Raw genomic sequence first — 127,383 nt, 5'->3', positions numbered from 1 at the left:
GAAAAAAGCACACTACCCATTACAATCTACTTCTGCTGAGTGCAAGCACACATAGCTGGATTACCCTCTATGTTTTGTACCAGAATCATATATTCATAGTTTCTAGACAAGCTAGAGGTGTTCCCCATCTGTACTTCTAAGAATAACCTGTATGTTGTGGGCTTTCTAGCTCCTTTAACCTACAGAAGTCTTTGTAAACCTTTAATTGGGGCAAATATAACATATTTCCTGCTTTGAAGAAACACCTGCATTTGCTTGTATCCTGTGACCACAAAAAACACCAAATGCTATTCTTTTCTCTGGCTGTCCTGTAATTGAGCCCAATGTCTCCAAGCTCAACCATGTGCCCACTCCCAAGTGCTGCATTGGTCTATAGTACAGGTTCTCAAACTTGGTCCTCAGGACCCCAAACAGTGCACGTTTTCCAGGTCTCTTTAAAGAATTACCCTATAGAAGCCTATGGGCTTCTACCGTATCGCGCTGGTATGAGGGATCAGATCCCTCCCAGCATGCCCTGTGACCGCCGCGACAATCTGCGCATGCGCAGATTAACTCCCGGGTCATAAACCCGGAAGTCCAGGGCACAGCGCTGATCGCAAAGGACAGCTCTGATCGGAAGAGCTGTCCTTTGCGGTACTGATTGCATATGCGGATCAGCAGGGATGTGGTAACTGGCGGGATGTACTCCGCAAGGTTAGTACATCCCACCCAGGTTCTCAAACTCAGTCCTCTGGACCCCAAACAGTACATGTTTTCCAGGTCTCTTCACAGAATCATAGGTGAAATAATTAGCTCCATCTGTGGAACTATTAAAATGTGTCAGTGAGTAATGAATACACCTGCGCACCTGCTAGGTGACCTGGAAAACGCAAACTGCGTGGGGTCCTGAGGACAGTGTTTGAGAACCTCTGGTCTATAGGAAGTGGACTGTGGGGAATTATTCGACACCAGCTAGGAATGTTGCAGTATCGTGACCATACATACCTAGAAGAAAACGGTTCAAGGTGGAAATCCAGTGACAGAAGTCAGTAACAGGAGGTTACAGTTGGTGAAAGAGAATCACTATACCCCAACAGTGGCAAAGTCCACTTTCTGTAGGTTGTTAAAGGAACAGCACCCTCACAAATTTGAAGGAGTAAGATCATCCACTCACACATGATAATAAATGTTGAGATGATATAGATATATATCTATCAAGAGATATGGTAAGAACTTACATTTGTTATCTCTGTTTCTACGAAGTCCATAGGGTCCACAGGGTTGACCTTGGGGTATAGCTGGATCTGGATCCACGGGCACCACGCAGTTAAAGCTTTCACTGCTCCCAGGATGCACTTGGGTCCGTCCTCTATACCCCGCCCCCCAAGCCACAGGCACCTCAGTTGGTAAGCAGCCAAGGCCGGAGGAGGAGACTAAACAGAGAGAAGGAAGACTGGAACACACAAGAAACCATACTCACAGAAATGGGAGACGGAAAACCGGTGACCAGCCACACAGCCCATTTGAAGCCAGGTGCGTCAGGGAGGGCGCCCTGTGGACCCTATGGACTTCGTAGAAACAGAGATAACAAAGGTAAGTTCTTACCATATCTCTTGTTTTCTACTTCAGGGTCCATAGGGGGTCCACAGGGTTGACCTTGGAGATGTACCAAAGCAGTTCAACTAAGGGCGGGGACGCTCCTGAGCAGAAAGGAAAATCCTGCGCCCGAAGGATGCATCCTGAGAGGCAAAGGTGTCAAACTCATAAAACCTCAAAAATGTCTGAAGGGAAGACCAAGTGGCTGCCTTGCACAGCTGAACAGCGGAGGCACCACGTCTAGCAGCCCAAGAAGGACCCACAGACCGAGTGGAATTAGCCTTAACAGAGGCTGGAACAGGTAAACGTTCCTGTATATAAGCCTCCCTAATAACAGAACAAAGCCAACGGGCTAACGTTTGTTTGTTGGCAGGCCAACCCGTCTTATTAAAACAAAAGAGGACAAACAAGGAATCGCACTTTCTTACAGAAGCCGTCCGATCAACATAAACTCTGAGAGCACGGACAACGTCCAACGAAGCCTCACCAGCTGTAAGATCAGGAGATTGAAAAGCTGGTACCACAAGTTCCTGATTGATTTGGAACTTAGAGAATACTTTAGGCAAAAACTCAGGACGAGTACGAAGCACAACCCTGTCCTGGTGAAAAATTAGGAAGGGGGGGACTACAGGAAAGTGCCCCCAACTCCGATACCCTCCTGGCCGAAGCAAGTGCCAGGAGAAACACAGTTTTCAGTGTTAACCACTTGAGGTCAATGGATTCAAGAGGCTCAAAGGGAGGTCCCTGCAGGACCCGAAGAACCACCGCCAAGTCCCATGGAGCCACAAAGGGAGGTTGAATTCTAAGAACTCCTTGGAAAAAGGTGTGAACATCAGGCAGTGTGGCGATCCGACGTTGGAACCATACAGACAGAGCCGATACATGAACCTTCAGGGAAGCAAGACGTAAGCCCAGGTCAAGACCTGACTGCAGAAATGCCAAAATCCTAGAAACCCTGAACACCTGTGGATCAAAGTTTCTGGACTCACACCACTGAAAGTAAGTGTGCCACACTCTGTGGTAAATCCGTGCAGAGGCAGGCTTACGCGCCCTCAGCATGGTAGTGATGACAGAGTTAGAAAAACCCCGGGACCTTAAGACGGCTGTCTCAAGAGCCACGCCATCAAAGACAGCCGACCCAGATCCGGGTAAAGGCAGGGCCCCTGAGACGGCAGGTCCCGATGCTGAGGTAGAAGGTACGGCACGTCGATGGACAAGCTCCTGAGATCGGAGAACCAAGGACGTCTGGGCCACGCTGGAGCCACCAGCAGAAACGTGCCCCCGTCCTGTTTGATTTTTCTGAGTACCCGAGGTAGCAGGGAGATCGGAGGGAACAGGTACGCTTGCGCCTGCATCTCTTGTCCTTGAGCCGTACACGGGCAACTTGCAGTTGTAACGGGAGGCCATCAGGTCCAACTCCGGCAGTCCCCATTTGTCCACGAGAAGTTGAAACACCTCTGGGTGAAGCGACCATTCCCCGGGATACATGTGATGGCTGAGGAAGTCCGCCTCCCAATTGAGGACTCCCTCAATTGGGATGAAGACTGCCGAGATTGCCGGAAGGTGGCACTCTGCCCAAGCCAGGATCTGAGACACCTCCGACATCGCAGCTCGACTGCGAGTCCCTGCCTGGTGATTTATGTACGCCACTGTAGTAGCGTTGTCTGATTGCACCTGAACTGCTCTTCTGTGAAGAACGGTGCCTGATGACAGTAGAGCACTGTACACTGCCCGCAGCTCTAGAATGTTTATGGGAAGGATGGCTTCCTCTGCCGACCAACGGCCCTGAAGAGACAACGAGCCGGTCACTGCCCCCCAACCCCGGAGACTGGCATCTGTCGTAAGCAGAACCCAGTCCGGGATCCAAAAGGGGCGACCCTGGATGAGATGAGCTGACTGAAGCCACCACGCCAGAGACCGGCGCACATCCGGGGACAAGACCAGCATCTGAGAACGGATCCGGTGAGATAACCCGTTCCACTCCGAAAGAATCTGCCCCTGCAGGGGCCTGGAATGGAACTGGGCAAACTCCACCCTGTCGAATGCCGACACCATGGACCCCAGGACTCTCATTGCCGAATGGACTGACACCCTTCCACTGCTCAGGCAACTGTGTATCCTCAGTTGAAGGGAAGACACCTTTTCCGGAGTCAAGAAAATCCTTTGTTGACAAGAATCCAGAAGTGCTCCCAGATGGACCATCCGTTGTGTTCGGATCAGAGATGACTTCTTCCAATTTATCAACCACCCGTGTGCTTGAAGACAAGCAATGGTCAGGTGGAGATGTCAAAGAAGCACCTCCGGGGAGCTTGCCAGCAGCAGAAGATCGTCCAGGTACGGCAGCAGCCGTATACCCTGACCCCGAAGGTGGGCAGCCATAACTGCCATCACCTTGGTGAACACCCTCGGAGCCGTGGAAAGGCCGAAAGGCAACGCCCGAAACTGGTAGTGATGGTTCAGGATAGCAAACCTCAGATACCGCTGATGTGCCGGTGCTATGGGCACATGGAGATAGGCGTCCTGGATATCGAGGGAGACCATGTAATCCCCGGGTTCCATTGCCAGAATGATGGAACGTAACGTTTCCATCCTGAACTTGGGAACTCTGTGGTATGCGTTCAGAGACTTCAAATTCAGGATAGGGCGATGAGAACCATTGGGTTTATGCACCAGAAACAGTAGAATAGTACCCCGTCCCGCGCTGAGACTGTGGAACAGGAACAATGACCCCTGCTTGTAGCAAGGATTCTATAGCTACCTGAATCTGGACAGCTTTGGTCTTGTCCAGAGAAGGACTCGTGCAGAAAAACAGGTGGGGCGGCCTGAACCGAAAAGACAGGGCGTACCCCTGAGAGACTACTTCTCGAACCCAGGCATCCGTGGTGGTATTGTGCCAACACTGGGCGAATTGGAGAAGTCGGCCTCCCACTCTGGGGTCCCCCAGAGAGAGGCCCGTCCCATCAGCCAGCAGGTTTACCTCCTGCTTGGAAGAAGGGCGCCGAGCACTCCATGCCTGCTTCTTGGGCTTGGGTGCGGCCTTGGTCGCCGAATGTCTCGGGAAGGACTGACCCTTGGCCTTACCCTGAACCCGAAAAGCAGAGCTCCTCACTTTAGCCGGCGCAGAGGCCGAGAGGGAGGAAAGCCGACTTGGACTTAGCCAAGGTATCAACTATTTTGTCCAAATCTGGACCAAATAGCAATTCTCCATTAAAAGGCAAGGCCTCAAGACCCTTTTTAGAGTCTGCATCAGCCCTCCAGGATCTCAGCCACAGGGACCGCCGAGCAGACACAGCTGCAGCCGAAACCCTAGAAGTTAGCAGGCTGGCATCCAAAGACGCTTCCCCAATATAGGAAGCCGCATCCCTCATCTGTCCCACTAACGCTCTCTGGATATCCGGAGCATCGTCAGTAAAGGTATCCTCCAAGGCATTGGCCCAGTTCTCAATGGCTTTAGCCACCCAGGAGATAGCCATGGACGGGCGAGCCACTGCCCCCCGGAAAGAGAGTAAATGGACTTCAAACAAGTCTCCACCTTCCTGTCCGTGGGATCCTTTAAAGAGGAGATAGACGGCAATGGCAGCGTTGCGCTTTTGATCAAGAGGGTGACGTGGGAATCCACCGCCGGCGGAGTCTCCCATTTCCTGCAATGAGCTTCAGGAAAAGGATAATTTGACGCCAACCTCTGCTGAGGAAGGAACCTCTTACTGGGTAATTGCCAGGCCGCCGCCATATTATCCGTTAATTGATCAGACAGGGGAAACACATTCGAAGTTACCTTGGCTTTTTTAAAATTAGGAAACTTCGACCTAGGAGCCGGCGCATCATCCTCTATATGGAGGATAGCCCGCACCGCCCCAACTAATGCTGGAACATTAATAGAGGACTTTGACTCTGATGCCATGGGGCAGGAGGTGGAGGCTGAGTCCTCATGGATCTCTCCGTCATCTGAGGACACTTCCGAGTCCGACAACTGCGCAGCCAGTGAACTCACGACAGGACGTTTGGACGCCCGTGGTGGCACATCACTCTGCAACATCGACTGAAACGCTGAGGATGAGGCCGCCAGACTCTGTACAGAGCTGGAGAGAACATCCACCCAAGGTGGAGGAGCCGTCTGAGGAAAACTCTGAAAAGGCACCACAGACTGCTGTGTCACAGGAGGAGACTGGACATACACAGGCAGTCCTGAATAAGGACCCACAGTCTGGGCTGCGGGGGGAGACTGCAATATTTGCGGAATACCCGGGGAACGGGGGATGGTGGGCTGGGGCAACGCCCTAGAAGGTACCGTTGATGGGACAGATAACCGGTCCGCATGGACGCCAGCACCTGTGAAAACATCGCCCAAGGAGGGTCCTGTGAAACAGGGTTTAGAGGGACCCGGTACCAGCTGGCACCGCCCGCACAGACCATCCTGAGATAAATCCTCCCCATCAATTCCCGCAGCACAGCGTCTGCAGGAAAACAACACAGGAGCCACAGAGTGCTCAGTCTCCTCATCAGACATACCGTAAATACACGAAAAATACGTATCACCAGAGGAATTACGGTGTTAACACCCGCGCACTCACCAGTATGCAACACAAACAGCCCAGATATGGTACTGTGTAGCACACAACAGTATGTGACTGACCCACAAATACTTGATTTATATAAGTGAGGGTATCAGAAAAACGCCCTTCCCCCACACACCTGCCGGGCCGTAGAAGGAAAGGGATAGGTATAAGCTGACAGTAAGTAGAAATAAGTCAGACAGGCAGCACTAGCAATAGTCACATACAATGCAGAAAAGTTATACTCACTGCACCTTCCGCTACAATCAACCGCCCAGATTCAGTGTCTGGGAGGGCTATAGCGCTGTGTACACTGTCCTTTAGCAGGGGGGATGTACACAGGGGGACCGGTCCACTTGATACCGCCTGGGAGTCTGCGATGCCCGTCAGTAAAGATGGCCGCCGGAGACCTCAGAGGAGTCGCCGAGAGATAGTAGCAGCTCAGCGACGCCAGACTGTGTGTTGAAAGGCACGCTGAGCTGAGGAGCCGCTTGACAGGGAAGGCTGCCTCCCCTGGCTAGGATTTAACCCCTGGGTTACCAGTCCCGCTTCCAGCCTATCACCCTGGTGGTCTAGCGGACACACAGGGTATTCCTCTATAGAGGGGGAGCCCGCCGCCGCTGCTAGCGCCTCCGTTCTGTCCCCAGAGACTTCTGACTGCATGTTAAAGTATCTGCAGGCCACCGCACGCAGCGACCCGCGGCTTACCTGATCCCCGGCGATCCGGCAGCAGTCACAGGGAGTCCCCAGAGCCCGGCTAGTACAGACTCTGGGGTCCCGCCGCGATTCCCAGATCTGTACTGGCGTCGCGGCGCCAGCGGGGAGGAGCGGCAGCATGGACGTCCTAAAGGACAGTCTGACGCTGCCGCTCTGATAGTGTAAAAAAAAGAAGAAAAAAAATAAAAAATTTATCTTAAAATAAAGCTATGGGGCTGCTCCTGCAGCCCCACTGCAACAGGGTGACCCGACTCCGGCCGGGCACCAACTAAAACTGAGGTGCCTGTGGCTCGGGGTATAGAGGACGGACCCAAGTGCATCCTGGGAGCAGTGAAAGCTTTAACTGCGTGGTGCCCGTCGATCCAGATCCAGCTATAACCCAAGGTCAACCCTGTGGACCCTGAAGTAGAAATATATATATATATATATATATATATATATATATATATATATACACATACATACATACACATACACAGTATATATTGACTTATTAAAGAAAAAAAATTTACACTTTGCTGTCTGGAAGAATATCATGACATGCTCATTAGCGGCTACTTTTTATGCAATAGTGAGTCCCAGAGCTCACACTAGGTATTTACAGTTTCCTGCCAAGACCATCTTGAATGAAGTCCAGTGTTGAAGTTATAATTTTTTTTTTTCTTTCAGAGCACTAAGTGCAGAATATGTCCCAAATCCTATGCGAACAGGTTTGTTGACTCTGTAAATTATTTTACATGAGAAACCCTGGTGTTTAAGTCATCTATTAACAGCCAGACAGCCCTCCTCCAAAATCTTGTTTCAACTGCATATCTGACCTAGGGCCGTATTCAATTGCCGGCGAAAAGTCCCAGACTTTTTGCATGCCGGAGATTTCGCCGTCATCGCTAGTTTTGCCTCCGGAAAAGTATCGCGCTCATTCCCGCTTTTCGCCCTATTAAATTGAAAAGGACGCGCGAATACGTTCTGGCGAAACTCAAATTGTCTAAAAGTGCTGTCAGATTTGGGGAAGTCAGCCTGACAATCCCCAAAAGATGCACTGACATGGGGGATCACTATGGATATCCCCGCTGAAGGTATTTGGGGTGCTTAAATGTTCTCAATTGGTGCTATTTAGCGTCTTTGCATAAGTGGTGAAGAATAGCATTTAGCAGTTTTGTTTTTGCAAAAATAAGTAGTCCCAGCAAATTTGGGGTACATGAAAATGGGTGCAAACATGGTTAAAATTCGCAGAAGTGTGTTTAAAAATCCTACAAATTCTGCACTTTTTTCCGCCTCCATTCAGAGCGAATCTTCCACTGGTCACAAGGCGCAGACTTTTCACACTGGCGAAAAGTCTTTGGAATTGAATATGGGGATAAGTTTCTGCCTAGCGAAATGACATTGGTGGAAACTTTTCACCGGCAATTGAATACGGCCCCTAGTTGGATTAGATCTGGTTGAAGTGGAAAGTCTCAAGGCATTTTCACAGCTAGTTGCAAAGCCTGAGAGAACCATACTGTGTGGCCAAAATCACTTTCATTTTATTACTTTTGATATCATTGGTATTGATGGGAACACAACAAATTACCATTTTACTGAAAAGGCAGCCAGTTTCTGTCCTTTTATCTGTGTACCTGACAAAACATCTGGTCACTCTAGAATTTTCTGCTGCTGCCGCCATCAGCACTATATGCCCAAGACCATAACAGTACAATCAAGAGATACCAGATTGATCAGTACCTAAGCACAAGAGTGCAACATATTGTTTGTTGCTGCTATATAGACTGCAAATAGTACTGCCTTATTGCTTTCTGAACATAGTAGTAAAGTATGTACTTCTCTTCTGAAGATACCCCTTTTGCCTGTTGGTGATTGATAATGGACAAGTGTCTGAATATCTAAACATGTACTAAGACATAACCCACAAATCTTTTCTGAAAGTGCAAACAGGCATTGTAAATGTTTGCCACAGACAGCACAGTTGCCATATTGATCATTACTGCCTTCCAGCACTGAACGTTTGGGTTCAATTTCCACCAAGGTCCTGTGTTGAGATTGTATTTTCTCCTCGTGCTTGCATTGGTTTCCTCTGGGTACTCCAGTTTCCTCCCACAATCTAAAAAGATATCTGTAGGTGAATTGGCTTCGGACCAAAAAAAAAAAAAGAAAAGAAAATTAATAACCCTACTGTACATTAGTACATGTGATAGGGAATATATATTGTACGTTCATTGTGGCAGGGACTGATGTGAATGACTGAAATATTCTCTACCAAATGTGTGCACTGTAGATAACATTTTTTCTTAAGTTAGAATTTCCCTAATGTTTGATTGGGTTTGATATCCCGACAGTCAGGATGCCGGCTTTCAATAGACTGACAGCTGCATCCCGATGACTAGAATCCCGATGGGGTAACAGTAAGTACTGCTCCCCTGCCCTTTTCACCCCCTACCCCACACCCTCACAGTAAGTACCTAAACCTAACCCTCCCCTACCCCCCCAAAGCAGCTAACACCTACCCGGCCCTGCTATACTTATAATTGGGATGCCGGCATTGGCATCTCCAGCCATGTCAGGATTCCAGGACCGGTCTTCTCACGCTGATCGGGATTTCAGCAGCCGGCTTCCCGGCCGTCGGTAAATTAACAGCATTCCTGTCTAAGTCTGTGGCACATCTCCGCTGTACCCAAGGACACCTTTTGATAAGAAAGCACTTCCATTCTCTTGTAAAAAAAAAAATGCTTTCCCATGAACTTTGTTAAAACCGCTCTAGAAAATTTCATTTTTGAGTAGGGCATAGACCAGTGGTTCCCAAACTTTTTTGAATCACGGCACCCTAGAGTATCAGCATTGTTTTTAAGGCACCCCTAAGCCAAAAGTTAGAAATTCAGGAGAAAAAGAAAAAACACTTAACTAAAAATTGTGCTACCTGTCATCCTTAGGTTATGTGGTGGTGAACAGGTTTGTCCTTCTGTTTGTCCACATATTTACATTACATTGACCATAAAGAATTTGATTTGGTGCTGGACCACCAAGCTGAGGCACCCCAGGGTACTACGGTACACCGTTTGGGAACCACTGGCATAGAGGTTTATTTGTGACTTAGATAAGGTCCTTTCCTTTGTCTCAGACCCATTACCAATGATTAGAAAATAGTGCTAAATAGAAAAACAAACGTAAAATAAAGCAACAGAATATCATGACTGTTGCTTACCCTGTTCTTGTTTGGGGCAGTTTCTCCTCCATACTAATAAAGCTGACGAGGCTTTCAATTGATATGTATTCAGTCGGCAGAAGCAATGTGTCAGCGTGAAACTCCACACTGCCGCATTTCTAAACGGATACTTAAACAATGGTAATCACTTACCTTCCCACATATCTGGTCTAATACTCATTAGTACATAATATTTTAGTTTCTAACAAATGAAACCAAAATATATAAAATTGTATGTGAATATAAAATGTTGACATTTGTAACTAAGAGAGCCCAAAGAAATGGCAAAATCTTGCAGTAGCTTGACTATAAAGAGCTGTTACTGTACCTGTCATGAAGACCACTGTATTGTTTCAGTAAATTGTATGGTGAAGACAATAGAGGAAACCTCATGGCCACACATTTATTGTTATGTTAAATGTTTTGTGCTCTTTTAAAACAAAACCCTCCATAAATAATAATAAAAATAATGAGTGTTATGGTAAAATTTACCTTTGTTAACTCTATTTCTTCAAAGTCCATAGGGAGACCTTGGGGGTGTAGGTGGTGGTTGAGGACCGGACACCATGCAGTTAAAGCTTTAGCTCCCAGGATGCATCTGTCCATCCCCCTATACCCCGCCCCCCAAGGCGCCTCAGTTTCGTCGCTGCCCGTCCGGAGTCGGGTAAGCTTTATGCAGCCCAAATAACTTTTATTTTTATGATTTTACGTATTTATATTTTTGTATACCGAGCATGCAGCAGCAGACTGACCACAGTACGTCTGTGCTACCGCTCCGACACCCCTCTGGGCGCCACGCTGCCAGTTTCGGCTAGGGATTTCTGTGAGCATCCCGGGGTCCTCGCTAGCCAGCCCCGCGGACGGACCCAGGTTGCAACCCAGACATTAAGGGGACAGGTAAGGCATGACCCACGATTTGGCAGTCATACCTCCGGTCTCAGGGGACAGGCCAGAGGCGCTGAGTGTAGACACAGGCTCCGACCAATGTGATCCACTAGACCACAGGGTATATATGGAGCAGGAATCCAGAGTCCCGGTGGGTAAACAATCAGCATGGGGAGATCAGCTTTCCCCCATTAAAGCGGCCCCTCCCCTCAGGGCACCATTCCACTGAGGTCTCTCTTCCCTGAGCTGCTCTCCTCCTTCGGCCATTTTCTCTCAGGCACAGCCACAACTCTCTCAGGGAAACGCAGGGTCCGGTCCCCCTACATACCTCTCTCCCTGATATTGCAGTTATAGGTTATTTCTGCATTGTATGTGACTTATGCTAGCACTGCCCGTTTGTTTCCCTCTCTATACTGTCAGCATATATCTTTCCCTTTTTCTCTGACTTTGCTTTAACAATACAGGTGTATTCAGGGTTTTTCCTGTGCCTCACATCTATAAAACCAAGTATAATAAACTATAATAAAAATAATATAATTCCTATACTATATCCTTGTATACAGTTTTCCAAATGCAGTGAGACGTAGCAAGTTACATATCAAAGAAAAACACACCTCATGTACAGAGGTAGATGGGTCTTTATTAAAAACCTCCTTTAATATTCCAGAAGCATTAAAAAAAAAATCTATTAAAAAAAGTCAGCTTTAGAACACATTCGAAACTCTGGGCCAGTAAAAACAAAGCTGTACAGATCTATACAATGCAGGGTGCATGCTATTAAATATGTTACAATTCTTTTTGGCAGGAAACCCCAGAATCCAGGAGATTATATTCAATTATCCGAAGTTCATATAGCCACTGAAAGGCTGAGACTTCGTATGCTGTCAAAACGGTCATGTTTAGGGTAGAAATACACAATATTCTGTCAGGGTCTTAATTTACCCTCTAAAAACACTCATCATTTTCTCATGGTAAACTGCCTTAAAATATGCTTTATTTTTTTCTTACACAAGTTTATCCCAAAAGTAGCTGCGTATATCATTTGATTCAGAACTTAAACATTACATTTCCAGGCATGAATAAATTAACTGCAGATTAGAACACATGCTTGTGAAGAATAAAGTCATTACTTGATAAATAAAATGAAGTGTAAAATATTCCAGTGGAAAGTCTTTATATGGTTAAGGTACAAGTCCTAGGTACAAACAAGGAAGTACATGATTCCTTCACTATACAACACACAACTGGGCAAGTCACCACCATTTCTACACACAATGCAGTTGAAGGTTATGGAAAGTCAGCTGCCAGTCTGTTCAGCGTCGTTTTTGGTAACTCAAGATGAATTCCCTCTAAATAGTGAAGAAATCTGTGGAGATATTACAAAGGAGAGAATGTTACTACAATGTCATTGATTAACATTCAGTAACAAAATAGTTGACAAATGATTTAGCTGCCACAAAAGACAGTAGTTCTGGGTCTGTGAGCAGTAACTGCAGTGCTAATGATCGGGGCTATGGTCTGGAAGCTGCATATATTTAGTAAGAGCAGGCAAAAAAGGTGCTTTTGGCAACTAAGCCACCTTCACAACTCTAATGTACCTTAACACAGGGCTCGGTAAATCCTTGGCAGCAGGTTGTCACTGGTTCATTACTAATTAAGTGAATTGTTTAAAAAAAAAAAAAAAAGTGCTGAAGGTGGTTACAGCTTGGAGTGGGTAGGACATTGCATGCCTGTCACATGACAGAGGAGTGCGTGCCCGCCCGAATCAATGTGGCTATGCTTTCTCTGTTCTGCCCATGAAAGATGCCCCCAAGTGGGTACCCTAGATGGAGTCCTGTCCTTCTCTCCCTGCCGCTGCAGCACTGCCGGCACAATGAAGGAGGAACGGTATCCCCAAGGAAGCTCAACACTGCCAGTCCCAGAATAGGAGCAGCTTGTTAATCCCGCAAAGGAGGGACAACAAAACATGTTGTGTAATGTCTGACTGCTGAAATGGATGTTGCAAGCTTCTCACACAGTGCGTGTTGGATCCTCAGCTGGGTCCTCTAATGAGTTCACAGTCTGGATGCCTTCATTGTTTTGTCTGCACCCAGCTGCTTCATTTTCTCCTCTACTGATTGGGGTACTACTCTTCTCCAGTTTCTTCTTGGGTTGGTAAGCTGTACCGGCATAATATGAATTTGGTTCTTAATGTGTGGCATATGACGACTTTGGGGCAACAGTGTGGCAGAATATGAATTAGGGGTACTACTGTGAGGCGGCGGTTAATTCATGAGACAGCTCAGACACAGCTCCTGCTAAGGTAGCCACACAGGGCAGAGTATCAGCAGGGACAGAACTCTCAGAGCCCTGCACTCTGAGCGAGCCTGCGAGAATTTCTTCTTGTTCCTAGAGCAGGCAAAAACCTTCTGAGAGGCATTACCCTTATCTGATGGAGCTCCCTTACCTGCCATCTGTGCACACATAGAACGGCTGAGTACCAGCAAGGGAGATGCACAGCACTCAAACAAACAGGACAATCAGCAAACAGAAACTCAGTATCTGTTAGTTAATGCAAGAGGCAGCACACAGAAAAAAAACAAACACTAACTCGTGATAATAGGCAGCACACAGAATTGTACACAGAACATACTAGCTAGTGAGAACAGGCAGTACAGAGAGTAGAAAAGCACAGTAGCAGTTAGAGAGGGAGGTGTGTACTTAGGGAGAGATTCCCACAGACTTGCAGTGGCTATACCCTGCAATGCTGTCGTACACAACTCCCGCAGTGCAACTCATGGTGCTTGTATCCACCTCTTAGGATACGGAGCCTGTCTGAGATGCTGGCGTCCGGGATTGCTGCTACTGGTGTGCAGTGATGTGCTCAGAAAATGGTGGGTGTCCGCATGTGGGAGCGCGCCAAGCATGGAGGGGTAGTTCATTCCCTTCCTGGGCTGTCAGGATGGGCGGGCCAATGGGGATCTCTGAGGCATAAGGGCGAGGCCCCCAGCGCAGCATCCGCGCAGGGGTGCGGGATTGGCAGTGACGCCGCTACGCCCCAACTCCTAGCCTCTACGCAATCTTAAAAGTAAAAAATATCCAGTGTTAGCTGACTATGGACACTGCTGCTATTGCTTGTGTGCCAGGCCAGGGACAGTGCTGCATGGCGGTATCTGCTGATCGCTAGTACTTTGGGGTCGGTGTGTTCCGGGAGCTGTACTGTTAAACAACTGCCGCTGCCTAAGCGCTGCTCTAGGGGAAGAAACCGCAACTGTGAAAAACACCCACCCCACCTGCTAAATCAAGGGGGGGATTGTGGCATACTTACCCCTGCAAGCTGTCCAGGTTGCAGTCCCTCATGTGGTTCCCAGTTTACAGTCTGCCTGTGTAGTCTTCAGTGAATAACAATACAGAAAAAGCCAACAGACACAGCCTAAAAAGCACCCGGCTCCCTTGGGCACATAGTCTAACCTGAGTCTAGTGTGGTATAGAGGGGGAGAAGCCAACTTAAAAATTCTAAAAGCAGTGCCAGGCTCCACTCATCACCCGTCTATACCCCCAATGAAACTCCAGTGTCCCCTAGTGGACGAAGGAGAAAAATCAGGTTATTCTTGCATTAAAACTAAATTGTCGCTTTAAATCTAATGGCTATATCTCCTGATTAGTGCCAAGACCAGAAAACCGGAGCCTATTATATTTCCACCAAAGAGAGGGACTTAACTGACTAATATTTTTTCCAAAAACTGCTCAGAAATTGTTATTTTTTTTTTTTATGATTGAATTAGGTCAAGAACGTCAAATTAACATATATCCCACTCAATTTTATAAAAATAACACAAATAGCCATTTTTATGGTATACTGTGCATCAACAAACTATTTAACCATGATCAAGAAGATTCATAGAACCATCAATACTAATATCGATGTAAAAAAATATTGATTTTCTTATATATTGGAAAATCGCTGCACACGGCGGGAGCAGAGGCACTGCTATCTAGGGATGGCACAATTGGTGGCAAAACTCGATGGTATAAACCATTGATTATTTCACCCACCGATGGACATCCCTCCTCTCTGACTCAAGGGGTGGCGGACCAATCAGTCAGGGGTGGGGCTACTCTCCGTGTCACAGCACTGAAGAGATGGAAGAAAAAAACAAAAAAAACAAAACCATTGACTGGATGTGTGGCATCGCTGGGAGAGAACCATTGGTTATCCCCCATTGATGGCAAAACCATCGACCATTAGTGGTTAATCACCGATAGTCGATGGCCGTCCCTACCCCCTGCCTTTCTGCAATGCAAATAGGGACTGAGAACCTTCAGTCACTGGGGTGGGGGACTCCTTTTATCACATTACCCTGGCAACTATTTCCTACACAGGAGCAGTCTGGCTCCTCCTTTATACTACCCCAGCAGCTGCAGGGAAGAGCAGCCGTCGGGTAGAGACAGGAGCAGACTAGCTCAATTCATCACAATACCCCAGCTGCTGCAGGGAACAGCCGCCGGGATTGCACAGGAGCAGGTCAGCTCCTTTTTCACACAACCCCGGTGGCTGCAAAGAAGAGCATCCGCCAGGTATAGACAGGAGCAGACCGGCTCCTTTTATCACATTACCCCGGTGGCTGCCGGCGGGGTGTTCCATCAGGCTGCTGGACACAGTGATCGGGACAGAATAGGGGAGCAGCCATGGGTTCAGAGGGGCTGGGAGGTTCCTCTGAGGCTGGCGGCTGCTGGAAGATTAGCTTTCAACAACCGCCCACAAGGCGTTTGACTGGTCGCATCAGATGCGACCACGTCAGGGAAAGGCCAGCCTGGTGTGGTCACATCTGATGCAACCATGCCAGGCAAGTGGTTAAATGAACATTTTTTAAGTGTCCAAAACTCCTACAGCCACTTCTATACACCATTGTTTCAGTGCCCACCAATGGATGAAAGAGAAAGGTAGATATATTTTAAGAGGACAAAAGCCATATGAAGTCCTCAAACACAAGGTGCAAGATAAATGGATCTGGATGCTAGAGAGGAGCCTGTTCTTTTTCCAGTGCTCTGAAAAAATGACTTACCTGCCTCTGAAGGAAAAGTTACACATTTCACATGGTTTTGTACTTTGTTCAAATAGAATTACTAAAAGGCACTAATCACTTTTTTATATATAAAACGTATCTCTATGGAGTAGCCAGGATTAGATCATCACAATCCAGTGCATACAACCAACTGGGGAAGCAACAGACTGTGTACTAGATCCAAACTGTCTTGTGACCTAGCTTTATGGGATTATATTTGTTTTATAGTATCCAGCGACTGCTGCCCTCTTACCTGAGGGGGGCTGCTGCAGCTTCTGGTCCCAGCACCTGCACAATGAATGTCAGGCCTCGGTACTTGCGCATGAAAGGCAGTAGCACCACGCATGCACATAACACTAGACCAGCTTCTCAGGGCTGCATTGCTAGCAGCCCCGAGAAGCCCTGTAGGGCTGCCCAAAAGGCAGAGCAGCGGCTTACAGGAAGCCGCTCTCTGCTTATGGCAGCCCGGACTGGCAGTCCCAGGGGGAGGAGACAACTCCTCCTGGGGCTGCCTGTCCTGTGCGTGACTGGCAGGTGGCGCTTCCAATAGGAAACCACCTCCAGTCAGTGTGTAGCCAGTGCAGTCACGGACTGTACTGGCTCACTGAAGTGGAGGATTTTACTGGGGGGGCTGTAGCTCGCAGCCCTTAGGTAAAATCCGCCACTGATAGTATCTCCCTAAATAAAACCTCCTTCTGTTTGATTTACAGGTCTGAAATTATTCAATAGCCATGTGCAATTTAATAGAAGATACCTTCCAAACTTTTATTAGATAGATATATATGAAACAGTCCTCAGGCCCTGGCATCAGTTATTGGTAGCCACTGTAGTTTGACATATGTAAAATACATAATATTACCTTCGTTTAGTCTTCCCTTCTTCTTTTGTCTTTTGTAACCGACAAATAGTGCGGAGGGTGGGAAGATATTCTGTAACATTCTCTTGTCTGTTCCCCAGGCTGACAAATGCTCTGTTGGATAACACGGTTTTCACAATGGATGACCTGCTCTCTGATACACTAAAAAACCACATAGAACAGATTAACAAAAGCACATCAACATCTGAGCATAGATAGACAAAAGGCACTTTAATCTACAGTCCAATAAGCATAGACTCAGTAAAAGTCTTAACTTGATTTCAGAACCACCACTGAAGTAAAATACAGTAGACTAATTGCTTACTTTCTAGTATTGGCAGCATGCCCAAAATGCACCTCTTCTCGGGCTTTAGTGACTGGCAGGGTAAGTTCTTCCGTTGGATCTTTTCCAGACTGCATGCACAATTCCAGAGAGTCCAAAGCTTTAGAAAGTTCAGAAGAACACTTGCGAAAGGAGAGTGCTTCTATGAGTGCCCGAATTTCACTGCAGCTCTGAGTGCTCCACAAGTCATTGGTTTCTGCTCGCAGGCCATCACAAAGACCATGTTTTAATCGGCTTTCTGTCCAGTTACGGCTGCACATGTCAGCTTGGCCAGTTCTGTAACCTGTAGAGCAATCTAGTGAAGACATGTTGTCTGCAAAATCTGCCAACGAATCCAGGCAGTGATACACCAGGAGGGAAGATTTGCAGTCTTCTGGCAATAGTTTTCTCTTCGCAAAAGCAGTTCCAGAAAGTTGTTTTACTGCATCATTCAAACAGGAAATATTGTTGACTTCAACTTCACTAGGAATTGTTTTGTCTGAGGCCAAAGAGAGTACATCATCGAGAGAGTTATCACCACTTTCAAACAAGTCACTGTCATTCAGAAGCACCAGCTTCTTTTTGTGCTTCATCTGTACTGACACCTTGATGTTTCCATCCGTGTTGGGACAGTCCATGTCAGTGATCTCACATGGGGAAGTGGTTTGTGGCTCCTCTATGCGCAGAGGTAAGGGTAGAAGGAATTCTAGGTTACTGGTTATAAAATCAACTCTTCTTATTTGAAACTCTGTTAGCAGCTGTAGGATCTTGTCCCATTCCTCAGTCTCCATGATTTTACCCTTAAATATAAGTCAGTCATTCTGTTATTATTTAAAATAACTATTTTCTACTGGTTAGAATTCATTCAATATTAGAGCATACTACTATTATTTCAATTAACTTATCAGGAGATCAAGAACTTTTACAAGAGAAATTAACAAAGCTGTTAAAAAGTTGATGTTTGCAGTGTAGACAGCTAAAAAACAATTGCATAATATACTCATAGGAAGACATTGACCAGAATCTACAGTCAGCACAGTATTTTTTCTCTGCACAATAATTTACTTTCATCAGGTTGATTAGACAGAGTAATATAAACTCTCAATTGATCTGTATATTCAGCAAATTTCACACGTTCCAGTCTCATTTTATCTACATCTCACCTTTACAAATGATAATAAGCCTTCGGACGGAGCAATTATATTATTCAGACCCATCAAGTTTTCAGCACAACCAAAGTTAATTCTTGGAAGGTCTTTTAAAGCAATTTCAGATTCAACATTGCTGCAAGAAGTCCCAACATCCTTCACTGTAGCAGATGTCAATTTCCTGTGCTTACCTGACAAAAACACAAGAAAGTATCTTGACTGCAATAGTTCAAGATGTACAAAAGCCACCTGTTTTCTATGGTAGAATCGTAACCTAAAAGCAATGTGTATATTTTATCAGCACCAAAGAAATACTTTGTAGATCTTCCTTCAGCATTAACTCACCTTTCCAAAACAGCAGAAAAGCAGGTATCTGCATATACATTTGCATAATAAAATTTGCACTTAAAAATGGTAATGTTTTCTCTTATACTAGTTCTCTCCATCTTAGACTAAATACATATAATGCTTAAGAATAATATTGTAGCTCATCAAGGAATATTATTAGCAAATCTACTACATTAACTGAAGGGACCCCCTTTTTGTTTTTATATTACCCAGGATGGGGAAATCTGGCCAGTAGATCCCCTCCCTGATCTGTCAAAAATGTAATGTTATGTGTAGTGTTGGGTGTCATTGCCTGGTGATCATATGCGATCACTAGATAACAAAAAAGGGGGCTTATCATTGAAAAGAGGGACTCACCTTTTATAAAAGAGGGTACAATCATGTTGTTGTGCCAGTATGATGGAGATATGGAACAATTAATGTACTCTCCTACCTAAGGAAAACTTGTGGCGATAACCACTAAGGGAAGCAAAATTCTAAACAAATAACCTCTTTCTTACCATTTATCTATTCTACCATGGCAATTTTTTTTCCTTCATAATTTGGGACTGTTTGCTTAAACTGCCCTAATCTATAACATAGACCCAAACAGGCCACATCCTTACTCATCCTGTCCCCCCCCCCTCTTCTCTTTTTATTCCTTCACCTTCTTTCCTCCTATGTTTTTACAATTTTCATAGTCTTCATTTTGTTTTATAATGTTATTTATAGCCAATTTTGATTTGTGCCTTGGCATCTAATGACACATATTTCTCTATATTTTCTTGTAGACCGTGTTAATTGTAGAATTCAAGCATTTTACTTTTCTATGCCCCTTATGCACATATCTCTGTATTTTTCCTATTTTTGAAAAACTAAAATAATCATGTTAAAAAGAAAGAAAAAAAAATAAAATTATAACCTCTTTCAAACATGGGTGCCCCTGAATTAATGGAACCCAGAATGGGACAGATCTTGCATTACTAGACTTCCTTAGATTTTTGCAGTGTAGGGGCCATTATCCTGTGATCACACGGACTACCAGAAAATTAATTCTATGGGGACAACTAGAAAAAAAAAAAAAGGGAGGGGATTCCCCTGTGTCAAGGACCTGCACCACCCCACCCCTAAGAGGCACCTACAAAGCGAATGGAGCATGCACTCATCTTTTTACCGACAGACTGTCACTCCTATATTTGCCTGCCAAATTTTCAAAGCAATCCCCAAAGCAATGGCCAGCTGAGATATAGTTCAATTGTTGATTTTGGACACTTTAGAGGACTAGTCAGCCCCTTCTGCAAAAGTTTCATGTCCTATTGAGATAGGACCAATTGAGATAGGCTCACTGTCCAGAGAGCGAAGAAACATCTCCTCCTGGAGAAACTTATCCTAGTCAAAAGCAGGTATAACAAGATTCTGATTAATGAAACTGAGACCACAGCGATTTGAAAAGATAGCAGGTTCTATGACAACAATCCTGATCGAGTTGAGAAAAAGATCTACCAGATGGAGCCCCAACAGCTCTGAACTAATTCCACATCCAGAAAGATTGATATACCAACATGGTGGAATCCTTTGGCAGTGCTGGCTTTCAAAACACTGAAACCTGTTTGGAAAATAAAAAAACCTATGGCCACAAGGAACATGGCTTCACCAGTCCCAGCTTTAAAGCAAGCCAAGAAAATCTCACACAAAGCAGAGGCTCTGGACTAAGCCAATCTACATTGATACTAGAGAGAACTGCTAGAACACATGGAATTTCCATGGATCCAGCCTGTTGATTCAACATAGATGCCAATATGTTGCTGAACCAATAAGAGCTATGAAAGAAAGTCCAATCTCTTCCATTCATCCTGGGCTGGAATAACTACCCCACTGAAAGGTTTTCCACAGGGTCAGAATGCAATGTTATATCCCCCAAATGACTAGATACAAATCCTGACAGGGCGGGAGGTCCCAGTGAGTAGCCTGCCCAAAAAGCTGAGTGTTTCTCTAAAAGGCTGTTGCTAGCTGCCGTCCCATGCAGACGTCTGCAAAGAGCTGTCCTCCGTCATTCTGCACCTAACCATGGGACGAAAGGAATGAAAAATGGAAAGCTTTAAATTCTAGGAGCCTAGACAAGTAGACAGAATTTTTCCTGGCCCAGAGGGAAAGTGATTCTAACAAGCTCTGGCCCAAATAAACAAATACAGAAACTCTCAACTCTTCTCATCTGTGTCCACCTTCTAGGACCTAAACCAGAATATGCCTGACTTGCCGTGACACTCCTGAGCTAGAAACCAGGGCAGCATCTTCAAGGTGCCTTGCAGCCTCACTGATGTCATCAATCATGAACAGCATTCTCTGAACTGAGTCCACCTGTCTGAAACTCATCCGCTAGTGCTCTGCGCACATCAACCCTGTGTTATTCACCCAACGTCAGGATTGGTCCCAAGTATACCCATGTCCAAAAAAAACTTAACTGGACTTAATTTTTCTACTCTGTGCTGTACCAAGGGGCCTAAATATTTAGATTAAGAATGGTGGGGACCAGAGATAATTTAGTTTGTGATAATCAACCCTAAGGGCTGTATTCAATTAGCGGCGAAAACGTCCGTCCGTATTCAATTAGCAACGAAAATGGTTGTTTTTGCCAAAAAAGGGGCGATATTTTTGACAAAAAACAGGTGAAAACGGCAACAGGCGAAATAAAACTGGAGAAAAGTTTTCTCCATCCCAGACCAGGCGAAATACAATGCAAAATTCCGATTTTTGGATAAAAATGTGGGGATTTCTTTCAGAACCCTTTGGACACTCCCCTAGTGATAAATTACCAGGCAAATAAATAGTAAGCTGCACACATTGGCAAAAAACGACAGCGCAAATTTTGGGTGAAAAAAAAAAATAGTTGAAAAAAAGAAAAAGCAATTTTTTCCAGGAAATTACTGTTCCACGTAACTTGGGGGTACCTTAAAATGAGTGCAAGTATATTTTCGGGTCGTAAAAACATATTTTTAAAAACCGTCAAAAAACCGGCTGCTGCTACCGCGTGCGATATTTAAAACACTTGACGCATCCATACCGCCTATTGAAAAATCAGAACCAATATGTTAAAACCATTTTCAACTATTTTTTTTTTCTCCGAAAATTTGCGCGGTCGTCTTTCGCCAAAGTACGCAACTTACGATTTTTTTTCCCGGTAAATCATCATTAGGGGAGGTGTCCAAACAGTTCTGAAAGAAATCCCCACATTTTTAGACAAACATAGGGATTTAACTTTTTTTTTTTTTCGCCTGGTCTAGGATGGAGAAAACCTTTCTCCTGTTTTTTCTTCGCCTGTTGCCGTTTTCGCCTGTTTTTTGGCAAAAATATCGACTTTTTTTGCGAAAATGGCAGTTTTCGCCGCTAATTGAATACGGCCCTAAGTGTCAACTTCTATCAACTTACCAGGAGAAAGGATAAAAAGGTTTGCATATGAGAGAATTCAAACCTCAGGTAAGGTATGCGCCACACGTGGCTAAATATGACAAACAAATGAGAGGAAGTGAGAATACATGGATTCTGATCAACAGCTGGCATAAACCCGTCTACTCTGTTGCCTACAGGAAAGATTACAAAAAAGCAAAACTAGTAAACCTCCAGGTCCAAATTTATGGCCAGCTCACCTAACTCCTAGGTGAACTCCTAAGAATCGATGTACAGCACTAATCTCACTTCCATTGTTTGGTTGTGGAAGCGGACCCCCATCAACTATTCAGCAGAGATGAGACCCTTACAGGATAATGCACCAATTTTTCCAGGCCAAGTAGCCAAACTGGTTCATATGGAAAAGCAGCAGTGAGGCCCAAAGGTTCCCACACAGGAGGGTTTGGCCCTTTGAAGGATAGACATCTGCAAAAGTACCCCATGGAGAAGGACAGGTTCAACCAATTTAGTAGAGTTCATCACAAGGAAGAGTCTGTGCTGGATATCATTCTTAATGCCGTTGCAGAAAGAGTCAGGACCTGATAAGTAAATATATCAAACAGTAAGAGATTACAACTACAGTACACAGGGGCAGATGTATGAAGCTCTGGAAAGTGATAAAGTGCAGAGTGATAAACGACCTACCACTCAGCTCCTAACTGTTATGTTAAGAGGCACATCCACTAGCAGACTGTGAAACGACTGCACGATTACGACAGTCGTTTCAAAGTCTGTGCTGTGCCTACACTGAACGATAAGTCGTTCAATGTAGGCACCCTCCCTCATCCCCGAACATGGCCAATCTGTCGTTATCGGCAGATTGATCAGCATGTTCGGGCGATGATAAATGTAAAAAAACGACCGACAGGAGCGCGCATCCCTGGTCGTTTATTACATTATATGCTGCCTGATTAACAAATGATTGAACAATAACGATGTCGTTATCGTTCAATTGTTCTGTTTAATCGGGTAGTGGATACCCGCCTTTACACACTGTGTTTGAAAAATGACAGTTGGGAGCCGAGTGTCTGGTCGTTTATCACTTTCCAGAGCTTCATACATCTGCCCCACTATGACTTGATTGTGCACTCCAAAAAAAAGAGATGGCAGAATAAGTTGGGAGTGCATAAAAAAAAAAAAACAGGTTGGCTATAGAATGCAAAACAAACACAGTTTAGAGCAATTAGTGTAAAATCAAACTGATCATACAATACAAAACAAATCATACATTCAGAGCAAGTTGCAGTGCAGAATGCCAAGCTAGCTATGGACTGCAAAAACAAACATTCAAAGCAGTGTCTGCTCATGTGTCTAACTTTTGGCAGGCTTGCCTCTGTGAGCATGTCTGTTGACTACTAGTAGGATAACTGAGAAATCTAAAGATCTTTCTTGTTTGTCCTTTAGCAAATAGCTAACTTTTTGGGCCTAAATGTTACTCAGGTGACTACAGTCTAGATTAGCGCAAATGTTCGATCCTGAACCTATGTAAACTCCCACAGACTAACAGGAGATTGCATTGAAAATGGGCAGCTTACACAAACATGCAGCAGGAATCATGGACAAATATACACAGCCTGATACTAGGGGTCTGAACTCACAGTGCCTCCTTTATGCATCTCAGACAAGTGATCATAATAAGTTCACCATTGCAGAAACAGAACTAGATAACCTGTACGGATTTTATATGCATAGTCACCATATGTAAGGAAAAATTCTTCCCCACATCCTGGGAAGTTAAATAAATCATAGCTGCAGGTTAACCAAACACAATCTTAATACAAGAGCTCTCAACTGCTCCGATTGAGATCATTTAAAATCATTTGTGCGTTTTAGAATACCAGACAAGATTTTTTTTTTTTTTTTTTTAAAGCAAAACACCAGCTGTGTATAGTGTGTTCTCACCAGGTGTAAGCAGCTGCTTCTCTCCGAAACCTTCCCCTCCACTACGAGCCCAGAATTGCAGATGCAGAACGCTTTGTCTGATGTCACATTTATTTGCAGTTAAAAATGTGATAAAATCCTTAAATTCAGTCCTGATGTTTTCAGCCAGACAAAGTACCTGGAGATAGCTTGCAACATTCACCTGAAACAAATACGAGAATTGAGAAGGATCCCAACCTATAAAGGTAGTTTGAAATGTATCCGTTTCTGCTACTTACAACAGAGGGTGTATGAAATTTAATCTCTTCAAATGCTCCATCAAACACCATGCCAAACATAGGATCTAGAAAAAGGGACATTCAAAATCTTTATTAATATAAAAACAGAAAAGCACAACACTATATCTGGCTGTTACAACCGCAAGAAATGGTTCAAACAATCCTCAAACACATTTAAAAGGTAATTTTAACTAATTCTAAATTAATTCTGACCATAGATTATGGGCTTTCTAACGTTTAAACAAAAAATATATTAATCATGTGCACTCCCAAATACATTAACCCCATTCTAGCTACTTCAATACATACTCTGTATTAGACACATTAAAGGTTAGATCCACATATTGCAAAATATGTTAAACTGACCAATTTCTTCCAAAGCCTTCGTCCTCTAGTTAGTCCTACACTAAAAAAAAAGGAGATTTAAGTGCTTACCTTTTAAATCCTTTTATACTCCTTAGGGGACACAGGAATCACCATGGGTATAGCCTGGAGAGGGGAGATTCTGGGCACCAAATAGTTAAAATTAATTTCAAAACAGCCCAGACTCCCTCTCATCTATACCCCAACCCCAGTCGCTGGCAGCCAGTTAAGAGCAAGAAAAGCTCAGAATACGAATTGCCACCAGACATAGGTGTAGAGCTCTCTCGTCTGGAAGGTCTGCACTTGGATGCGCAATCCCTGTCTAGCAGATGCTGACACCTGCGCCAACCCCTGCACTGACTGCATCCACAGTGGCTCCACAGCAGACAGCTGTGGATTCCGATCAGGAAGAACGCTAGTAACTGGGAGTACATCTGAAGCTATACTAGCAGGGGGAGCTGCAAGCTGGTTAACTAACCGAGACATTACCTGTGACAATGTGGAAGCCCAAGCCAGTTTCTGACTGGAAGCGGCAGCTGAAGGGGCTTCCACAGAGTAGCTGTGAGACAACAGACATGAAGACCAGGTCCTGGGAACAAATCACGTTCGCACACAGGAGTGCCCACTTCCTTGGGAGCTTTGCTCTTGGAAGACATTGTCAATGCATTCCAAGGATGTCCTCACATACTAAAGATTAACAGTGGTGAGTACAACACAGGGGAGTGCACGTACATACATTAATATATATATATATATATATATATATATATATACACACATATACATATATATATATATACACACATATACATATATATATATATATATATATATATACACACACACACACACACATATATATACATACTACATACATACACACAGATATATCTATCTATCTAGAGTATAAGTCAACTGACCCAAGCTCAACTCTCAATGGCCAGAAAAACAAGTGGGCAATATAATGCTCAACAATCCAGCCCCAATAGGGCAGAATGGTGCTACAATTATAACCCGACAGAGAGGTATACAGAGTTTATATAAATAAAGGATACTAATAATACAGGGAAACAGGAGCCCAAGCATCTCTCCGGAGTAGTGCTGAGGCAGTCAAGGCTGTAAGATGGTTGCCCAGTGTCTCACAGTAGGAGCAAAGAGAGAAGTCTTCCTGTGGTGGGCTATGTACAGTGAGGGTGCGCACGGAAGGGTGGGGAAGGGGCTAACAAGGAGGAGCTTGCCTTCCCCGTCTTGCCAGGACTCCAGGGCACAAATGGCCATCACCGCTGCCAGCAGTATTTGGTTCCTAAAGTGCCTTGGTGGCCTAATTGGCGGAGCAGAGAAGACCAGTTTCCCACTACCAGCACAGCCTTTGGTCTACCACACCAGCGGTGAAAGCCGCGAGTACATGTCTTGTGTGCTGAAGTCCGCAGCCAAAGTCACTGACCCAGTTGCCAGTGCTGTGGCCATCAGCGGTGGGGTCGTTGGACTGGCAGTGAGGGCATCCTATAAGATGCCTTTCACAACCCACTCAGTTAAAAAATAAAAGTAATGGGGGACTACTTATAGCAGCCCACCTCCCCCCCCAGTGGCTGGGTAAAGAGGAGATAGCGCCTGGGCTGCTGAGATTTTTTATTTATTTATTTTTTTAATGGTTTGGTGCCCAGACTCTCCAGGCCTTACCCATGGTGATCCCTGTTGCCCTCTAATAGAGGAAGAAAAAATAACCACGATTGTAATCTGAATATTTGTATAATCAGTGCTATGCTTTTAAAACTAGGTTCAGACTTACCTGTGTGTAGAGGGGTGCTAAAATAATAGTTTGGTCTCAATTCCCAGTTTTAATACTCACCGAAGAAAACTTATAAAGTATTAAGAGCTGACATGTATTTCAGGAATGTCAAGAAATAAAGCTGGTGAGCATGAGGGGTGTGAGCACATTGTGTTAATAAAGACATCTACAGCACTCAATGAAGACATCAATGTTATTCCAGCTACTTTTTGAAAAGTTTAACATGATTCCAGTTCTTCTACATGTTATTTTAGACAACATAAAAGACACTGGAAACCATGGAAACTCAATTTTAAGTAGAATAAGTGCTGTTTTATAATATACTCTGCTAGTAACACACCTATTTAGTGTAAACATGGTAAAGGAAAGCAAACCCTGGTTTATAACGGATACACTGCATATAGTCTAGTTAGTATCTGTATTATGGGTGACTAAGTATACTGAAACATGGAACATAGGGCTACTTCTGCCACTGTCAGCATATGAAGACTAAAGTCAACTTACCACTTGTAGTAAGAATTACTGGCCTCTTTGTAGTGCTCATGAATGTTTTTATAGCATTTAAAAATCCAGAATCGTCATCAAATATTACATCAACCTGCAATAAAGAAAATGCATAAGTAGTAAAAAGGCTCATTTAGAAATATAATGAAATTCTGATCACTGCACAAAGCCATTGATACCAGTCAGGAGAGACATACCTCTTCAAAGAGAATGAGGGATGTAGCCGATTTACGTTGAGACTCATCTGCCCCAGTTCCTTTATCTGTTGCCACTAGTGGAATTCTTGAGGATTTGCTATCATGTGACTTCCCCGCAGAATTATTTTTTAGATCTGTAGAAGAAAACACGCATAAACTCCAACCGCTTCCTCAATCTCTTAAAAGGTGGAACTTTAATAACTGTAAAGACGATTTTTGTACTTATTACAAGAAATCCATCTGATTACTTTTTGGGTACAATGCTACCAGGCCAGTCCAAGAACAGAGCACTTAGAACTTATCTGTACGGTTTAAAAACTGCTCCCCAACATACAGTGCATCCGGAAAGTATTCACAACGCTAAACTTTTTCAACATTTTGTTATGTTAGAGCCTTATTCCAAAATGGAATATACATTTTTGTCCTCAAAACTCTACACACAATACCCCATAATGACTGTGTAAAAAGTTTTTTTTTTTTTTTTTTTTAGATTTTTGCAAATGTAATTAAAAAAAACAAAAAAACCCACTAAAGATATCACATGTACATAAGTATTCTCGGCCTTTGCCTTAAAAGGTCAAAATTGAGCTCAGGAACATCCCGTTTCCACTGATCATCCTTGAGATGTTCAGACAGCTTAATTGGGGTCCACCTCTCTATGTAAGGTCCCACACTTGACAGTGCATGTCAACGCACAAACCAAGCATGAAGTCCAAGGAATTGTCTGTAGACCTCCGAGACAGGATTGTCTCGAGGCACAAATCTGGGGAAGGGTACAGAAAAATATCTGCTGCTTTGAAGGTCCCAATGAGCACAGTGGCCTCCATCATCCGTAAATGGAAGAAGTTCGGAACCACCAGGACTATTCCTAGAGTTGGCCGGCTGTCTAAACTGAGCGATCGGGGGAGAAGGGCCCTAGTCAGGGAGGTGACCAAGAACCTGATGGTCACTCTGTCAGAGCTACAGCATTCCTCTGTGGAGAGAGTTGAACCTTCCAGAAGGACAACCATCTCTGCAGCAATCCACCAATCAGGCCTGTATATTAGAGTGGCCAGACGGAAGCCAATCCCTTAGTAAAAAGCACATGGCAGCCCACCTGGAGTTTGCCAAAATGCACCTGAAGGACTCCCTGGTCTGATGAGACAAAGATTGAACTCTTTGGCGTGAATGCCAGGCATTATGTTTGTAGCAAACCAGGTACCGCTCATCAGCAGGCCAATACCATCCCTACAGTGAAGCATGGTGGTGGCAGCATCATGCTGTGGGGATGTTTTTCAGCGGAAGGAACTGGGAGACTAGTCAGGATACAGGGAAAGATGAATGCAGCAATGTACAGAGACATCCTGGATGAAAACCTGCTCCAGAGCGCTCTTGACCTCAGACTAGGGCGATAGTTTATCTTTCAGCAGGACAACGACCTTAAGCACACAGCCAAGATATCAAAGCAGTGGCTTCAGGACAACTCTGTGAATGTCCTTGAGTGGCCCAGCCAGAGCCCAGACTTTAATCCAATTGAACATCTCTGGATAGATCTGAAAATGGCTGTGCACCGACGCTTCCCTTCCAACCTGATGGAGCTTGAGAGGTGCTGCAAAGAGAAATGGGCGAAACTGCCCAAAGATAGGTGTGCCAAGCTTGTGGCCTCATATTCAAAAATACTTGAGGCTGTAATTGCTGCCAAAGGTGCATCAACAAAGTATTGAGCAAAGGCTGTGAAGACATATGTACATGTGATTTCTTAGTGTTTTATTTTTTTTATTAAATTTGCAAAAATCTCAAAAAAACTTTTTACACATTGCCATTATGGGATATTGTGTGTAGAATTTTGAGGACAAAAATGAATTTATTCCATTTTGGAATAAGGTTGTAACATTACAAAATGTGGAGAAAGTGAAGCTTTGTGAATACTTTCTGGATACACCCTACGTTCAATTAAAGCACCCTCATAGGAGTGGATAAAACAATGAACCAAAGGAGTATACTTCACTCACTAAAAACAAACACTGGAAACAACCAACACAACGTAAAAAAAGAGTTGATCCTTAGTGTCTCCTAAAAGAAATCAGAGAAATGGATTTAACCAAAGTACAAAATATCCTCTTTTTGCTATCCAAAACAATTAGGGGAGGGTATGCTCAGACATAGATGTAGTTCTCTCTGCTGCTTCCTTTGGGGGGCTCACACACACGGGGGTGTCATACAGACACTCGCCACATACGCTGCTGCAGAAGACCAGCTCCCGACAGCCTGGAGGAAGAAGCAGGGGGGTCAGAAGGCGAGTAATTATTCACTAATTAAGCTAATTGAATACTTCCAATTGCTTGATTAGTCATTGGGGGGGAAGGGGGCCCGCAGGAGTCCCAGAGTAATTCCCAATAATTTCTCCTAAAAACATGTATTTTAGAGAAAAATTGGTTGTGCTCTGGAGGTGCAAAAATACTGCAGCAGCGAGAAAAACCCTACACGTTTGGGATTTTTGCTATTCTCGCACCTAATTGAATAACCCCCTTAATGTCAATGGGAGCTAAAATATTGGTCCTGCTCCTTGCCATTTATGACTGAACATTTGTGAAACAGAAAGATTGGATTAAAACTAGGACATTTTATTATCTAGAAGTGGGCCCAATCACACCTGATGAAAGTCGGAAGGGAATGGATCCTCCCGACTATTTTTTTTTTCTCTGTGGAGCTGAACAGATTGCGTGCAGGCTCCCCCAAGATGTAACCAGTTACTTCTCACCCATGCCTTCAAAAGAGGGGAGGCTGCGATTGTTTCCAGAAAAATGGGACACTGGCTCCTAACACAAAACACAGCTGAGTGAGAAGAAACTCTGTCAGGCAGCCTGCTAATTAAAGGGCTTGTGTGTCAGTCTCACCCAAGTAATCTGATTCTTCACCAATATATTCCATATGGTGGCAAGTCTAAAGTAGGTCCTCCAGATTGTAGGCTAGAGTGTTTAGACCACTATTCAAAAAAAACTGTTCACCAATGCTACCCCCACTACTACTACACAGATTTGTGAAATTCTCATTACGATCCATGCTGTCTTTCAGAGAAGCAGCGTTTGGAATGACAATAGTGGTAGATTTAGGAAAAGGGTAAATACAATAGCAACATCCAATTAAGGCAGCAATTCCACATGTATCCTCATAGGTCAGTAGATAGTTGAATTGGAATCTCTGTGGACCTTGATATTTCATCAAGTTTTTGCCAGTTATCACCCAGCAGCTCTACGAACTAGGTTGACGAAGGAAAAAAACAAAAGGTTTCTATTTCCTTTTGAATAAAGAAAAGATCAGAAACCACCGTCTCCTCTTGCGTCTGAAAGTAAAAGGTCCAACACATTTCAATGCCAAGGTCATAAAACCCATTTTCTAAAGGATTCTTCCTCAAACATGCAGGTCTTCAGAATCTGCATCGCCTAATAAACTAACTTTCTCCTGAGAGGGAAACTTGTAGAATTGAAGGCTCCATAGAATTGAAACTGGGCAATATCTTTCTCTCCTTCCCCCCCTTCCCGGTTTCCATCAAGAGGCTCCAAGCATGTACAGAAGCGAATGCTTTTTAAAGAGACTTGGTTTCTACACTCTCTCTCATGAAGGTTTGGTACATCTCCCCAATAGAAATTTATGGTCAAATAGGACCTTTAGTTATTTGTTACAAATGTGTTTATGGTTTCAACATCTTAGTAAGCAATGATTAAATACCACCTTTGGCTATAACTGGGTTCCTGTCTTCAGTTGTCTGCTTGGTTGCAACTTTGAAATAGTTTGCCAAGGATTTGGGGGGAAGACCTTTCTTTAAACCCGATCCTCTAGGTGATAAGGGAGGCTTCCTTGGAGAAGAGACCACACGCTTTGGGGAGAGTAGTTTCCCTAAAATTAAGATGTATTCAGTCAGTTTTCAGTTATGTGGAGTATAACACTTCAAATACAAAACAAATGATCTGGGCTTCACATAACCCAAAATGTATTGTAGCAATGTTAAACCAGACTGTATAAAAAATATTACCAAAGGTTTCAATAGTACGTTTCTTCCCAAATCTGCTAAATCTATTTGATGCATAATTCAATTAACATACATTTACAGTGGTATCCATAAAAGGACACACAATTTTAACAAGTCATCATTAACTGGGTTTAGCATTTACTCTTACAGTTGGATGCAAGTGCATTTGCACATTGGAATTATATAGGCCACATCACATTTTTCAAACTTGTAATATTATATTAAGCTACATGTATTTAATAGTTACATCTTATGCTTCCATAAGCATAGTAAACTAAGGGAGCAGAGATGCACATTAGCAACTCCCGGGCTTCACATATTTAGGGTCCGATTTGCATATTAAATGTTTTTTTGTGGGCATATATTTGCCATGCACATACTACTTTGCGTGTTGATTACATCCATTTTAAGAGTTGAGATGTGCCTAAGTCAAATGCACATAAAGTTTAATAGACCACATCTGTTTCGTTCTGTAGTTCTACCCATATACACCTTTGCTTTACAGGAAAAAGAGGTCTTCCGCCTCGAATGCCGTGTACACACCGGCCGGACATGTCGGCAACATAGTCTAGTGTGTACCCTCAATGTAACGACTGTGCGCTCCCGCGCATCGCCAGCTACATCGCCCAGCATGCAGGTCTGACGAGCTATAGTTAGAGGGGGCCATGCTGCCGAATAGATATGCAATACGTTTATACATGAAGAGAAGCCACACCTTCTATTGTAGTAATTTAGTAAAAACTAAAGAGATTCCAAATGCACACGTACCATATAAATGAAAAGGATTTGCCTTAAGTGTTTCTTTTACCCATAGTGATTCATATCCATAGTGCAGATATTGATCTGTAAAGAATTCTTCCGAAATTCATAACTGATCTGTCACCGTATAATGCAGTTACTGTGTGCCCCCACTCCAGTGTCACAGCTCCATGCTCCTCACGCTGCAGTGGGACACACTGACTCCTCCCCAGCCAGTCACGTTATGAATTTCAGAAGATCAATCTCTGCACTATGGATATGAACCACTTTGGATAAAAGACACACTTAAGGCACATCCTTTTAATTTATATGGTACGCGTGCATTTGGAATCACTTTTTACTAAATGACTACACTAGAAGGCACGGTTTCTCTTCATACTATATATATATATATATATATATATATATATATATATATATACACATACATACATATACACGTATATACACACATACATATACACAGTGTAAAACATGAAGAAAAAAAAAAAATCGCACTCAATACATATGTAAATATTAGGGTGCTCGGTTATAGATCAGAGAAATAGCAGCATACTCCTAATTGCCTTAAAAAGAGCAATCGAAGCAAACCAGCACATCATCCCATGGCGGTACCCTTGCGCTGGATATAAAACGTGTTGTCAAACAAGAAATTATTTTTATGCCGGATGATCTCCATGAGAAGAAACAGGAACTCCCTTGGTGGGCCAGTATAATGAGTACTTGAACCTATCACTCTTCTCATGGCATCCATCCCTTCCACATTGTCAATGTTTGTATACAAACTATTGACATCCAATGTCACAAGCTAATGGAGCATACACACAGTTAGATTTGTCAGACTTGTCAGATGAACGATTGAACGATTTTACCAAAGTTTTGAACGATTTGAACGATTTTTGACTGCATTAAAATGAATGGAATCGTCCAAGTCTGACTGCAAACACATCAGATATCGTTATCTGACAAACGGGAACGCGCATCGTTGATCGTCCATCGTTCAGGTATGTCAGATTTAACGACTGAACGATTTTTACATAGTTATCGTTCATATCTGAAGGAAAAATCTGACTATGTGTATGCACCATAACACTGTTCTGGTGGCTGTCCAAATGCTTTCAATTTATTTAGAAAATCAGTGGTATCTCTCACATAATAAGGTGTCTTCTGTACTATAGGCTGCAATAAAAGTCTACGTATTGTGATAAAAGTTTGACTGAGTGAGCCTTTAGAGGAGATAATGGTCTACCCGGAGATTGTTCTAGGGCTTTGTGTACTTTTGGTAATATATATAGCAGGGATACCTTGGAGAAATCCTGTGTTAAAAAATTAACAGTCTGTTCATTGATCCACCCATTGGATAATCAATCCCAATTGAATAATTGAATCTAGTTCATAAATGAATCTCTGATAGCAAGGTGTCATTTCGCTTTCGCAAAACCTCATTTATATAATCCAATCGTTTTAAGATGGCCTCTTTCAGCGGGGCGAATTATAATATCCATCATTATGCTTGGAAGTTCTATAACTCGGATAAGTATTATGTCGAAACTAAATAGAGCATGATGGCATCATGTGTCTTTAAAAAAAATGTTTAGAATTTTTTGCTATTTGGATGGTGTGCTGGTTTGCTTTTATTGTTCTTTCTATGCATTCTTACTTTGCAGCATTTTTTCCACACCTCCCTAAAACTTTTGCACAGTATTGTGTGTGTGTACATATTATAGACAGAGATAGATATAGATATATATAGAGAGAGAGAGAGAGAGAGAGAGAGAGAGAGAGAGAGAGAGAGAGAGAGAGAGAGAGAGAGAGAGAGAGATATATATATATATATATATATATATATATATATATATATATATATATATTACATACATATATACACCATACATACAGTGCATCCGGAAAGTATTCACAGCGCTTCACTTTTTCCACATTGTTATGTTACAGTTATTCCAAAATGGAATAAATTCATTATTGTCCTCAAAATTCTACACACAATACTCTATAATGACCACGTGTTTGAAGTCGAGATTTTTGAAAATGTAATAAAAAAACTGGAAAAAGTGAAGCGCTGTGAGTATTTTGCACTGTGTGTGTGTATATATATATATATATATATATACATATGTATATATATATATATATATATATATATATATATATATATATATATATATATATATACGTGGCAGGAAAGTCAGCGGCACTCAGGAGACTTCTTATGAATGAAAAAAAGGTGTTTTTATTTCGACGTTTCGGGGCAACGTGATCCCGTCTTCAGGAACACACACAATGATAATACACTACAACCATAAGCTTAAATACCTTAAGTGATGAATGCAGATGACTCCCCCCCGGCCTCAGGCCACTCACTTCCGGTCGCAGCACCCAAAAAACCATCATCCGGATGATGTCACTTCCGATTTTCGGGTGCTGCGACCGGATATAGACGGGAGTGATCTCCACCTTCAGAGGGCACCTGGAGCAAGGTATATATACCCATATTTGGGTCAGCAGAATGCCGGGCCACATTATATATATATATATATATATATATATATATATATATACACACATACATACACACACATACACGAGGGTGGTTCAACAAATAAAGCAGCGTAAATGTATTCAAAAACACACATACAGAATTAAGCGCTCCACTGTTGAGAAAAAATATTCATAATAGGATACACCACTCCAGAACACTTAATTTTTTACAAATGAGCAGCACTGGAGCACCCACCTCCTTAGGATCCTCATTCTTGGAAGACATAAGTGATCCAAGAAATCCCCACACACAAAGGCCTTTACAGTGGTGTGTCGTCAGGGGAAACACCAAGAGCGTCTAATACAATAATATACAATAAGTTTGAAATCAGAGTATTAATCTAAATTGACCAGGGTGTCCTCCAGGTGACTGGTATTAACAGAGCACACAGACACAGGAAGAAAGTTCAATAATACTCACATGCACACAGACCACTCAATGCTCTGAATAAGTGGGCAAATAGTGCTCATCAAACAAGCTATACAAGCAGAAAGGAGTTATGGATATAACCTGGCTGCTAGGGGCAAGTTATATGAGGAGACAGGAGCACAAGAGTCTCTCCCTGAGCTGTACTGAGGCAGGCAATATAGAAAATGCCCGCTCAGCTTCTCAGAGGAGGTGGAGAGAGGGGAGGATTAAGCTTGGGAAGTGCTGTCTGCAGAGGAAGCGCGCCCAAGGATGGGGGAAGCTCTGTAGGTGGTCTCTGCCAGCAGGGAGCCCGACTTCTCCCAGCATCTGGCTGCGGAAGGGCGGCTCCAGGTCCTGTGGAGATCGCGGTCGAAGAAATTGACCCAGTCACCAATGCTGCAGCCGACGGTGCTGGGGTTGGTGGAGCAGCGGTGATAGCATCCTATAGGACACCCTGCACCGCTTGCTCGGTAAAAGAAAAAAGTAAAAGAAATTAAAAGTAATGGAAGACCACTAAAAAGTAGCTTCCCTACCCAAAAAAAAAGGTGCCCACTCCTGCTGACACCAAACTTAAACTGACTGCCGGAGGGAGGGTATAAAGGAGAGGGAGCCTGGACAGATGGGAATTTATGATTATTTAGTGCCCAAACTCTCCTCTCCAGGTTATACCCAGAGTGATCCCTATGTCCCTGAGTGGTGGAGGAAGAAAGACAGAGGCTTGCATCAGCTATGTATTTGGATGCTTCCTGTATGTGAGAGAAGAGTCAATAATTCGGACTTTGGTCTTCGGAGTGAATAGCTTCATGTGATGTGCTATGTCAGAATCCAAAACCAAACTGTAGCTAGAAACGGTTTAAGGGGTGTTCCTGCTGCCACACAATTAGATTCAAGTTTGAACTCTCTCTGGACTATTCCCAGTAGTCATTAGGGTGTGCTTCAGCAAATGGCTCAGTTACTACACAATCGTGACAAAACAACGGTAAAGGAGTTTTTAAGTATGCAATGAGTAAACAAAGAATTGTAAACCTTGGGTACACTGGTGAATACTATAGGTCGCCTTTAAAAACGCAAGTCTTCACTGAAATATAAACCTTTTAAATAGTCCCACACTACGACTTCACTATCACCAACACAGACTAATTTGAGAACACTAAAAAATATTTCTCCACCATAATTTCATATAGTAATAATGTGGATTATTCGTATAATCTCCCCTCAATTACTTAACAAAAAATATTCATTACTTCCTAAATGATTGAAGTTAGAATTTTCTTCCTCAGGGTCTATAGGGATCCACAAGGATACCATGGGGAAATTGGTACCTGGATCACTCAAACCACAACAGTTAAGCTTTCAGCATTTTGTATGCCCACTCAAGTAAGAGTATGGCTCAGTCAGCTGCTGAGTTTCAACAAATGTTGCAAGCGAACAGACCAGTAGTCACTAAAGCACCTATGCGGACAATATTTTATCAATCTGCTCAGCATGTAGATTCAGACGCATCATTGGAGGAATCAGATGATGCACCAGGTTCTCTCTCAGGAGAGGAGGACCATTCTTTTACAGTGGATATCCCTTCTTTGGTGAGGTCGGTCAAATCAATCCTAAATATACAGGATGATGAGCCAGCTCCTAGACCTAGGGCTCCAGTGTTTAAACACCAGACGGTGGTAAAAGCTGAATTTCCAGTTTGAGCAGCTCACTGAACTTATGGAAGCAGCATGGAGTAACCCGGATAAATGGTTCCATGTTACAAAAAGATTAGCATCTTTGTATCCTTTTCCACCTACTGAATGTACTAAGTGGGACGTCCCTCCTACTGTGGAGTGCTACATTGCCTATACCATCAGCATCGTCCCTTGAAGATCCTACAGATAGAAAACTTAAAACATGTCTTAAATCAGTGTTTTCATTGTCTGGAGCTGTTACTTGGCCATCTATGGCTGCGGCTTGGGTATCCAAGGCTGTTGAAGAATGGACGGGGGCATTAAAGGATACTCTACCAAATGCTACCAGAGAACAGCTGTCATATCTCCCAAACATGAGACGTGGCCTCCTATTTGGGAGAAGCTGCAGGATCCAAAAAGGCTCTGGAATTCTTACCTTGTTATGGAAACATACTTTTTGGAGCAGAATTGGCTAAAATAGTAGCTACTCTGGCAGCTTAAAAAAAATGTGCAGGTCTGCCATCAACAGCTACATTAAAGTCTAGGCAGTCTTCTTTTCACCCTCAGTGAAGAGCTAAAGGACAGTCTTCCTCCAGACCATCTAGTTCTCGCAGGACCTCCGAGCAGCAAGCTAAGAGGTCCTGGCCGGTCAGATGTCCAGCCTCTAAACCGGACGACAAACCCTCTGCCTGATGGGGCGTGCCTCCTCCTTGGGGATCCCAAGGTGGGAGGCCGACTTCTTCAATTTGCGGGCCACTGGCATCAAGCAACAACAGGCGCCTGGGTCCGAGAAGTGGTCTCTAAGGGGTATGCCCTCACTCTCAGGAGGCATCCTCCCCAGAAATGTTTTTGCATAACTCCCCCATCAGACTATCAAGGCCACGGCCCTCCAGGAGGCCATTTGCTCCCTGCTGGTTCCTGTGGTCCATTTGCTCCCTGCTGGTTCCTGTGGGTCAACAAGGAAGGGGTTATTATTCCAATCTATTTTTGTTTAGGAAACCAAATGGGTCTCATCGCCCTATTCTAAATCTGAAAACCCTTAACAAGTTCCCAAGTTCCGTATGCTAACTATTCGGTCAATTATTTTGGCAGTTGAACCTGGAGATTTTATGGCTTCACTGGAAATTCAGGATGCATATCTGCATGTGCCTATTACGCCATCCCACCAACAATGGTTTGCTGTCCTGGAACAACAGCATTACCAATTTCAGGCACTGCCCTTTGGTCTATCAACGGCACCTCGGGTCTTCACCAAAATAATAGTGGCTATGATGTCCTTCCTCAGGCGTCATGGAAGCCGAATGCGGTATGTAGTTATGTGACCGGCGGCCGCGAGATAGTCGCCTATCATAATCCCGATGCCGGAATCCAGGACGCGTGTGTGTGTGTGTGTAGGGAGGGTTAGGTTTAGGGCACCCCGGGGGGAATTAGGTCTAGGCACCCCCCGGGGAGGCATAGGCTAGGGGGAGAGTTAGAATACTTATATGTCGCTGTCTGCATTTCCTTCCTTAGGGCAGACGCCGTCTGTATTTGAACCGGCGGCTAAACATTTCAATCCCATTCCTCGGAATACTCCCATACCTGGACGACCTTCTGATATCGGCACAGTCTCCAACTGTCCATTGCCTGTCTACAGAAGCACGGCTGTATCATCAATTGGAAGAAATCCTCTTTCTCCAATACAGCAGATGGTACATCTGGGGGCACTTCTGGATTCTCAGACACAAAGGGTATTTCTGCCAGAGGACAAGATTGTGGCCCTAATATTGCGAGTATCCAAATTGCTACGCAAGCGAAGGGTATCCATTCGATTGGCGATGCAGGTCCTGGGGTCAATGGTGTCCACCTTTCGACATGGTGGAATATGCTCAATTCCTCTGCAACAATTGATTCTCTCCCGGTGGAACGGGCAGTATAATCTAAAACGGTCCCAAAGGATCTCTCTCACTTCGGAGGTACGTCTCTCTTGTGGCGACTACAAAAGGCTCATCTGGACAAGGGTCGCCCATTTTGGATTCCAAATTGGGTGCTCATCACCACAGATGCCAATCTTTGCGGATGGGGGTGGTGACAGGTCATCATACCTTTTCAGGGAAGATGGACAAATCAGGAAAGTCACCTGCCCATAAACATCCTGGAGCTGTGCGCAGTATACAAAGCGCTCATCCTGGCACAGGACCTACGTCAAGGCAGGCCGATCCAGATCCAGTCCGACAACAGTAGCTTATCTCAATCATCAGGGAGGCACGCAAAGTCATGCAGCCATGAAGGAAGTGAAACATTCTGATCTGGGCAGAACGTAATCTTCCAGCTATCTCTTCCTAAGTCGTCAGGACATACAAGCCAGAGAGTGGACTCTCCATCTGGGGTTTTTTCAACTTCTGGTAAACAAATTGGGCCTATAAAGACATGGACCTCATGGCCTCATGTCACAACCACAAGCTTCCAAGGTCCAGGACCAGAGACCCCTCAGCAGCCTTCGTGGACGCGCTGGCAGTGAAGTGGGACTTCAAGCTGCCGTATCTCTTTCTTCCAATTTCCCTCCTCCCAAGGGTCCTCAGGAAGTTCAAGCAGGAAGGCGGCACAGTAATACTGGTAGCTCCTGCTTGGCCCAGGCACCATTGGTTCACTGACATACGGAATCTATCCATAGACATTCTGTATCCTCTTCCTCTATGGCCGGATCTGTTAGCGCAGGGTCAATGCCTGCATCCGGACCTACCTAGTCTGTCTATGAAGGTGTGGCTCTTGAGTCTTCCATCTTAAGAGCCAAAAGGTTTCTCCAGCTGTGATTCAAACGATGCTCAGGGAGCAAGAGCTCTCTGCACGCATCTATTACCGAGTTTGGCATTGTTTTGGTCAATGGTGTTCTCACGGAAATTATGACCCTAAGGTTTTTAGGGTTTCCCAGGTACTTGCTTTTCTCCAGGCTGGGTTAGATCTTTCTGGGCTAGAGGTTTCTGCACGATCAGTTTGGGTCCAGCGAAAGGTTGCTTCTCTGCCGGATGTTAGAATTTTCTTTTCAGGGTGTTCTCCGAGTGCAGCCACCCTTTGTCCCACCGGTGGCACCGTGGGATTTATCTTTAGTTCTCAAGAGGTTACAAGCTCCTCCATTTGAACCTCTGGACTCCGTGGATTTGAAGTGGTTGACAGCGAAGACACTTTCTCCTCGCTATATCTTCTGCACGCAGTCTCTGATTTGGCAGCGCTCTCTTGTTGCTCCCCGTTTGATTTTTCACCAAGATGGAGTCGTTCTACGTACACGGGAGGGTTATCTTCCTAAGGTAGTGTCCCGTTTTCATGTCAATGAAGAGATTGTGGTTCCAACTTACTGTACGTGAAGCCTCCCTGGATGTGGTTCGTGCTCTGTATCTATGTGGATCGTATACGCTTTTAGAAAATCAGATGCTCTTTTTATGCTACATGGTTTTCACAAACTAGGCTGCCCAGCTAATAAACTCTGGCTCAATGGTTGCGTAGGACTATCTCCCAGGTTTAAACGCAGGCTGATCTCCTGTTCTAAACACAGCGACAGCACCATTCTACCTGGCCTGTGGGACCATCGTGGGCGTTTGGTTTCGTCGTGGTGCCTCTGCTGAACGATTGTGAAAGGCAGCCATGTGGTCTTCTGTCCACACTTTTCTTAGGTTCTAAGCCTTTTGACACTTTTGCCTCTCAGGATGCCTCCTTTGGGCGGCGGGTTCTCCTTTCTGTTCAGGAGCTTCCCCCATCCTAGGGGAACTGCTTTAGGACATCCCCATGGTATCCCTGTGGATCCCTATGGACCCTGAAGAAAATTAGAGTTATGGTAGACACCTTTAACTCTTTCTGCGAGGTCCATAGGGTCCACAGGGCACCCACCCTGACACACCTGGCTGCTTTCGGTCACGGATTCCCTCATCTTGTGCAAGTGTGTTTCTGGTTTACATTGTTCTTCCTTCTCCTGCCTTGGGCTTGTTTACAAAACTGAATGCATGTGGGCCTTGGAAGGGGTATATGTGGAGCTGAAAGCTTAACTGTTTGGTGCCTGGATCACTCCAATCACATTTCCCCATGGCCTCCCTGTGGGCCCTATGGACCTTTAAGAAAGAGTTAACAAAGGTAAGTCTACCATAACTTTTTTTTTCATGAAACCGTGGTTCCCAAACTTAGTCCTCAAAACACCCTAACTGTCCAGGTTTTTAGCATATCCATGCTTGAGCAGAGGTTCTTTATTTATTACCTCATTTATTTTGATTAAACCATCTGTTCTCAACCATGGAGATCCTTAAAATTTGGACTGTTACAATGCCTTAAGGACAGAGTTTGGGAACCACATTCTTAATATCTTCAAAAAATATTTGTTAAAGTATCACAACATGCAGTCTGCAGATCATTATTTTCCTTAGTTTTGCAATTTTGTTTTTATTTGTTACAGGCTATACCGTTCGTTTATACTGAATTTGTTTTTGTTTTTTAGGATACATGGGTAGCTATTACCACCTCCATTTATTAATTGTGAGACACACGTTATTGATGGATGCATGTATACCCCATGCCTTAATGGCTTTTCTGGTCATCAAATATCAGCCTTCACTGCAGAAATATTAGAGCCTGTATATGGGAAAAGGCACTAAACATGATCTTGTCCACCTTGGCACTTACAGACAAAAGTATCCTATACTGCAGAAAACATTAGAATAGCTAGGTTTCTTAAGCTCAGACCTCCCCAAACCTGGGATCAACAAGGAGGAGTCCCACTCAACTAATGTGCAAGGTTATCTATTTTTAAAAATGGTATGTCTTGTTAAGATAAAACATTATTCCTAAACATTTTATGTGTTTGAGTCAAAAATTTTAATAAAAAAAAAAAAAAAAAATCGGAATTTTCAAGTACAGATGTTACTATGAAAACCAGTTTTTAGAACCTAGATTTTTACGGTTCTGGAAAAGTAGATTATATGCTGTTAGAAGTAATGAGGCTTGAAATAAATAGAACACAACATATATCCCTTGGTGTCATCATCATAGGTATTGTCCTCACCAGGTTTTAGCTTTCATAACAATTCATAGTCCTCTCATAAGGTTCTCATAAAATCTCACTACTAGTTAGTAGTATGCTGGATTTCTCCAAGCTATTGTGCACGTTATACGCCCTGCGTCTGGTAGTTATATTGCCCTGCCTAGTGACTGATAATTTCACTCCTGTTGTCTACTCAAACGCTACATCCTGGCAATTGGCATAAGCACTAACTTATTGTTCACATCAAATTAAATTTGTAGTCTTATCTGGATTTTTTTCCTATGGTTTATGCATTGCATCAATGCCCAAATTTGGAGTATCTTACCCCACACTGTAGGGGGGGGCGCTTTAAACTCTTGGAATTAATATTGCTGAAATTGTCTAAAGGAAGTTTTGTTTTGTTCCAGGACCAAAGTCCGTGTATGCAACACTGCAGAGTTACAACTCCGATGACTTGCATCTATTGTTACAATCATCCAGTCACAGACTTACTGTAGAGAACCATCATAAGCAGAGAGACTGATGTGCCTAAGGGGGACAGATGACCTGGCCAGACAGGCAGTAGACAACCTAGTTCAATTCAGTGAAAATCTTAATATGGAACATCGCCGAGTGAAAGCATGTATATTGGACTGCTTAAAAAAATGAAGATAATTTTTTCCCAGAATCTTCACACAATAGAACGGATGAACTCTTTAGAACGAGAATCCTGTTTGCAAGAAAACTTTGAGAAGTGGCAGGGAATAAAATTCATTGGAATGGAGTTACAAAAAAAGGCATAAAAATAATAAGCATGCATTCATAGCATTAAGTTTATCCTGTATGTTCATTGACAGTCACAAAGCTAATAGTTACCAATATTCTGCCTTGATTGATCTGCATCAAAGAGGAATCATTCAAGGCAAAATCTCCCAGCTATTCGCCTTTCTTCTCAGAGGAATACAAATGTTCTGAGTCCTCATAGGATTAGGCCGGAGTACAAATTAGGAGCTTGCAAGTCTACTGAGAGAATCAGACTGATATGTAACGTTCTCATTAGGATGTTTTTATTAGACATGTACAGATTTTGAAAGCAGAGTAAGCTCTGATGCCTAGGGCCAGTGAGTTTGCCCAGGCTGACACAGAAAGCATGAGTGCAGAGAGATTTACTGAGGTAAAGCCTGGCAAGAAGGAGATGCTAACTGGAAAGAATACGCACAATCCCCTTAAGGTCACATCAATAGAGAGATGGCGGCTGTCCATTGGACCAATGGGCATATATACCTCTCTGTCCCTAGATGGAACTTCTATAGCAGGGGTTCCGAACCACGGTCCTCAAGGTACACTAACAGTCCAGGTTTTAAGGATAGCCATACTTGAGCCTCTTAATAACAGACTGCTTGGATTCTGGCGCCGGCATCTCGAAAGTAAGTAGCGGGATTAGGAGGGATGGTTAGCGTTTGAGGTTAGGCACTAAGGGGGGGAGGGTTAGGGTGGGGGGAGAGAGGCTTAGGGTGCAGGGAGGTTAGGTTTAGGTAGGGGGGGGTGTTAAGGACAGGAGGTGGGTTAGACTACAGACCGACAGGTGTAGCTATACTAACCTTGTCAGGATGTCGGCGTCGGGATTCTGACTGCCAAGATCCCGAGCGCCGGCATCCCGTACCCAACCACTTATAGGCAACCAATATCTCATCTGCTTTCAAGGAGAGAGAAAGCCCAGAGAGCATCCAGAGAACAGTCTCAACATCAATACTAGATGATTCCAGGTCACTCTCTCTCCGCAGTGACTGGATTTCACCTCCAGGTAACCGCCTTGATGAGATCAGGGAAAGGGAGTACTTGAGGCGTTCGTGACCGCTTCCACTCTGCCCACTGTCTTAACTGCAGACCAACCTGAGACCATCAATGCAGCAGCAAGCACAAAAAAACAAATGAAAGAATGGAAAACATGGAAACTGCCTTACGAAGCTGGTTCAGAAATGCCATACGCCTAAGATTGCCTCATGGGTGAGAATACACAGACATTTTTCAAATATGTGCACAATTCAATCTAAGTGCTTACCTCCCTCTATACCCAGTGTCGCAATTGCTAACAATTGAATGACAAAGATATTCTAATTTACATATACAGCACATACTTTACATGCAATATACATATATACTCACTAGGAGATTTGCCAGTGCTGTGGCTGGCAAAGAAACAAGGCTTGTGTGTGTTGACTCCCTGTTGATCCACCTGGTGAGACTGTGTGGCTTCTTTAAGTTGAGCAAGGATTTGTCGCCCACTACGCTGACAAGATGCGTTTACTTCAAACACCTGGAAAAAGGAGGCGGTAAGGTTTTAGTATAACACATACAGAAAACTGTCCTGGGTCTTAAGGACACATCAGAAGAGACAAACCTTGAAGCCCAACTCCTGCGCACAGGCATAGACAGCTGCCGTCTTCCCCACCCCAGGAGGCCCAGTGATGAGCACAGTGTTACACAGAGAATCTTCATCACTATCCTCACTGTCATGGAAGTCACCAAGGTTCCAAGTATCTGACAAAAAAAATAACAGCGTAAAACAGTGCTGCCAATGAGTCACAATTCTGAAGTGTATCTATAGTTCGAATGAGGTCACCCATTATTACCATTCTCATCTTTCCCTGTGCTTTGCATTTGATTTCTTCTCTCCTCCTTTTCCGCCCTGATTTTCCAATCCCTCAGCCAGCTAGAAAGAAAAAAAAAAACCCAACCATATTCATATTAGCAACACAGACAAACTATGGCAATGCCAGCATCACAGATTCATCCAGGTGTCAGTGAGCATAGCTAAAAACATCCCCATTTCACACAAAAGATGGGGAATTGATAAGGTACCTGTGTAACCGTCTGACTGCAGCAGAATTTCCTATCAAGTCATCAGAACGCTGAGGTTGGTATTTTTCTGTCCACAGAACATCCTCCCAAATCGTATCTAATGAATAAAATAAAATAAAAAAATCGCATTTATAAAACTTTTTTTTATAAAAAAACCTTTAGCTGCCATTTGCTTTATCAGAGACAATTCAGGGAGGTGGCTCTCCACAAAGTAGATGGAATTCATAGATTGAGATCTAAACAGGGATACACAGAAATAGGTAACAGTAACATTAATTTCAATAACTAAGAAAACAATTACTTTCAGTAACTGCCATCTTCTCTTCAACAACAACATCAGGCTCAGCAGCAGCATTAGCCTTCCTCTGAGATGCTCTAGAAAGGTGCCCCCTGGTTGTACGTGTTGGCGGAGCACACTCTCCATCTCCACACTGTGGCTGCAAATCATGGTCTTCATGAAAGTCTCCTGTATCCTTGGCAGGTTTTCTTCTTTTACTCTCTGTGCCAGGAAAGTCCCTCTTTTTACGCTTTGTCCGGTTGCCAGCATCTTCAACAGAAGAGTCATTGGTTTCTTTACTCCGGCCTGTCTGTCTTAGGCATTTCTCAAGCATTTGTACTGGAAAACAAATAAAAATAAACTATTAATAATTTACAAAATAGGAGAGTTATGGTAAAACTTAACCTTGTTAACTCTCTTTCTTCAAAATCCATAGGGTCCCACAGGGGAGACAATGGGGAGTAGGTGGGACCTAGAGGACCAGACACCAACAGCAAAGCTTTTCAATCCCAGGATGCTCCGGTCTTTCCCCCTATACCCCACCCACAACCGGAGGGCAACTCAGTTTTTTTTAACAAGCCCAAGGCAGGATAGAAGAGAAGGAAGACTGGTACACTGAGGAATCACACTCCCACACAGACTGAAACAAGTGTTCCAAAGCAGTTGTTCAAGGGCGGGAATGCTCCTGAGCTGATAGAAGAACCCTGCGCCACTCAATCCTGAGTGCCAAATGTATCAAAGGCATAAAACCTAAGAAAGGTGTGGACAGACCACGTGGCCGCCTTGCAGGGCTGTTCAGCAGGGGTGCCACGACGGGCTGCCCACTAGGGACCCACAGAGCGAGTAGAATGAGCAGACAGGGGGGGGGGGGGTGTGTGTCTCCTCAAGAATGAGCGGGCGTATCCATGGGAGATCACTTCCCTTACCAAGGCATCTGACATGGTTTGATGCCAAAACTGGGCTAATTGAAGAATTCGGCCTCCCACCCTGGGAGCCCCCAGGAAGAGGCCCGCCCCGTCAGGTTTGTCCTCAGATTTGGTTGGTGGACGTCTAGTAGCCCAGGTCTGTTTATCCCTTGCCTTGGAGGCCTTAGCTGATGCCTGATGCCTTGGAGAGGACTGACCTTTGGTTTTCCCTTGAGGGCGAAAGGATGACATCTGAGACTTTGCATTATATGCAGAGGGCAGGAACGCTGTCTTGGAAGCTGCCAAGGTAGTCTCAATTTTATCCATTTCCGGGCCAAACAGGATATCTCCAGAAAAAGGCAGAGATTCCAGAGCCTTCCTAGAGTCAATCTGCTTTCCAGGAATGGAGCCAGACAATACGGCGGGCCACTACTGAAGTGGCAGATATCCTGGAGGCTGGAAGAGCCGTATCCATAGCTGCTTCACCTATGTAGGAGGCTGCATCTCTAATGTGAGATATGTAGGACAGCTGTTCACTCGAAGCATCAGGGAGAAATGTCTCTTCTAGGTAATCTGCCCAAATATCAATGGCTTTTGCCACCCAGGACGTAGCCCTAGCAGGACGAATAATAGCTCCTGTAAGATTGTATATAGATTTATGACAAGCATCTATCCTTCTACCTGTAAATTCCTTGAAGGAGGTTGCAGTATGTATGGGTAAGATAGCATTCTTGACCAGACAAGTTACATGAGAATCCATTGCTGGTGGAACTTCACATTTAGTGCAAAGAGTAGCGGGGAGAGGGTAAAAGGAACTTAAACAGTTTGGCACCTGAAACCTTTTACTGGGCATATTCCATGCCTCACTCATGTGATCAGATAGCTGGTCAGAGTGAGGAAACTCTGGTAAAACTACCTTTTGTCAATTAAAAACAGTGGCTGTTTAGTCTTAGGAGCGGGTTCCCCTTCTATTTGTAGAATAGACTTTACAGCTCTCACCAATGCAGGTATATTTAATTTAGAAGGTGGCTCCTCGTCTCCTAATAAGGAGTCAGAGTGAGAAAGGTCTGCATCTTCTGCCTCCCCAGAGGATACATCAGAAGCAGATGACTGGGAAGATAACACAGCACGCTTACCAGGTTTACTAGGATACGGCTTCTTTTTTTGCATCATTTGCTAAAAACTGTAGAGGTTTTCACCAAACTCTGTACTGATGTAGAAAGTGCACCTACCCATGGGAGAGCTACCGTAGGGACTGCTAGGTGAAAAGGGAGCCCAAGATGGATCCTGAGGAGGAGACACCGGGGCTGAGGGACCGAGGTGTGGCACAGAAATTAGTACAAAGACCATCCTGAATGAGGACCTGTGAAACTAAGCCCGCTGAGTAGGACTTACAAGACACCAGAGTAGGAGCAGCAGCATCAGCCTGCTTGTTCTTCTTTCCTCTGCCAGCATAGTCACTGGGATAATAAAATATACAAACTGACAGTGCAGTGAGCAACGGCACAGTGTGGTGAGCAACCGCGCTATATAGCATGCGATAGCCCTCCCAAAATCTATGGAAGATGTGAGGAACAATGAACTCCCTAATACCAGAGTATGCCAGGGTATAGTAGAATAAAGGAAAAGGTATAAGCTTGACAGTATAGAAAGTAAAGAACAGCGCTAGCACAAGTCACATACAAACGAAGAAAAACACTGCATTTATTTGCAATGGGCACTAAATCAACTACACAGACCACAGTGGCTGGAAAAATATAGCTCTGTATAACCTGGCCCTTGGGAGAGGTATACAGGGAGACTGGGTCCAGCGTACCCGGATATCTGCTTGTCGAAAATGGCTGCCGTGCGTCTCTGAGGGGGCGGAGGGTGAGGGAGTAGCAGCTCAGGGCACAGCAAGGCCGCAGTGGAATGGCGCTTTAAGCTGGGGGAGGGGCTGCAGGGAGAGCGCCTTATTCCCCTTGCAGAAGTTAACCACCGGGTCCCCTGGCCTGTAAAATATGCCTCTGTATTATATATGCCCCGGTGGTCTAGTGGAGTCATGGGCGCACCAGTGTCCACATCAGCGCCTCCGGTCTGTCTCCTGAAACCGGAGGCAAGACTGCCCAAAGACGTGAAACCCCGCAAGCGAGGATCCGCCTTACCTGTCCCCTGAATTCCGTGCTGCAGTCTGGGGAGCCTGCTAGCTAGTCCCCATCATAGCCCCGCCGGGAGTACTTAGCCGAGGGCTGGGGTCATGGTGCCACGGAGGGGTGATGGAGCAGCAGTGCAGACGTCCAAGGGACTGTCTCGACCTGCTGCTCAATAGTAAAAAAAAAAAAATACTAGAAATAAATATAAAATCATAAAAATAAGTTTGGGCTGCGTAAAGCAGCAGCGCGGTTAAAAATGTTGATCCAGCACCTGCTGGACACCAACGAAACTGAGGTGCCCTCAGGCTGTGGGCTGGGTATTGGGGGAAGGACCGGAGTATCCTGGGATAGAACAGCTTTGCTGTTGGTGTCCGGTCCTCCAGGTCCCACCTACACGCCATTGTCTCCCCTCTGGAGCCCTTTGGATCCTGAAAAAAAAAAAAAAGGGATTTGTATACTCCAGTTAAAATATTATCCTTGACTTCATTGGGAGAAGGGGGGGGGGGGCGGGGTGGCAGCACTAGTGGAATAATGCCTCCATCTGGACTCTGGCACTTTAAAAATTGAGCTCCTCCCCCCCCCTTCTATATCCCCATTCTCCATGAAACTTATTTTTCCAATCTAGTCCCACAGGACACAAAGGCCCGGATTCATTTAGCCTCGTTAGTTTAGCCCTTTTCCCTGCGCGGTAAATCTGCTGCGTTAACCCATAGATTCCATGATGTATCCAGAGCTATGGGTTAACGTGTTCACAGCTGCCGCAATAAGGGAAAAAAGCCCTATTTAACGCAGACCTGTTCGAGTCCCAAAAGGAGGTGAACAGAAAACCACGTTAAGTGGCTGCCACGGGCTGTAATTGAATAGCCCTGGGCTATTTGGATTCGGCCTAAAGAAACCTAAAGAGAAATACCAAACCAGGACAAAAAGTTTTGGCGCTTGGTTTCCCCTAATGGATTCAGAAAAAAGGATTTAACGTATGAATGAGAAAGAGGAATATACTTCTCTCTGAATCCATCTAGGGACACTGGGACCTTGATTATAAAGGCTCAGACAGGACTTTGGGCACTTTTATTTTTTTTTTTTATTTACATAAAAGACTCAAACTTTATGAAACCTTATTGGCTACCAGTAAGTTCGTTACCAGTTGAAACAAGCCCCAGAGGACAGAAATGACAGACATAAAAAAGGAAACTCTTCCTCCAACTTTATTACTTAAAAATGAAAAACTAATGCCTAAAAGATATATTGCTTGTTCCTTTGAACGGGTGATATATATATATATATATATATATATATATATATCTATAGTGCATCGCCGGGTGTGTACAGTGGATATGTCCGAACGACATCGTTCTCACACATATCCGATCTGCTGAGCAGCACAGCAGATGGTCGATATATCGGTCATCTGTTGGTATGTATGGGCGACCCAGCGATCACCCGTATGCATGCTGCGGGGACCCGGCCGTGTTCGACAGCTCAACTGGGCATGCAATTTAAATGCCTGCCCCAGCTGAATTGTCAAGCCAGTCACATCGGGCAGATTATTGGTAAGTGTGTATACATTTATTAATAAGTCAGACCTAGTGTGTACCCAGTAACAGAGGATGGCTAAGTGAAACTTCTATTCAGGTTTAATTCTCACCTTCTGTCTGACTAGCACCCCTCTCACCTGCCCTTAGGTGTTTTTAATTAATATAGGTCCTTGGCATTTCAAACTACACTTTGAAATAGGCACTAATATAGATAAGCCCTAGGTAAATTGATATAATGTGTCAGTATTAGGGATGTTAGGGACCCACCTAATCAGGTTCACCGTGATACAGTAGGTGGGCATGCATTTTTGGCCAGAAATGTACTAAGAAACCTTATTTATATACTCCAAGAAACTTGTAGAGTTTATTATATTTGTTTTAGCAGTATTAACGGTATTCTAAGAGTGTGTACCTATGTTTTTTTTTCTACCTTCTTAATCTTGTCTTTTTTGCTTGGAGGCAGCAATATTTGTGCATTATTTTGTAAATTGAGATTTATTTCTTTAAAAATTAAAAAAATAAAATGGATTTCAGCAATATGTAAATCTACAGAGTGAATTGGAATTGTTCTGACAAATGTAAAAGCAGAATGTCCCAGGGCTCTGGTGTTGGTAGGGACTTAGCCTTGCGTGCATTGACAATTCAGTGATTGGGAAAAGTGGAGGTGTTGACACAACAACCCATCAGATACGAGTTAAAATGAGGGGGAAAAAAAATTGGTTGCTATTGGCAACAACATTACTCTTCCTTTCCACTAGTTTGGGAAGTGCCAGAATGCTGTACCTCAGTCTTGTGAATCATGAGTTAAAATTGTAAGATTCAAAATTTGTAGTCAGCTTTTAAGTTCCATTAGTATACATGCAATAAAAATTGAGAAACAAAGTAAAAAAATAAAAATGGGATCAGTTGATGTGGAATAACCCTCATGACTGAAGTCACACTCTGAAACGTCAGAAGGAGGTAGAGGGGACGGTTCTACTTACTTTATCTACCTCAGGAACGTTTCTAGGAAGAGTAGGAGTAAGTTACCTGGCTACCACACTGGGAGCCGCAGTAGCTGGTGAGGTGTCAGTGAAAGAGCCTCTAATCTCAACTTCCAAGGGTAGTGAAGGGATCTTCCCCAGAGAATAGACCCACATTGGAAGTGGGATGCAGGAGGTGGTTAGCTGACAACTTACAATGACTTCTGTAGTAGCGAGATATAAAGAAAAAAAACAAAACAAAAAAAAAAACACCCCAGCAAATAAGTACTCTACTGAAGGCACGCAAAACAAATGGAGGAGGAGCTTGAACAGTTTAAAATACCTAAATCCTAATGGAAGTTCTAAATCTTTATGGTAACAGTGTGCCCCAATTGATAATTTTAGGAAAGGTAAAAACCAAGAGGGAATAAAAGTGGGCCCTTCAAGGACATTAGACAACGCATTACATTACCATATAAACCAAGCTGTAGAAGGAACAAGACCACAAACCTGGTTTATTTGTGCTTTGAAGTGCAAGATAATCGCTCTGTTTTTTGAGGAATTGCTTAAAAACTCTTTTCACTGGAAAAGGTGGATTATGCGACCGAATCTCTTCTAAAAGAAAGTCTCGAATAACTATAGAAAACTCTGATCTCTTAGTCACCTAAAAAAAACAGAAATTATATGGAAGATGTTTTTGTTAAAGGATAACAGCATTTTTTAATATATTATATATATATATATATATATATATATATATATATATATATATATATATACATATACACACACACACACACATACATAGTCAGGTGCATAAATATTGGGACATTGACAGAATTTTCATATTTTGGCCTCTATTCACCACCACAATGGCTTTGAAATGAAACAAACAAGATGTGCTTTAACTGCAGACTTTCAGATTTAAGTTTAGGGTAATTACATCCAAATCAGGTGAACGGTGTAGGAATTACAACGGTTTGTATATGTGCCTCCCACTTTTTAAGGGTCCAAAAGTAATGGGACTATCAACTCAAAAGCTATTTCATGGACAGGTGTGGGCTATTCCCTCATTATTTCATTATCAATTAAGCAGGTAAAAGGTCTGGAGTTGATTCTAGGTGTGACATTTGCATTTGGAATCAGTTGCTGTCGACTCTCAATATGAGATCCAAAGAGCTGTCACTATCAGTGAAGCAAGCCATCATTAGGCTGAAAAATCAAAAACAAACCCATCAGAGAGATAGCAAAAACATTAGGTGTGGCCAAATCAACTGTTTGGAACATTCTTAAAAAGAAAGAACGCACCGGAGAGCTCAGCAACACCAAAAGACCCTGAAGACCATGGAAAACAACTGTGGTGGATGACAGAAGAATTATTTCCCTGGTGAAGAAAAACCTTCACAAACAGTTGGCCAAATCAAGAACACTCTCCAGGAGGTAGGTGTCAACAATCAAGAGAAGATTTCACAAGTGAGAATATATAGGATTCACCACAAGATGTAAACCATTGATGAGCATCAAAAACAGGAAGACCAGATTAGAGTTTGCCAAACAATATCTAAAAAACCCATTACAGTTCTGGAACAACATCCTATGGACAGATGCGACAAAGATCAACTTGTACCAGAGTATGGAGAAGGAAAGGAACTGCTCATGATCCAAAACATACCACCTCATCAGTGAAGCATGGTGGTGGTAGTGTCATGGCGTGGGCATGTATGGCTGCCAATGGAACTAGTTCCCTTGTATTTATTATGTGACTGCTGACAAAAGCAGCAGAATGAATTCTGAAGTGTTTCGGGAAATATTATATGCTCATATTCAGTCAAATGCTTCAGAACTCATTGGACGGCGCTTCACAGTACAGATGGACAATGACCCGAAGCATACTGCAAAAGCAACCAAAGAGTTTTTTAAGGCTAAAAAGTGGAATGTTATGCAATGGCCAAGTCAATCCCCTGACCTGAATCCGATTGAGCATGCATTTCACTTGATGAAGACAAAACTGAAGGGAAAATGCCCCAAGAACAAGCAGGAACTGAAGACATTTGCAGTAGAGGCCTGGCAGAGCATCACCAGGGAAGAAACCCAGCGTCTGCGTTCCAGACTTCAGGCTGTAATTGCCTGCAAAGGATTTGCAACAAAGTATTAAAAAGTGAAAGTTAGATTTAGCATTGTTTAGTTTGTCCCATTACTTTTGGCCCCTTAAAAAGTGGGAGGCACATATAGAAACCGTTGTAATTCCTACACCATTCACCTGATTTGGATGTAATTACCCTCAAATTAAATCTGAAAGTCTGCAGTTAAAGCACATCTTGTTTGATTCATTTCAAAGCCATAGTGGTGGTGAATAGAGGCCAAAATATGAAAATTCTGTCAATGTCCATATATATATATATATATATATATATATATATATATATATATATATATATATATATATATATATATATATATATATATATATATATATACATATATATATACATACACTACAACCAATGGCGGCACTCCGGATAACAAACGATGCGGACACTTAGCTGGTTTCAGCGACGTTTCAGCGCCTTTAATCAGCGCTTTTATCAAGCATATACAGTAATACAAAAGTGAATAACAGACTTAAATAGCTCACCACCCCGCAGGCCAAACCTCCGATGTAGCACACGTGCGCTGCCAGACAGCAGTCGCACAGGACATGACGTCATGGTCAGCCGCTGGTGTAACCATAGTGATGTGAATGCACACTAATACTCACTGTGACTGCTCATCGAATGATCATAAAATAAAAGCAAACTCTGTGTCAAAACCGAAAAGCGGCCTTAAACAGAATATGCACCATTAAGTGAAAATGAATGAGAACACCAATACTCTAAAACTTACTCTCGGCAGACTGCCGTAATTATGCTAAAAGCACCATGACCACTACCTACACCTATACAAACATGACCGACAACATCAACACGACGTACCTAAATATATATGACATTGGACACATAAAACGATGTCAATTTACAATGTACAACAAAATATTAATGCACACAATAAACAGATGAACAGCAACCGATATGTACCCACTTTGTATCAACCCACAAAAAACTTATTATGACTATAATCAGGCCCATAAATTAACGGAGACTACACTAAGATGCAAAATGGTGTCCGAACATATCAAACAGCCCCCTTGGAAGCGATAATCTGTTAATCGCTACGGCAAGCACCACTAACTATTAAATGATAGACTCTATGGATGTTTATACAAAGCATTGAAGACCTAAAGTCTCATTCAAACCACGAGGAGCCAATGTCTCTAACCTCATGATCCAATTGGCTTCACACTGTAACAGTTTCTTGCCACGATCACCACCTCTCTGTAGAGGAGGCACATGGTCAATAATACGATAGCGTAACGTCGCAATGCTATGTTTAGCCTCAGAAAAATGTCTGGCTACAGGCTGTTCACTGGTGCCGCTAGCAATAGCAGCCCTAATAGCTGACCTGTGTTGCGCCATACGGACTCGGAGTGTACACTCTGTCTTCCCTATGTACATTTTAGAACAAGGGCAGATAATCGCATAAACAATGTATGAACTAGTGCATGTAAGGTGATAGCGTATATTATATTTCACACCTGTGAATGGATGGAAAAACGAAGGCCCTGTCTGTAAATAGCTGCAAGTGGTGCAGTTGGAACATTTATAACAACCCAATTTAGGATTACCCAAAAAGCTGCTTTTCTTGGATTTACCCAATTGGGTGATGTCGTTACGCACTAAAAGGTCTTTGAGGTTTCTACCTCTGCGATAACAAGACATAAGAGATGAATTGATGAGGGGTTGAAGGTGCTTGTCTGTGCTGATGATTGGCCACAGACGTTTAGCTTGTCGATTGATGGAGGAACTCATGTGGTTAAAGTTGTTAACCCATATATGCCCATTAGACTGAGCATTCTTAACGGTACTAGGAGCACCAAGCAGTTTATCTGCTGGAATTGCCAATGCTTTAAGTTTGGCTTGGCTCAAAGTTGCCAAACTGTACCCTCTTTGTAAAAAATTAGTCAGCATCCTATCTAGTTGTTTGATCCCTTCCTCTCGATCTTTCGCTATACGCAAAGCACGTAAAAACTGTGAGAATGGTAAAGAGTTTTTTAATGGTGCTGGATGTGCACTACTGGCCAGTAACACATTGTTCCTGTCAGTGGCCTTGGTAAATAAAGAGGGAACAAATCTACCTCCACACTTGGTAACCGTAACATCTAAGAAATTCACCGAAGTGAGACTGGTGTGGTACGTGAATCTCACAGGTCTATGCAAATTATTATATTGCTCAATCAAATTGACAAATGCCTGTGTGGTATCTCCCCACACAATCAACAAATCGTCGATATATCGGTAAAAAGCCAATATGTTTTTAGAAATATTGGGATCAGAAAAAAATACTTCATGTTCAATGGCGAACATATAAGAATTAGCATATGAAGGGGCCACATTAGACCCCATAGCGCAACCAGACAGCTGCAAGTAATAAGCGCCATTGAACATAAAGTAATTTCTAGTGAGTGTTAATTCTAACAACTGTATAAATAATTCCTCATTGATGCCCTTGAATAAGGGATTATCATGTATTAAATTCCTGGTGGCATGTAAACCTTCCCCATGGGGGATACACGTGTATAGGCTACATACGTCCACCGAACATAAGACACAATCTAAAGGTAAATCTGGAAGATCCACAGAAGATTTTAACAAAGTATTAGTGTCCTTTAAGTATGATGATCTAGCTTGAACACATGGTTGCAGCAACGCGTCCAAATAAGTGGATATCGGTTGATACAATGAGCCACGAGCAGCGATGATGGGCCGACCCGGCGGCCTAATGGGATCTTTGTGTAACTTGGGAATCAAATAAAGCAATGGTCTGATGGGAAACTTTACTTCCAAAATTTTTTTGATAGCAGCAGGAATAGTTCCCATGCGACAAGCTTCATCTAGTATAGCATCCAATTCCTTTTTAAAAATGCACGTTGGATCCTGTGCAAGTTTTTTGTATGTAGTGACGTCACTAAGTTGTCGGGATGCCTCCTCAATATAATCGGTGAGGTTTAACACTACAATCCCTCCTCCCTTATCTGCTTGGCGGAATACAATGTCATCATATGCAGCTAGATGTTTAAGGGCCATGCGTTCATCTTTGGTAAGATTCCAAAAAGAAGGTGTCCTATTATTGGAATCCTCACTAATTGCTTTATCCAAAAGCCGAGTGAAAGTGGTAATCGACGCATTGGTGCTGATCGGTTCAAACGCAGACTTTTCCTGCAACTTCATCAATTGAGGGGGTATCGATGTAGAAACTGCAGGCTTATCTGCAAAGAATTCTTTTATTTTCAGACTTCTATTCAGCATGAATATTTCTTTTTTCCATTGGATTTGATTGAAGGGTACGGTAGGGACAAAAGCTAGTCCTTTGCGTAGAACTGAAAGTTCTGTAACGGACAACATTCTATCTGATAAGTTAAAAACTAAGTCCTGCGTCCCTTGGGGGGTCTTCCTCTCCCTCTTGTTTTGTTGCCCTCTACGGGTGCGCTTGGGCCCAAGTCTAAAAAACGGGCTCTCGTGCGATTGCCAACAGGGGATTGCATACGTTGTCTAGTCTTGAACTTAACAGATGTGTCAGTGTCACTTTCTGTGGTCACAGTATCATCGGAGGTGTTGAAATGGGATTTGTGCATGTTACGTCTAAACTGTGGTCTCCTGTCATTTTTGGAATTCGCCCCCGTGAGCCAGTTGTAAACTCGCTGTTGATCGTAATCAAGATCCACCTTCTTTTTGTCTGCTTTGAATTTTACAAGCTCCGTTTTGTAGGCTTCCAATTGTGTTGTTAACTTGGAAATCCATTCACCTTGTTTGTCATTCTGAAGAGTTATTAAGTGGCAAGATTCAAAGGCTGTAATTTTGTCTCTAATAATTGCCATCTCTCTTTTGGACTCTTCAATGACCAGTAATAATAAATCGAATGAGCATTTATTCAAAATTGAAGTCCATTTCTTGCAAAAATCGATGTTATAGCGGCCGATGGTAGGCACATTTTTAATTCTGAAACCCCGGGGAATTTTTTTATCTTTGTAATAATTGGATAACGTGAGTCCATGGAAAAAGAAGTCAGTTTCTTTCTTTTTGAGACGTAACAAATCATAAAATAAATCTGATGAGGTAGGTACAGACACATGTTTAGACAGATCTTCTTTAAATAGTATGGCCTCAGCCTCTGATTCAGAATAGCTGAAAATAGATCCCTGCTCTAGGGTAATACGTTGGTGTAAACCCTCAACAATGCCTTCCGCCATTGTGCCACAAAATATAGTGTGACTTAAGCCCCCAAAAAAACCCCAACAAAGGAAGGGAGCGGCTGAATTTGCTATGCCTATACAGCCAATGTTGACACACGCAGGGGAAAACACATATCACATGCTGGTTCCAATGTCAGAAAAAAACAACAACAAAAAAAAATTACATATAATGAACACTCTGAGAGCTGGACCTGCACTTGCGGTTTGCTCTTAATCCAAGGTGCCTTGATAAATGACAGACCTGCTCCACGACTGGATGAAGAGCCTGGACATCTGCTGCCATACACAACTCTCCAAGATCCGGCACTCACAGGTATATTGTATAACTGGACCGGGTGCCCTCCTCACTGTGACCTCCAAACGGGGATACACTGACACATACTACAACCAATGGCGGCACTCCGGATAACAAACGATGCGGACACTTAGCTGGTTTCAGCGACGTTTCAGCGCCTTTAATCAGCGCTTTTATCAAGCATATACAGTAATACAAAAGTGAATAACAGACTTAAATAGCTCACCACCCCGCAGGCCAAACCTCCGATGTAGCACACGTGCGCTGCCAGACAGCAGTCGCACAGGACATGACGTCATGGTCAGCCGCTGGTGTAACCATAGTGATGTGAATGCACACTAATACTCACTGTGACTGCTCATCGAATGATCATAAAATAAAAGCAAACTCTGTGTCAAAACCGAAAAGCGGCCTTAAACAGAATATGCACCATTAAGTGAAAATGAATGAGAACACCAATACTCTAAAACTTACTCTCGGCAGACTGCAGTTATACAATATACCTGTGAGTGCCGGATCTTGGAGAGTTATATATATATATATATGTAATTATGTATGTATGTATGTGTATATATATATATATATATATATATATGTATATATGTGTGTTTTGTTTTGGTTTTTTTTCTTACATAGACTTCAGTTAAGCATATGCTGCCCATTTGCTCGATTGTGGTTAATTCCATGACTGATAAAGAAGGGTTATGGTAAACTTATCTCTTTGTTAACTCTCTTTCTTCGAAGTCCATAGGGTCCACAGGGGAGACAATGGGGTATAGGTGGTGGTTAGGAGGATCGGACACCAACAGTTAAAGGTTTTCTGTCCCAGGATGCTCTGGTCCTTCCCCTCTATACCCCACCCACGGTCTGAGGCAATTCAGTTTTGTCAACAAGCCCAAGGCAGTAGCAAGATAGGAGAGAAGGAAGACTGATACACTGAAGAAATCACACTCACACACTAGATAAGGAAGCCGGTGACCAAAAGAAGAAACCCATAAAAGTTAGGTGCATCACGGCGGGTGCCCTGTGGACCTCGAATAAATAGTTAACAAAAGGTACGTTTTCTTCTTTAGGGTCCATAGGGCTCCACAGGGGAGACAATGGGGATGCCCTAAAGCAGTTGTTCAAGGGGTTAGGACACTACTGAGCTGAGAGGAGAATCTGGCGTCCAAAGGAAGCATCATGAGAGGCAAATGTATCAAAGATATAGAACCTAAGAAAGTCGTGTACAGAAAACCATGTGGCCTGCTTGCATAGTTTTTCAGCAGACTTGCCATGGCGGGCTGCCCACGAGGAACCCACAGAGCGAGTACAAAGAGCAGATACGGTATCTGGCACAGGAAGGCCAGCCTGCGTGTAAGCCTGTAAAATAATCATGCAAAGCCATATGGCCAGTGTGTTTGTTAGCTGGCCAGCCCTTTGACGTCTACTGAGTCAAGGGCTTGAAACTGAGGTCCGTGAAGTGCATGGAGAACCACTGACAAATCCCACGGAGCCGCAGGAAGGACAAAGGGAGGTTTTATATGGAGGACACCCTGAAGGAAGGTGTGAACATCCAGCAGTGGAACAATTCTGCTGTGGACCCCAGTGTTCGAAAATACGTGCTATAGCGCGCATTTTACCCGATATCGGGCACTGGGCACTCACTTTTTTAAAGTAGCCGTGTTCCCGGGGACGCGCTGTGCTGTGGCCAATCCCTAACAGCTTGCTGCAGCACAGCGCGTCCCCTGCAGAGACAGACATAACGCTGTCTGTTAGAGCAGCCAATGAGTCTCAGATAGACTCTCATTGGCTGCTGCTGTGTAAAGCCGTGCTGGGATCAAGTGTCTGATCCCAGCATCGGCACAGCATCCGTGCCCGGCGCTGGGACAGTTTTTGTTCCCAGCGCAGGGTAAGCCATCGCGGCGGGTACCTAGTGAAGGGACCGCCTGGTCCCTTCCACCAGTGGCGGCGGGAGAAGCTTGGCTCCGGGCACGAGCTGAGCGGAGCTCGCTGCCCGGAAGCCAAGCAGCGGCGGTGGTGGTTTGGCACTGGCCGCGAGCTTTTGGCTCGCGGTCCAGCAGCCAATAGGAGGCAGACGCGACGAGCCAATCGCGGCTCGTCGAGTCATAGCCCCGCCCACTCGCGGCCTCTTGAATAGACGCTGCTGAGCAGGAACGTTCAGTCTGTCAGCGGAGTAGTGCAGACCTCCCGAAGACCAGTGAAAAGCGGCGCAGCAACAACAGATCAAGAAGGATGAGGCGGCGGCGCTTGTCAGGACAGTCGGGCCAGCGGCAGAAGACTGAAGCTGAGGACCGGAGAGGACTGCGGGGGTGGAAAGTAAAAGCTATCGAAGCTCCCCCCCTGCAGCCTCTTCCACTGTGCGGGTAGGTGGCCTTGGGCCACCGTTATTTACCCCTCCCTAGATCACCAGGGTTGTCGGGCACTAGGCCCGTTGCATAAATTCAGGCAATGGGGATTGCCTGTAGGTATATAGGCGGACACAAGGGCCGGGCTACATAGGGGGCATTAGGCCCAATTGAAGGTATCTGCCCTCCCCAAATAGGTGTGTGACCTGGGCATTAGGCCCAGGTCACTAAAGGGCAAATAGGTGGGTTCCCAGCAGTTGACCCACCAATTTGCCCTTTAGTGACCTGGGCCTAATGCCCATGTCACTCCTATTTAAGGGGCAGCTACCTCACTGCATAGGGGGTCTGAGAGGCATATGGGCTACTCCATGGGGGCACTGCATAGGGGGGCTACTACTGGGGGCACTGCATAGGGGGACTACTACTGGGGGCACTGCATAGGGGGGACTACTACTGGGGGCACTGCATAGGGGGGACTACTACTGGGGGCACTGCATAGGGGGGACTACTACTGGGGGCACTGCATAGGGGGACTAAAGGGCATTAATGTGCGGCACCATTTCTAAGGGGTATTACTGCATGGCATAATGTGTAAAGGCTGGGCATTGCTGTGTGGCATAATGTGTAAAGGGCATTAATGTGTGGCATCATGTGTGAAGGCTGGGCATTGCTGTGTGGCATAATGTGTAAAGGGCATTAATGTGCGGCATAATGTGTAAAGACCGGGCATTTATCCTTTGATAAATATGCCTATTACCTAAAGTGTTATTCATAGGCTAACCATACTATCGCTTTAAAACGGGACACATGAATTAATTACAAAGGTTCTGTGACTGGCTTACTTCATGCATGGATTTCACCTGGTTTTAATGAGCCACAGAACCTGTGTAATCCATAAGTGTCCCAGTTTAAAGTGAGGATATGGTAAACCTAATTATTCACTATGGGTTTTGTGAACAGACAAGTCATATTACCTGAAAGATCGTGGAGGCATTAAAAACATGCATCAGATGGGCATTTTAGTGGGATGTGGGGAGGTCTGAGAGGCATATGGGGAGCTCTAAAGCAGAAATTATGATGGGACCCAGAAATGGTCAGGCAGGGCCCCATTTTTTTTAAAGTGGTGGGTCCCTGGGACCCACAAATTTTGTCACTCACCGCGATCACTGGGACGCAGATGGACAGAGCAGAGATGTGCACTTTCAAAGAGGCCATGCAGAGTCCAAGATCCAATCCAGCTTGAAGAAAGGCAAGGATCTGAGAAACCCGGAAAACCTGAGGTGCATAGCTTCTGGTAGTACACCACTGGAAGTTTGTATGCTACACACAGTGATAGATCCGGGCAGAGGCCGGCTTACGCGCTCTGAGCATGGGCTGGACCACGGAGTGAGAAAATCCTTTCAACCTTAGGAGGGATGTCTCAAGAGCCACGCCGTCAAAGACAGACTGGCCAGGTCCGAATGTAGACAGGGACTCAGACAACAGGTCCAGCCGTTGGGGAAGTTGGAGAGGAGTGTTTATGGAGAGACTTTGAACACTGGAGTAACAATGGCGTCTATGCCAAGCCGGAGCTACCAACAGAACCGTGCTCCCTTCTTGCTTGAATTTCCGAAGGACCCGAGGAACAAGGGAGACTGGAGGGAAGAGGTACGCCAAATGGAAGGTCCACTTCACTGACAAGGCTTCCACGAAGGTTGCTTTGGGGTCCCTTGTCCTGGACCCGTACACTGGAAGCTTGTGGTTGTGTCGTGAGGCCATGAGGTCCACGTCCTGTAGTCCCCCCAAGACATCTGGGTGTAGAGACACTCCCCGGCGTGCACGGCTGAGGAAATCTGCTTTCCAATTGAGAATCCCTGGGATGAACACCGCAGAGATGGCCAGGAGATTAAGTTCGGCCCACGTGAGAATGCATGCCACTTCTGCTATTGCCACCAAACTGCGAGTGGCTCCCTAGTGACTGAGGTACGTACGTGTACTGGCCAGCCCTGAATAATGTCCTGAGCCAGAGTGAGTGCTCTGTAGATGGCTCAGGAGCTCCAGGACATTGATTAGTAGGAGCCCTCGGTGGGTGTCCAACAACCCGGGAAGTCGTGCTGGCCGGTCACTGCGCCACACCCGCGGAGGCTTGAGTGCGTGGTGAGGAGCACCCAATCCGGGATCCAGAAGGGGTAACTCTTGTTTATGTGGGACGTCTGTAACCACCAGGAGAGGGATAGACGGACTTCCGGAGAAAAGCCGATCGTCTGAGATCTGATCAGATGGGGCAGACCATACCACCTGGAGAGGATTAGGTGTTGTAGGGGCCTGGAGGGGAACTGAGCGAACGCCACCATGTCGAAGGTGGATACAATGGACTCGCTGCTGATAAACTTGTTCAGAAACTTGAGATTGAGGATAGGCCGATGAGACCCATTGGGCTTCTGAACCAAGTAAAGGGTTAGAGCATTAACCGGTCCCTTGCTGTGACAACGGGACCGGAATTATCACCCCCGAGTGCAGCACGGACTGAATGTCCATCTGGAGGAGCGGGGCTTTGCTAGTGTCTGATGGAGGGCCTGTGTAAAAGAACTGCTGGGGAGGCCCTCGTCTCAGGAATGAGAGACCACTGCTTGTACCCAGGCATCTGTGGTGGTCTGACGCCAGAACTGGGCAAACTAAAGAAGTCGGCCTCACACCCTGAGATCCCCCAGGGGGAGGCCAGCTCCATCAGGCTGAAGGCTTGTCCTCTGATTTGGCAGCTGAACGTCTAGTATCCCAGGCCTGCTTGGTCCTGGACTTGTGGAGGCCTTTGTGGAAGACAACTGCCTTGGAAAGGACTGACCTTTAGGGTTTCGCTGGGGACGAAAGGACCTAAAGGATGACATCCGAGGCCTTGATGTAGATGCTGAGGGCAGGAAAGCAGTCTTAGAGGCTGCAAAGGTAGCCACAATCTTCTCCAACTCTGGGCCAAATAGGATCTTCCCTGTGTAAGGCAGTGATTCCAAGGCCTTTTTAGAGTCCGTATCGGCCTTTCATGAACGAAGCCAAATGATACGGCGGGCTATCTAGATGCCTTGGAAGCTAGGAGACCAGTATCCAAAGCAGCTTCTCCTAAATAGGAGGCTGCATCCCTGATGTGCAAGATGTAGGACAGCTGTTCCTGAGAAGCATCAGAGGGAAATGAGTTCTCTAGAGCATCTGCCCAGCTCTCAATGGCTTTGGCCACCCAGGCAGTAGCCAAGACTGGACGAGAAATAGCTCCTGTAAGAGAATACACCTATTTGAGGCAAGCTTCAATTCTTCTATCCGTCGATTCTTCTAAGGAGGATGCCGTAGGGATAGGTAAAGTAGAGCTTTTAACTAGACGTGTCACATGGGAATCCACCGCTGGGGGAACTGCCCATTTAGCGCAATCAGCTGCTGGAATAGGATAAAAAGAAACCAGGCGTTTTGGTAGCTGGAACTTTTTACTTGGCATACTCCATGCCTTGCTCATGGAGTTCAGAAAGCTGATCAGAGTGAGGAAATTCCGCCAAAACCACTTTGTTGCTTAAAGAGTGGCTCTTTTGCCTTAGAAATGGGTTCTGCATCTTCTATTTGAAGAATTGATTTGACAGCCCTCAATAGTGCAGGTATATTCAATTTAGACTAAAGCTTCTCCTCCCCCGAGAGGGACTCCGTGAGAGAGAGCTGCATCTTCTGACTCCCCAGACGATACCTCAGAATCTGAGAACTGTGTGGACTGTGAGGATATTACAGCACGTTTAGTAGTTTTACTGGGTAAGGGGCTCTCACTTTGCAACATTTGTTGAAAAGCTGTAGAAGTAGCCACTAGACTGCACTGAGGTAGAGAGCATGTCTACCCATGGAGGAAGCATAGGAGTTACTGGTATCGGTGGGTGTACCTGCTGTGGCAATCCTATAGGGGGAGCTACGGTAGGGATTGCAAGGCGGTCCGAAATTTTTGCAAACACCTATGAAAAGGAAGCCCAGGGGGGGGGTTCCTGAGCAGGGGATGACTGGTCTGGGGCAGTATAACAATATGCACATAAACCATCTTCAATTAAATCCTCCTGGGTCAATCCTGCTGGACAGGACCTGCAAGACACCAGTATAGGAGCAGCAGCCTGCTTGTTACCCTTGCCTTTGCTAGACATAGCTGCAAGGACAGTATAACACACAATATGGCACTGGGCAGCGTGCAACACATGCAGTACGTGACAGCCTTCACAAATACAGGTAGATGTGAAGTACAGTGAACCCCCTATACACCAGTATCCCAAAGTTATTGTTAAAGAAAGGGAAAGGTATAAGCTGTCAGTAGAGAGAGAAAACAGACAGCAGCGCTATCACAAGTCACATATAATGCAGAGTATAAAATATAACAGCAATGGGCACTAGATTCAACTACGAAGACCGCAGCGGCTTGTAGGAAATAGTGCTATATAACCTGGTTCCTAGGAGAGGTGTACAGGGAGACTGGACCCAGCGTTCCCGGAGACCTGTGGCTGCTTTGAAGAAAATGGCCACAGTGAGTCTCTGAGGGGGCAGAGGTTGAAGGAGGAGCAGCTCAGGGGCAGTAAGACCGCAGTGGAATGGCGCCCTGAGCTGAGGCAGGGGCAGCATGGAGAGGGCTGACCTCCCCTATGCTGACATCAACCACCTGGTCCCTCGCCTCTGTTTATACCCTGCGCCAGTATAATTTTATGACCTGGTGGTCTAGTGGAGTCTCGGTCGAACCAGTGTCTACATCAGCTCCTCCAGTCTGTCTCATGAGACCGGAGGTAAGCATGCGCATAGACCCGCCTTACCTGTCCTCCTGGCTTCAGTCTGGGTTCCTCCCGTGGAGCCACGCTAGCCTGGACCCCCGGTGCCCCACCATAGGTACCAAGCATGGTTCTGGGGTTGCGGTGCCGCGGAGGGGTGATGGAGCAGCAAGATTGGCATCCAGAGGACTGCCTAGTGCTGCCTGCTCTTCAGGGAAAACCAAATAAAAGAAAAACATAAAATAAAGCTTGGGCTGCTTAAAAGCAGCCCCACTGTGTCAACGGTGATCCAGTTCCTGCCAGACACCAACGACAAACTGAATTGCCTCAGGGCGGGATATAGGAGGGAAGGACCGGAGCATCCTGGGACAGAAAAGCTTTAACTGTTGGTGTCCAGTCCTCCTAACCACCACCTATACCTTATTGTCTCCCATGAGGACCCTATGGACTCTGAAGGAATTAAATTCACCAACACCCACTACATAAAATCAGCTTCAAACAGTTGTCCCTTTTAACTCTTGCAATTTTCCTCTTTTGAGTCATTAGTGAATTCCCCAATTTTAGATTCTCCATAGAAGAAGCCAATCAGAAAATGAATGCCACCTGAGTGTCCTGAGGAAGTACCAGAACCTTTTCATGACAGCAGAATGCTCCAAACATACTAACCATGCCAGTATGTCGCTTGACTGCAGATGTAGACTTTAAGCAGGTGAAGTCACCAATAGAAATCGTAAGCCTGGTAACATCTGCAACATCCATGCATAACTCTGAGAGTTCAGTCAGCAGAGGGCAGCTTGGCAAGCCCAAATTCCACATAAAACAACCTGTAAAATTAGATCAATAATCTAAGACAGTGCTGTGTGCACAATAATTTAAATAATAAAGTACAGCTATGTAAAAACATTACGATCCCATGCCCATGAAAATGTACACAATGCAAATAAGCCTGTCTTCCAGTTTACTCTGAAAGTGATGTAGAATACTTGCCATCTTTCTGTTGCACATGAATGGCTTTTTGGAAGGAAGAATTTGATAAATAAGTTTCCATCAAGGCAGTAGTTTTAGCAATGTGCCGTTTTAGAGTATCTGGTAAACCGCTCAGTAGAAATTCTCGTTTTGCTTTAAACTGATCATCATCTTGAGAATTTTCAGACACCTCAGAGCTGAAACAGCATCAATTTGTTTAGCATCAAGGTACTGTACAACAAAAATTTACCTGCACACCGTACAGTATCCACTCAATATGTTATACAGGAGTAAATGAAAGACCCCATAGAGTCATATCAGAAAATAATTAAACTCAAACAGGAGAAAGATGGTGAACACTGAAAATACTGACGCAAACATGCTAAAAGACCCCTACAAAAAAACATTATTGCTTTCAGGAAGTCATGATACACCAGTCAAGAAAGTGATACAAGAGTATTAGTGATTGCAGGTGAGCCATACAGTAGAAGTTACAAGGAATACTGGTGGACAAATCATTATACAAACCCTTGCAAGGAGACCTGACACATTGAGTAGAGAAAGGGTACCCAAAATGTTAGCAGTTGAAGAGAAAGGCGCAGAGATGTTAGAGAGCTATAAAGGAGAAGATTAAAAGAAAGTCCAAAAGTGAAAAATGGAAGAACATTAGTAAGTGCACAGCAAAAGAGCATTAGCAAAGAAACAGACTGTGGACCAAAGAGAGAGTAATTGTCCAGTACATTACATGACAATGATCTGCTGCAGCTCTTTCCTAAAACATGTAAAACCACAGCATTCCCTTATGGAGCGTACACACGGTCAGATTTGTCAGACTTGTCAGATTTGTCAGATGAACGACTGAACGATTAAACGATTTGAACGATTTGGACGATTTGACCAAAGTTTTGAACGATTTGAACGATTGAACGATTTTTGACTGCATTAAAATGAATGGAATCGTCCAAGTCTGACTGCAAACCCATCAGATGTCAGATATCGTTATCTGACAAACGGGAACGCGCATCGTTGATCGTCCATCGTTCAGGCATGTCAGATATGAACGATTTTCCATCAGATATGAACGACTGAACGATTTTTAAATCGTTATCGTCCATATCTGAAGAAAAAATCTGATCGTGTGTATGCACCATTAGAGTTGAGAGCTGCATTAGAAATATAATCGTACATCATGGCAACATGATAAATTAGAGAAAATTAGATCTAATGGATGCAATTACTAAAGTGTATCAAAGCTTTAGATTTCTAACCTTACCAGAGAGAAATTTTACAGCCCACAACAATTCTACTCACCCGTCATCAATTGTGATAACACTAGATTTGTCCACTTTATTCTTACGATCTTTTCTTTGGGCTTTCAAAAAAAAAAAAAAAAACGCAAATTACAATTCACAGTTCAACAGTGGGAGGAATTTGCCATTACCAAGCATGATCTCTCTAAACAGAGGGGTGCATAGAAGCAGTGGAGGATGCCTGCACTATTCTGGTTAGAGAATGGAAAAGCTAACGCAACAAGCTTCACATCTGAGGGGAAAAAAAAATGGGATTTTTGTACTTACCATAAGGAGGTGTGGCTATTAAATAACGAGACTGTACTTGCAAAAAAAATAAACCATACTGTAGAGCAACGTGTTCACTTAAAATTTTTAGTTAAAAGTAAACAAAGAACACCCACCAAACCTTGCCATATGCTAACCAAGGCTTATGGGGCATATTGTATGTGACATGCACGTGTGTTTGAGTGGCACAAAAGATTTAGTGACGGTCATGAGGATGTGGAAGATGACGAATGTTCCAGAAGGCCTTGCACATCAAAAACAAATGAATTTGCAAACAATTGAGAAAATTGTTCATATTGACAGACGAACCAGTATCCAAATGATAGCAGAAATGGTAAACATCAACAAAGAAACAGTTAGGCAAGTTTTGCATCGAGATCTTAACATGTGATAGAATTAAACTCTGGATATTGGTTTGTTCAAATTTATGCTGAGACAGCAATGTGCACCTGTTGATAAAGAGTTCTATGTGCCTATTGTGAGCAGTGGTGGTGAGGTATAAACAAAGGTTTGAAAGCAAGGTCGCCATGTTTATTCTCAGAAATAATGAGCAGAACCTTTTAGTTATGTGTTAAAGAATATTTAATATTAGTATTTGCTTATTAATAAAATACTGCCCCCTGCTGCTAACACAAGTAACAGCTCCCAGTGTATACGTGACTGTCAAATTGTTAGCTAACCATCACGCATGCCCAGAATTGATAAGATAACCGGTGAAGCTATATAAATGCTTGACACACTTAATAAAGGTTAGAGTATTGTCTGACACCATTGCTGCGTCTCATTTACTCTCCGGCCGTAATTAACCCCTTCCTTTCCAGATAGCCTGGTTACCTGACAACGTGCCTTTATCACATGATAAAAGTTTGTGCTAAGATGGTACCAAAGCTTCTCGCCACCAAGCAAGAAATTGAAAGCGAATTTGTACAGACATTTTAGAACAAATTCCAGTGGATTTGCATTTTTTAGATAAAGTTATTACCTGTGATAACCTGGCGAGTAGCTGGCTTATTCCAGCACTCTTCGCCTGAGCAAATAAGCCAGTTGGAACATTGATTAAAGCGAGCACAAGACACTGTATAGTAAGACAGGCTGATTAATGATTACTTGGATAGTAAGCCAATAGTTACTAGAAAATTTCTCTAGATTGTGTACAAAATGCTTTTGCACCATGTGCAATTATCTACCCATAAGCTAGTGTCGGTGTGTTCATTTTAAGTATCAATATATTATTACAAGGGATTCTAAAGTATTTATTTCTGAAAACATTACTTCATTGTTGGAGACATTTCAGAAACAGACGACAACAGCAGCACAAACGTCTAGTTTCATTAGCTGGGAAATTAATATCAAGATTATTGCACTCCTGAACTATGTACATATAACCCAATGTGTTGGATATTCGTCACTCAATAGATTAGACTAGTGTTACAAGTCTACAAATGAACATAATAAAGTGATGGTGCATGGAGACCAAGTCACGTAAGACATCTTTACTGTACTAGAAAAATCAGAGATATTACCTGAAGGAATGCGCTTAGCTCTCATTTTCTTGCCCAAAACATCATTTAAACTCCTAAGATGTGGATTCTGCTCCACTTCGTGTTGGCTGCTACAAGTATTACTTGTTTCATCTATAATAATAGGATCCTTCAAAGAAAACACAAGTTAAACATAACACTGTAGCTTGAGATATGGGTTGCTTGAAGACAGATTGACTTTTCATTCATTTTGTACCAGTGTGCTGTTGGCTACCTCTTTGCGTTACTACTGTATGCATCAAGTACAAGTCTCTACAGTATGATACATATGTGAAACATTTCAAGATACAAGGGCCTATATTAATAATTGCAACATTGTCATGATTATTAGCAGTCCATAGAATTTGAAGGCAGAAAAGAACCACTTGGCCCATCTAGTCTCACGACTTATTTTTACTTTATACAATAATGCCCTGGCTATGTACTAACTCGCAGGGACAATGGTAGCAATAACCGCTGTCCCGCCTCCAATATGTGCCCTGACGTATTGGAGGAATCTCACATTTGTGAAAGACACCTCCTGAAAAACTGACACTGAAAGCTTAGGTGTCGGATTGCGGAGCTGAATGGAGGCTGCAGGAGATCTCTATCCTGCAAGAATGTCTCCATAAGCAGAAAGCTGTTCAGGCCATTTGAAGATGGCAAAACCTAAAAGGGACTAAGGACCTCATTCAGAGTCGGTCGTTGCGGCCGCACGGTCGTACGCCACCAATGTTCGCTAAACTGCGCATGCGTAAAATTCGCAATGCGCGTGCGCAAACTAGCTGTTACGATCGGAAATAGCTCTTTCCTTGAACTTGGCCAGGTCGTTAGTTTGAGTGACAGGAAGAGGCATTTGTGGGTGGTAAAAGGGGAAGGTGCTTGTAAACGGGGGAGTGGAGATCCGAACGCAGGCGTGCCTGACTATGCAAACGGCGTTTTATGGGAGTGCATAATTAACAAAGTAGTGTCATAGCACACGTGACATGGGAGGTTTTTACACTGACATGATCGTAGTGCTTAAGAGAGGGTATGGTCAACCTTAAGCTCTACGACCAGCTCCGATGGTCTTGATTAATCCTTATATGCCCGGAGATTACGTGTAATGCGAACGAGAAGGGGGTGTTTTTTTTAGTCTTACGGCCGCATCCTCCCCTTGCTCGTCCAGCTAACGATACAACTTTAACGACGCAACTTGTGAGTGCATCATCTGCATATCCGGCCACTTTTACCTTACGACCGTGCGGCCGCAACGACCGACTCTGAATGAGGTCCTAAATCCCAAAAATCTTAATTTTTCAGAGTTCGGTACATAGTATTCAGGACGAATACACTGATACTAGAGCCTGCGATATGCAGCGCTAATGAGCCTTTTGCAGGAGATTTCACAGAAATCTTCTGCATTAGGCTATTAGAACATAGTGGGAATAAATACATTTATGCAGAAACTGCTGTTTCTGCAAAATTTTATGAAATACGGGCTTGATAAATAGTCCTCTAAAACAGTTGGCTACAGATATTAAATTATAGATGTCACTTGTTGACCAATGGACATTAGTCTTCTTTTAAAGCCCTTGAGACACGTATATTAAGATTAATAGATTAGATGTCAGACGAATTTCTATGATTACATTTTTTTAACTATACAGAGAATAAACTTGTTACAGTGTCCAAGTCAGCTGTATTTAATAAATTATACACTTTACCTGGGACACACGTTTCTGCTGACGAGCGGACCTCCTCTGAGGAGTCTTCACAATATTTTGTTGGATTGCCTTTGCTTTCTGAACAATCTGTTTAGCTTTGCTGAACTTATCTGAACTGGTATGAACCTGTGTACAAAACAGTTTTGAGACAAAGGTAGAAGTAGAAAGTGTAACGAAATAGTTCTTAGCAAGATTGTTGTGAAAAAAAAAAAAAAAAGTAATTTGCAGTACCAATGCAAAAAATAAAAAAATAAAAATGTACAGGCTTCTAACCTTTTTACATCCTGGTGTAAACACTTCATCACACACAGAGCCATTCCGTCTCCCAGCACTTCTCCTACTAAGTCGTGTAAATCTCATCCTAAGAGGACAAAAAAAAAAATAAAGAATTAAAAAAAAGGTGGTGAAAATTATTACGCTAAAAGCGAGACTCTTCTGTCGAAACACATTGGTGGAATGGTGGGGGAATGCATTTAACATACTAGGAAAATTGACTTCCTGCTGGCTACCTTCAGAGCTAGAAAAGTTTCAGAGCTGGGGTCTCTTTGGTGTACGTCTCCTTTTCTCACTGTCCATGATAAGGCTGTTTTTCAAGCCAAACCTTTGTTTCAGATAAAAATAGCCTCATAGTTCAATCACAATCAGGAAATTCAAATGTTCACTTAAAACTGACCACCTCTCCTCCCCAGTTAACCTTCCAACTATTCTCCTCTCCTCTTCGCAAGTAAACCCTCACAAGCAGGGTTCTCCTTACTTATGTTCCTCCCCAGCACTAATCTTGCTTCCAGTGCTCCATGTCTACTAGTGCCTTTCAGGGACTCGGACAGTCCGCATACCTTTCCTTGGGTACAGGTTCACTGAGTGCTGAACTGACTTCCCCTCCCAGTGACTCATCTCCAATTGCCTGTCAAGATAATGAGTGACCCAATCCTCCCTACCTACTTTAGCCATTGTCCCGCATGTCATAGAAAATTGGATCTTATTGAAAATGAGAATTTTGTATTTACACCAAACCTTTCCTCAAATTTGAAGTTTGTGTTCCTGTTCATTAACGGTTATCCAAGTTAGGATTGTTGCCCTCATTAAAGAAAAGTGTTTTTCTCCTCTAGCTCTGTAACCCCTGCTGGTCAAACTGGGCTTTGTTAGTAAAATAACAGCGTATAAAGAAAACAGTTAAGTGCCCAATCTGTCACCACACTCTGTATCCCATAGTATGAAGCTCGTCCCACAGTTATCTCATTATTGCAAGATCTTATGCACCATTGTATTGTTAGATTGGAGGTAGTTACAGTTGCACCATTGCTTTTTTATTTTTGCACTTGTCTTCGATAAATAGGCATTAGCTAGGGCTAGGCAGCTGGTCCAGTTGGGTTCAGGAGCCAATGCTTCTCCTACATTATATTCAGTCACTAAAAAGGGCAAATCAATACAGTGAGATGTTAAATAATGCCAGGAATTAGTTCCTGGAGCTATTCAATTGTCCCCATTGCACCCAGCATATCGGGAGATGCAAGTTACTGAGCCTAATGCCAGGTGCATAGTCATAGTAACCTGCATTCCACGCCTTAACTGACAACCGCAATGCTGTTAGTGTACGCGCTAAGCCCAAAACCAACAGAGCGGCAGTAGTGGTCCTGAGGTGCGAGCAGAAATCCTCTAGTCACGGGTTAACAGCGCGACCAATTGAATAGCTCCAGGGAAACATTCGGGGCACAGAACCAAAATGCAAGGGACCGCATTGTTCAGCAAAAAGTTTGACTTATTACCCCCAATTCTAGACAGCATCCTGAAATTTCAGACTCAAATCAATTTAAAAAAAAAATGTAAAAAAAATTAAAAGTTTGTTCCATGAATGAAATAAAAAAACAAAACAAAAAGAGAATAGCCTATAGGGGTTCTTCTGTACAAGCAATACTACAAACAACAGTAAAGGACACTGTCAGAAGCGCCATTGAATTTATGATAGCTATGATTTTCACTAGACTCCTGTCAGTCACTGATGTAGGCTAACATTTGATTGAGATTGATGTTTCGGGAGCTAGTTCTGGCCAATTTCTCAAGAGCATATGTAATAGAACGAAAACTGTCAAGGGGAAAACTACATCCCTTTTGTTGTCACAAATTGTCATGGGAGAAGATCTAAAATCTAAATAAATCTGTAAGGTCTCTCTTATATCCAATGGCTCCAACTGCTAGGTAGACAGAACAGACCTTAGAAACCAGGAGATGAACATATGGGTCCGGACGGTTCTAGTATTAGTCTCTAATCCAGTAGTACTGCCACCACTCAGCGTTTCTGGACACACAGCCTTCATCCTTAGTTACAGAATGGTGAAACTGTGTCATTCTATCTATCTACACAATTAGTATTAGTCTTATTGATATATTTACAACTAGGATAAATGGTCTATTTCTCCTCAGGCTAGAGTCCTAGCCAGATAAGAAAATGCTAACAAACAATTTATTAAGAAGCAAAAAATATGTACAATACATTCCATAAAAAAATAAAAAGTTACAGAGTACATAAGCAATGCAAATTAAATCAGGAAAAGAAGAAATAATCACAGTTTGTCTGAAGGGATTACTACTGCATAGGAAAATTAACAACCCCCACGATAACTAGATCTTATAAGATTGACCCTGAGGGACATACAGTATGTAATGCACTTTTATTCCCTGCCTCCTTTGCTCTTCTGCCATTTACCCCTCATGACCTCATCAGGGGGTGTGGTTAAAACAATCTCTTCAGGACCTCACCATTAATTTTCAAATACTACTTCACTAAGGGACTTATCCTCTCACCATAACCTCTTATTTGTTGATTCTGAATTGTAACAGTGCTGAAATGAGGATATGAGCAAGTCTAAACAGAACTTATGTATTTGATGAGACACAGATCTATGTTTCTGGGATTCCTATCATGGGAATCACTGAATTTCTACGGTTGGCATCTTTTTCACAGAGTTTCTTTTGAAGTTCAGGTTATAAAATATATAAATTTTAGCACTGATTGTTTCACTGAGTTATCAGACCACTCATGTGTTTGCATTTCTAATGCTGGCCATACACGCTGCAATTATCGGGACGATCCGCCCGATAATTTTGCTTTTTTAGGGTTATGCACTTACCTGGGGGTTAGGCACTTACCAGAGGGTTAGGGTCAGACACCTACCCCGACGGTTATGCAACAGGAGAGAGGGTTAGGGATCATTTTTTTTTGCGTCAACATTTTGATCCAGTCGGCCTTCTTCAATGTCGACCTTTTGCCTGTCTAACATCTGGTGTCGATCTAGACATTGTTGACCTTTTAACTGTCTATCTTTTATACCACACCCTTAAATCAAAATCACTGAGGTACTAATTAAACAATCTGTGCTCTAGCATGGATATTCTTAAAACCTGGACTGTTAAGGTGCCTTAAGGACAGAATTTGGGAACCACTGCTCTATTTAATTAGATTTGGGCACTATACCTTGGAGCAGAGATCACACGACAACACGTGCGTAATTAAATTTGTACCAAAGTGTATTTACACCATGACACCTGTTTTTCATTAGAATAGTTTTAGTTGCTATAATGCAAAATCACTGCTTAATAAAAACCTTATTATTGACCAATAAATATAGGGCAACTCATATCCTAACCACAGACATTAGGATTTAAACTGTAGCTAGTTGTAAACATTAAGTCAGAGTTCGGCACTCACTGCAGTATGAATCATTCTCCCCGGTGATTTTTTAATACAGCAATTTTCTAAATCCTTGGATGCCATCCTGGGTGCGTGTTTGGTGCAAACCACAACATCTGAGAATGTTTATGATTATAAACATGAATATACTTTGAAATATGCAGAAATTCTCAAAACCAGGAGAGAGAAGCATCCATTGACAATAAAAAAAAAACAAAAAAAAAAAAAAAACTTTATAGTCAGGTGGCAGCTCTAATTCTATCTATCTATATGCATACAAACTACCTGTGATTTGACAGATAAATATCAATATAACAATATCCCCTTCATAGCAGTGCATCACCTACAACCATGTATAGTCTATGCCAATGGTCAGGGAACAGGGGTAAATTACCCCAAATGGGGTAAAAGTTAAATTCCTGGGGGTAATGGACGGACAGCCGGGTATGCATATTAATCATTGCATGCCCGGCTGTCCGTCCATTACCCCCAGAAATGGAGGTCACTTGCGCCGGGTGCGGCGCCAGTGTCCTCCAGCCCGGCGCCGCAGGTAGGCTCTAAGCCGGACGTCTGCTGAGATTACCAGCGGGCGCCCGGCGCCTTCCATGCAGCGCCGCGTTAGCCGGAGGCTGGAGTTCTCTTCTGAACTCCAGCTTCCGGCTCTCCCGATGCGCACTATGGGAGAGACGTCATGACGTTTCTTCCATAGTTCCGAGGAGCAGCCAGGCGGACAGGATGGCGGCGGATGCAGGAGCGGGGATTAAGGCAAGTGTTTTTGTGTTTTCTTTCCTTTGTACAAGCAGCGCTACAGGGGCCCCTAAATGGGGGCACCGCTACAGGGGCCCCTAAATGGGGGCACCGCTACAGGGGCCCCTAAATGGGGGCACCGCTACAGGGGCCCCTAAATGGGGGCACCGCTACAGGGGCCCCTAAATGGGGGCACCGCTACAGGGGCCCCTAAATGGGGGCACCGCTACAGGGGCCCCTAAATGGGGGCACCGCTACAGGGGCCCCTAAATGGGGGCACCGCTACAGGGGCCCCTAAATGAGGGCACCGCTACAGGGGCCCCTAAATGGGGGCACCGCTACAGGGGCCCCTAAATGGGGGCACCGCTACAGGGGCCCCTAAATGGGGGCACCGCTACAGGGGCCCCTAAATGGGGGCACCGCTACAGGGGCCCCTAAATGGGGGCACCGCTACAGGGGCCCCTAAATGGGGGCACTGCTACAGGGGCATTATATGGGGGCACTACTATATGATTTTCTTCCCTTCAAATCAAGGGGGCAACGTTGGCGTATCTAAATATATTTTGGGGTAAAAGGTAAAAAAGTTCCCTGACCCCTGGTCTATGCAAAAACATTGATAAAAATATATGAATTTAGGTAATTATATTTACAATGCCTACCATGCTCTGTTTTAAGTTGTAAATATATTGTGCATTGTTTATAATAACCTAAGTGACAAATTTAATCAGCCAAGAATACTTTGAAGTACAAAAAGTTTACATGCAAATCGCAGGAAATTTTTGCAAATAATAAATTGGAACAGCCTGCACAACTCAAATACTCAACGGCAAATTGTGGGCATCTCTCCAATGTTGCACATTAACTCTGCAGTGTGCAAACTAAGTGAAGTGTACAAAAGTGTGGAAAATCATGCTGAACCCCACAAATATGGGAAATAATGTCAATGGTTGTTTAAAACTTTTAAAAATGAAGGAAAAAGTATAGGCTGCTATTGTATTCCAGTAGATATAGTGGTGAGTATTTTTATGGTACATTTAAATAACTACACTGAGCAAGATTCAATTCAACACAAATTTAATAGTGCCGGGAATGAGCTCCCAGAGCTATTCAATTCAGTGCGCTGTAAAGCCCGACTAAGGATTTCTTGCATCCCGTCTGCGTGCGGTCAGAAATCCAACAAAACTACAGGCGGGATGCAGTTTTCTGCCCTTAGCGCCACGGAAACATCATTGCGCCGGGCAGTTTAATCGGAGAATGCCGGTTCTCACGACTAAACACCATGTTTAAGGCTTGAGAACCGGCATTCTCCAACAAAACAGCGAGTTGAATTGAATAGCCTGGGAGCTCCTTCTCGGCGCTATTCAATTTGCGTTGAATTGAATCGTGCCCAATGAGTTTATATACAAGTTCGTAAAATATTTTTTTGGGGGGAAGGGGGGGGGTTAATCAATTTCCCATCCATACAACTCAACTTAATGAAAAAGGAATTTTTTTTATTGCCCATATTTTAAAATACATGATTATTTATTGGGAGGCGAGTACTATAGATTCTGACATTTTTATATTAAAATAAAGGACTTTTTCCTAGTTTCACCCAGTCTACAGACACAAGTTCAACCATTGAAACCTACAAAAACTTAATGTGAATTTCTAATAGAAATTTGAAAGTCACAATCCATCTCAGTCAAAAAAAAAAGTCATGCAACCTAGTGTGCAGCTAACTGAACTCAGCCCAAAGTGATCTAAAACGTCAGACAAAAAACTATTTTCAACAACACAAAACCAATTTAAATGATTAACAAAATAAGTAGGAAGAGATACATATAGATAGTGGTTACCTAATTGGAGACTCTGTGTCAGAAGGCAGAGTTAAGACTTCTGACTTGTAAAGGTTACTTTTTCTGCAAGGCATTTTTGGAGTGGACATTAATATAGGAGACTCTGACCTAGTCCTCTCTGGTGATTTGGAGAATGTATCAGATTTGTGCTTCCTCAAACTTCTCCTTAAAACTGGACAGTCATTTTCAAGTGGCAACTCCGTTTTGTCATGTGATTTGGATTTGGGCTTTGTTGTTTTCTCACTAGTGGAGGTTTTATTAGTTTTGTGTGAACCTGCAGTTACTTTAGCTCCCTTTATGCCACTCTTTAATTTCTTGGGATTTTTTAATTTTGGATTTTTTGCTCTACACCTTCCCTCGTTTCCATCATTGTCTAGTGGTTCGTTGTCACATTCCAGCTTATTGTGGCCATCAGCCACATCCTTGGTAATATTGTTTACATCTTTTTTTCTCCCAATGTTCTTTTTTCCACTGTTTTTTGACGTCTCCCCCACTTGTCGGAAAGCGTTCATAAACTGCTGCCTTTCTGCTGTGCTACAGTTTTGTCTCAGGGGTTGAATTGTCTCTACATCAATAACTGCCAATTCTAGGTCCTCCTCCTGTACAACCACATTGGACTTTCTCTTCGGAATCAAGGGGCCAACAGGGTCACATTCATAAACTGGTGGGTCTACTTTCTTTTTCATATCTAGGTCTTTTTTCTTCTGGAAGATGGAAGCAATCTTTGTGGTGATAGGTAAATAAGAATTTAGTAGAGGAGGACTTAAGTGCACTTGAGCCTGAACAGTCACCATCTTAGGGGAGGGCTGCTGGGAAGACTCCAGATTATTGTCGTCATTACCACTACATACATCTGAACTGTCCACTGACACAACTTGGGAACCTGTCCCTGAAGCACTTGGTTCTTTTTCCACCTGACTTTTCAAAAAATCCTCGAAAGATATAGTTAAATTGCCGAGGTTGCTAGATTTATCATCAACTTGAACTTCAAGGCTTGAATCTATTACTGTGCTCTTGCTATCTGATAAACTGTGCATAACTGAAGGTTGTAGCTCCAGCAGATCAGAAGTTGGCAAAATCTGATGCACAACTGGCTCTGTCTCATTGTCTTTTTTCCTCTTTCTTTGTGATCTTTTCGTCGCCACCACAATGGGCTTTTCTAATTCAAGATCATCAACATCCAGGTTTCCTGCTTTATTACAAATCTCTGCCAGTAAAGCAGCAGTATCACTACCCATAAACCCAGTGTTTCCACAAACCACTGCTGCAGCTGGACTTTTATTGCCATCATCTACACCAACATCAGATTCACTGTTTGGATTTAAATCAGTCAGTCTGTTCATTAACCGAGTCCTTTTAGCTTGCTTTGTAAGCCTGCGGGAGGTCTTTGAGGAGCCAGTAAGCGGAGTTGCAGGAGTATGGTCAGGGCTGGTTCTCCTAGCTCTAGGTGAGCACTCCTTGTCAGCTAATGGAGAGCTTTTTATAAAATAATCAGCAATGTTGTTTGATCTGGGAGAAGATAGCACCTTTTCAACATTTTTGGACAAGGGCGAAAAATAATTAGTAATCGTTTTGCTTGAAGGATCTTCGGCCTTTCGTTGTTTCTTGCATGGCTAGAAGTAAAGAACAAAGTCATGAGTGGTGTATACATCTAATCACATACTACTACACAGTGCAATGAAATAACAGCTGTACTTCACCCCTATTACTTGGAGGTCTGCCTGGCTAATACAGTGTTACTTTACTCAAGGGAGGCAAGTCAATATGCAGCACTATCACGTTCCCTTAACATAGACAATTCAATAAGCCACACTGATTTTGGGGCTATTTGTAGTTCCTAAGATAGACACAACATTGTAATATTAAGTGTACAAGTTCAATCTGTGAACAGGTGTCCTCCCGCAGTTCTATTACATGTTTTTATTTATACAAAGTATTGTGTATTTGAAAATAGGAAATTATTTGAGCTGATTATAAATTCTACAGATTACATGAATATTTTTCAGAATGTAATTATTTTTCTTGTTGCTTTAAAAAGAGAAAGATGAGCTTACGCTCAGTTACTTCAGCCACCTGTAATGCTAGGATTTGTTAATTTGTTAGGACTAAAGGCCCCCATACATCAGCAATTGATTGCAGCAATCGTGCAATTTGCAATCGATTGAAAAAGGGAAAGATTTTTATACACAATCGATTGCAAATTGCAGGGTTGCTGCAATCAATTGCTGATGTATGGGGGCCTTTAGATCCCTAAAGGGATCAAATCGTCTAAATTGGAAGAATAAACTTTTTTTTTCTGTTTATCTACAAGCCTGGGGAGTGCCCTGGGTTTTGTACTGTGTGTATATGGCACCAAGATATTAGCAGCAGATCGTTTAAGTCCTCTAAGTTGCCAGGTGGGGCCTCTATGGCTCAGAACTTGTTTTTTCAGCACATCCCACACAAGCTCGATTGGACTAACATTTGGCACCTTGAACTATTTTTGCAGTATGGCAGGGCACATTATCCTGTTGAAAGAGGCCACTACCATCAGGGAATACCAATGTCATGATGGAATGTACTTGGTCTGCAACAATGTGTAGATAGGTGGTACGTGTCAAAGTAATATCCCAGCAGTACATTGTCCAGAGCATCACACCGCCTCCGCCGGTTTACCTTCTTCCGTGCCATCTCTTCCACAGGTAAACTACGTACACGCACCAGGCCATCCACATGATGTAAAAGAAATTTAGATTCTTCAGACCAGGATACCTTCAGCCATTACTCCGTGGCCAGTTATGACTATCACATGCCCATTAAACACTTTCAGCAGTGGACAAGGGCCAGCATGGGCACTTTGGCCGATCTGCAGCTACACACCCCCATATGCAGCAAGCTGCAATGCACTGTGTTCTGACACCTATCATAATCAGCATTAACGTTTTCTGAAATTTGTGCTACAGTATTTCTTTTGTGTGACTGGATCGGACAGTATAGCCTTCGCTTCTCACCCACATCAATGAGCCTTGGGCACCCATGACCCTATTGCCGGTTCCCTGGTTGTCCGTCCTTGGACCACTTTGGTAGGTACTAACCAATGCATACCATCCCACAAGACCTGCAGGTTTGGTGATGCTCTGACCCAGTCGTCTAGCGATCACAATTTGGCCCTCGACAAAGTCTCTCAGACTTATACTTACCCATTTACCCTGCTTACAACATCAACTTCAAGAACTGACAGTTCACTAATCAATGGTATTCACTTCACCTGTTGGTACTGTTATGACTGATGGGTATATATGCTGGAATATCAACAGATCTTGACTACTTTGGGCTCGATCCAATTAGATACGAATTGCAAGTAGCGAGTTTGTTTCTATAAACACGCACACTTCACCGCGAAGCGCGCTTCAGAGAATTCTTCAATCCAATTAAAAATGTCTATTCGCACTACTCACAGCAGAGGGGTGCGAATTGCCTGCCATATGAGATTTGCGAGAAATGCATGAAAATGTGGGTAGACCATCCTGGACCCCCCAAAATGGATAATTTAGTTAGCAGGACTGTATAGACGGTTGTTTGTGGCCATTAGGAATTTACTGCAAGTTTTGAAATGGTGTCGAATGGCTGCTTTGTGCTTTTTTAAAAAAATGCAAGAAAATGATAAAAAGAAAAACTTAATTTAATCTCAAACGAATTAAATGAAAAATGCAAAAAAAAAGTAGGAAAAAGTGTGATTTTTGGGGTACTTTGAGGGCACATTGAAAAATAATTATAAAAACAATTATCTTTCAACTAAAAAAAATATTGTAATTAACTTTGTGGTGCCTAAACTAACGAAAAAGTTGATTTTCTGGTAATTTGAGGACTTTTTTTACCCCAAAAAACAACATGTAATTTTTGAAATAATTAAGCAAATTTAAAACTTCTAACTGCCTAACTAGTCATTAGGGATGGTGTACAAGGGGTTCAGCACAGGGTCCCGACATTTTAACCTTAAAATAAAGATTTTTCCTTTCATTCTCTCACCCTCAGGGAGGAGCGAGTGGAAAGTTGCAAATTCAGTCTGACTGATTCAGTGCGAGTTGCTAATTGGTTTGCAAAATGAATTCACTACGCGAATTCGAAGTGAAAATCGCAACTCACACCTAATTGGATTGACCCCTTTGTGCCCATTTTTATTTATTTTCATATTATTTTTCTTGTCCATACAAGGAGAGAAAATCTTTCAGAATGATCTTTAGATTTGCCAGATTATCGGTCAGTGTATGGCTATCTTTAAGGTTCTGATATGGTCTGTCGCAATGAAAATTCTCTAGAGACTAAAGCTAGGTACACACCTGTCAGATCTAAAGGAACAATCCTCTTTTTTAACAAGCAATTTCTTGTATATGCACTACACCAAATTTTCCCAAACTCCACCATTACAGTTCAGATTTTATGATATCTATGCTTGAGCACAGGTGACTTAATTAGTACCTCTGACAATTTGATTCAACCATCTTGACTTAAGCATGGATATTCTTAAAACCTGGACTGTAATGGAGAGTTTTGTAAACTCTGTACTACACAATTATTGTTCCAATAAGAAAAATAAACTTCCCTAGAGATTGCTGGTAATGATTTCTACATTCAGTTTGTCAGATGATTTACACACGGGTTGGGTATGAAATACAGGCAGTTGGGATGTCAGCTGTCAAAAGACCGACAGGATCATCCCGACAGGGGCTTACGTAAGTATGCTAAACCCTCCCCCTTTCTCCCCCTAACCCAGTGTTCCTGCACCCTAACTCTAACCCTCCCGTTTGTGCCCAAACCTAACCCTTCCCCCTTGGTGCCTAACCCCCCCCCCCCCCCCCCCAAGTGGTGCCTAAACCCAACCCTCCCGGTCCGTGGCCTAACCCTAGAAATTGTGACTGTAACCAGTGGGTTAAATAATTCATTTCTACATAGGCATTCAAGTTGTAACACATATACCCTTGCTAGGCCCCATTAAGGTTTGAAAAGAGATTGAAGTTGCAGTCTATGGACAGATTGGTCAAATCACCTTGAGGTCAAACAAGACATAAATTGAGGCCCTAACTTGTACCTGTCACTATTAGAGATGTACAATGAGCCATTCATAGCTTATATGGTATTATCAATAGACAGTGAGCCACATTCCAGTGGGTGACCATTGTAAGATGTGTAGAGACGCTAGACATTAGGACACGTCATTACAGTATTTCTTTGTCTGGTAGTATATGTTAGCACTTACAGAGCATGTGCAAGACATAAGTATGGTTCATGCTACGTTGTACCAATCAGTGCTTGGTACCCAGTATGTAACTAATATGGGCTTAACATTCGGAAAGCCAACACACTTATGGTATATAAATCAAGACCTAGACAAAGGCTCTTTGGCTCGTGCATGGACCTGAGACTGCAGTACGGTGCCTGCAATGTATATTGAACTACCTGGGCGTTATTGAAACGAGGGCTCCCCAGATGAAGATTAAGTACATCTTATGTTGAAGAGGATAAATTACCGGTGTCATCTGAATATACAGACAAAAGTTGAGTATACTGTATACTTTGTATGTTAATTGTTTGTTACTTGTAAATAAAGTGTGTTCATTTGTACTCACTCAAATGGTCATGTGTGTGTACTATTTATTTCGATCAGAACGAAAACCACCAGTATGCAGTGACTTTAACGCAGCAGCTATGTAATATGTATGTAGCAGGGTAATCCGACTCATCCTAAGGGCCTCATTTATCAAGAGTTTTATCACTAACAAGTGGCAAAACTTGCTGCATACCTAAATGGTGCTCCAGCTCCTGTCATCTGTTTGAAAAATGACAGTTGGGAGCCATTTGGCTGGAGCACCATCATATGCAGTGAGTTTTATCACTCGTGAGTGATACAACTAGTTGATAAATTAGGCCCTTACAGCCTCATTTATCAACGAGTTTATAACTCAAAACTAGTGATAAATATCACTTATGATAAATGGGGCTCCAGCCAATCAGCTCCCAACTGTCATTTTTATAACAGTTGGCGGCTGATCGGCTGAGCACCATTTATCATAAAAAGTGATATTTATCACTAGTTTTGAGTAATAAACTCATTGATAAATGAGGCCCTTAGTGAGATCAGTCAAGGTCACAAGCTCAGACAGATAGTAGTCTGACCATATCTCCAGGGTTTTCAAAGCCTAAGCTAAAGCCAGGTTAGGTTTTCATGCCATCCCAACAGCAATGTAAATGGACTTCAAAATGTGTTCACAGTTATGGTCTGTTGGACCTTTAAAAGAATCTGCACTCTGTATAAGAAGAGTGGTAGTCTTAGAAAGTAGTGAATGTTAGTCACCTCTACTGGCAGTAAAGAGTAAATGAATGGAAATACATGTAGTATGATAAACTTCTTATCCGATCTCAACCAAGGTTCTTGAACAAATTTTAACAACAGAGTGGAAGGAGGTAAGGAAAGACTTTTCCTTCAAATTTATTTTTCCCTAAAGATGCATCCCAAAAACATTGACAATGTTTAAAATTTACAGAACAGCTATGATAAGATTGTCTATGTACTACAGTCCACAAGCATCCGCTTTTAAGAGAACACAGAATCAGAGCTTTATATTCTTGCGCAATTGAAAGATATGTCCAAGAGGGGTTTTTTTGTTTTGTTTTGTTTTTTTAAAAGAGAAAGACATTTTTTCTAGCCCCAAGGCAGATGTCTCCAGCATGAAGGTTCATACGGATATATCTCAAAAAACTGATGCGACTGCTAAGGATTTTTCCAGAGAGCAAAAGGCAGGCGTAGGTTCAGGCAGAGATGTAGAAAACCTGACACAGACAAATTAAACCGCTCATTCATGGTTTGATCCAGAGATCTCATCCACAAAGGCTCGTCTATCGATTCTAGGTCCTGCTCCGCCATGCAGGCTGCACATTGGGCAAGGATCCATCTGTTCATCCATTAGCAAATTTAGACTGGCAGCTGGGATACAAGTCTAATTAAGAATAAAAGCACAGAACTAAAAAGAATCTGACCTACACCAAGATTTGTGGTACAGACACTTAAAAATTCTGATTAAAGAGAATGTAGGTCAACACAGCTTTTTTCTTTTAATTTTTATAGTGGTCTAAACAATAAACCACCATAACAAAATTATAGTCTGAAGAACAAGTGATCTTCAGCTCAAGATAAAATGGGACCAAAGAGAAAATAACTAGAGGAAAGGAGCTTCAGTTCGGAATCGGTATGAAATACCGCCGTCCCTCTGGCCGGCAGCTCGAATCCCGACCGCGGCAGGCGGACAGAAGCAGAGATCCCGACAGCGCTGGAAATCCCGATTGTCCGTAGGTAAGTAAAAAACTAACCTAACCCCCTAACCCTCCTTAGGGGTGCCTAACCCTAACCTCCCCCCCAAGTGCCTAAACCCAACCCCCCCTTTCCCGCTGCTTAAACCCAAGTACCCCAGGGGGGGTGCCTAACCCTAACCCTCCCCCTAGCCTAACCCACCCGGGGGGGTGCCTAACCCTAAGTCCTCCCCGGGTGCCCTAAACCTAACCCTCCCCACAGCGGCTGTCCACTCGTGGCACCCAGCATCCCTTCGATCTGGATGCCGGGCACCTGTCTCCCGGCATCGGGAAAATGACAGGCGCCTAGATATAGATGCCTGTCATTTAACCATCGCCAGGATAAAGCAGTCGGGAAGCCGGCTGTCGGGATTAAGACAGCCTGTTTCCCGACTGCATCACCTTCAGTTCTTCTATAATTCTAATCAGCAACATCAGTTCTGCTTAAATAATTTTTTTTTACTTCTCAACACTTATTGCAAATGACTGGCTGATTTGATTTTTCTTAACAGGACACCACATACTGTACTATAAGAGGGGGTTAGCTCTGGTTGACACTTCCTTTGCAGATATACGATTAGTAAATTTTTTCGCCTTAATGACCTCAGCACTTATATTCATACCATCAAACATAGTAACAAGCTGGAATAAATAAACGTTCTTTGTATCAGTGTGGATTCGATTATACTATAAAATAGCCGGATCAAGCCAGGTAAAGAACTCCTAAACCAATCTCTTTTTTGATACAAAGTATGTTCATTTATTCCGGCTATGTTTGATGGTATAAATATAGTATAATTTTCTCTATTTACCTCACTGGCATTGACAATTGAATATTTTAAAGACGATACTATTTTACTCGATAATTTAGATATGTGCACATCATTTGTTTTATATTTCAATTGGATTGATAGTTTAAAATATATAGCAGTTTTATTCTGTGTCTTGAATTTTTATTCTGCCATGCTAAGCGAGTACAGGTTGAGTCTCCCATATCCAAATATTCCGAAATACGGAATATTCCGAAATACGGAATTTTCTTAGCATGACTAAGATAGTGAAAACTTTGCTTTTTGATGGTTCAATGTACATAAACCTTGTTTAAAGCACATATTAAACATATTGTATACATTTACCTTCAGGCTTTGTGTATAAGGTGTATATGAAATATAAATGAATTTCATGTATGTTCACAAACTTTGTTTGAGCCACAAAATTATTGAAAATATTGTATAAAATTACCTGCAGGCTGTGTATATAAGATGTATATAGAACATACATGCATTCTGTACTTAGATTTGTGTCCCAATTCCAAGACATTTCATTATAATATGCAAATATTCCAAAATATGGAATATTCCGATATCCAAAATACCCCTGCAATACCAAGCATTTTGGATATGGGAGACTCAACCTGTAGTAATAATCCTCCAGATCAGCTAAGTACCATTCGTTTTATTGGTTGTTTGTCATTTCTAATTGTGAGCCCACACAGGTTTTAAGGGCAACTGCTGCTAGTTATAACTGAAGATTTTTTTTTATTATTATTCTTTATTTAGCACCTGCAGGAAGGAACTTGTTTCCTTGTTAAGTGGCTGTCAATGTACCAGATATGTCGCTCCGATCCGTGGGATTGGACGACATTTCGTCTATTGTGTACCCAGCTTTAGGGTTTATTAAGGGAGAAGCTACAGCATCAAAGAATGAATTACACTTATGTGCCCAGCTGCTTCTTCAACTCAACACCATGGTAGCAGTGTCCAAAAATGGGTTGATGGCGAAAAATGAAGTAAATTGTCTGAACAACTGCTTCCTATTCCCCATAGTCAGTCTGTAACAGGTGAAGCTACTAAGCAGGAAAATATATGTACCTAACATGAGAGAAGCTTGATGTGACACATCAAGGCATCCTTTTTAGGAATGGCTATAGTACAGGTTGAGTCTCCCATATCCAAATATTCCGAAATACGGAATTCTTTTAGCATGACAGATAGTGAAACCTTTACTTTTTCATAGTTCAATGTGCACAAACTTTGTTTAAGGCATAAAATTATTGAAAATATTGTACAAAATTAACAGCAGGCTGTGTGTATAAGGTGTATATAAAACAAATGCATTCTGTGTTAAGATTTGGGTCCCATTCCCAAGATATTTCATTATGGCAGGGGCAGCATGTGTTGTTCTGCCCTCACCCCTCCTCCCAATCGGTGTTATTCTGCACTCTGCCCCCCCCCTCCCCCAAAACCTCCTCCCCTTCGGTGTCTGTTCTGCTCTATCCCCCCCTCCTCCCCATAGGTGTCTGTGCTGCACTCTCTCCCCCTCCTCTCCATTGGTGTCCGTTATTCTGCTCTCCCCTCCCTCGTGTCCATCAGTGTGTTATTGTGTCGTCGCCCCCCCCCATTCACTTACCAGCTTCTCTCTTTACATGTTCTCCTGTCTTCTCAGCTCCTCCTCCACTGTAACAGCACACTCCACGGTTCTTCGAAGGGCTGTGTGACTGGCTGGGCAGACAGGCAACGTGGCGTGCGTGAGCTGTGATGTCATGCTGCCGCGTCTAGGCACGGCCCAGGCGCCTGAGCCTCCCAGAGGAGCTCGGCGGCAGCGCTGCCCGGTCCGTTCTATAATGTGACCGGCGGCACACATTAGTTGAAAACCTCTGAAGTAGGTGATATGTAAAATACGGTCACTTCTTGTTGAGAAAATGTTTCATTTGAGACCAGCTTCCCTGGCAAACCCATAAGCACATCAGAGAATCCACCCTAAGCGCACATACTTACTGGTTTTTAATGTAAACAGGTCAGAAACTAGTACCGGTAACTTGTTTCTAGTGTTACCTTAACCTTTGGCGTTTTCCTTGCTACGCTATGGCCTATTTCAGAATGCAACTTGTTCCACTAATTTCTTTATTTATCACATATAAACAGAGTGAAGCCTACAAGTGATGTCTACAATGTTATTAAAAACACATCAAGAGTCTGCTTTTGATACACCGTTACCAGTTTTCAAAAGGCAAAAGTACCAAACACAGAATGTGTAGAGACCATGCAGGACAGCAATGAGAACAAAAATTAACCACCATGAAAGAATGCTGCAGCGCCTAGCACTGATTTATCCAATTCCAATAAATAAACCATATACTGTAGCAATGTTTACATCCCATTCGAGTGTTTATATGTATGTTTAATATTAAGATTTTATCATGTGAAATTTTTTTTTCAATTTACCAGTTCAACTGCGTTCCTTCTGAGTGGATTAGTCAAGAGTTATATTTATTTAATTACTCATCTATTGCAAAGGCCAAAAGTCATCCCACATGCCTACCTACTTCAGATAAAGAGTTCTGTTGTTTGGGTGGGTGTCACTTGGAAAGTTAGCTACAGCCAGAGGCGTCACAGGGTCTGGTGACACCTGGTGCGCACACCACATCTCACTTCACGTGCGCCCGAAAAGGAGGCAGGGCCTACCATAAAGGGAACGAGGCCTCGCAGGAAAATCCCTCCGGTGGCGTGCCCAGCATCCCTGGTGATGTTGGGCTGCCCCCAGAGACTAGTGTCTGCACTGTCGGCTCCTCCTGTGACGTGTGCTGCTGGAGAATGTCACACTGCATCACCTGGCTCCTGTCGAGGAAGAGTCAGCATTTAGGTGTCACCCACTCTGAGGATGACACCCAGTGCAGCCAGTACCCCCATAGCGATGCAACAGCGTAGCATTAGTTTTTGGAAAGTCTCCCTTGTCCAAACACTTGATGAGACATGGCTGGATTCAATCTCCCCCTTAAAAAGTGGGAGGCACATATAGAAACCGTTGTAATTTCTACACCGTTCACCTGATTTGGATATAATTACCCTCAAATTAAATCTGGAAGTCTGCAGTTAAAGCACATCTTGTTTGTTTTATTTCAAAGCCATTGTGGTGGTGCATAGAGGCCAAAATATGAAAATTCTGTCAATGTCCCAATATTTATGCACCTGCCTGTATTTCCTGCCAGTGCAGGCGCTGCTGGGAGTTTGTGCAGTGTCAACAGGAGAGGCAGAGGTGGTTTGTAATTATTGATAGGATGGCAAACCAGTAAAAGGCACAGGTTACTTTGCACAAATAAATAACATTAAACAGAAGGGAGGGGGGTTGTGTGTTTTCATTCTGTTTGGAAAGACGCTAAATTACATAAATGTATTATATTATAATATAATAGTATAATGTACAGGGCACAATAGGGATAGCCATAAGGCCATGATATAATGTACAATGGCGTGTGTGTTAAAGCCAGAAATAGAGTGCACGGAAATAGCCGATGTATGATATTGACCAGAGGTTCCCAAACTCTGCCATTAAAGTCCAGGTTAAGGATATCCATGCTAAAGATGGTTAAAACAAATTGACTAAGGTGCTAATTAAGTCACCTGTGCTCAATCATGGATAATCTTAAAACCTGGTCTGTAATGGCAGAGTTTGGGAACCTCCGATATAGATCATGGCATTTCACAATACTGACATAAGGTCATGGTATTTCCTGCGCCGCAGTTTTCTTTTTCTCCTCTTTTCCCCCAAATTCCCATCTATCCCCCACCTGTTACTCAAATCCCTTTCTGCCCCCCTTATCCCCTTCCCCCATATCTGTTTGCCTCCCCCGTTCCCTGCGTCTCTCTCTTGGAGAAGGACATCGGCAGCCAAAAGGATAGCAACCAATGTTTCTGATTCAATGGAAGTAATTTTCCCAGCAAATTGATGGAATTGTATGGTTGCTAGCCATAGGATGCAGCTGGATGCCCATCCAATGCCTAGCTACTTAAGTGAATCTGCAGACACCCATAAGTGATATCTGCAGCTCAGCTCATGTGTGAATGAGTGAAGATCTGAAAGTTCTGTGCATGTGCACAGTAAAACCTTCAATGGTTATAGCAGCGAGTGGTTGCAATACGATGGCTAGTAGCCATCGTATCACTGCACTTGATGCCAGAAGCCCAGCAACCATTTCATACCGGGCTTCCGATGTCCATACACAGTCTCTCTCTCCACCTATATCTTTTTTCTCTCCTTCTTTGCAAATGTGTACATGCTATCTGTTCTCAGGCAGACATTTGAATCGAACAAGACCTAGCTAGCCTGAGAAATAGGACATGCTTAGAGAGTGTTACAGGTATTTATTTATATGGCGCCACAAGTGTTCCGCAGCACCTTACAAAGTATTCCTTGTATGATCTATAATAATACTGTTCGTTTTGTCTGCCATGTGCCAACTTTGCCCACTTCTTTAGTCTGCCTTTTATTCCTCATCATTGCTTTCTTTCTTGTTTCTCTTTATCCCTTTCATTCTTATCTCTGATGCATCCTAGTTGGCACCGAAGTTTGTACTCTGCCTGTTTGTAAACTTGTGTAGTGGGCTGCGGCAGGTGTGTGTGGTGTCCAGTGCGCTAGCGCTAGACACACAACATACCAGATAATATAATGGATCACGATATAATGTACAGAGCACAATATAAACAGGTATAAGGTATAATGTACAGTACATGATACATACAAGTGTAACATCATGGAAAAATACGCAGAGTTTTCGATATGTATAAGGCCATACATCATACCATAAAATGTACAAAATGGACAGGTAAAGCTCATGGTATAACATACAGTGTATAATAAAAACAGATAAGTTAACGGCAGGACCAAATTATAGGCGGGGCGGACAGGACGGTCACCCAGGGGCCCCCATACTGCCGCAAATATTGGCTGGTACCTGGCCACTCTGGACTCTTCCTAGTCGGCTCCCATCAGCATCACAAAGCACTCACTGATGAACCGGACCATGGCTGACTATGGAAGCTCCGCCCCCTCGCTGACATAAAGCAGATATTTGCAGGTGTATGGGTAGAGGGCATGGCCTAATGTCGTGAAGTGTCCACCCCCTTCAGAAAGCAGATAGTGCAACATGCAGTGCGCGCGCGCTCCCTCCCTCATTTTTTTTCCCCAGTGTCTCCTCTCGCTGCCTCCCTCCCCCCGTCTCTCCTCTCGCTGCCTCCCTCCCCCCCGTCTCTCCTCTCGCTGCCTCCCTCCCCCCCGTCTCTCCTCTCGCTGCCTCCCTCCCCCCCGTCTCTCCTCTCGCTGCCTCCCTCCCCCCCGTCTCTCCTCTCGCTGCCTCCCTCCCCCCGTCTCTCCTCTCGCTGCCTCCCTCCCCCCCGTCTCTCCTCTCGCTGCCTCCCTCCCCCCCGTCTCTCCTCTCGCTGCCTCCCTCCCCCCGTCTCTGCTCTCGCTGCCTCCCTCCCCCCGTCTCTGCTCTCACTGCCTCCCTCCCCCCGTCTCTGCTCTCACTGCCTCCCTCCCCCCGTCTCTGCTCTCGCTGCCTCCCTCCCCCCGTCTGCTCTCGCTGCCTCCCTCCCCCCGTCTCTGCTCTCGCTGCCTCCCTCCCTGTCCATCCATCCCCGTCTCTCCTCTCGCTCCCTCCCCGTCCATCCCAGTCTCTCCTCTCGCTCCCTCCCCGTCCATCCATCCCAGTCTCTCGTCTCGCTCCCTCCCTCTGTCCATCCATCTACCTACATCTCTCTCAAATTATATATCTATCTATATATATGCCCCCACAAAATTCTGTGTTTGCCCCTGGCAGTGTACTAGATCATTACTGATGAGGCTCCCACAAGCCTTAATCCGGCCCTGGTTAACGGTGAAATGTACACTACTGACAAATTTGCAGCAGTGGTGGCATTAACGTTAGGCTTGCCATATCACCCCTTTAATTCAGGAGACAAATTTACGACACATTCTGTGGCTGTCTGACTTAAAGGGGGTGATCCAATTGTTTTTTGGGCACCCCATGGAGCAATTCAGGAGGGTGCGAGCTAAAAATGCAATACACCGATAGTTTGGGCGCCCTAACCAGGACATCAGACAGTTGTAGACGTTTTACACGGCTAAACCCAGTCTTCTAGGGCACGATGACCTACTTAATGTGCACCCAGAACAATTGAATAGCAACTCTGGGCGCCCATTAATTATCGCCTCCCACAAAACAATTGAATCGCCATTCAAATCTCCATTTTACCTGATTTTAATCAGCCACAGAACCTGTATAGTTCACGTGTCCCAAATAAAGGGATGATCCGGCAAGTGTATTTAGCGTACATCTCTGAATCAGGACCAGTGTTTGATATGGACAGGTACAAGGTCATGGTGTAATGGACAGTGGGCCTGATTCAGAGATGGCCACATTGCCGATGTTTACACAAGAGTGATTATCGATGATCTGTGCATGCATACAAGTTGGACTACACATGCGTCAAATTTCATTACAGTCAGCAGCTGCAGTGAGGATTTGGCTGACAGTCAGGACTTGTTTGGGGGAGTTACACACAGGCGTGTAACAACCATTTTGGGGCATGCAGTACACTGCGTTTGCGATCCAGTGAGCAGTAAAAATGGCGTCTCAGTACCAACGGGCATTCTAAATAACCATAGGGTTACCAAGGACTCCGATGAGTTACTGATTTGAGACGAATGCTGCATCTTTGTTCATTGTTGGTTGGATTTGTGAAGCCACAGGTGGGGGTCTCCATACAAATCCTGATGTACAGCAGCAGTGTCAGAGTACATCTCTGAATCAGGCAATATGGAAAGGTATAAGGTCATGGTATAACAAATAGTGTGCAATAGACAAGTATAAGGTCATGGTATTAGGTACATTGCGGAACATGGACAGGTCAAAGGTACATTGGGGGACATGTATGAATAGGCAATATGGGGGTGGAGTGGTGCGCCGATACCGCTTCTCCCACAGGTAATAAAGAGGGGATGGGTGGTAAATGACAGGGGCGCCATGTGCCTGTATTATCGTCACTATCTACAAGATAGCACGCCGATATGCTGGGCACTGACCGTTCAGACAGCTGCAGCTGTTGTCACCCTAACACCACAGTAGGGACAGCGCTGTCCCGGGCTGCGGCGGCTGCCAGGCTCCGGGCTGCACATGAGATCTTGCGATGCTTGAGATCTCACGCATGCTCAGTGGAGCCGGCCGGGAGGTGTAACACAGCGCATCAGAAAGGGCAGCACTGTAGGATGAGAGCATAAATTTGAAATGGAGCAAGTCTGCCTTAGAGCGTGATCTCCTCCACTGTCAATCGGCAGTTCGTGGACACTTTGGCAGATATCTGGTGCATTTGGAATGCCAGGCTAGTGGTGTGGCTCTGCATGGGTAAGTAGTGATTGCTGGAGCAAAAGAGTCAACAGCAGAAGTAAGGGAGGCATTGTATAAGGTAATGGCTTGTTCACGGCAGGAGAGAGAAAGGATAGGGGAGAGAAGAGAGTCAAGCAGGGAGGAAAAAGAAATGGTGTCAATAGCCTCAATGTTACACTTAGGGATGACGGCCTAAGGAGGTAGAGGAGGGGAAGGCGAGAGGGATAAGTTAAAAGACGGTGATGGTAGAGAGGGGGAATGGGGAATTGGAATAATCAGAAATATCACAACTGTAAGTGAAGACCAGATCAACCGAATGCACACTCACATGGGAGGGTGAGAAGGTCCATTGGGAAAGACGAAATGAAGATATGAGGGTAAGGAGTTTGAAGGCAGATGATCAATTGCCTATTCATAAATCTCCCCCCTTGTGCAGGCCACCCATCGGGAAAGCCTCCCGGCGAAAGGCAGGTCTTGGCAACCTCAGGGAACCCCTTAGTGCACAGGGGGAACCCCTATTGGCTGACCACCATGAGCAGCAACATCCTGAACCACAGGTACTTTATTCTGGGAAGAGTGAAGAGCGCACCCTCTCTCTGTCCCTGCACTGTCTCTCACATCAGGGCACAGTGGGGACAGCCCACGGCACGGATGTACCTTCTTAATGCACTTATACAGTGTAATAAGGAATTCCCAGGACTGCTTACTCACAGTCCACTGTGTTCTGCACACACTGTGAGAAGCAGCACCCTGGGGATCTACCCTTTTATCTACACTTCACTATTATCTTATATCTACCTTGCTAAGGCACTCTCATTGCACAGACGCAGGGGAATGGATCTGCACTGAACTTCATCAGATTCACCCCCCAGTGCTCTGTCCAACAGCAAATGATCTATCATTTCTATCTCCATGTATAGGGAGGGATCCGCTCACAGGGCATTCTATGCATGTGTAAGACACCCTGCAGCAGCCATTTCTGTCATACATCAAGTGGAGAGACTCTCTGATTATTCTCTTTATCAGTGGCTAAAAACTTAAAGTAATCACTGTATTTTACGGTCTATTTACTTTGAAATGTTGGATAATGTAATAAAACTCCCCACAAAATGTGTATGATTCAATACAATTGTATAAAGTATATAAGTTCAGGAGGAAACCTGTGATAACTGATAAACACTATATACGCTCATGTTTGTTATTCTGAGGAGATATATATATATATATAGCAGCATATCCCAATTAGGACAACCAGCACACCTTAATGAGGAAAACAAATTTTATTGAAACTTTGGAAGCCGTTATTTTCATGCACAAATACAACAAAATTTTTTTCCTCATTAAGGTGTGCTGGTTGTCCTAATTGGGATATGCTGCTATATTATTTTTAGAACATAGCACCCTTGTTGTATCAGTATTTATGAGTGTGCAATCCTTGCATTTTCTACTAAATATATATATATATATATATATATATATATATATATTACTTTTTGTATGTTATTTATATTTTTGTTGGACATAGAAATACTCTCAGATAAACAATAGTGTATAATCCTGAATGAACAGGACATTGATTTGATCAGGTGATCACCGACACTACAAGCAAAGGGTATTTATTCCCTGATAAATAAGAATTCTTCTAATATTTTCGCCATTTGTGTGACTATGGTGTCATGATTACCATGTCTGACTTACCATAACTGGGAACTGAGATATTAGATATACATTGATCTCCCCTATCTAGTCAGTTTTTTTACTAACTGGACCTAATCTTGGCCAGACTAAAGGCCGTATTCAATCTAGAGCGAAAAGCAGTTTTCGCGTGTTTTGGCGGAAACTTTTCGCCTGATTTGATTTTACTCTGTATTCATTTGGAAGACTTTTCGCCTAGGCGGAAAGTCAATGCAATGTAATAGGCGGAAAAGTTTCGCCTATGAATAGCAGGCAGAAAAAAGTGCAGGATTGGGGTTTTGCGGTGCAATGTTGCGGGAACCCCCGTGCAGCCTTCAGACAGTCCCCCAAAGAGAAACTGTCAAAAAAACTTAAAAAAAAAATACTTCACACCCCAAAAAAATCACTTTGAATTTGGGGGTGAAAAAAAATGTCGGGGAACAAAGTTAAAACTAGCGAACTTCACCCCGGGGGGGGTTCCCAAGTATGCCCCAGGTGTTTTTTTTCATTGCAGGGGCTTGCGGCAGGTGGATTTTTCACGATTTTTTTAAACTTAACTTTAAAATATGCTGGCCCCCATTTTCAAGTACCCCAAATTTGCTGGGATAAATTATTTCCCCAGAAAAAAACTCCAGAATACTATTCTTCACCACTTACACAAAAACACTATTTAGCAGCTATTGAGCCCGTTTAAAAACAACATACCTTCAGCAAGCCAAATCGGGTGGTACCATACCTAACCCCTATGTCAGAGCATCTTTTGGGGGGTGTCAGGCTGATTTCCCCAAAACGGACATGACTTTCGGCTTGTTTAAGATTCGCCGGGTCCCGTTTTCGCCTACATTCAAATTGAATACGGGGATAAGTGGGCACGCGCGCAATACTTTTCCGCCTGCAAAACACGCGATGTAGATGAAAAGTCCGGGAGGCGAAAAAGTACCGCAGCTCAGCTCAAATTGAATACGGGTCTAAATGAGGTTTTGTTCTATGTTTTGTGTACAGATGTCTTTTGATATTAAGTGTGGAATTATTATTATTTTTTTAGTGGCAAATTATTAAAAGCTAAGTTTTAACTTTAATTGAGTAGGTCGAGTGCCCCATAAAAGAGAGTACCTCTTTTCTATTTCATGTGCGATATGGAGAGGTATAAGGTCATGTTATAACATAAAGTACACTGTGCGATATGGAGAGGTATAAGGTCCTAGTATAACATACAGTACACTGTGCGATATGGAGAGGTATAAGGTCCTAGTATAACATACAGTACACTGTGCGATATGGAGAGGTATAAGGTCATGGTATAACATACAGTACATTGTGCGATATGGAGAGGTATAAGGTCATGGTATAACATACAGTACATTGTGCGATATGGAGAGGTATAAGGTCATGGTATAACATACAGTAGGGAGATTTATCAAAGATTGGAGAGAGAAAGCACCAACCAATCAACTACAAAACTGTCATGTTACATGCTGTGTTTGAAAAATGACAAGCTGATTGGTTGGTACTTTAGGGCCCATTTATTATTGTAGATTTGCAGCTTAATCCCCAAAAAACACCCGCTTTCGGGGCTTAACCGCAAATATTAAGTTTCCCCAGATGTATGTAGGAGGGACCGCAGCAGATATCTCCAATCCCTCTATTTCCACTGGTAGCCACATCCCCCATAGATTTCTATGGTGGATTTACCAACTTCCAGCACACAATGCATTTCAAAGATTGGCCCCCGCAACTAACACTATCTGAAAATGGCATTAGCCTGTTGTAGCCCATGGGCTACACTTCGTAATTACCCGGGAGAGGGTTCCACCAGAACCCTCTCCGGCAATGGCAGCCATGCATGTGCAGTCAGCGGGAATGCACATGCACAGTAGCCCCAGCAGCCCTCCGGGCAAATCGCAGGAACGGGCTCCTCTTTGAGCCCCTGTGTGTGCGCCGAATGATACCTTCTGGCGCTATGATCACATCTTGCAACAATGCAATCATGGTATAAGGTCATGGTATCATGTACAGTGTGCAATACAGACCAGTATAATGTCATGGTATCATGTACAGTGTGCAATACAGACCGGTATAATGTACAGTGTGCAATACAGACCGGTATAATGTAGAGTTCGCAATAGAGACAGGTATAATGTAGTTTGCAATATAGACAAGTGGTCATGGTATAATGCAGACCCTCCAACATGACCCATTCCATTAGGTACAAAATGCTCTGCTCCTGGACTTCCCTTTTGATTCATGATTGCAGCCACCTGTGCTAAAACACCTGTCTCATCAATTACCTGGTTCAACACAGGTGATTGCAATCATTACATGGGAAATCCAGGAGCAGAGTGTTTTGTACCTAATGGAACGGGTCATGTTGGAGGGAGGTATAATGTAGTGGGAAATATGGACATGAAAAATGTATATACAGAATTATAGACATATACAGTATCTGGACATAGAAAGATATATACACACATAATTAAAGAAAGAAACGTATGTGTTTATAGTACAATGCACAGGGGTATAGTATTAGGGGATTACGTAACACAGGCTCCTGACCGGGCCGCTCACCTGGCTGCTGTAGTCTTCCAGCGGGGAGGACATAGTGAGCACCCCAACCATGGCGGCAGACACACGGGGGGGCTATAGCCCCCGCTCGCTCATCTCCGGCTCGCCGCTTCTTCCCGGTACGAAAAAACCCGCGCGAGACGGCACAGCCAACGTCATCGATCTTCTAAAACTCAGCCTTCCCATTGGATCGCGCCAGACACTGCTAACTTCCCATAGGCGGGCACAAAGCACGGCTGGCTTTCCATTGGTCTTCGTGCAATCATCTTCCTGAAGTCATAACCTGTAGCTCGGGACAGCAGCTGTAGACGTTGTGGGAAGAATTTGGCGCCAAAATCAATTCAGTAGTAACAGAGAGGGTGCGGGTGTATAATAATGTCACCAGCCTTACCGATGTACGGCACTGTACCGTATCCGGCCGGCTCACCCATGTACGCTGTACCGTATCCGGCCGGCTCACCCATGTACGCTATACCATAATATCACCCGGTTCGCCCATGCATGCTATACCGTAATGTCACCCAGCTCCCCCATGCACGCTGTACCGTAATGTAACCCGGCTCACCCATCTTGTATGCTATACTGTAATGTCAGTCGGGTCACCATATATAGTTTACTGGACTGTTATTAATAACTAAAATATACTATTTATTACCAGTTATTAATATAGCACACATTTTGCAGCACAAATATACCATAATTTTTAGTCACTCAAGCCTCCTATATAAATTCATTTATACCTTGTTGCCAGGGCCGGATTAAGGCTTGTGGGGGCCCCAGGGCAACTAAGTTGTGGGGGCCCCCTTCAAGCCACACAGAGCCCAACCGTGCCCCCAGTAGCAGTCCCCCCTCAACAGTAGTCCCCCCAGGAGTACCCCTAGTAGTAATTCCCCTCTATGCTGTGTCCCCCAGTAGTGGTCCCAGCAATGTGCAGTGCCCCCAGTAGTATCCCCAGCAGTGCCCCTAGTAGTAGTCCGATCCCCCCCCCAGCAGTGCCCTTAGTAGTAGTCCTTCCCCCCCAGCAGTGCCCTTAGTAGTAGTCCTTTCCCCCCAGCTGTGCCCCTAGTATTAGTCCTTTCCCCCCCAGCAGTGCCCCTAGTAGTAGTCCTTTCCCCCCCAGCAGTGCCCTTAGTAGTAGTCCTTCCCCCCCAGCAGTGCCCTTAGTAGTAGTCCTCCCCCTCCAGCAGTGCCCTTAGTAGTAGTCCTCCCCCCCCAGCAGTGCCCTTAGTAGTAGTCCTTTCCCCCCCAGCAGTGCCCTTAGTAGTAGTCTGTCCCCCCCCAGCAGTGCCCCTAGTAGTAGTCCTCACCCCCCCAGCAGTGCCCCTAGTAGTAGTTCTCCCCCCCCAGCAGTGTCCTTAGTAGTAGTCCGTCCCGTCCCCCAGCAGTGCCCTTAGAAGTAGTCGTCCCCACCCCCAGACGCACACACGCAGAAAAAAGAAATAAATCTCCACTTACCTTAATCCCCGCTACCGGCATCTGCTCCTCCGTCCGGCGTCCTCCCTGGCCGGCCCGCTGTGCATGATAGGAGAGACGTCACCGCCTCTCGCATCAGCCACTGCGGGAACCGGAAGACGGAGGCTACCGCCCTGCCCCAAGCTGATGCAGCAGCACTGACTGTGCTGCTGCATGCCGTAGTGTGGGGGCCCTCTGTGTGTGGGGGCCCAGGGACGACCGCCCCTGTCGCCCCCCCCTTATTCCGGCCCTGCATGTTGCGATGTTACTGAAATGATACACACACCAGGGCCGGAACTAGTGTGGTGCGGCCGGTGCGCTCACACAGAGCACACATGCCCTGTGCTTGGAACTTACCGCCTCCGCCCGTGTATGTGCCTCCGCAATGCATAATGGTAGTGGTGCGCCCGATTCCTTCTCTGCTGGACGCACCACTGCTAATATACATTACAGCGGGCAGTGTGTGCTTCCACCCTCGTCTCCTGCAAGGGCTAGACTTCATGGTAGAGCCAGGCATAGTCAGGATCCTTTCTGTGGCTGATGCTGGGCACAGCCGCACAACAACAAAGGTAAGCAGCCCCCGTTAATAGGGAATGAGGTGGAGGGGCTCTACCATGGCATAATGTGTATAAGGGGCTCCAGTAGAGCTCTACCATGATGCATAGCTCCCAGCTGTACTTCATTCAGTGGGACAGTCCCGTTTTTATGAGACTGTCCCGCTGTCCCACCCATGGGCCGCAGTGGGGGGGAAGTTGGGGAGAGCACATACCGCTGCTCTGCTTTGCAGCTGGTGTGCAGAATGTGAACAGGTGCCGGGCGCATGTGCACGGCATCTGTTCACCAGTGTAGGGAGAGCCTGGGGGCTGCGACCCCATAGTGACATATACGGTGGTTGTAGCGAGGCTCTGCCCTGTTCCCGTGAAGCCCCGCCCGGGTGGGTGGGGAATGAGGTGGAGTGGCTCTACCATGGCATAATGTGTATAAGGGGCTTTACCGTGGCGTAACATGTATAAGCGGCTCTACTGTGGTGTAACGTGTATAAGGGGCTTTACAGTTGCTTAATATGTATAAGCATACCGCTAAAACTTTTGAACCTGGGGAGGAGGGACACTTGCGTGCGCCCAAATATACACGGGAAATGCCAAACCCGCAAGTCATGCCCCCATTTTCGTCATGGTGGGAGCTTGCTCAGTGCTGGATAGTCCCCAAGCCTCTTCCAGAGCCGATAAAGTATAGATGGATGACATGTGCATGCGCGCGTCATCCAGTCACCGCTGCTCAGCCATGCAGAGCAGCGGTGTGAGTGGGTCCTCCCCAACTTCCCCCCTGCCCGCAGGACACTGCGGCCCACGGGTGGGACAGCAGGACCGTGTCTGTAAAACGGGACTGTCCTGCTGAAATCCGGACAGTTGGGAGGTATATAAAAGGGGCTCTACTGTGTCGTAATGTGTATAAGGGACTCTACTGCATGGCGTAACGTGTATAAGGGACTCTACTGCATGGCGTAACGTGTATAAGGGACTCTACTGCATGGCGTAACATGTATCATGGTCTCTACTGTGGCATATCGTGTATAAGAGGCTCTACTGTGTGGTGCACCATGTATAAGACGCACTACTTTGTAGCGTAACATGTATAAGGGGTACTACTTTGTGGTGTAATGTGAATAACGTACACTACTGTGTGGTGTATTGTGACTAACAAATACTACTGTGCAGTGTAATGTAAATTGGCAGTATTCTGTGGCCATGCCCCTCCCCCATCAAGCCACGTCCTTATATCTTTGGCGCACACTGTCCCTATTTTGAACAGAGAGTTACCAATTCTCTTTCTGACACAGGGAACTAAAATGTCTAGTTATGGCTCTGATACACACATACGTGGGTGTGTGTATATATATATATATATATAATATATATGGTGTATTGTGACTACCGAACACTACTGTGCAGCGTAATGTAAATTGGCAGTATTCTGTGGCCACGCCCCTTCCCCATCAAGCCACTTCCCTATTTCTTTGGCGCACACTGTCTCTATTTTGAATGGGGGGAGGGGGTGCCAATTCTCTTTCTGACACAGGGCACAAAAATGTCTAGTTTCGGCTCTGATACACATACACACACGTGTGGGTGTATATATATATATTTATATTTATATCTTTGCTGCAGTCAATCTAAAAAGCCCCTCAGTGCGACAGGTCCCATGAGACTCTGCTAGCCATCATCGACTATAATAATTACTGTGTATATTGCAGCCGGTGGTGTGGGGTCCTTAATAAATGCTCTTTTGATTTACTCCTAGTTAAAAGTGGGTAATGAATTAAAGGTGATAAGATCTGAACTGGACATTATTAATATTGATCTACAACTAATATCGTTAAATGATAAAACTGACAATTGGATTGAAAAGTTACAAATTATTATAGAACACTAAGAGAGATTTGTGGCTCTATTTATTAACATTATTTTTACTAAAATAATTTGAAAAAGGGTGTTTTCACACCCTTTTCACATTATTTTAGGATCACCTGCAGTTACTAAAGGGCAATTGGAGTAGAATTCATAAATATCTACTCCAACCCCTAAGTATCACTTATTTTTAGTAAGCAGATCGCATTTCCCATAATTGTAATGGGAAATGTGATCTGACCAAAGTTACTAAAATTAAAATGTGAAAAAATACCGGGGAAAGCCCTCTGATAATAACGCCACCTGGAGGGTCTCCCCCGGTTACCGGACTCCTGCACCACTCTAACGTGCAGAACCGAGCCCGGAGCCGGCCCCAGTAATCAGCTGTGTGGTCTAAACAGATCACACGCTGATACACTGTAATAAAAAACAAACTTACCGGAGTTCGAGGCTCCGGTGATGTCCTCCCTCCGGTCAGCTGGTCTCCCATGCTGCAGTGGGGCCTGGTTGTCACCTGACAGGGTCCCAGTGCGGTATACAATCGGGAAGCCGGCTGCCGGAATCGGGAAGCCGGCTGCGGGGGGGAGGGTTAGGTTTAGGGCACCCGGGGGGGACTTAGAGTTAGGCCCCCTTCAGGAGGGTTAGGGTTAGGCACCCCCGGGGGGACTTAGGGTTAGGCACCCCCCCGTGGGAATTAGGTTTAGGCAGTGGGGAAGGCGGGGGTTAGGGTTAGGCACTTAGAGGAGGGATTAGGGTTAGGCACTTGGGGGGGAGGTTAGGGTTAGGCACCACTAAGGAGGGTTAGGGGGTTAGGTTAGTTTATACTTAACTTAGCGACGATCGGGATTTCCAGCGCTGTCGGGCTTCCGCTGCCGAGAACTCTGCTTTTGTCGGCCAGACGCTGCCGGGAATCGAACCGCCGGGGTGTTTCATACAGATTCCCCCAGTGCAGTATGGGATGTCAGCTGACCGGAGCGACAGAGGAAGAGGACATCTCCGGAGGCCCGATAACTGCAGGTAAGTGTAATTAAGAGAGGGGGGGTCGCGGGGGGGGGGGGTGAGGGTCCGCGATTGCGGGGGGCGGGACTTGGCGACGTGGGGTAGCAGCAGTGGCCGGTTGGCGCATGTGCGGGGCACTTGTCACAATATTTTTTTCGAAAATACTGTTATAAGGCTCCGGAGGGGATTCGCAGGGACAGAGCTTTCTCGCAAGCTCTGGCCCTGCAAGGGATTTGTAGTAAATCCCTGGATATTGCCTGAATTCGCAATGCGAATTCAGTCGGTAATATCACACTACAATCTGCATTACAAATGCGGATTGTAGTAAATAGAGCCCTAGATCTACTTCAAAAGGAGAAAATTAGAATCAGTTGAGAATGATTACCGCAGTAACACGGTTTATCATTGGCTATCCAGGGAGAATAATAGACAAACCAAATACATAAGGAGGAAACTTTGACCTTTTGACCTCTGCATCTTAGACATTTGACAGCTTATCCCCCACTAGTAGTGTTTTCTTTTTTAGAAGCAGCTACACGCTCACAGGTCCCCCAAACGTAGAAGGCAACATCGATGGAGTGGTGGACGCAAGAGGACGGAGCTGAGAACGACAGGAGAGACACAAGAGTTAATTTTCAATATTTCTAATCATCCTTTCACCAGCTTGAATGGTCAGTACTCAATAAAGGATTGTCCTTCATCCCGACTAACAGATTTGATGGATTCAGGTGGTCTGTGGACAACTACACAATGGCTCATAAATTGAGGCTTAAGGTGCGTTCACGCTGGGCGATTTTACTGAGCGATTGTATGATTACGACATCGTAATCGTGCAATCGCTCAGCAATCGTGCACTATAATGTCGGAAACGACCAGCATTGCGCGCTCCCGCTGGTCGTTCCCGACATTGTCCATCGCCTGAACATGCAGCCCAATCTGTCGATAATTACAGATTGGCCATGTTCTGGAATGATGGAGGGTGCCTGCACTGAATGACTGATCGTTCAGTGTAGGCACTACAGGGGATCAGGAACGACTGAACGATTACGATGTCGTAATCGTACAGTCTTTCCTAATCGCCCAGTGTGTACGCAACTTTAGAGAATTATTTTCTGACAGACAGGATGAGAGAGAAATTGTACATATTTAAAATCCTTGCAAATTTGATCCTAATTCCAACAGTGCTAGTATTAAAAAATTTCCCAGAATGGTGGATGAGGATATGAGAGGTAATGGCCAGGATAACAATTATATTTTGTAATCTTAATAAGCTGAAAGAACAGCATTAAAACAACTAAAAGATAATGAGTCTATAGTTCTGCGTCCTGCATACATGGACGGGGCCATTTTTATCCAGAAAACTCAAGATTATGATAGTGAAATCAGAAGGCAACTGGGTGACCTAAACACCTATTAGAGGATATATCAGTACCCTATGGTTGATAGTAAGAAGAAAGTGGATAACTGTTTACTGATGGTAAATAGTATAGATACTGTAGATATTGGCTAAGTTACAACATTCTGTGCTTTGTGACTGTGCCATATCAATTGTGACCAGATATTTACACCTTACCAAAAGTGCGTAAATCCTCAAATTTGCCCTCTGGCTGTCCAATAATATCTGCTAGGGGTTCTATTCTACAGCCACTGGAACAATATGTGGATTTCTATTTGCAGCATTTTGTAAACAAAAAACACAAATAGTTGTATAAGAGATTTGTCTTATTTTCTTTCTGAGCTGGGTACCTTTCCTGACAGTTATCTACTTGGGATGCAAACTTCTGCTATACCATCATCTTTCACGGGGATGCTGTAGAGGCGGTTAGACAAACTCTTCTCCATGGACCAAATGACTGTTCCCCAATAGAATTTATTTTGGATTTGATCACTATGGAATTGGAGCTTAATCATTTTATGTATAGCAATGATTATTACATCCAACTGTCTGGAACAGCTATGTTGTAAAGTTTGGTCACAGCTTTTGCGAATATTTTCATGAATACGTATGAAGACACACATATATTGCCCAAGTACGGGTCCAAATTTCTATTTTTCAAAAGGTTCATTGATGACATGTTTATATTGTGGATTGGTACTAGGACAGAGTTCACCATGATGGTAATTCGTTGAATGAGGTTGATTCCATTGATTTTTTTGGACTAAATCTCAGGACCCCAAACAGCGCATGTTTTCCAAGTCTCCTCACGGAATCAAAAGGAAAATAATTAGCTCCACCTGTGGATCTTTTAATGTGTCGGTGAACAATGAATACACCTGTGCACCTGATAGGTGACCTGGAAAACGTGACCTGTGTGGGGTCCTGAGGACCAAGTTGGAGAACCACTGGACTAAACAATGTCAGTAAAGGAAGGATGTCTATCCTATTGCTTATATCGCAAACCAGCAGAAATACACTTCTACAGGCCAGTAGGCACCATCCACCTGCTTTGAAAAACAACCTGCCTGTATCTTAATTGCTTAGATTAAGACAAAGTAATTCTGATGATAAGATTATGAAACTACAACTCAAAGAGGCTGAGATTTGTTTTTGTCAGAGGGGCAAACAAATTTGAGAGGTGCATGCTTAAATCCAGGCAAAAATAATTGAGACTCCCTGAAAAATAAGGGGGAGAACAGGATGAGTGGAACTTTTATATCTGCCCTGCCTGCAGTGCAACATGGTTTTGCCAAGGTGCAAAGTTACTTGCTTTATTTTGTTTTGTTGGCAACCCAGAATCCGCTCCATAAACTCAAGGGGGGGGCAAAGAGACAGATAGAAAACAGATGTAAACAATCAAATTACAGACAGATGCATAAAAAGGGTAAAAGCAAGGAACAGATACACACAAAGATGAGACTGGGAGGCACACAGACAAAAGGGGGTTGGGGAGACAGTGGCCCACTTGGGGAGACAGAAGGAAAGAGACTATCACAGACAGGAAAGGCAGAGAAAAAACAAGATGTATAATGCTGTGCTTATCACCGTTCTCTTGATGGCAGCTTGGGAGAACAGGGATCCACCTTCTCTGAAAAAAGATATAGGAATTTGAGCGAAAAATATAGGATCTCCCAGCGCTCACTTTCTGACCTTTTAAGCTTATACTCAATAAATATAATGACACAATGGAATTTCTAAATAGACAGTTATTTTAATAAAATCAATTAAAATATATTAAAATATTAAAATTTCATAGATATTATGGTGTATTGTCAGTAATGTCATTTTACTCCGGATGGACTCAAATTGATGGTGGAATTTCTATTTTAGGAATGGATCTCAAAATCGATATGTAGTCCTTTCGATGTAATTGTTCCTAGTTCAAATATCAACCAAGTTTCCTCTTTCAGCCATCCTTTATTCATATCTCCTACCCTCCAGGGGGCTCTGACTTGTTTTAGACCAACAAAACACAGTGCCAATGGGTCGCTGCCATGTGTTTCCTTGAAGTGTTTTGATACTCTGTGGTTTTCCCGTTTTTAATATTGTTGAGATGTTTGTTTACCCTTATACTTGTTTATTTAGAAATACCATTGTGTCATTATATTTATTAAGAATAAGCCTAAAAGGAAAAGAAGAGACACTGGCACAGAATAATAATAATATACCTGTATAGTTACATCAATAATATACTTGTATATTTACACCAATAATATACCTGATTACGAGGGCTGATTGAATAGTAATGAGACTGATTTTTTTTATTCAGAATCAGAGGACTCCACAGGAAGGATCTGAAAATTTTTCTTTTTCACAGTAGCGTCCTTCACATTCAATACAATTTTTGCAGCGTTTCAACAACGATTCAAAGATGTGCAGTAGACTGTTTTGTGACATCACTTTTAGTGTTCCAGCTGTGGCATTTTTCACTTCATCATCTGTTGAGAACTTCTTATTTGCTGTCCATGAGTGCCATTTTTTCTGTGAATGGTATGATAACTTCTTGATGTGCACCGGAGAGAAAGATGTTTATTTAAGTTGGAGTGTTGGCAGATCGTGGACTGTGTGTGTGTGTATAAATATATATATATATATATATTCTAGGGATGTGCAGGCTCGGATAGGTTCGAGTTTGCACGTGGAGTTCGGATTTTTCCCTCCAAAAAAACGGAACTCAGAACGAGGCAAAACGTCATCTTACATGGACGAACATCATCATTCCTGGTCTTTTGTCCAGGAATGATGATGTTCGTCCATGTAAGATGACGTTTTGCCTCGTTCTGAGTTCCGTTTTTTTGGAGGGAAAAATCCGAACTCCACGTGCAAACTCGAACCTATCCGAGCCTGCACATCCCTAATATATTCTCCAACTATTGACTCATCTCTCTCCCTTTTGCTTCCAAACTCCTTAGGCGTATCGTTTACAACCGCCTTACCACCTTTCTTTCCTCCCACTACCTCCTTGACTCATTTCAATTTGGCGTCTGTTCTCTCCACTCCACTGAAACTGCCCTCACGAAAGTCACCAATGACCTTCTTGCTGCCAAATCCAAGGACCACTACTCTCATTCTCCTTAACCTCTCTGCTGCTTTTGATACTGTGGAAAACCCTCTCCTCCTGCAAATCCTTCACTCTCTTGATCTTCACGACACTGCCCTCTCCTGACTGTCCTCCTACCTATCTGACCGTTCCTTCTCTGTCTCCTCTCATGGCTCCTCTCCCCCCCCCCCCACTTCCACCCACAGTAGGCGTTCCCCAAGGTTCTGTTCTTGGACCTCTCCTATTCTCCCTATATACATCCTCTTTAGGTGAGCTCATCAATTCTTTTGACCTCCAATATCATCTCTATGCTGATGATACTCAGATCTACCTTTACTCCCCTGACCTCTCCCCACCTACATCTCAAACTGTCTCTCTGCTCTCTCTTCCTGGATGTCCCAGCGCTTTCTTAAACTTAACAAGACTAAGCTGATCATCTTCCCACCCTCCCGCATAATCTCACTTCCTCCAATTTCATTATCAATTGATGGCACAACTATCTCCTCTAGCCCCAAAGTGCGCTGTCTTGGCATTATCCTGGACCGCTCCCACTCCTTCGAAAACACACGCACCTCTTGCAGTCCTGCCGTTTCTGTCTCAAAAATATTTCTAGGATTAGACCCTTTCTCACCTTGGATGCTACTAAAACCCTCATCCTCTCACTGGTCATCTCCAGATTAGACTACTGTAACCTCCTCCTATCTGGCCTCCCAGACTCCCACCTCTCTCCACTCCAATCTTTCCTCAATACTGCTGCTCGGCTCATCTTCCTCTCCAAACATTCTACATCTGCCTCCCCTCTCATTCAAGCCCTACACTGGTTCCCCTTCCCTTACAGAACCCAATTCAATGTTCTTACACTCACCTACAAAGTCTCCCATTTACATCTCTGACCTCATCTCCCTTCACACTCCCGCATGTCCACTTCGCTCAACAAATGTATGCTGTCTCTCCTGCCAACTGATTACTTCCTCCCACTCCTCCAAGATTTTGCCCGTCCTGCTGCCTACCTTTGGAACTCTCTTCCTCTCCCTATCAGACTCTCCACTTCTCTACAAATCTTCAAACGGGCTTTCAAGACCCAGTACTTCATCAAGGCCTATCAGCTCTCATCCTAACCCACTTCTACATGCTCTTTCCTCCCTCTCTACCCCATCTGTGTCACGCCTGTTTGCCCCTCCTCTTTAGATTGTAAGCTCTCACGAGCAGGACCCTTTTCCCTCATGTGCTTCTCCTTATACTTTCTTCTACTCCTTACTCCCCACAAGGGCATCTTACACTTGATTGCTGACTCCCTGCTGCTTAATTTGTGTGTTATATTCGCTAATGCAGCATATCCTTGTCCTGTGTTGTACTGTAAGTCACTGGTTTCTTGTTCAGTTATGTTTATGTACTTTGTAAGCTGCTGCGGAACACTTGTGGCGCCATATAAATAAAGGATAATAATATGGAGGGTGTTCCAGTGCTGTCATATTAATTTCAGTCAGTGCTGCGAATGCAATAGCAGCAACATGTGGTCAGGCATTGTCTTAGAGCAAAAACCACTGTTTATTCAGCAAATGTGGCCTTTTCTTCCTCATGGCACCACGCAAATGGGTTTTCAGGACATTTGCATAATAGTCACCATTAATTGTCTGTCCATGGGGAACCCAGTGCTATAGGATTATACCGTGCGCATCAAAGAACATCAGAAGCATGACTTTACATTCCAAAGGAATCACACAGAATTTTTTAGGCAGAGGTGAATTCACGTTTTTCCATACATTGACTGTTGTTTGGATTCCAAATCATAATGACGAATCCACAATATGTCACAATCGACAGAAAATTGGGTATCCTCTCCGACATTTGAGCGGTGTTCTTGCACGATTCAACTCATCGTCGCATCTGCTCTGAAATGTGAGACTTCTGGGTACCCACCTGGCACACAGGCAATTCATTTTCAGTTCCTTTGTCACAATATGCTGAACCCTTCAAATGAGATGCCAAGTGAAGCCGAAAGTTCGTGTAAAGTTAACCTTCTGTTATTTTGTTAACATCTGTAAACGTGGGGGATGTTGTCCCAGAATGTGCTTCGTCAGTCACTCGTGTTTTACCCTTATTGAAGTGCTTCCATCACCAAAATACTGCAGCATGCAGTGGCATAACTAGGGCAGGGCGAGCGGGGTTCGTGCCCTGGGCGCCGTTGGACCGGCGGCGCGGGGGGGCGCTGCCGGCCACGGTACCGGCCCGCCCTAGTTAGCCAGTGTAGCGCTGACCGCAATGAGTGCGGTCAGCGCTACACATTTGCACAGGTCCAGCGCTAGGCTTCCAGCGCCGGTCCTGTGCTGCACGCCTGAGCCCATTCCCTCCCCCTGAGCGCTTGCCCAATAGCGCTAGGAGGCGGGCTCAGGCTGTGCATAACACATACATCGCCGCCAGCGCTGGCGGCGATGCGTGTGTTAAACAGCAGCCAGATAGACTCTCATTGACTGCTGCAGCACCCACTGCAAGAGCCGGACTTCCGTCCGGCTCCTGCAGTGGGTAATGGGACTGACGTCATGACGTCTGTCCCATAATGCTGAGCTCGCCAGCCCGGGCAGACTGGCAGGCGGGAGCGGCATCGCGGACAGGAGCAGGAGCAGCGTGGAATCAGGTAAGTATATTTTTATATATATTTATTTATTTTTTAACCTATCTGCACAACGGGGGAGGGGGGTGGCTACTACTGGGGGGACCTCTACTGGGGGAGGTGTGGCTACTACTGAGGGTGCCATTGGGAGGACCTCTACTGGGGGGGGCTACTCTACTGGGGACTACTACTTGGGGGGGGGAACTACCACTGGGGGCATTCTAAAAGGGGCCTATTACTAGAGGCACTGCACTCGGGGGACCACTACTGGGGGCAATAATAGGAAGGGCCACTACAGGGACCACTGGATAGGGGGGGTCACTACTGGGAGCCTGCATCAGGGGGACCACTATTGGGGGCACTGCATGGGAGGGGGGGGACTACTGCTGGGGGCACTATATAAGGGGCTTACTGCTAGGGGCACTGCGGGGACCACTACAGGTGGCACTAGATAGGGGGGATCACTACAGGGTGCCTGCATAAGGGGACCACTACTGGGAAAACTGCATGGGGGGACTACTGCTGGGGGCACTATATAAAAGGGCACTGCATAGGGGGGGGACTACTACTGGGGGCACCATATAAAGGGCACTGCATAAGGGGATACCGCTACTGGGCGCACTGCATTGTGGGGACTGCTACTGGGGGCACTGCATAAGGGGGAACACTACATGGGGCACTGCTTTTGGGGGGGCCACTACTGGGGGAACTGAGTAAGGGGAACTAATTGGGGGCTGTTACAGAGGGACCACTACTGGGGATACTGTATAGGGGGCACTACTATGGGCCTGCATGAGAGGGACCATAACTGCATACTGGGGGTACTGTATAAGGGGTACTACTGGGGTTAAGGTGCATATGGATAGGAATGTTCAGTTTGAAAATAAAGGGGTGTGTCATGTTGACACGCCCCATTTTTAAGTGACCACGCCCATTTTTTTTGCCGCGCGCACATGGGGGGGCTCCCTTTTCAAATTTGCCCTGGGCTCCAAATACCCTAGTTACACCACTGGCAGCATGGCTAATTGTTTCTCCACCGTATGCTAGCTGTAACATTTCATGAGTTTCATTTCCGCTTTTTCCCAGCTTAACACAAAATTCAATCACACATCTGATGTAATCTCACAGACACGTCTTCCTCAGCTGCCATGACGAAACGTATGAAGATCTTCCACTCGCTGTGACCAAACAAAGAAGACTACGGTAGTCCAACCGCAGGTTCATACACATCGATGTTTGAGCTTTCCAATAACCAGAGTTGCCACGTTTACCTATGGGACAGAAAAACAGAGGCAGTATTATTACTTTTCAATCAGCCCTCCTATATACCAATAATATACCTGTATATATTCACAGTGCAAATATATCATCTGAGCCTTCTAATCATGAAGAATGTTCCCCTGATAATTCCAGTATTGTTGCACACAGTTCAGATCACTAGCTCACTCCCCTTCACTAGCTCACTCCACTTATTATCCATCTATCGCCCCTTCCCTGTAGTTAGTAAGCTCCTAAGACCAGAGGTCCTGATTCAGACCCGCTCGCAAGCGGGTCGATGTTGCCCAAGTGCGCATGCGCACGACGGAGGCGGCTCCGTCGTGTGCATGTGCGAGACCCGAATAACGACGGCCAAGCCGTCGTTATGGGTCTCGCACCAAAGGGGGAGTGCTGTCAATGGTGATTGACAGCACGACCCTTTGGTGGGCGTGTCGGGGGCGTGGCTGCCCAGACGGAGGCGGTCCCATGGGAACGCCTACCGTCTGGGGCTGGCCCCACTGACATCACTAGTGATGTCAGTGGGAGTGCTTATGGCTCTGATAGAGCCAAAAGCACTCCAGGGCTTGCGGCAACGAGACTCTACCACAAGGGTCTCATCGCAAGCCCACAGCTATGCGAGCGGCCAGGAGGCTGCTCCAAAAAGTAGGAGGGACGGCCCTGATTCAGAGCGAGCGCTCTGTCAGAGCGTCCGGCTCTGAATCAGGGCCAGAGTCCGCCTCCCTCCTGTTCTCACAACCTACTTCCCTTGCACACCAGCAAAACTCTACATCTCATCAACTCTGTACCCAATTCTGTACCCAATTTTAGTTGCACAGAATTGGGTACAGGTTTCACCTTACGTTGAACATTCCCTTTGCATTCCTTCTGTAGTAGTACTGTGCATTGTGAATTGTAGTACTCTGATTGTTTGCCCTATGTACGTTGCTGGGGACCACTTGTGGTGTTCTATAAATAAAATGTAATAGTAGGTAAAAATAAGAGGTTGGCACAGACAGGATAAGAGCAGTGAGGCTGGTTCAGACAAGTGAAAGGCAGAGTGACTGATAAAGATGAAAAAAGCAGAATGGCTGGCACAGACATGAGAAGAGCATAAAGTCTGGCACAGGCATTAAAATAACAGGCTGACACAGAAAAGAGAAGAAAGACGGACACAAACAAGGGTCGTCAGAGGTTGGTGCAGACCATAGAAGGGTAGAGAGGCTGGTGCAGAAATGAGAAGGGCAGAGAGGCTGGCATAGGCAGTGAAAGGTTAATTGGATTGGCATAGGTTGGAAAAGGGCAATGTGGTTGGCATAGGAAAAAGGAAGGTCTAGCATATCCTGAAAAAGGGCAGGGAGGCTGCCACAGGCAGGAAAAGGGCAGAGGGCCTATCATAAGCTGAAAAGGGCAGAGGGGCTGGCATAGGCAGGAAAAGAGCAGAGGAACTGACACAAAAAGCAGTTCGTAATATAAAAGGCACAGGAAGACGCAGATATACTTGCCTTTGCCTTGCTCCACATGCAGGGAGAGGAGGAGGAGAGGTGGGATTATACAGGAAATTATGTGCAACCGCCCTCCCTCCCCCTCTAAATGAAGAGCATCAGAAATATGGTGGGTGTTGACATGGAACATAACTACAGTGCTCCAATGCCTACTTTATTTTAATTTGAAAAAAAAAAAAGCTCTGTAGCTACACTTGGTGACTACCCATTGCCATTCCTAAGCTCCTATAGGGCTACCGCTGATAAAGGGTATGAGACAGGGCAGCATTGGCCAAATGCTGCAAAATAATGATGCAACCTACGGCCTCATCCAATACTGCTTAACCGACTGGACACAAGTAGAAATAACTTACAAGGGACCTGGCCTCGGGGCACATGCCCTCCCAAATCAGTCCACCCCTACCTATACATTTCCTAAATGTCACAGAAATCACAGATATTTATTATGGTATGCTGTAACATATGTGCAAGACTGTAATGTCACCAATATGTAGAGCAGTTGAAGTGGCAATATGGACATTTTAAGGGGCAATTCAGTCTGGAGCAGATACGGGAGACCTACATTGCTCATTTTATTATGCGCCTTTGTGGGGTGTGAGATATAGTGAGTGATGTTACAGCTGTTGTTCTGACCACACATTACAAACATCGCTATGAATTGAATTGCCCATTAAGAGATTAGGCTGGGGCTGTTTAAGCCCCCATAAACTTAAGTATTATAGTTTATTTTACATATATACTATTGAATCTCTGTGATTATGAAAAATTAGTAATTTGGACTGTCATATGCTGGGTCACCCCAGCTCTAGGGATAGGATCGTTCCACCACTGGTATCAAACCATCAATGATTGAGTCATTGATGGTTTGTCTATGTGCATTCGCCTTCGGTTGCGAAGACACAATTACCATCAGACCATTGGTGGCTAACGGCCAATCATACCCAGTGCTGCAATATATACCCTGTGCTGGCATTTCTCATCTGCTGGTCTGTCCCATCTCTGTTGCTGCAGTAGGAACTGTTTTGGGGAAATTACTTGCTGTGCAAAGCCCAGCCCCCAATGAGCATGATTGGTAGCCATCTTTATGTTTTGTGGTGTCAATACGGTTATCTTTTAGTAATATTTTTGCAAGTTTACACTACCAGAAAAAATCAGTGGCCTTCCTGTAGTGATAGATGGGTTGCTCAAGCTGGCCATTCACTGCTTGATTATCGGTCCAATAAACAATGCAGTACACTTATATACAAAAAATACAGTTGACATACCAGCAATATATGTAAAAATTACACAACAGCCAAACAATAAAGCATCCCATAGTTGACAAGAAGGATACTGAACCTCAGGACTTCTCACAATGACATTATTAATGGCACAACCATCTCCTCTAGCCCCCAAGTGCACTGTCTTGGAGTTATCATTGAATCTACCCTCACCTTCAAACCACAAATTCAGTACCTTTCACAGTCCTGCCATTTCAATCTTTAAAATATTTCCAGGATCAGACCCTTTCTCACCCTGAATGCTACTAAGACCCTCATCCACTCACTGGTTATCTCAAGATAGTAAGGAGGTTATAGTAGTCCAATCTGCTCTCCATGACTCCCACCCCTCTCCACCCCAATCTGTCCTCAGTGCTGCTGCCCGGCTCATCTTTCCAAACGTACTATATCTGTCTCCCCTCTCCTACAAGCCCTGTGCTGGCTCCCTTTCCCTTTCAGAACTCAATTCAAGCTTCTCACACTCACTTACAAAGCCTTCCATTTCTCTCCCATTTATATGTTAAGAATCCCAGGGAGATTCACTACATATGGAGACAGGAAGATAAAAGATATAAGAGCAATGGGTTCAACCAGTGGAAAGTGCAGTTGTAGGCCAAGGTTGTTGGTGGTGAGGCCTCTGGGAGGTCCACAACCAAGACAGGCAGTTGCACTGATGGTAAAGGAGCAATGGGTTCAGCAGATAGTCCAAGCAGTCGTGGCTCAAGGTGAGCAATGTCAGACAAGAGATCTGGCGGTCACGTTGCAGCCTTGAGGGCTGGAAGTGCTCGGCAAAGTGGTGCCCTGGTGGACATTCACAGCCTTGAGGGCTGCAGGTGCTTGGCAAGTTGGTGCTCTGGTGGACACATCACAGCCTTGAGGGCTGGAAATGAACTGAAACCGCAGAGCAGTGGAGATTGTCGCAATTGAGGGCCTGATTCAGACCCGCTCGCGAGCGCTATGTGCTCGCAAGTGGGTCGATGGTGGCCCAGTGCACATGCGCACGACGGAGCCGGCTCCATCGTGCGCATGCGCGAGACCCGGATAGCAACGGGCAATCCGTCGCTCCGGGTCTCGTACCAAAGGGGGCGTGCTGTCGATGTTGAGTGACAGCACGCCCCCTTTGGTGGGCAGGCCGGGGGAGTGGCTGCCCAAACGGAGGCGTTCCCATGTGAACGCCTCCGTTTGTGGGCGGCCCCACTGACATCATGAGTGATGTCAGTGAGAGAGATTTCGGCTCTGTGAGAGGTGAAATCTCTCAGGGGCTTGCGGCAACGAGACCCTACCACAAGGGTCTCGTCGCAAGCCTGATGGTCGAGATGGTCTTGACCATCGCGACCATCTTCCTGGCTGCTCGCTATAGCTGTGGGTGGTAACCCATAGCTATGCGAGCGGCCAGGAGGCCGCTCTAAAAAATAAGGCCGGCCCTGATTCAGAGCGAGCTCTCTGTCAAAGCGTCCGGCTCTGAATCAGGCCCTGAGTCCACTCAGCGCTGCTGTGCGGCAGGTGCCGCCGGATGGTGGTGCGGCAATGGCAATGAGTGAAGACACAAAGCAGCGGAGACTGTCGCAACTGAGTCCACTCAGACGCTGCTGCGCGGCTAATGCCGCCAGATGGTAGTGCGGCTACTGTGACAGCTGGAGATGCAAGCAGCGGAGATAGTTGATCTGGAAACAAAGGGCCTGATTCAGACCCGCTCACGAGTGCTGAGTGCTCGCAAGCGGGTCGATGTTGCCCAAGTGCGCATGCGCACGACGGAGGCGGCTCTGTCGTGCGAATGCGCGAGACCCAAATAACGACGACCAAGCCATCGCTATGGGTCTCGCACCAAAGGGGACGTGTTGTCAATGGTGATTGACAGCACGCCCCCTTTGGTGGGCGTGCCGGGGGCGTGGCTGCCCAGATGGAGGCGTTCTCATGGGAACGCCTACCGTCTGGGGCCGGCCCCACTGACATCACTAGTGATGTCAGTGGGAGTGCTTTTGGCTCTGATAGAGCCAAAAGCACTCCAGGGCTTGCGGCAGACGAGACCCTACCGCAAAGGTCTTGTCGCAAGCCCGATGGTCGCGATGGTCTTGACCATCGCGACCATCATTTTGGCCACTCGCTATAGCTGTGGGTGGTCACCTACAGCTATGCGAGCGGCCAGGAGGCCGCTCCACAAAGTAAGAGGGATGGCCCTGATTCAGGGCGAGCGCTCTGTCAGAGTGTCCAGCTCTGAATCAGGGCCAAAGTCCACTCTGACGCTGCTGCGTGATGAATGCCGCCGGCTGGTAACACAGCAATAGGAAACTGGTGATTCCCCAAACAGCGTAGGTACATGATGTTGGCTGAGACCCTCGGACGCTGTTGTACGGCAGATGCCGCTGGATAGTGGTACACTGTCAGGGTAATGGAAGCACTCTACAGCGGAGAAAGCCGCGATGACAGACTGGAACCTCAGATGCTGTAGTGCGGACTATGCTGCCGAGATGTTAGTTGGCACAGGACTAGGCAGACTCGGAACTGGAGAAGCTGGCAGCAACACAGCTCAAAACCGGAAACACGTGTATGACGCTATCACTGGCATCCGAGCAACGCATCAGCAGGAAAGAAAACAGGAAGAACAACCAATCCAGTCCCGGCAGAGATGACATAGGCCCAGAGAGAGGATATCATAGGTTGACAGTGTGGCGTCTCCATCTCCCAGCAACCGGCCTAAGGGAACTGTCAGGAGCACAGTTGTCCAACAAGACGCGGCGGCTTGTGACATTACATCTCTGACCTAATGTCACACTCTGCACAAATTGTGTGACTTACCTTGCCATTTGCTGCAGGTCAGGATTTCTGCCTGACCTTGTTCGGGAACCATTCAGTGACATCACCAGCATGCATTATGTCAGCTGATAGCATTCTTCCAGTGAGAGTGCTCCTGCCTCAGCTGACCTCAGCAGCCCATCATGGACTTGCAGCAGAGTCATATCCCCTGTGAGAACTCCCACTGGTGCCTGAGCAAAGTGTTGTTTCCTAGAGTTCAGTTCTAACCTGTGGCTCCTTTGTGCAGAAAACCGTCACTGCTATCAGGCTCATTTACCAGACTGCAGCGTTCCTGTGATATTCCGTTACCTGTTCCTGACCTTGGCTTCATTTGTGACCCTGATTTCGCCTGACCCTTGGTACTGCATCTGATATCTGGTTGTGACTTCGGCTATTCCCTGTGACCTGTTTACGCCTGCTCCCTGGTACCGTCTAAGGGCCTGATTCAGACCCACTCACAAGCGGCTGTCCACTCGCAAGTGGGTCGATGGTGTGGACTGTGCATGCGCACGACGGCGGGAGCTCCGTCGTGCGCATGCGCCAGACGCGAGGAGCGAAGGACTTTCCTTCGCTCGTTGTGTCTGATCAAAGGGGGCGTGCTGTCGATGTTGATTGACAGCACGCCCCCTTTGGTGGGCGTGCTGGGGGCGTGCCTCCCAGACGGGGGCGTTCCCAAGGGAACGCCTACCGTCAGAAGCCAGCCCACTGACATCACTAGTGATGTCAGTGGGAGTGATTTTGGCTCTGATAGAGCCAAAATACTCCAGGCCTTGCGGTTGAGAAACTCAACCGCAGGCTCCGGCTCGCAGTGGCGATGGTCAAGACCATCGCGGCCATCAACCTGCACGCTCGTATAGGCTGTGGGTGGTGACCCACAGCTATACGAGCATCCAGGAGGACGCTCCATAATTATGGAGGACGGCCCTCATTCAGAGCGTGCGCTCTGCTCAGAGCGTCCGGCTCTGAATGAGGGCCTAAGTCTATTAGGTTCTGACTCGGCCTGTCAACTAAGCTATACGTCTTCTCCGCTTCATCCGGAGTTTACCAGCACCTGTATAAGGGAACCTATCCTGAGGGCCGCGACCTGTGTGTCGGATGCAGCCAAGCCCATACCTTCTTGCAAGGGTCCCTGGTGAATACCGCCGACACATTAGACTCCGCGCCTCAGGCTTAGGTCTAGCCAACTCCCTAATACGGGCAGCATCCATATCCATCTGGGAGTTGTGACACCTTATCTCCCTTCATACTCCCATCCACCCTCTTCGCTCTGCTAATGAATGTCGCCTCTCCTGCCAACTGATTACTTCTTCCCACGACCACCTCCAAGATTTTGCACATGCCTCTCCCTACCTCTGGAATTCTTTACCTTTCCCTGTCAGACTCTCCACCTCTCTGTAAAACTTTAAATGTGCTCTCAAGACCCACTTCTTCATCAAACCTTCCATCTCTCATCCTAACACTCTGGGGCTGATTCAGACCTGCTCGCGAGCCCTATGCGCTTGCAAGCAGGTCGATGTTTGCCCCCTGCGCATGCGCCGCCTCTGGCATGTGCAATGCGCGAGACCCGGCCAGTGACGGGCTCTCCGTCGCTACAGTTCTCGCACCAAAACGGGGCGGCTGTCGATTGTGATTGACAGCTCGCCCCATTTTGGAGGCAGGTGGGGGTGGCTACATAAATGGAGGCGTTCCCGAAGGAACACCTGCCGTTTGTGGGAGGCACCACTGACATCACCAGTGATGTCAGTGGTGAGCTTCCTGCTGTATTTAGAGCAGGAAGCTCACTGGGGCTTGCAGGAATGAGACCCTACCACAAGGGTCTCATCGCAAGCCCCGATGGTCGCGACCATCACCTGGCCGCTCGCAAAAGCTGTGGGTTGTCACCCACAGCTTAGCGAGCGGCCAGGAGGCCGGCTCCATTTAAAAATAAATAAAAACTTCCCTGATTCAGAGCGAGATGCTCTGACAGAGCGCTCGCTCTGAATCAGGGCCGTCCCTCTGAATTTAAGAGCGGCCTCCTGGCCACTCGCATAGCTGTGGGTGACCACCCACAGCTATAGCGAGCAGCCAAAATGATTGTCGCGATGGTCTTGACCATCGGGCTTGTGACGAGACCCTTGTGGTAGGGTCTCGTCTGCCGCAAGCCCTGGAGTGCTTTTGGCTCTATCAGAGCCAAAAGCACTCCCACTGACATCACTAGTGATGTCAGTGGGGCTGGCCCCAGACGGTAGGCGTTCCCATGAGAACGCCTCTGTCTGGGCAGCCACGCCCACCAAAGGGGGCGTGCTGTCAATCACCATCGACAGCATGCCCCCTTTGGTGCAAGAGCCATAGCGATGGCTTGGCCGTCGTTATTCGGGTCTCGCGCATGCGCACGACGGAGCTGGCTCCGTCTTGTGCATGCGCACTTGGCCAACATCGACCCGCTTGTGAGCGCTCGCAAGCGGGTCTGAATCGGGGCCCTCTGTCCCATGCTCACTATCTACCCCATCTGTGTCACCCCTGTCTGTCTACCGCTACCCTTTAGAATGTAAACTCTCAGGAGCAGTTCCCTCTTCCCTCATGTGCTTTTCTTTCCTTACTATTACTTACGGAACCTAACCCTTGACTTCTGCCACCGTACTACTTATTTGAGTGTTATGACTGCTGATTCAGCAATGTTTATATGCCATGTACTTGTCCTGCATTGTCGTGTAGGCTACTGTAAGTCACTGATCATTTGTTCTGCTCAATTGTTTATGTACTATGTTAGGCGCTGCGGAAGCCTTGTGGCATCATATAAATAAAGGATTATAATAATAATTAGATACGAGTCTAGCGACTTAGGGCCTGATTCAGAGATGGATGGATTTGCAAAGCCACACACAAGCGGTTGTGCAATTCCGTCTATCTCAGATGCAAATGCAGAAGGAGGTGCCAGACCTTGCTGCATTTGCAATCCCAGCACTGCGACTGACGTCGCAGGCTGGAATCACCAAAACTGAAGCAGTTAGTTTCATTAGCATTAATTTGCATTAAGCAAATTCTTTTATTGATAAAAAAAAATAATTGTTTCCTTTTTGCTCCTGTCTCCCATTTGCATCCAATACCAGCTGCATATGGGTTCCAGTCAATAGATCTACGTTAAAATGGTCGACAATGTCTAGATAGACACCAAATGGTAGGCGGTCAAAAGGTCAACAGGTGCCAAAGATTGACACACAAAGGGTCGACATGGGTGAAGATAGACAGGTACAACTGGTCGACAGGGACAAAAGATCGACATTGAAATGGTCGACACATGGGGTGTTTTTTCCGTTTGTTTGTTAGGGTTACGCACTTAGCAGAGGAGTAGGCTTTAGGAGGGACGGTTAGGGTTAGGCACTTACCCCGACGGGTTAGTGTTAGACCCTTACCGTAGGGTTAGGGGTAGGCTCTAGGAGGGACAGTTAGGGTTAGGCACTTACCGGAGGGCTAGGGTTAGGCACTAGAAGGGACGGTTAGGGTTATGCACTTACCCTGACGGTGCGGGTTAGGCACCAAGAGGGAGGGTTAGGATTAGGTGTTAGAAAAAAAAAGTCAACCATTTCAATGTCGACCTTTTGTACCTTAAAATAAAACATGTGGTTGCTGCCTTTTGTCTGTTATTTTATAATATAAAATGAATACCTCTTAATATTTAGTATTTTTTTGTTATTCACTTTGTATATATTGCTACTGCTCAATGAGGAAAAATAGGTTCAGTTTCAAAGGACCCTGTACCTTGTGTGCTATAATAACTCAGTAGTTTAAATATAATATCCAACACCTAAGGATACTGGGACACTTAATATCACTTTACCTCTGATCTTAATGTAGCAGTGTATTTCTAAAGATACACTGAATTGTTACAATGTGTAAACACTGTCTCATTGAGCAGTAGCAATACAATGTGAATGACGAAATCTGGTGTCTGTGCCTGCTTTACTACCCTATTTATGCCCAAATCCTTGTTGGTCAAGGCAAATAGCAAGTGGGTCATATGTACCTGACCACCTTCTGTGGGTTCCAAGTGTAAAATGTGTTGACCAAGGCTATTTAACCCTTGCACAACTGCACCCTATTTATGCCCAAAACCTAGTTGGTCAAGACAAATTTCAAATGGCTCATATGTAAGGGACCACCCTCTGTTGTTTCCAAGTGTCAAGTTTGTTGACCAAGACTATTTAACCCTTGCACAACTACAGCTTTTTATTCAAAATGACAAAATCTGGTGCCTGTGCCCGCTTTACCACCTTATTTATGTCCAAAACCTTGTTGGTCAAGGTAAATTTCAGTGGCTCATATGTAAGTGACCACCCTATGTGGGATCCAAGTGTGACATTTCTTGACCAAGGGCATTTAACCCTTGCACAAACTACAGCTACTTATTCAAAATAACAAAATATGGTGCATGTACCTGCTACTTATGCCAACTGTATTTATACCAAAAACCTTGTTTGTCAAGGCAATAGGTAAGTGGGTCATATGTACCTGACCACCCTCTGTGGGTTCCAAGTGTAAAATGTGTTGACCGAGTCTAGTTAACCCCTGCACAAATACAGCTCCTTATTCAAAATGACAAAATCTGGTGCCTGTGCCCGCTTTACTGCCCTATTTATGCCGAAATCCTTCTTGTGCTAGGAAAAATACAATTGAAATTTGTGTAAGGGTCACAATTCTTTGTTTACATAGTGTTAACTTAGTTATCTAACTTTACTTAAATGTTTTAATATAACATTTTCTGAATAAGAAGATGGAAAATGAATAAGAAGTGAATAAGAAACTGACCGAATAAGAAGTCATCTTCAGACTCGTACATATTTTATATATATATATTATATACATATATATATATTTCATTTTATGTGTAGAATAAATTGTGCATTATATTTCAAGGGAGCATTTCTGAGTCACGGGTGACTGGCAGCACTACAGATCTCCCTATTATGTGCTCTGTGTGACAGGTTCCTTGCGTTGGAGTTGGTATATATACAGTGGGTAAAATAAGTATTGAATACATCAACATTTTTCTCAGTAAATGTAATGGGACTATTGTAACGAAATTTTCACCAAATGTCAGCAAAAACACCGTGCAATCCACACATGCAAAGAACTCCAACCATAGATGTCCATAAATTAAGTTATGTGTAATAATGTGAAATGACACAGGGAAAAAGTATTGAATACGCTTGCTGAAATTTATTTAGTACTTCGTACAAATGCCTTTGTTGGTAATGACAGCTTCAAGACGCCTCCTGTATGGAGAAACTAGTCGCATGCATTGCTCAGGTGTGATTAGGTTCAGTGGGCCTCTTCTATGAACTCTGGGCCTGATTCAGACCCGGTCACAAGCGATGAGCACTCGCAACCGGGTCGATGGTGGCCCAGAGCGCATGCGCACGACAGTCATGCAACCCAGTCATGCAGTGCGCGCTGAGGATCCTCTGCGGCCGCGCCTGCTGGATCATATTAGATCCAGTCAGCGCGCAAATGAGAGGGTCATCCCGGACGGCGGTGACTCAGGTAAGTACCGTACTTGCACTGCAATAAGGGGGCCTGCATAAAGGACACTGCTACAGGGGGGGGCCTGCATAAAGGACACTGCTACAGGGGGGAGGGGGGCCTGCATAAAGGACACTGCTACAGGGGGGGGCCTGCATAAAGGACACTACTACAGGGGGAGGGCCTGCATAAGGGGCACTGCTACACAAGGGACACTGCTACAGGGGGAGGTGCTGCATAAGGGGCACTGCTACAGGGGGGGCCTGCATAAGGGACACTGCTACAGGGGGGGCCTGCATAAGGGACACTGCTACAGGGGGGCCTGCATAAGGGGCACTGCTGTCAATGGCCCTCATTCAGACCCACTCGCAAGCGGGCGCACGTACGTTAGGCGTACGTACAAAAATATTTAAATTCAATGGCTCGCTCGTATTTTCGTTCGCATCTAAAATTCCTCCCTAAACTCAGGCGACCCCTCCTCTAACTAACGAGCGTGCGAAATAGCGAGCGTACATCCCCGAAATGGCTTGAAGGGAACGCACGCACAAGTGAAACCGGAAGTGGCCTTGTCAGATGTCGATTACCTGCTCCTTTATTCTGCCTACCTCCCTCAATCGTATCATGCCAATCAATGTATCAATTAGCTTAATTGTTTTTTTTTTTTTAACACAATGCAAGAAACTTTACTCTTGTCCGTGTTTGTGTTTACCCGCAGAATACGTACGGATGGAACATTCGCTTTTATTGTTCAAAAAACATGTGAACCACAATTAAACAATTGTTCTATTGCTGTGGATCCCCGCATATTTTCCGGGGTTCATTTCTTTATTTAAATTTGCAAACGCATGTCACTGCATCAAGCCTATCATAACTCTCCAGAGATTTCTGGCCCTGTTGAACACATGACTCATACACTAACCAATAAAATTGCTCCTGTTAATTTCCAAAATACATTAGCCAATCAGAAATTTTGGCCACACTTTATCAAAAATGTTTTGTATGAAAAACTCCATTGCCATCATGAGAGCCTCCGCATTCACCAGGCGCGAGCTGCTGGTGCTTACGGAGGTGATGGATAGGCGGATCACCAGCCAGCCTCCACCCATCACCAACCGGCAGAAGCGCGCCGCGTATGCGGAGGCACGGTCCCGCCTGCGGTCGATGGGTTCACGCCGCAACATCGGGCAGCTTGAGCGCAGGTGGTCAGACCTGCAACGGCGAACGCCCCGCTTGCTGGCATGCTTTCGCATGCAGATCGTTGAAAGTAAGTGTTATGTATTGTGGTTTTCATGTTTGTGTTTGTGGGGCAAACTGCGTGTGCATGTTTTCCTGTCTGTCCTATTAATTATTTGTCCTCATATCTGCGTGTGCATGTTTTCCTGTCTGTCCTATTAATTATTTGTCCTCATATCTGCGTGTGCATGTTTTCCTGTCTGTCCTATTAATTATTTGTCCTCATATCTGCGTGTGCATGTTTTCCTGTCTGTCCTATTAATTATTTGTCCTCATATCAGCGTGTGCTTGTTTTCCCTCTATTTCTGTTTTTTTCATTCTACTCCTTTTTGCATGTTTTTTGTTGCTGGGTTTTTTTTTTTTATTTGGGCCCCGGATTTGCCCAGAAACTAACCTCAATTTGTTTGACATATTTTAGGAGGACAGCCAAGACTACGCCGTCACCGTCCGGCCAGACGGCGTTCCCGGCCACTATCCCCAACCCCCAGCCAACACTCCACCCCAAATATTTCCCCTATACCCCACTCCTCCCCAGCCTTCCCAGACCCTCTCCCGGAACTGTCGGGCCTCCTTCCCCTCCGTCCCACTTCCCCCTCTCCTCCACCCACCCCTCTTCCAATTACCCCCTCCCCAGAGTCCATCATTACCCCTCCCCGTTCTTTGGGGAATGAAGGCTCCTCCAAGGAGGAACATGGAGGGACTTCCGGAGCTCCCATTTTGGCTCCCGGTATGTTTTTATTTCTCTTTTTTTTAACCACAAACTGTTTGTATGTAATCATGTGTCGTGCATTTATTCGTGCTTGATGGGTTTACTTTTGGTGATTTAGCAGTTTGCCTTTACCTCTTCCTGCTGATTTCAACATACACATATCACACCTGTGTGAATTTGTACATAGGCCTTGTATTTTTGCCAGCACCCCCTTTTTGTTTTGGTTTTTCTTTTTTCGGTTTAAGAGTGATTTCGTTGTGTTTTTGTTTTTTTAATGTGGCTTCCCTATTGTTTTATTAATCCACACACTTTTCTCACCCACAGAGGAACAGAGGCGTCGTCAAGAGGTGGAGGATTGTGTTGGCCAGATGCGCCAACATGTCATTGGCCTTCTTGTGGCCCTTGACCGGCTGTCTGGCATCCTTCGCCAGTAGTTTTTTTTGATTATTTTCGTTTTGTAAATAAATTTTGTAGTTCTAATATACGTTCTGGCTCATTCTTTTTTACTAAAACACAAATAGTTTTCCCTGACATAAGTAGACTGTTCCTGCAAGGATTTCCCTTTTTTAAAAGTTAGATTGTATTTTGTATTTGTATGTTAAACAGCCACAAGAAACACATAACAGTAACAATGTCATTTCCCTTTTTGGGTGTAGTGTCAATTAGATATTTCGCCATTTTACAGGTTCCTAGTTGGTGTGCAAGCTGCTTAGGCCAATCTTCAAAATCCAAAGGTTTGGACAGGCTTCCTTTTGGTGTGGGTTGGGAACCTGCAAACATATTTCAGTTTACATCAACTGGTGTCAGTACTGGATTACCCCTTAGTCAATTGTAAGGTGTGTTAACCTGGTTACACTTGCTGTTAACGTCCAAAAAAAGGAAGACCATTTCACTCTCCAAACATTTATTCACAACATAAATGAGAAATAAAAGTGGTCAGTCCCAAAACAAAAAAACAGTGATAATCTCAAATACAACACATACAAATAAAATATTTAATTAAAAAAAACAATCAAGAACTGGTTGACGAAGGACCATGCCAACATGATTCCACAAACATGGCGTTGCGATATGGGTTCCAGAATATATGGACAAAATCACCAGATCCAGGTTTGGTAAGGGTAGCAGGAAGTAGTGAGCGTTGGAGTGGCAAAGATTATGTGAACAAACAGAAGATGGTGAAAAAAAAAAAAAAAATTAGATGTTCGCAAACAAACACAAACACATTAGGTATAAACACTGTAGTTTGGGTCAAACTTACCTAAAAAATCTGGCCACCACATCATCGCGTATGGCCCCCCCACATACTGACCTCCGACCAACCTCGGGGGGGCCATCCTCAGGTAAGGCATCCTCTGGCTGTATTGGGACACCACTCCTTATGGCGATGTTGTGAAATATCCCACACAGGACCACAATTTTCGACACCATATCCGGCAAATACATGAGCTCACCACCAGAGCGGTGGAGGCATCTGAATCGGCCTTTTAAAAGGCCGATACAGCGCTCCACCACTTGCCTGGTGGCTGTAAGTGCGGAATTATACTCACTTTGTGGGCCTGGTGTGGGAGCCAAATAAGGAGTGAGCAGCCAGGACATGCAAGGGTATCCACTGTCTCCTGTGAAAAATAAGAGACAACATCAGGAACACTGTGTATCAAGCTTAACATTGTTATGTACTAAAGGTCTCCACTTACCCAGAAGCCACGCATCACCAGCTTGTAGGTTGGTTAATTTCTGCCATATCCCTGATTGCCGGATGACGAAGGAGTCATGTGCACTTCCTGGTAACTTAGCATTCAGGGACAGGATCTGGAGGGAGGCATCACATACCACCATTACATTCAGGGAGTGATAGTGTTTCCTGTTTCTAAATATTGCCTCCAGCCGTGCTGGAGGCTGAAGTGGTATGTGAGTACCATCCACAACCCCTATGATGTGTGGGAAACCAGCTATTTGGTAAAAATTGGCCTTGGCCACACTAAGGGCACCCATATCCAAAGGCATTTGAATAAAATGATGGAGGTGCTTGAAAAGTGCCTCCATCACTGCCCTCAGGATCCGGGAAAAGGAGGATTGGGAGATGCCCGCCACTATTCCCACCGTTGTTTGAAACGATCCTGAGGCACAGAAATGTAACACCGCCATAAATTGCGTCAGTGGTGGTATTGCTGTTGGACTGTCAATTTGCCGCTCAAGATCACTTTCTATTAATGAGAGAGTGTCTATGATGATTTTGGGAGGTAGACGGTAGCGTCTTAAAACCTCATCATCGGGCATTCCAAAAAGGGTGACACGTGTTCGAAATATCTGGGGCCTTGCATGCCTACGATGCCTACGCCTGGGATGAGATTGAGGTTGGTCGGCTTCCGGGAGCATGACCAGAACAATCCTCCCCAGATCAACCTGAAATTCCAAAAATGCAAAGTAAGGCTTTTGACCCACCCCAAAACTATATTAAAACAACTTAGCTTGATGATACCATCCATTGCTGCTTACATGCCGGGGTATTGTCATGATACGTCCAAACTGAAAATAAACAACAAAATTACTTGACACATTTCACTCTGTGCATTTTTGTGGATACATTTTGTGCTAGACCAAAGTTCAAATATGCAAAACACCCATTTAGCAAAACCGCAAAGCGACATTTAACACAGTACATCAAAACGGGTCGAAATGTTGGCTCAAAAAGCGAAAGCTAAACCATCAAAAAGTTAGAATGATTATTAAGCTGTTTAAAATGCGCTAATTAGTTCGCTAATACAAGTCACAAGAGTAACTACTAAAAATGCGCTAATTAGTTCGCTAATACAAGTCACAAGAGTAACTACTAAAAATGCGCTAATTAGTTCGCTAATACAAGTCACAAGAGTAACTACTAAAAATGCGCTAATTAGTTCGCTAATACAAGTCACAAGAGTAACTACTAAAAATGCGCTAATTAGTTCGCTAATACAAGTCACAAGAGTAACTACTAAAAATGCGCTAATTAGTTCGCTAATACAAGTCACAAGAGTAACTACTAAAAATGCGCTAATTAGTTCGCTAATACAAGTCACAAGAGTAACTACTAAAAATGCGCTAATTAGTTCGCTAATACAAGATAAAAAATGGACTTACCAAGAGCAAATATCTAAGATGCAAAATCAAAAGGTCTTTGGGGTCGAAAATAAACAAAATCTAAAATAGAATAAATTAGGTATCCAAAAATTACAAAATATACGAAACACAATGAAACAACAATTGAACAAAAGTTAGACTTCACAAAACTTACCAAATCAACAAACGAGGTCCCAAAAATATAAACCAACAAAGATAACGGAAAAAAAAACGCAAATCTAACCAACAAACGATTCTCCAACCTCCAACTCCTTTCGACACAATCAATAAACTCCAGCCAAGATAACCTCCAACAATCCAAAAACGCCACCTCGACTTGAGACACACCAAGCCATAAATAGTGTTTCGTTTCCCGCACAAATTAAGGAGGGATCATAGGGCCACACAATCAATGATGCGGCCTCAAAATAAGGACGCATGTATAAATACGTCACGTAAACACATTCAAATTCTGGTGTATTTCTTGTTTGGACCTCAGACATGGCTACAGACCAGGGAAAAAATGCCCAAGAGTCAGGCGGTAAGTCTTTCATGCATTTTCTATCAATGATTAATTTGAAACATAAGATTAGGCAAGTTGTGATTTTGTGAATTCTGTAAATTTACACAAATAGGTGAGGAGGATGACATGGAAGAGGCTGCTGGGCCCAGTATTCCGGCCAAAGCGGCCCAAAAAAAAAGGCAGCCACATTTCACAAGAAAGGAGATGGAGGTTTTGATCCAGAAGTGTGTGGACATCCTGCCACAGGCAGACAGGAATATGAGTCTAAGCCAGAAGTGGAGAATGTGGGAAGAGGTAGCCGTTGCTGTCAATACGGTGGGTGATTATGTCCGTCTAGCCCGGGATGTCAAACGGCGGTAAGTAAACCCTTGCCCCCCCTAAAAACAAACCCCATTTTAAACCAAAGGATAATGGCTTCCATTTTTCCCCACAGATGGGGCGACTTCAAATATCGCCTAAAGCAAAAACTCGCGGACAGGGCTAGGCATGCAAGGGGGACAGGTGGGGGTCCCACCCCTGTGTCATTGGAGTTGATGGATTTAGAAGAGCTGGCACAGGGGTGTGTGCAGCCTGTGGAGGTGTTTGGCGTGTCCAACATGGATACGGACATGCCAGACTTTGCGGCTCCTCATGTTGGCCCAGGTAAGTATTGTGATGTCACCAACTCTGAAATGCTATTGTGCCAATATGTAGATTCTAATGTGAGTCTTTTCTCATTTTTCCAACAGAGACACAGGCGGAGGGAAGCCTTGGCCGCAGAATTTCTGCTGGCTCTGCTGGCTCTGCTGGCTCTGCAGGGGAGGAACCAGTACATCCGGCTGAGGACCCTGCAGAAGCCAGTCCAGGGCGTGCCCCCTCGCAGGCAGTGGGCCTCCTCACAGAACTCTATTTCAAATCGGATTTCCATACGGAGATTCTGCAGAGGATGGACGCCAGTCTGCTACGGGTGGCTGAGGCCCTGGAGCAAAATGCTGCGGCCAACGTGACCATTGGTCAGGCCCTGGCGGAAAATACCAGGGCCAACATCCGCATCGCCGATGCCCTGGAGCAGCTCGTTCGCCAGCACATGGTGGAGCCGACCTCCCTTCCTGCCGGAACATCAGGATCCTACACCTCTGGCACAACATCAGCCAATCCTCCAAATGTGCCTAGCCCTGTGCCTAGTCCAGAGGCCACAACATCTGCCTCTGGACAGGCCAGCCCGATGGCATCCCGGACCCGGTCTGGCGCCCACCCTCCCCCATCCAAACGGGCGAAAAAACGGTGACAGCAATGGCGACGGTGACTCCCACACTCCTTCTGTGCTTGGCTCATATTCCTTTCTGGTCAAAACTTCCCTCTCCTTTCTTGTGAAATGTTTTTAAGTTATTTTTGTACGTTTATGTTATCAGTTATTGATTATTTATTTTTGAAAAAAAGTATCTTTGGCAGAAAAACAAAAAAAAAAAATATTATGCCAATTGGTTTGTGTTTAAACAATAAATTTATGAAAAAAATCTGACATTGTATTGTGACATTATTGGACAAATGGGTTACATTTAATCCGGGCCCTAAAGGCAAAAAAGGACACCAAAAACCATTTCATTTGTATAAAAAAAAAGGCCTCTTGAAGGAACGTTTAAAAAAACACATAACGATGCAAATTGCACATTAAAAAAAAAAAGGGGAGCTAATTAAAACATGATGACATTATTGTCACAATAGGCCATAAACAACAAATTGAGGCCAAAAAAAACCCCAAAAAATGTACGCCAATTGATTGTGTAATCCTGACATTAGCAGGTATGATTTCCACCTGCGTACGGTTTTGTGCTATCCCAATAAACTGCTTTCCAAACACATACCAAGCCGGTTTTCAATACAACACTAATTGCTTTTGTGACCACCCGCGATTAATCGCTGCAACATCGTGGAGTCCCGGGACGGAG

The 127,383-nt window shown here is 44.6% G+C and overlaps 1 protein-coding gene across 1 annotated transcript; it reads right to left on the bottom strand.

Annotated features, from left to right (window-relative positions):
• Positions 1 to 11,546: 11,546 nt before the first annotated feature.
• Positions 11,547 to 95,827, bottom strand: ATAD5 (ATPase family AAA domain containing 5). The gene is made up of 23 exons (XM_088468565.1): positions 95,634 to 95,827; positions 75,911 to 77,523; positions 69,911 to 69,998; positions 69,638 to 69,763; positions 67,935 to 68,061; positions 66,146 to 66,206; positions 64,856 to 65,031; positions 64,535 to 64,692; positions 50,645 to 50,798; positions 44,625 to 44,939; positions 44,324 to 44,420; positions 44,095 to 44,174; positions 43,863 to 44,002; positions 43,628 to 43,778; positions 30,792 to 30,956; positions 27,081 to 27,214; positions 26,884 to 26,977; positions 24,228 to 24,292; positions 23,971 to 24,151; positions 18,313 to 18,488; positions 17,153 to 17,949; positions 16,831 to 16,989; positions 11,547 to 12,292 (listed from the first exon to the last, which is right to left on the bottom strand). Exons 1-23 carry the CDS (start codon positions 95,682 to 95,684, stop codon positions 12,214 to 12,216), a joined length of 5,187 nt encoding a protein of 1,728 aa, XP_088324691.1. The 5' UTR covers positions 95,685 to 95,827; the 3' UTR covers positions 11,547 to 12,213.
• Positions 95,828 to 127,383: the final 31,556 nt, after the last annotated feature.

This window comes from Taudactylus pleione, unplaced genomic scaffold (genome assembly GCF_031769625.1).
Source record: "Taudactylus pleione unplaced genomic scaffold, aTauple2 ptg000012l, whole genome shotgun sequence".
NCBI classification, from domain to species: Eukaryota; Metazoa; Chordata; class Amphibia; order Anura; family Myobatrachidae; genus Taudactylus; species Taudactylus pleione.
Note: the sequence above shows the minus strand (reverse complement) of the source record. Positions and strands in the feature narration are given on the sequence as shown.

Bases quoted from the DNA above. Each gene is read 5' to 3' on its own strand.
- ATAD5 (XM_088468565.1), bottom strand. From the start codon at position 95,684: ATGGTTGGGGTGCTCACTATGTCCTCCCCGCTGGAAGACTACAGCAGC. The intron at 64,693-64,855 runs GCAAGTATTCTA...CTAATTTTACAG, and splicing joins TCATGTGCAACAGAAAGATG to GTTGTTTTATGTGGAATTTG. The intron at 27,215-30,791 runs GTGGTATTTAAT...TTTCTTCTACAG, and splicing joins GAACCCAGTTATAGCCAAAG to ATCTAAAAAATAATTCTGCG.